This window comes from Sciurus vulgaris (genome assembly GCF_902686455.1).
Source record: "Sciurus vulgaris genome assembly, chromosome: 15".
Classification (NCBI taxonomy): domain Eukaryota; kingdom Metazoa; phylum Chordata; class Mammalia; order Rodentia; family Sciuridae; genus Sciurus; species Sciurus vulgaris.
Genome location: NC_136476.1, coordinates 24,845,722 through 24,967,617, shown reverse-complemented (window position 1 = coordinate 24,967,617; position 121,896 = coordinate 24,845,722). Strand labels below are relative to the sequence as shown.

General features: G+C 34.2%; 1 protein-coding gene and 1 pseudogene across 4 annotated transcripts; both read right to left on the bottom strand.

Moving 5' to 3' along the window:
- Positions 1-2,420: 2,420 nt before the first annotated feature.
- RIC1 (RIC1 homolog, RAB6A GEF complex partner 1) lies at positions 2,421-113,554 on the bottom strand. 3 transcript variants are annotated; one of them, XM_079113004.1, is made up of 26 exons: positions 113,235-113,554; positions 81,080-81,187; positions 70,060-70,139; positions 51,300-51,407; positions 47,795-47,937; positions 47,442-47,575; positions 43,848-43,939; positions 39,402-39,490; positions 33,231-33,375; positions 32,242-32,290; positions 29,952-30,104; positions 27,921-28,121; positions 22,627-22,665; positions 22,208-22,318; positions 21,306-21,395; positions 20,340-20,500; positions 19,253-19,391; positions 13,104-13,220; positions 11,919-12,647; positions 9,320-9,478; positions 9,099-9,235; positions 7,748-8,034; positions 6,740-6,931; positions 4,725-4,902; positions 4,385-4,573; positions 2,421-3,472 (listed from the first exon to the last, which is right to left on the bottom strand). In XM_079113004.1, exons 1-26 carry the CDS (start codon positions 113,376-113,378, stop codon positions 3,184-3,186), a joined length of 4,263 nt encoding a protein of 1,420 aa, XP_078969130.1. In that variant the 5' UTR covers positions 113,379-113,554; the 3' UTR covers positions 2,421-3,183. The 3 variants fall into 3 exon arrangements, with proteins under 3 accessions (XP_078969130.1, XP_078969129.1, XP_078969131.1); XM_079113003.1 differs by having other exon boundaries at positions 47,442-47,578; positions 113,235-113,551; XM_079113005.1 differs by lacking the exons at positions 70,060-70,139; positions 113,235-113,554 and having other exon boundaries at positions 47,442-47,578; positions 81,080-81,180.
- Positions 107,950-113,227, bottom strand: LOC306645370 (protein FAM204A-like; annotated as a pseudogene). Its single transcript has one exon. The product of its transcript is annotated as a protein FAM204A-like (transcript).
- Positions 113,555-121,896: the final 8,342 nt, after the last annotated feature.

Sequence of the window (121,896 nt, the reverse complement as noted above, 5' to 3'; positions counted from 1 at the left end):
ATAACTACCCAAACAGTTATAACAATATGCTATTTAAAACAATATTTCTGTAATTTTTCATTTAATAATTTTGAACCTTAGTCTGATTGACTGAAGGTAACTGAAAACTCAAAGTAAAACTGTAGACGAGGGGGAATTTACAGAATCTGAATGTTCCTATTTGTAATACCCCCAAAGAAGGAAAAAACCCAAATAAACCCTCAACTGCTGAATTGATGAATTACATTCACACAGTGAAATAATATTCAACCTTAGGAAAGGAACTAAGGTACTGATACACAAGGATGAATCTTAAAACCATCATACTCAGTAAAGGATGCCAGACAGAAAAATCCACATTTTATATGATCATGAAATGTCCAGAATGGGCAACTTCATAGCAACAGCAGATTTAGGAATGCAAGAAAATGGAAAACAGTCAAAATAATTGTTAATCCCACATATTAGAGAAGATGCTTAGTCTCCTGTATACTTCAATATAAAACTTTGCTTGATGGAGGTCATATGGCATAATTTTCTATCATTTATTATATTTTGAACACTTTCCATGTTATATTAACTATTTTAATATTCTGTTGGGCATTTAGAATGCTGCCAGCTCTACATCTACATATGAATATTTTAAATAAATCTGTCTGAATTTATAGTTATTTCATAAGGAAAATTCTAGGTGAAGTTGTAAAAATGAGAAGTTTTTTGAGACAGGGTATTGTTATGTTGACCAGGCTGACCTTGAATTCCTAGGCACAAGTGATCTCTCCATTTTAATCTCCCCAGTAGCTGAGACTACAGACTTGTGCCACACCTGGATCAAAAGAATATTTTTGTTGCTATTTATTTATATATATATATATATATTGCTGTTAAGCTCAGATGATAAATAAACAAAAGTTTGTGTAATGGTTTTATTGCCCTTTGCCAAGTAAAAAATACATGTTACAGAAGTAGCAGCTTTAATTACAAGCGAAGGTTGACTCTACCCCCCAATGAATTCTTTTTTTGGTATCAGCAAATAACTTAAATGTATCCAGTAACCTTCAAATTGTTATACCAAATATTTAAATTCATTGGTTTATATATATGTGAACCAAACAATACAGCAAAATAAAATGAGTTTTTAAGAATTAAAGTATATAACATATAAACTACCACAGAGAAAATTTTTGTAAACCTGCCAAATTTTTGCCCTGGGGCTTCCTATTTTTACTAATTGAAAATTGAATATTTTATAGAAGAACAGATTCATTCATGGTCTTAACTATAGGAATAATGTTAATATACTGGTGCCCTGCTTTCCAGAGTGAGATGAACTCAGCAACACAGTTTTATTTAGAATATTTGAAAAGATCACAGCTGTTTATAAGGTAAACCATTTTTATTGATTGACTATTCACACCAAATACAAAAGATGCTGGTTCTTCTCCCTAATGGAATAGGACAGAAGAAATTTCAGTTTAGTTTCTTGGTGTGCTGCATGTACTCACATAGAAAACACTTTCTATCAAAAGGGTCAGAGGAAAGGTGGCTTGAAACAAAGACTTAAATAAAAGTAGCACCAAAAGGACCAGGTACCAACTGTCACACTCCACTCATTCAGGAATTTTATTATGTAAAATTATTGCACTTGTAAAAAGTAGATGATAGTAAATTACCAAACAATAATTTTAAATGGTGAATTTTGAAATAAGGAATTTCAAAATGATTTTGAGTTTCCCTTCAAAGGAAATCTGGCTAAGATAACTAAATCTAGCTATTTACTTTAAAAAATAAGGACAGAGGACCAAGTTTTATTTCTAACTTTGAACTGCACTGTGAGAAGAGAGGCTTTTTTACATAGTGGTACGAATTTGGTCCACATCAAATACACTGTTATTATAAAAATAAACAAGTTTTCATAAAAAATAACATTGCATTCCTTGTTCAAATTGCACAGTACAAACAAGCTATCTAAATTAATACTGTTATTAAGTAATTAGAATTACAGTGGATATGTGTTTAGTCTGAAGCAGTTAAGGAGTATGTAGTTTTGTTTTCATAATGTAAAAAAAAACCTAAAATGTAAGTTGTATTTAGAAATACATAAAATCTTTTTAAAGTTTACAATGAAGAATGTGTTATTTACATACTAATTTTTAGTAACCATGATAATACAGGATTCAGCAGTCTATTTACATAAAAGCCTATTTTTATTCCATTTACAAAAGCAATAAATAAGAAACCACATTAATTTGCACGAAACCTGTTGTACTTCATGATCAATGGGACCATTTCTGTTACTTGGTGACTGAGCCAATATACCTGTATTCCTTTATGAAGACTGTTCATTTCTGGAAAGAAGAGTGAGCCCAGTTTCTGTTCCAAGAGTATCTACAGTCATGCATAAAACCTTATAAATTATAATACAAGCCTTAAAAAATATGAATAGTGCCTTTGAGTATATTTACACAAGAGTATTCACAAAAAAGATATAGTTCTTTGATACAAAATAGTTTAGTGGTATCAGCATAATTGATAAGAACCCCTCACACTTCTGCCCACATTATCTAGTAGGAATCAAGCTTGCTAAAGCAGGAACATTAACTTGCAGGTAAATATCTTCCACCAATTCAGGGCAGGGATTTAACAGGCTGGTAAAGCCAAAGAACATTTCTATCGCACCGGCACATATTGTGCAAGGGGAGGCCCTCTATTCAAAAGGACCAAATTGGGAGTTCAACAGGCTCTATTCAAGGAAGCAAACAGGTAGCTCAAGAACTTGATGAGCTAGAGCAAGCACCTTAGCATTAATTTTCAAAAAAGCAGTCTAGACACACAGAACCAGAAAACATAGAAGCTATAAGTACTGAAAAAGTGTGCTCACCTGGGGCAAAACAATCCCTATAGTTTAAGAGGTTCCAACCTTTGAATAAAACCAAGATATTCTCATGTACATCTGTACAATACTCTTTTATTACTTTCCACTGCAGCTTAAAAATTTTTATGAAAGATACTTTATTTGATATCACATTTTATGGAGTCAAAGATATTTCTTAGAGAAAGAGTTCATTAAAATCGAATAATACTTAACCAAATAGTCTCTGAGCTGAGTTCTTTCTCCTGTTAAATCATTCAACTACATCACAGTGTACTCACGGTTGCACACTGCTAATTAATACTGCCTGTCATGATGTTACCTCACTATTGTTAGGACACAGAACAGTCATAAGTCCCATCCTGAAATGGTTCTTCCTCCTCTGCTCGGGTTGTGTCCTCATCTTTTCGGGTGACCATACTGCTAACCCCAACTTCACTTTGGGGGATGCTTCCATGGCTGGAGGAGGCCCTGCTCTCCTCTGCCCGAGGGCTGGTCTGTTCAGGAGTCTTACCCACAGCAGTTGGCTGGAAGGCATCAGGCTGGACTTGCTCTTCTGTTATCTCACTGAGCTTCTGTAGTTGTGGCTTAATGATGTTTAAAAATGGCTTATATCCTGGGCTAGGTAGAGGGAAAAAATTAGTTCTCATCTGCCATAACTCAAAAGATTTGGTAAATCATTATAAGTGAATTACTAAATATTGATATTATATGGGGGGGGGAGACTGTGAGGGAAAAGAAGGCTTCTTGGGTGCCTTGCCTAGCAGCACAGAGGGAACTGTACATAGCATAGGCTGTCTTACATTTCTGAGCAGTACAAGCAAGAACTGACATTTAAAGCCATTTTATAACTAGAAATAGTTTTATAGTTGAAGGATCATACCATTTTAGATTCAAAAAAGGACCTTCAAAAAACATCTAACTTAAATGTATTTGGCAAAAGGAAAACTAGATCTAAGTGAGGGAAGTAAATAGAACCAAATCCATACATAACTGGTGGCAAAGACAGGGCTAGAGTCCAAGGTTCTGGACTCTGATCCACTCCTCTTAGTTTGGACATGCTAGTTACTGCCATGGATTTAAATTAACACAGACTATAACTTTTTGTCTTTTCAAATAGTCATTAATTCAACCATTTCATTAACCAAATGGTTGGGTACAGAAATGGTTACTAAAGAAAGTATCCTTAAAAATGAACATGAGAGAGCCAGACATGAGAGCACACACGTGTAATCGCAGTGACTCAGAAGGCTGAGGCAGGAGGGATGCAAGTACAAGCAACTTAGGGAGGCCCTAAGCAACTTAGCAAGACTCTGTCTCAAAGTTATAAAAAAAAAGGGCTGGGGATACAGCTTAGTACTAAAGCAAACATTCAGTACAATAAACTACAACAAAAAATATGTAAGCATTTTTATTCCTACTAACCTGAAAAAATCCAAAATAAATGTCTGAACTATAATTAAGCCTTAATGTGAAAGAACATATTACCAAAGGACACCAAAGGAACATAAGCCTGTGGACACCAGTACTTACCAATCTGTAGAGGCCCATCGGTCCACCGCATGCAGCCCTGTCTTTATGTTCTGTAACATTTCTCCATCTATCTCTGAAGACTGTGCAATAACTAAAATCTGACTGATTATAGAGGATTCTCTAAGAATCAGGCCTATTACAATGCACCAGTCCAGACATCCTGCCTCCATGAAAATGTGTAGCAAATACCTATAAATAAAGCAGAAGCAAAATATTTATGCTAAAAAGGATCTACAGATGTACAGAAGGGCAATGATTATTAGGAAAGTGGCTTCAGTACTCTATTTGTACAAATACCCTGACTAGGCTTTTGGTGCTTTCAAATAGCTGAGAAACTCACCTAAGCTGGACTTGGGATTTGTGAGGGCCTTTACTTGCCAACTCCATGGAGATATGTTCTAGTTCTGACTGAGTCAAACTGAGTGTAGAGAAATTTTCATCCACCATTGTCCAGTCCCCATCCACCATGGAGCTACTTTCAGTCAAGTCTGTGGCTGAACCAATGCTGCATTCATCACCTGATGGGAGAATTCCCCAAAGTTATAAACCAGCTTAGTGTAGAAAATGTTTTTCTTTAATTAAAAATATAAGCTATTTCTCAGATGTCAATTTCTCCTTAGGATTTTGAAACCCAAACATGCAATCTATTGCTAAAATAGCCATGTCATATGAACAATAGTAAATATTTTTTAAAAAATTAGTGGAGCAATAAACAGATATCATAAACCTTGGAATGGAAAGACATTCTACCACCAAGAAGTCATATTTCTTGTTTCCCCCAAAAATCTAGCTCAAACTTGATCAAGTCTTTAGGTTCAACTATCAGTTTATGGGAAATAGAGGAAATAAACTAAACCATGAAGATGCAAAATCTGTAGTATGAATAAATCCACAGAAGATTCCTCAATGAATAAATTGCAAGGGATGGGGGATAATCACAACACAAATTAAAAACAATCACAATGTGTAAATCTGATTTGGATCTTAATTAAAACTAAAAATTTGTGACATTTATGAAACAAGTGGAAATAAGAATACAACAAAAGCCTCAGAAAATAAGTGTTGGTGAGGATGTGGAGAAATTAGAATTTTTGATACTTTGTAGGAATGTAGAAAGGTATAGCTGCTATGGAAAACAGTATAGTGATTCTTTAAAAAATTACAAATAGCATTATCATGTGTCAGTCATCCCATTTCTGAGTATTTACCCAAAAGACTTGAAAGCCAAATCTTGAGGAGATATTTGTATACCTACATTCATAGCAGCATTATTCACAATAGGTAAAAGGTGGAAGCAATCAATCCAAGTGTCCCTCAATAGATGAATGGACAAACAAAATGGTATGTACTCACAGTGGGATATTATTCACTTCCCAAGGAAGGAAATTCTGATACATGCCACAGCATATATAAAGTACCCAGAGTAGTCAAGTTCATAGAAACAAAACAGAATTAGGTTTTCAGTGGTTAGCACTGGAGGGAGGAATTGGGAGTTATTAATATATAGAGTTTAGTTTTGTAAGACAAAAAGTACTATGGAGAGTGAGTACACAACAGTGTGGACAGAAGTAATCAGCACTACTGAACTGTATGCTTAAAAATGGATAAGATGGTACATTGTATGTGTATTTTATAATTATAAAGTAATGGCTGTTGTAAGCCTCCTCATGTGGCAGCTCAGGTATCAAATATTAGATGAATGCCTGGCCATTAAAAAGACTACAAAAAGAAGAAAAGAAATATCAAATTACTGTTTAAGCTCCTATATTTTATAACCCTTTGCCAACATAAATTGCTTCAAAACCTCTCTTTGTAATTTACCCATTAGTGTAGAGCAGATGTTGGTGTATGTTTTTTTTTTTTAAATGTCCAACCAGTAAATAAAGGCTTTGACAGCTAAGAGGCAAAATCAAGGATATTATGTAGGAACTTAAATACAGTGCAAAAGAAAAGGCAAATTCCCACAGGAGTTTATTGATGAAATAAAAAAAATGACAATGGAGTATTTTTTGTATGTGCATGACACAAATCAACTTATAATAAAAATGGAATTCTTATGGAGATAACATTTTGCTTACTTGGGGTTAAGAGTTAATGTTTCCTTTTCATCAAAATTGATTGCAAAGATTCACCTATTAGTGCTGATCTGTACTGAGATTTTACCTACTTCATTTATCTAAAATAAGGCAAAATATAGTCAAGCCCAGTTTTTCCTTTGTTTTAGTACCTGTCCACCTCTCCAGCAGATAATATTGACTACTCCTTCAGGACACTGAAGGTATCTCTGAAATGCTACAACACACACTTTCTTTACAAAGAAACTGAAGAAGAGCTAGGACTTAAAATGACATTTACCTTTATTAGATAAAGGTAATAAGAAAGCATCTTGCATTTGTGGTCCATGGGATGAAGCTGTATCTATCTCATGATGGGTGGGGCCAATGTTGCTGAGCCAGCTCTGACTTCGTTGAATATTAGAGATGCCAGCATCCATCTCAAGGTTCATAAAAGGTTCAGCTGACTGAGACTTTAACAGCTGCTCTCCCACTGCAGGGTAGGTACAAAAACAAAGAGATTGGATGGTGGGAGGTTGTCATTACCCACTGTCATTTCCAATTCAGTTCTTTTACCTTCTCCTATCTGCTCCTCAGTACTAAACAATGCAAAGTCAATTACTGTCCTACATTGTTTCTTCATTCATCCAACTAAGAATATGGAATTGTAACAAAAGAGAATGACCATATAAAACATTGAAGTCGTATCATCTACAATACGTTCTAAAGTCTATGATAAGGTTCTAAGGTTCCTGCTTTGGTTCTTAAGGTGACATGAAGTTTTCAAATACCATAAAAGTTTTAAAATTTTGTAATTAAAGCAGTCCCCCTAAAATGACTCAAACAAACAAACAAAACTTTAAATTTTTATTTCACTCAAATACATAGTTTTATTTAGTCTTCTCCTAGCGCAGAAGATGACCCACGATTTCAAAGATGCATTTTTATTATTTTTCTGGAATGATTTCCATGAGGTAAATCACATTTTAGCTTATTTTGAGGTCCATGACTAACCAGTTCCAAAATTCCTTCCCACAATAAGGTAAGTATGGTAGCTTTTACATTGAGCCAGTTCTCAACTTGTTTATAATCTAAGATAATAATGACTAGATTTATGAATTAGACTTAAAGGTCAAAAGACTTAAAGATATAGGTTCTACTTTTTATCCTTGGTCAAATGGTGAATGTTAACTGAAAGATAAAAGTCGGCTTTTATTTGCTTGAGTTTGAAATGAAGATTTCCTTGAATGTTAACTACTTGGAATAAAATATAATTCTCCTTAAAAAAGTGGCAAGAAGTCTACATTACCTGTACGGTATTTTCCATTTTTGAAAGGAGAACTGACAGAAGAGGCAGGGATGATGGGAAGTGGCCACAGGAAATCTTTGTGGAGTCTCTTGAGCGCTATTACAAAGTTGTCTACCCGGGCAGCTCGGGTACGTTCTTTGCAGAGCCAACTAATTAGTTCAAAGCCTAGCTGGGCAGCAAAGCAGCCAAGGTCCTTTAACCGCACATCTTCTAAGAGACGCCGAGCATGTCTCCAGAGCATCATGTCAATATACATGTTCTCAGCACATTCACTGTCTTTACTCCATCTATAAGTGATAACAGAAGAAAACTACAGAACAGTCTTTATTGGAGGACTTCATATACTTTTATGCAGTAGCACTGATAAAGCTGACAAGGAGGTAAGTGATCTATTATCTGACTGAAGAGGAAGAAAAAGCATCAGGGTTTCTCTATGTGATGATATACAATGACCTGTTGAAAACTTGGAACATAATAGGTTCTTAAGACTGATGTATGGAATGAATATATGGAATAGAAAAAACCAGGACTAGGAAGGGATAGTGGGTGGTTGAAGGAAAGAAGCAAATAAATGCCATTACTGAGAGGCAATACAGTGGAGCATTAAAGAACCCAGTCTCTGGAGTAGAATGCCTGGATTCAGATCTTCACCCTGCCACCAATTAGTTGTGTGAATATAACCAAGTTCATTTTTTTGAATCTGTTTCTTTACCTGTACAGTGGGTAACAACCCTCAAGAAGTTGTTTTAAAGATTAAAAGACTGATGTATGTAAATGTTTAGAACAGTGCCTGGCACGTAATGAGCACTTGATACGTTATTAGTCAATATTTAAATTCAGGGGTTGGCTGAGGAGATACTATTTGCCTGGCAATTGTTTATAGTCCTCCATGGTTATACTTTACTTGTATATAGTCCATAACTGTGTGCATGTTTGTGTGTGTGGGTGGGGGATTTATGGCCAGTGATAAAAGAGCAATAAAATATAATAAAAATGTTCAATTTTTCTGTTTAAATAACATTGGAATTGGTATATCTGGGGATGAAGATGAAACTTGGAAGCAAGATGGAGAAGATGGAGTGTATGTAGAAGGGCTGTTAGAAGTGTAAAACTTAGTCGTATTATTTGTGGAGACTAAAACTTGTGAAGTTTAAATACCATAATTTTTCTGCCTGCTCTGAATTTTGATTCTTTGGGGACGGTCTCACTAAGTTGCCTAGGCTGGCCTCAAACTTGTGATCCTTCTGCTTCAAACTCCTAAGTCCCTAGGATTATAGACTTAATTCCATAAATGCCCTGAAACGCAATGTGTTAGATACCCTAAATCAATAATGGTTCTTTATTCTTTTACCTTTTTCCAGAAGGACCAGATGGCATACTTAGTGTTTTCTGTAAGCTGAATTTACTAGGAGGAACATTTTCAGCTGACTGGGATAAACTGATGCTTCGATTCCTGAAGAACTCGAATCCACCACTTGAACTGGGTTCCTATGATTACAAAGTGCAATAAAGTTAGACAAAGATGCCTTGTAGGTACATGGCATAAAGAACTTATACAATTTTGAAACTAACCTGAACTGTAGGTGTGGATGGAGGTGTCTCAGATTCTCCAGAGCCAATGGCTTTAAGAAATCGAATCATGTGTCGACATAGGTCCCACTTGCCTTGTTCTAATGCTGTGTTGAACAGAAGGGTGGCATGTTGCCTACTTACTGCTGGGACTTCCATATTCTGCAGAAACAAGCAAGGAAGGTAGCATCCTTTTATACATGATTTGGGAAGGTATGGGCAATCATTTTCTTCACAATAACTCAAACCTGAGGAATATACCTATAATACTGTGGGATTATTTTAACAAGATTAAAAGGAATATTGAAAAGTACAAGGAAAAGTAAAGCAGGTCTTTGCTGATATAAAATGAACTATGATTTACTAAACTCCCATTACATGCTAGTTGTCTTACATACATTATTTCTTTCAGTGACTCTGCACAACAGGTGTATCATTACAATTTTACAGATAAGGAAACAGAGGTAAGTAAATTGGTGAAGAACAGCAGAAAATCAAGAATATAAATCTAGGTCTGCTTGTCTCCAAAAAAGCTTAGTTGTCTCCTATGACAATTTTCTGAGGTTGTAACTAAAAAATCTTTGCTCTGCATAGTATCAAGTACTATTGCTAATACATTCAGCATTCTAAATATGTCTTTTACAAATTTAATGCCTGTGTTGGCTTTCATGCGAGATGCCTAACAGACAAATTTAATTGTAATTATCATGTTAATCCACAGCAATTTAGAAATTCTGGGGAAAAAGTTTCCAATTCCATTATTAGGGAAATTGCTGCAGTCTAAGGAGTGACCCAAAACAAAATGCCAGCAGCATTTTATTTTATTTTTTGTGATGCTGGGGACTGAACCTGGGGCATTGTGCATGTGAGGCAAGCACTCTACAAACTGGCATTATATTCAATTTTATGAATAATATATGAAAATATGGCATTATATTCAATTTTATTCAGATTAATGGGTCATTCCATTTTCAGTCATTCAGTGATATCACAGAATAACAATTTAAATTAGTTGTGTTTTGCATGGCATTTCAAAATGATATAAACATTGATCAAGGTAATATACAAATCTTTCTCCAACTGCACTTATTGGAGACAGAGTAATTGGAAAAATAAAGTCTTATTTAATACTCAAGAGATTAAATTTTCAAGCACTAAACCTACAACAAACACACACACACACACACACACACATACACACTCTTATGGTTTATCCCTGGGTATAGTTTATTTTTTCTTTTATTTGTTATTTTTAGATATACATGACAATAGAATGTATTGACATGATACATACATGGACTATAACTTATTCTAATTAGGATCCCATTCTTGTGATTGTATATGATGTGGAGTTGCAGTGGTTGTGTATTCTTAGGTGAACATAGAAAAGCTAGGTCTTATTCATCCTACTGTCCTTCCTAATCCCATTTCCCCCTCCCTTCCCTTCATTCCCCTTTGTCTAATCCAATGAACTATTCCCTTCCCACTTATTGTGTGTCATTTTGATCCAGTTTTTATAATTCTGTGTTCTTTTCTTTAGGGCTAGCCAAGGAACCATAGAATCTCATGGCTACTAGTCTCTGCTTGACTGTCTTCTCTCTTTTAATCAGTTCTCAAAAAGCAAATAAGCCAATGTAAAATCTGCACTTCAAACCACAATTATGGAGAGCGTCTTATATCAATGAAAACAACTCTGCTGTAATTTAAAGAACCTTAAGTGTAGACTATAAAATCCATATAAGATTTATGGGAATAACAAACTGTCAAGCCCATTTGTCAAATATATAATGAAATGAATTTTCAGAAGTCTCAAAGAATCTATTATTTTGAGAAAAATCCTGTGTTATGAGGGTCATTACTGTGGCAGGCCTGAGTCTGTCCAGTGTGCTATGTGGAGTCAAAAATAAGGTGCTGTGTTATAAGTGAGGTACAATCAGAATCCTCTCAGCAATCCCACACTATAAGAAATCAAATTTATTATTGTGGGGAGTTCAGACAAATACACTCATGTCCAAAACAATACTTTCTTCACTATTAATGTACTAGTATTCATTATTATGTAGTATTTTGGCAATCAAATGTTATATTTCCTATGTAATATGAAAATAGCACTGTATTACAATAATACAATAAAATATTCTTCAGTCTTATTTAAAATAATACTTGGAAGTGATTTATTTTAGATTTATTTATAGAAAAAAAAACAGGATAAAATAGCCTTGCAATGCTCCTTCATAATATTAAAAACCTGGGTGCATGCCTATAATCCCAATGGCTGGGGAGGCTGAGGCAAGAGGACTGCGAGTTCAAAGCCAGCCTCAGCAATGGCGAGATGCTAAACAACAATGACACTCTGTCTCTAAATAAAGTGCAAAATAGGGCTGGGGATGTGGCTCAGTGGTTGAGTGCCTGAATTCAATCCCCATACCAAAAAATAAAAATAAAATAAGAAATCAGTGGTCATTTGGCAAGATTGAGTTCTTCAAAATGAAAAATATAAGCTAGTATCCTTAAACATAATAATAGTAGCAAAACAGAACATTTCTTTTTTTCTAAGTTTAAGCTTATTATTCTTGCATCTTTATAAGAATAGAATTGTTACCTGTAAGATAATAAGGTAAGAGGCAGCTGTGTCCAAATCCTGAGCCATCAAACATTCTTCAAACAAGTCCTTGGGGTTTCCAACAGCTGCAAAAAGGTAATTCCACAGGGCATATTCAGTCTTCCTAGCACAATGCACAACTGTCTGCAGGAAGAGGGGGAACTCGGTGATAAATTTTGCCACAGTGGGAAGTAGTGGGTCGGGAATGGGCTCCCGTGAGGTAGCTTCTTCTTCCAGCACTTCATGAAGCATGAGCTCCAGCACATGAGGGAAGTAAGGTAATGCAGCACAGGACTGAGCCAAGAGCAAGGCTTGCTCCCCAAGGTTTCTGACCAGAAGTTGACGTAGAATGTGGTGGAGGTAGATCTGAGAGGTTCTCTCCACAACACAAAAAGGAAAGAGCACCTCCAGCTGCTCCCTAGCAGTGTTCCGAGTATACAAAGAATCATACAGTAAAGTGTCGTTGACAGCACCAAGGACCAATGCATCTTCAAACAGAACCGCCAGTGGGTAAATATTGATATGGAAAGGCAGCATGATCCGCTGGGACAAGAAGGAATGGGGCTTGCGGTGATCCCTAGGGAAGAGGGGGAGCCAAACTTTCATCCCTGCACCACCGCAACTCAGCCAGAGGGCCTCCAGAAGGTGACGTTTTTGTTTATTTGCTCTACACGTAGTCCAGACATTTTCAACAGACTGGGCTAGTACAACAGGAGGACAGAATGGCAGCTGGAGAAAGAGACACAAGAATCAGGGTATTTTCCTATTAAATTTGCAGGTCCTTGTTCATTGGTACTAGTTTTTTGGATTTTTCAAAACAATAGTACAATAACTTTGAGAAAACCAGAGCAATATATTCAGAAACAGAGTAATAGTACCCTGCCTTTTAAAGTATATTTAAATCTAAAAACAAAACAAAACAAAAAGCCCATGAACTTCACCAAACTATCCATAATTTCCCATTAGAATTTGCACCTAATGATACCTACGTAATATCCTGCCTGGAGTTCAGGACATCTTATTATCATTTGGGAACTTATCTTTCACGAACAGCCTTATTCCCAGAGGCTTAAGGTGAATTTTATATATTAGTTTCTAAATCATATTACTCTTTTTAATTCTTTTATTCCTTCACTCGAATTTTAGACCTTTTTTAACTTTTGAAATGACCTTCCCTTTACTCACAAGTTTCCTCTGGTTTGGGTTACTGTCCTTCTCCCGGATCTGAGGACCTGACCTGTCCCTCTGCATCATGATGAGCTGCCCCGCAAGGTTCAGCATAATGCTCTCTGCATCACGTGCCTGAAATTTTAGAAAAGCAAACTGGGTTCATACTAATTTATAGGTATTTTTTGGCATCCCCCCAATCCATACTGATTAAGGTTGTACTGTATATAGATATTCTACTAGGCTCTGTGGGAATACAAAGTGCTTTCTGGCTAGAGTGGAACAGGTTAATTAAAGAACCATACTAGTGAACATAAAATTGAAAGCAAAGATGAATCCTGGAAAAACTAAGAGAACTTAAATAGTTCATAAAAAAATGAGAGATCATTTTATTATTCTAGCTGGCACAGCTGGAGAAGGTGTGAAGGATGAGGTGGAACTTGAAAGATTAAGAAAACACATGGGGGGCTGGGGATATAGCTCTGTTGGTAGAGTGCTTGCCTCACAGGCACAAGGTCCTGGGTTCAATCCCCAGCACCACACACACACAAAAAGAAAAACACATGGGTAGAAGAGAAAGGGTTGGTGCTTTAGTTAAAGCATGAAATGTAAATGAAGACATGGAGCTAGGATAGAACAGTTCTAATGGTAAAGTGAGAACAACTCTGCTAGATTAGGGATATTATGAAATCAAAGCTGGATAGCAACAGGCCTTCAAGGGCTTAGAAATCTAGGTAAAAGAGTAGCAGGAAAGAACTCACTATGTATGGTTCTTAAGGGAATTATTGAAAGATATGAATTAATCATGATGGATTACTGGGGAGAGGCAGACAATGCGTTTTGACAGGGGTCTTTTTTTTTTATGGACAGCTTAATTTCAAACTTTAGAGAGCCTAGCATAATGATTTTCTGTTGAAACTTATTACCCAGTTTAAATAATTATGAATATTAATAAGTTTGAAAAGCATTGTTTTAAAGCAAATCTCAGATAAAATCATTTTCACCTATAAAGAGGAAAAGCATTTTGATTAAAAAGACCAAAATTTATTGCTATCTTAGGCATGAAAGGTAGAAAAACAGAGTTGAATTAAAGATAATCTCAAGTTATTGAATCTAGGCAAGGAACCAGAGAAGTTCAGGTTATCACTAACAGAAATTAGGAAGACAAATCAGGAAAGTGAAAGTTTGTCGTGGCGGGCGAAACCCGGGGTCCAGGGTTACGCCACGTGCATCTAAAGATGGTGACTGGCAGAGAGCAAACGACGTCCTGATTATGCCTGGAGAACGGCAGGAAGCATTTACAATTGGCTGCATGATAATCAGTTCAGCCGCCTAGCGTGTGGACACATATACTTTACATGTATGCTTGAGCGAGTGATTGCTTGACCTTTAACAGGATTGGACGGACATATCTGCTTACAATTGCTTATGCATGAGACTGCTTATATATTGAAGGTGTTATTTGAATAAACGGGAAGCTGCTTCATGACCCTCTGAAGTGTACGTATCTTTCCTCCCGCTGGTCGGGCCATAAGAGAAGCGGCTGCGGAGCTGCTTGGAGCAGCTGGGCAAAGAAGCGGCGGTTTTCAGTAGTTTGTTACTTTACATGCCATTAAACTGGAAAGAACCTTGCAACTTTCATGTAGACATGTTGTATGAGACAACTGGACCAGAAATGAACATGCCAACATCATAAAAATAAGGGTAAGTTTGGTAAACTGAAGAAACAGATGAATTTGAGGCACAGTATATGGAGGTGAGAGGTAGAGAGCAGAGGGCCATCATCTGAGCTTTTTAAGACAAGAAGAAAAATAGGGAAGTGCAATGACACGTAAACCAAAAAAGGAAAGAATTTCAGGAAGGAAAGAGTGACTCTTCAGAAGATGTAGGATTATTTTCCAGGCTAAGCCTTGCTGACTAGATAAATTTAAGTTGCTAGTATCACCTAGGATTCAGTCAAGGAGAAAAGCAGCCACCCTATGTAATTTATTTGCAAAATACCAAGTTACACAAAATGCTCTGGCTTACGAGTGAGTCTGTTTCTACAAGGATGACACAATAAAGAAATGGCAAAACCAAAAATGTGGATGTCTGTCCAAAACATGAAAATTTCCAATAACTTAGAGGTCTGAGAAGGAAAAATATAACTTAAAAGATGTACGAGAACTCTAAAAGGGTCAGGTACTCAGTAAAATGTAGCTAGATGGTAGAGGAAAAAAACATGAGCATGAATCAAGATAATATGGCTGCTGGAATTGACATATAGTCCTCAGTGGCATATACTCCTCAAATACTGCAAAAGACTTTGAAAATGTTTTACTGAAATTCACTGCATCACTGCAATATTATTAATATTCATAAGGGCCACCTTAAATTTTAAGACGATAGGTTATTTTGCCACTACATTTGGCATATTTCATTTAAAAATATATTTTAAAGAGTAGATATTATTAGTATTTACTCATTCAGTACTTTCTATCAATAATATTATAGGTGTCTGCAATAGTACTCTCAGGAAATCTTAATGAACTTTTTAGAAGAAGCATGAACTATCTGTATGCTCAAAATCCTAAATTTGAAGGAACTCAAAATACCATTTCTGGGCTGGGGTTGTGGATCAGTGGTAGAGCGCTTGCCTAGTATGTGTGAGGCAGCGGGTTTGATTCTCAGCACCACATATAAATAAATAAACAAAATAAAGGTCTATCAACATCTAAAAAGTATATTTAAAAAAATATCATTTCTTAGCCTAAAAACCTCCCCAGTGGATGGTTCTCTGTGGGAGTTTCAGGAGCTCAAGAAGGAGCTCACTTTCTCATGAGAGGCTATTTACTGTTGAACAGTTCTCATTGTTATTACTTTTAAAAAACTTTATTAAATCAAGACTTTCTTTGTTATAGTATTCTTGGTCTTCCTCCCACACCAGATATAATCAGTCTCACTTCTACTTCAACTTACTACTTAATCTACTCTTCACTAAATTAAGCATCTTCTGTTTAAGAAAGGTCTCTTATAAGAGGTTAAAATAGGTCCAGTACTACTGATACCACTGATTGCCTTCTATATCCAGAATATACAAAGTTTCTGGGGTTTTTTAGGCAGTACTGAAGACTGAATATTTTTTTGTACTGGGGACTGAATCCAAGGGTGCTTTGCCAGAATTATATCCCTAGTCCATTTAATTTTGGTACAGAGTCTTGCTAAGTTGCAAGCACTAAACTGCTGAGGCTGCCCTTGAACTTGTGATTCTCCTGCCTCAGCCTCCTAATAGGTAGCTAGGATTATAGGCATGTACCACTGTACCCCTCCAGTAGTACTGAGAATTGAACTCAGGGGTACTTCCACTGAGCTACAGCCCCAGTCTTTAAATTTTATTTTATTTTTTTAAATTTTGCAATAGGTTCTTGTTAACCTGCTTGGGCGGCTTCTGCTTCAGTTTCCCAAACAAATGGGCTTACACGTTTCTCTAATATGAAAACTTCAAACATGATAAAAAATATGGAGAAAGGTACAATGAACCCACAAATTCTTATCATCCAGACTTATAATTACCAAGATTTTTCCATGTTTGCTCCATTTATTGTTCCTTTTTAAATTTTTCTGAGGTATTTTAAAGCAAGAAATCATGCCATTTAAACTCTCTATATTAAATATTCATTCCTTAACTATATGGAGAAATCCACAATGTTAATGAAACTAACAATTATTTGGAGTTATCAATTCATATTTAAATATCCCTAATTATTTCAACAGTGTCTTTTTATAGCTGGTTTGAATGAAGATCCAAATAACCTTATTGGTTTGTTTCTGTGGTATAGTGATTATCACATGTGCCTCACAAATTAGCTTACCCATTGTATTTAGTTATGACTCTGAAGTCTTGGTTAATCTAGACACTTCTCCTTTCCCCCATGTTCTAAACTCATAGCTGTCCTACAGAATATTCTGCATTGTTTCCTTGTGGTAGAACTTGGCCTAATCCTTCCTAATTCCTGACAATGGAAATGACTCTAGACACTTAAATTCAACGTTTTTGGCAGTAATTCTTCACATGAACTTCATGTTACATTGCCTCAGGAAACATACCACATCTGATTTTCAGTGATGCTATCAGGCATGGGTATGACAATCTGATGTCTTCATTGTAAAGTTTCACCCAGTAATGATCACTGCTGAATCAGTTATTTCCTCAGTCTGTAAAATAATGATCCTTTAATTCTCACATTCCTTCTACATCTTTTAGCTAGAAATCTTGTGTAAAACAGAACTATCTCTTATCAACTAAGAATTACCTGGTTACTACTATGAAATAAGTTTGTGGAGGAAATGGGAGCTATGTTTTAAGGAAGAAAACAAATTATAAAAGTTCATCTATAAAAAGGAGACCAAGTTTGTTAAGGAGTCTAGAACAACTAACATATGAAATAGTTGCACACATGGGAATATTTGGCATGTAGACAAAAAAGTATGAGTGAAGGTAAAGTCAAGGAATGGTAACTGTCTGCAAATATTTTAGAGTATATCATGTGGAGAGAAAGTAACTTTTATTATTTCTTGTTCCAAAGAATAGAGAAATGGGATAGGCTGTTACAAATCAGATTTTAGATCCTTATAAATAATAACATAAAAAATTACAACTGTAGTGGAAGAGGCTCTTTTATGAAGTAGCTGAATTCTCCATTATTTATGGAGTATTGAGGTTTAATGGAAGTGCCCTAAAAAGAAGTAAAATAACAGAATGGATCAAAAACTATTAACCCATGTAAATGTATGATTACACAAATGGTATGCCTCTACTTCATGTATAGAGAAACAAGATGTATCCCATTTGTTTACAATAAAAATAAATTAAAAAAAAAAAGAAGTAAAAGACACATAGGGCAGACAGGAATGAAAAATATTCATAAAATTTTCCTTTGCAACAGGTTCCCAGCTGACATGAAGTTTGGAAACTGCTGCTACCAAAGAAAGAGCCCTGGAATAGGAGGCTATGGAATCTGGATCCTGATGGCAACACTACACATCTGGTTACTTCATACAGAAACTATAGGATTATACTTTCTTTCTTTCTCTCTCTCTCTCTTTTGGCAGGGGTGGGGATACTGGGGGTTGAACACAGGAGCGCTTTACTACTGAGCTACATCCCCAGTACGTTTTTATTTTGAGACAGGATTTCGCTAAGTTGCTAAGGGTCGCCTCAAACTTGCAATCCTTCTGACTCAGCCTCCCCAGCTGCTGGGATTACAGGCAAGCACCACCATACCTGGCTGGGCTTATACTTTCTATTCATAACTAACCATGGTGACCTTGATATTCTATATTCATTCTGCTACTTTCCATCTCATTGTTTTCATAGGCCAAGTTCAGGCTACCATTCACCTAGATCATTATAATGGCCTTCCAGCTGCTCTCCCTTTATGCAGTTTTGTCCAGTTCATTTCCTCCTTACAGTTAAAAACTATAAAACTTAGAGCTAATAATACCCACTTTAAAACACTTTAAACCTGAAGATAAAGTCTAAAGTTATCAATATTATCTATAAGACTCAGTCTCTCTCACATTCCACGTTCCAGAAACTTATGTTCCAGAAACTTATATTATGTTCTCTTGTCTATTAAGCCTTTCCATGACTGTTTCCTCTGCCTGAAATTCTTCCTCTTTGCTTAGACAATCTCTACTCATTCTCCAGATTTCAATTTATATTTTCTTCCCTTCTTTCCTTCCTCCCTCCCCAACCCCTCCCTCCCTCCCTGTGCTAGGGATTGAACCCAGGACCTTCGGCACGCATGGCAAGCCCTCTACCACTGAGTTATACTTCCAGCTGAGGTTTCAATTTAAATGGAACAGAAATCCTGGTTGTTTTAGACTATACCAGGTTTTTGGTTAATGCTCTCACAGTAACCTATATTTTACTTTTTGAGATATATATATGAGATATATATATATATATTTATCTCAAAACAATTAATTATGCAAGTAATCATCTGTTTAATCGAGCATAAATCATGTCTGTTTAGTTTGCTACTGCAACCTAGCATATTCATACAAGATACATTCTAAATACGTAGTATTTATTTGTTGAATAAATAAATAGTTCCTAAGATCAACTTAAAATACTAAAAAGACTGAGATGTAAGCTCCAAAGAGTTTTGATAATGGGATGGTACCTGTTGTGGCATTTTCAAGGTGATTCCATTCTCTGTACTCACTGATGTCAGAGTGACAGATACTACCAGGAAAGGGTGAGGAATGTAGCGTGACATGGATACCTCCTGAAGAACTTGAATACCAGCCATAGTATTTGAACTGTAAAAAACAAAAGAAACTCTGGTAGCTCAACAATGCTAACAATGTTTTTCTTTTTTCTGCTCCTATATAGTAGTAGATTCCATGTTTAGAAAGATCCAAAAGTTCCTACTGTCCTCTCCTCCCTAAATGTCCTTCAGTTATGATTAACAAAGTTGAGGGACCTTCAAAGAATACATATGGTGATGAGAGGGGAAAAAAAAAAAGAAAAAGAAAAAAGAAACAAGACTGTGGAGAAAAGGAAAAAATAAAACAAAAACTAAGGAAGGATCTGCAAAACAGAACTAATTCAGGGATTAAAAACTGGTTGAGAAAGGATGAAGGTTTAATTACTGAGGCCAATAATATATCTTAATTTTTTATGTGTGCACTACCGTCACTGAGCTACTTCAACAAATACATACTTTACAGCTATTTAAACAAGCACACCTATGAGAACAAAATAAAACTCAAGAGATGTTGACTAAATGCTGCAAGAGGGACCAGATGCCAAAAATAATATGAGGCCACATGTAGTAGCAGCAGGACTTTTGCTTTATCTTGTTCAGACTATAATCATCTAGCACAGTGGAAATGTAACTGAGTATGCTAAGGATGTGCTTCCTGAGGCTGTAAAGCTATAGAATGCTTTCAAATTTCCCCAAGTGTCTGGACCTTATTTTCAAAGTTGTGAAAAATTTAATAATTCAGGGTTTACCTCGGCTGAAACTAGATTTTTAAAAATGAATCCAGGAAGATTAGCTGAGGATAGTGCAGACTATGTTATTTCTTTTTCTTTTTTTTCACTACTACTATATAAATATCACTAATTAAAACTCCTTGCATTTTTTACTTCTAAAAAAGGAAATTAAATACAAAGGTAGAAAAATTGTTTTGAGGGAAAAAAAATGACAGAGGAAACACAAGAAGTAGGAGAAGAAAGTGACTTGTCATACGCTATTAACTTACCCATCAGATTTTCTTTCAATACTGTAAAGGCATATTGAACAGTCTGCTCTAAATACTATTACCATGTCCCGGAAGACACTAAGTAGTAATGTTTCTGCTTGTGTCTTGGTGACATGAGCAAAGGCATTGTCCAGATTTGATGTTCGCAAGTATACTCTGAGCTGCAGAATAAAGAAAATTATAAAAATGAGATGGCTAAATACTTTAGACAAACTGCTTTTTATTTACTGACTCTTTTTTCAAGTAATAGTTATAAGACCTATAGAAGTTTTAATAATAAAAGAGTTATATTTATATTTTGGCAGGTTAGATTCATTTTATAGATAAAAGATAAAGTGATCAAAACTGTGAATGCAATATTATGAGACATTCCTATTAGACTTGCATGTTTACATCTAATATGATGAGCCCAGCAGTTTCTTAAAACAAGCATATAATCAATAAATTAATAAAACTATCTTTCATTTATTTATTTATTGTACTGGGGATTGAACCCAGGGGCACTTTACTGCTGAGCTACATCTCCAGTTCTTTTTCTTTTTTTATTTTGAGAGAGGGTCTTGCTAGGTTGCTGAGGGCTGGCCTCAAATCTGTGATCCTTCTACCTCACACTCTTGAGTCACTAGGATTACAGGTGTGTGTCTGGCTTACAAATCTGTCTTTAAGAAGTCATTCTTAAAAAAAAAAGTCATTCTTATGAATTTAGAATTTTAACTATTTTGCTATAAAATTTTATAAAGATTATCTATAAGCTAAAAATCCTTAGAAAAGTTTATCTTAGAAATCCCATTGTCACTTAAAATTTTTTTAAAACAGTAGTAATCTGAAAAATTTAAAACACATTAGTTATTGATTAAAAATATTTTATTCAGTTTTCAATTGGTTATTTTCTATATAAAATTAAGTAGTGCTTACTAGGACTAAAATATAAAAATCTATTATTTCTGAGAAAAAAATAAAACCTACCTCTTCTTGATGGTCACTTATATTATAACATGCAAGAACCATAAAATCATTCCACCAGGCTAAGCCACCAGTCACAATCATATTTTGCTCCTTGAAAAAAAAATTTTTTTTAAACATTTTCACCTTAATTAAGTTACCAGAAATTACAAAAAGTAACATATTCTTAGGCAAAGAAAGCTCAAATTATTTCTGCTTTACTCTCCCTTGAATGATTACTCCAGGGACTTTATTAACAATGGTTCATATTCTGTCTTTAAAAATAAATGTTTCTGTAAGGAAGCAAATATACTGATATATCATATAGCACAATTATTCCACATCCAAGAGACACTAGTTTAAATTCTGTTTTTATCATTCATCAGATGAATGAATCCTAAGTTTCTCTTTTATCAAATGGTGAGCAACAATAAGGCCCTGTGTTGTTATAAAATGAATGAGATATACAGAAAATACCCTAAAGTGACTGATACACAAAAAAGTACCTATTAAATGCCATTTTCTTCTCTTCTCTTCCAATTTGATTCTTGCAAAATCCAACTTCATGCACATATGTGTGTGTGTGTGTGTGTGTATTTTTTTTTCTCCAAATAGATCACACAGATAAGCAGAGAATGATCTCAAATTTTGTGGAAATTTACATTTGATGGACTTGAGATTAAATCTCAAGCTAAATAATTATTGTTACTGATCTTAACAAGAATTAAGAATAAACCATTTCAACACAAGACCCATTATCAAATTATCAAGTACTTTATTAAAATCAACTCATAGATATTATCCAATATCAGTTTCTTATACATGACTTTCAGTTTTTATAAGGAAATAGTTTACTGTATAGCATAGATAGTTTATATTAAGTTCTATATTTAGGGAAATTGGTTTTTAATTTCAAAAAGACTAACCTGAGTAATGTTTCCAAAAAGTTTCCATTTTTTGGTGAGTAATGAGTAATGTGCAAAACCAAACTTGCCAACCACAGCAATATTCTGTCCAAGTTTATCAATAGCTGAAAACTGTTTAAAAAAAAATTAAGAACTCTTTGCAAACCTATATACTTTAAAAGGCATATAGTGATTAATATTGGGTAAGGTAAACAGACTTAATAAGTGCTAAATATAAAATGCTAAATTAAAAAATTCAAATATTTCTAGTTATAGATGACAAAAGTAGATGTTAATGCACTAGTAATGTGTAATGTGTAGAAGATCATGTACTACATTTTCACTCTTATCAGTGTTCCCACTGAAAAGCTCAATTCCCAGAAAGCCTCTTGCAACAAATGCTATTCAACAAAGTTAACATCAACAAAATAACAACTCACCCGTATAGGCCAATTGCTTTCTAGATAGGTACTGGAAATCTATAGAAAATAACACATCGGTTTGGTAAGATTTATGAAATATACTTAAAATTTAAAGCATTAATTTATCACAATGAGATTCAGCTTCCCAAGAGTGGCTAGTAGTAGCAGAGCACTTGGAATTTACCATTTATATATGAGTCAATATTTCTCATCTCATGTCTTAACCAGTCCAAATTTCTAGACATCAGGCTCATCAGGCTTTCTTCTTTTTCCTTTTTCTCCCCCACAATGCTTTTTTTTTTTTTTTTTTTTTTTTTTTTGTAGTACTAAACTCAATAAATACAGACCGATGAGATACTTAGAAGCATCCATGAGGGTAGTCATGAACTATGCAGATGAGCAGTTTTGGTTTGCTAACATGAATCATTTTCAAACAACCTTTTCAGATAAAATTACAGCTTCAGAAAGAGTTTTGATTTTTAATGGAAATACTTCGATTACACTTCTGATTAAAAAAGCAATGCTTACAAAATTAAATAATACAAAAATGTAGAAAGTACAAAATGAAATTGTTGCTAGGGACAACCACTAGTTAGTTTTTATTCTGTCTCTAAACAAACACCTGTAAAAAGGTAGAGTATGTTTAAGCTACTATTAGTCTATTGGAATGTTCAATTTATTCATCTATAAGAACTCTTAATACATATTACAGATATTAAGTTTTTATTTTCAACATCAGTGGTAAATGTATTTTCCCATGTCTGTCTTCCACCTTTGTACATGGTATCCTAGTATCATTATAACAAAACTCTTAAACTTCAAGAATCCTCTGTGGGATATAAATGTGGATTAAGTAAATTCTAGCTGTACTGAGACTCTTGTCTCTATTAGCCCACTAATTACGCAGTTTTCACAAGGAGTTGGTGGGAGTGGAGTGTGAATTAGCAGAACAACAGAACAAAGGAAGAGTTATCAGCTCTGTAAGAAAAGCTTCAATTTATTCATATTTATTTTAATCTTAGTAAAAAGTGTCATATATTTAAAAAATAATTCTAAATTAAAAAGCCATGTGAAGTGAATCAAATCTAAGAAAACTGTGTAATGTGGAAACAAAATAAAAATCAAGTAATAACAATTGCTGAAACTATTTAACCTTGATGAACTATGTTAGACTTCACTTATCTAGTAAATCAACTAAATTAAATAGCTGTTAGTACATTAGGAAGTTCTTAAACCTCAATATTATTTGTGCAAGCCTACCTTATAGAATAAAAGATAACTGTCATTGATATATGCTGGAAGAATGCTTAACTTGAATCTTAACAGATATGCTATACTGTTCAGGCTAATTAATAAAATTCACTATGATGGGCAAAATTAGTTCAGAATAATGGTAAACTTGAGGTAATAACATGGTGGTAAAATAAAAGTTAAGAGCATTTTCTTTTCTTTTTTGCAGAGCCAGGGTTTGAATCCAGGCCCTTCCACATGCTAGGCAAGTGCTCTACCACTGAGCTATATCTCCAGCCCCGATTAAGAGCAATTTTTATCTTTTTATTAGATTGTAAGCAAAATTCCTTTTTTTTTTCTCCAATTAAGAAAACAACTATGGTTACATGAAGGAGGATATAATGGATGTACTTGAGTACAATTGCCCCTGTTATCCAAGACGCTCAAAAAAAAAAAAAAAAAAAAAAAAAAAAAAAAAAAAAAATTCCAAACTACCCAAACTTTGATGACTGTGTGAAACATCATGACTGAGAGGGTACTACAGGAGCTGGGATCTCACTGCAAAATGGTTTACAACATAAAGTTCCTAATCATGGGAATTCAATGTTAAATCTTAGCAAATGACTGTACTCCAATGAATATTTTATAGGCAAAAACAATTCTTTTTTTTAATCTGAAAAAGTCTAAGAAGTACCAGGTGCAGTAGTGCACACCTGTAAGCACTTGGAGGTTGAGACAGGAGGATCATGAGTTCAAACTAGCCTCAGCAACTTAGTGAGGCCCTAAGCAACTCAGCAAGATCCTGTCTCTAAACAAAATATAAACAAGGGCTGGGGATGTGGCCCAGTGGTTAGGTACCCCTGGGCTCAATTCCTGCTACCAAAAAAAAAAAAAAAAAAGTCTAAGAAGTACCAAAAAATTGCAAATGGTTTATTTAAAACTCAAGATATAAGTTTAAAATGAAGATTTATTTTTTCATGTAGTTTTTTTTTTTTGTCTGAAGATCATATAAAATACAAACTAGAACAAAAACTTGTATTTTCCCTAGTAGTCACCTTTATTGATTTACATGTCATCTGAACTCTGAACTCTATGCCTAACATGAAGAACAGGAAATGGCAGAAGTAAGTAAAGAAGTAGCTAATGAATAATGATGAAATACAGATCAAGAACACACATTCAGAGTTCAAAAGTCATGCCACATCACTGAGAAACTGAGTGAGTGCTAAGGTACAGAAAGAATCTCTACCCTTCTTATTGTAGGATTTTCCAGTCTCTTTTTTTTGGTGGTGGTGGTGGTGGGAGTTTTTTTTAATTGGGCATTTAACCCAGGACTTCGCCATGCTAGGCAAGCATTCTACCTTAAGCCACATCCCCAGCCTCCAGAGTCAGTCAGTCTGTCTGTCTGTTGGTCTGTCTCTCTCTTTTAAAGTTATTCTTCTAAAATCCTATCTCCTGCCTAGACTACTTTTGGAACTGGTAAGGTTATGAAACCCAGCCTATTAGCAGATTTGATCTATGCCAAATACCACTCCTAGTACACTTGATACATATTGTAGGATAGCAAATTATTTGTAAGTGAAACAGCCTTTGGGATCCACAGCTGACACTCCTAACATGGTGCCTGATACACCACTGTTACTTATCTCCCACATTTTGTCTAAGTTATTCTTTCCAAGTAGTTAGAGCTAGTTAATTAAATCCAACAACCTCAGAATACTGGATAATAAAGATTATTGCATCTTTCAGAAATCAATGTTTACATTATATGAAATACTGAGCATTAAAATAAATGGCATCTGAGAAGTAACATAGCTTAAAACTAGAAGGTTTTCATTTTTTAAAAAATGTTCATATTGTGCTCCATTACTTTCTAAAATTTTAACTAAGAAAACTCAGTTAAAAAAACAAAAATAAATAAAAGCATGCTTCACTGTCAGCTACAAACCCTGCTTCTGACAAGGATGTATTTTTTATTTTAGCTTTAAAGGAAAACACAATGAACATAGAATCTTCTAATGAGGAAGTTAAGGAGTACAAGATAAGGCTTAAATAAGCAAAAAATCCAGTATTCTAAGTAACGAACAGAAAAAGCAGTAGAATTAGTTGGGGCTCATTAGATGAACGCTAGCTATACAAGAAGCATACAAAGTATAAGTTACACAAACAAATAACTTTGATGGAGGATGTGATCTTATCCTGGAAAAGATATGTTGAAAGGGCAATTAAACCAGGCACCCATGTTTCCTCAGAGTCATCATTACTGGCTTTAAAGCCTAGAAGGTAAAGATTTAGCATTATAAAGACGTTGTAAAGCATCCTACTGAAAGATCACCATAACTGTGCATTGAATCACTGGCTGGAATGCTAGCAAAGTATAAGGCAACTCCAAATAAAAACATAGCCATATAGGTAAATTCTAAGTTTTAGCCCAAGATTAATAGTATATGATTCAACATTTAGTACCTAAATTTGATATACATTAGACTTCTTACTTTAATGTAGGTCACAGTAAAGACAGGTCTGCCATTATTCTGTTGTGTGATCTTGGGTAAGTCACATAACTTCCCTGAGCTTTGGTTTCCTCACGTATAAAATCCAGTTGGATTATATGATCTCTAAGGTCCTTCCAGCTCTAAAAATTCTATGAATCTATCACAATTTAATTGTTTTGGGAATACAACTGTAGCCATGTTTTCAAGGAAACTGAAAAAACAAGTTAAACTCAGGTTTAAAAAGTTCATCTTTCTAAATATTTTGAGTTATCTAACAGAAAGAATCATGCTACTACCTAAAGTCCTAAAAAATCAGTGCCATATGCTTTTCTTATTGGATACTTCATAGATGGCTAAGAATCACTGAATTTTTGAGCTGGAAGGAAATTCAGTTTTGTTATTGCCTCATGGATTTTGAGTTCCAGACCTACCTTCTTTGATCCTCTGCTCTACTTGGCTCTCTGGTAACACAGACCTGGCTAGGCAGAACTGGCATTGATGCTAGGTCAGTGTAGAATGAATAGTTCAAAGTATGGGGAAATGAAAATAGCAGAGAAATGGCTATAGGAGAGAAGGGAGCAGTGGAAAATTTTAGTCAAGGAAGTAGCTGATGCAGTTCTATTTAAAAATTGTTACTAATTATAAAATGGTATGTACATTGTTTGATTCTATGTTTATTAATGTAAATTAAATACATTTTCAATGTAGGAGATATTCCTCCTTTGACCTTTCACATAATGACCATTTTTCTGTCTTTTATTATCTCCAAAGTCAACTGAAAATAACTTGAAAGCTGAAGTAAGCTAGTAAGGTACAAGTACAGAGAGCAGAAGGCAAAGAATTGTGGAAATAGAAAGTGACTAAAGTAAATTCATCCAAGAGTAGGCTCCGATACATTGTGGTATCAAAGGAGGAAAGAAAACATTCAGGACTTTGAACTTATACATGCAAGTTTCTTTTAAGAAACTTTAATTTATTGAATTCCCCAGTTTAATTTTAACTATCATCAAAATTCAGAATTAATCTTCATGTTAAATGCCAATTTATCAGAATTACTAAAAGAAACTGCTAAAAAGTGATATCAGAATGAGTGAATAATTTGGAAGATTAAATATTAGTAAAATTATTAACAAAGTTTTAGAATGATCATAATTTTTATAAATTTGGGTACACTGTCAGATGATTAACCTTAATATGGACCCATCAGGATTATAAGATCAGCTGTAGAGGGTACCAGTCAACACTGCCACTTTCACAGTGAGTATACTTTTACCTATGTAAATACATAGAGCTATCTTATGTAAAAAAGATCCTGAAAATAAAATAGTTATCTTCAACGAGAGGGCAAAACAAACTTCCAGTTCTTGAGAGTAATGGACTTAAAAGCAGGTGAGGATGTACTCTGTATCAAATGGAAAGAAAGACGACAAGAGGACAAGAACATAGAAAAGCAGAAGAGTGATGTGACAGTCGAGAAGGTTAAAAAGATAGTTTTTCTGAAGTAACAAATTAAATACTTAAAAAATCTGTTCCAAGTGACATCTTACCAAGAACTGAATCACTAGTAATCAGTAAATAAACACTTACCTGTACAACATGCCAATGTCGATGTCCAAGTAAAGTGCTTAAACCCTGGGACTCTAAACCTCCATCTGCAAATGGGCTCCTTTCCTGACTGGGCTTCTGCTGAGAGTGTGAAGAACTTCTGGGATTCTGGGTCTGTGAGGCTTCTCCACAGTTCAAGTACAAGCGATCCTCTCCCTGAAGCAACACCTGTTCTTGGTTACTCTAGATAAGGAAAGAGGAAGATGAGGAGCAAAGGAGAAAACTGAATAAAAATTAAGTAACACATCAATTTACTTCTATTACAGAAAACGTATTACCTCAATGTTAATTTTCTTCACAGAGGACAAAGACTACAATAATGATCTCAGTACAGTTACATTTAGAGAGAACAGGCAGTGTTTTAATTATTATTTTCCAGTGTTAAAACCTGTTAAAATCTGTTTTATTATATAGTTGTAATAAGTTTACAACTGCTATAAAAGAACCTACCTAACATTACTATTTCCAAATGGCAATTCTAAGAGAGATTTTTAATCTGAAAAACTGAATATGACCACCCATTATTTAGTTTACAAATTAGTTTTACAGAAAGTATTCATCAATCATTTTAAGAAAGGGTATCTGGTGGAAGACATTTCTTTTTGTATGCTTATCCATGTGCTTACATGGTAACAAGATGGTGTACATTAGGAACAGGGATAACTGGATGCTGGAGGATCTTCTAAACCATGCGGGTAGAAAAAGAGAAGCCTAAGCCTATAGTTTTGGGTTCAGAAAAATCTGATCATAAAGTGAATGTTTAGTGTCAAGGACTGTGTATGGGTCTAAGGATAACCAGACATATAAGGCAGTTTCTACTATTTAAAACTTTGTTCTGGTTTTCAATTAAAGGGCCAGTGTACTCCAAAGTAGTAAGATTCTTGGGACCCTATCCCTTCACTTTTCCATTTTAGTCTAAATGCTATACTGACATAAAACTCAAGGGCGCTATTATTGTTAAGGAGGGCAAACACTCTGTTCTTATTTTTCTGGGGTTTCTTAATTTTAAACTGCAGTGATGGGATCTCAGATCTGGACTATTTTTTATAGTATTTTTCAATGTATTGTAAATTTAATTAACCCATTTTACCAAAAATCTTTAAAAAGCCCTTGATACTAAGGTAATAAGATAAGCACTCCTAACATGTAAGCTATACTACTATTATATATTAGCAATATATAATATTAATATATATTATTTCAGATAGGCATGGGGAATTTATAATTTGGGACAATGTTTCCCAAAGCAGGTTCTTAGACTTACTTTTTTCCAAGTGTTCATTAAGAGTTGATGGTTGATTGGGCATGAGGAACACTGTCTTTTTTATTTTTATTTTTTTAAGTACTGGGGATTGAATCCAGGGGTGCTTACACCCCCTTAACTTTTTTTTTTGAGAAAGAATTTCACTAAACTGCCCAGATTGATCTCAAACTTGTGACCTTCCTACCTCAGCCAGGCATGCACAACTGGACCTGATTCAACTGTGCTTTTTTAATATTCCAACTTCTAGATTTTCATGATGCACATGAGCATATTTGAAACTCTAGAACCCTACAATAAATAGATTTCTACAGCTTTGTTTTAAAGTCTTTATTTCATACCTAGGTAAAACTGGAACTTTTTTTTTTTTTAATCCCATGTAACTGCTAATATTTTTAGTAAGTAGTGTGGTGAAACATACTTTGGTAAATTCTATTCAGATTAAGACTAAATTATTCCAGTTATTCAACATATAAACACTGCTTTCCCACTTGTGACCCTATTAAAAAAAAGAATAATACACCAACCATGCCCCAAAACCCAACAAACAAATAAAAAACCAAAACTATAAAGTATGTTCAGAATGATTTTGGTATAAATTTATTGTAAAATGTAAGGATCACAAGAATATGCACAAAAAAAAAGGTAATATGCCAATTTTAGGAATATACTTGCTGTCTATAGTCATGAAGAAAGTTCTGGAATTCCAATTGGAAAGAAACTAAAGAAATTGGAGTTTTAAATACACTTACCATACAAGGGTTTACAGTGAGGACACTCTTGATAAACTGAAATAGCAGAATGCTGGGCTGTTTAACTATATTTCTGAGGTCAGATTCAATTTCAATGTGTTGAGAACCAAATCCACTGATTACCCATAGGTGATAGCCTTCTGCACCCCAGCTCTTGGAGAGAGGATGGGGGAGAAAAAAAGTCAAAGCATTAAAAGGGACTTGTTACCCTTCAGTCAATATCTCCAATAACCAATGAGCATTATTAATGACTTCTGAAGGTTGGAGAACCTATGACAGACAACTCGAACAAGAATGATACCTTCTACTACATCTTAGCTATCTTCAGAGAAATCACTACCACTGTCCTATAATTAGAACAGTCAAACAACTAAATGCCATTCTTAGCTTCAATTTCAGGATCACAATCCTAAGGAATACCTATTGCTTTCTCTAACTTCTCCATTAATTGAATTTAGCTACCTCTTAAATACAAAAGACTAGTGTTTTACATAGCGCAAAAAACAGTGTATTGGAAGTTGAGACTAGTTTTCATTTTAGATGGGTTTTTGTTATATTATCTTGGCCATGCTATCTGGTTTATTAAAATGTTTCTTCCTTTGTAAAATGAGAAGCTTAATAAAATTCTCCAGGTACATTGTTTTTATTTTTTTTTAATTTTTAGTTATTGGTGGACACGATACCTTTAATTTATTTTTATGTGGTGCTGAGGACTGAACCCAGGGCCTCACACATGCTAGGCAAGCATGCTGCCTCTGTGCAATAATCCCAGCCCTCACATTCAGTTTTAATACTTAATACATTTCATGACAGATTTTTTGAGTGGGGGGGTACTGGGCACTGAACTTGGGGGCACTCAACCACTGAGCCACATCCTCAGTCCTATTTTGTGTTTTATTTAGAGACAGGGTCTGAGTTGCTTGCTTTTGCTGAGGCTCATGGGAACTCATGATCTTTCTGCCTCAGCTTCCTGAGCCACTGTAATTACAGGTGTGCATCACTATGCTTGGCTGAAGATAAAATTTTTAAAGATTAGTTATTCTCAATCTGTAAGCCAAGAAGATGGTAATAGTGGAGGTGGGAGGGGGACCCATGAATTGTTGCAAAATTACAAGAGTTTAATAGAAGTTTTATGTTTTCCCATGATAAACCTGTAAAAGCTTGTGGCTAAAATATTAACTTAGCAAGGCTGACAGCACTGTTATATTCCATTCAGAAGCACGGACTTGCAATTATAAAAATCCTCTCTGGTGGAAAACTTATTTTTAAATATGGAGGTGGGCTATAATCCCAGGAACTCAGAAGTCTGAGGCAGGAGGATTCCAAGTTCAAAGCCAGCCTCAGCAACTTAGCAAGACACAGACTCCAAATAAAAATCAAATGGGCTGAGGATGTGGTTCAATGGTTAAGTGCCCCTGGGTTCAATCCTTGGTACTCTAAATAAATAACTAAATAAACAACTAAATAAAATATATAAATAAAAATAAAAATAAAATATGGAGGCAGGGAGAAACAGCAAAATGGCTCCTTGGAGGTAAATGGTAACCACAGTAATTTTAACTCTTACCAAGATCAGAAACGCCTTCCTCTGTATAATAAAAGAGAAGGGTAGGGCTGGGGATATATAGATCAGGTGGCACAGCCCTTGCCTACCAAGCACACGGCCCTGGGTTCAATCTCTAGCACCATAAAAAAAAAAAAAAGAAGAAGGGTAGTGATAAGCCTCATAGCCGCTAATTCCATAAGGATGACACCAAGTGGGGCTATATAGAGCAAGAAAATGGTTTTATGTAAAGAGAGAGATTATATCTCATTGATTTCTATAGAAATTTGAAAATAGGTAATAAAAGAATTATTACAATAGTACTATAATTCTCTTGACAAACATCTATAAAAAGTTTTAAGAATGTGCTTGAGTAATGCACAAGTACAAGTACTCCAGGAAAAATGCTCGAAGTACATTTTACTTTATGTTAAAAGAAAGGAAGCCATGAGAAGTGAGCGCCTGTGAGTCACACAAAAATGGGAGGTATGCTTTGAAAACAGAAGAGCCTTGTATGAACAGTCATCTTCAGAAAGGCACTTAATGGACACATCTAAACAGAACTGAAAAAAATCAGGCAGCCTCCCAATTTAAAAAAAAAAAAAACTTTCATCAAAGTAAGAACTGTATAAGGAATAACTGCTAAGACTAAAATAACTTTGTGATTTCTATCAGACCAATATGAGAGAAAAAAAGAAAAGATATCTACATTCTTTATACTATGCCAATTTAATAGAAAGTACTTACCATAGAGCTGATCTTAAGGGGATCTTTTTTAGTACCATCAGACCTATAACTAAAACAGAATAGAAACTTAATTTAAGAGAGTCTTATGATTATCTATAATGCACATAGCATTTAGCTTTAGTTTTTTAGAAACAATATTTTGCTCCATCAAAATAGAAATACAGCTGGGTGTGGTGGCACATACCTGTAATCCCACTGGCTTGGGAGGCTGAGGCAAGAGGATCAAGAATTCAAAGCCAGCCTCAGTAACTTAGCAAGGCCCTAAGTAACTCAGCAAGATTCTGTCTCTAAATAAAATATTTTAAAAAAGAGCTGAGGATGTGGCTCAGTGGTTAAGTGCCTTTGGGTTCAGTCCCCAGTACAAAAAACAAACAATCCAAAAAACCACAGAAATACATAACTGCATGAAATAAGAAGCTGTAGGCTAATACACCTAGGCCTATCACTCAGCCATTTTTCTAGGTTCAACTGACTTCTTGACAGCATCATGAAGTTTGGGAAGGTGTATTCACTTCCTCAGGACTGTAGCTCAGGGTAATATATAAAGACAGCAGACATAGTAACCCATTACTATTAACCCGCTGGGTTAAACTACATTAACTCAAAGAGATTAAGTAACTTTTAACTTCCTATTTATTTATTTATGTACAAGGCTTATCACTCATACTGTGTGAGCAGCTACCTGAAGGCAGGACCTTGTGTGATTCATGACATGAGGTCAAATACACAAAAGGGGCTCAGTAAATAAGTGAATTTTTTTTCCAGTATTGGGGACCAGTGAGTTTCACTGAATGAACTATCAGTTTTAAGAGGGTGATGTTTGGAAAATCAATACATTCTGAACAAACTAATTCTGAACCTCACAAATTATTTTGAGGTAAGTGTCAAATAAGGCAAAAGGGTAATTACATGACCCAAGGTTTCTATATACATATACTGTCTGGGCAATAATGGAGTTATTTTATCTAAACTTGTCTTTATTGACTCACGCAAAATCTCCTCCAAGTGTACAAATCAGCTGGGCTCCAAACACACTCCACAAAGAAAGTCCTCCATATTCCCATGTCACTATTACAACACTATTGTCAGGAGACCATCTGATCAATTTAACAGCTCCTGTTTTGTTCCAAATGTCTGTTAAGAAATAGTGAGAAGAATTAGAAAAAAACAAATGATTGCTTCAGAAATACTTAGTACTTTTTATAGTCTATATCTTCAAACATAAACAAGCAGAAGCATCACTGCTTCACATAATGAGATGAATCCTGCTCATATAAGACTATTTAAAACAAGGATCACCAGTCTTGGTCTGATCTAATCAGGACAAATTCAGTGCACAGGTGACTATAAGAAGTGAAAGTTGTTTCTGGCCACTATTGGCTTGAGTAATCTTCAGTCTTTGGTTTGTGCTAATTAGCTTGTGTAGAACAGGGATAAGGTTGAAGCAAATACTTTATTTAGAGAAAAATATATGCCGGACTTTGAAAATGCTATATAATAAGAATGATAAAAATGCAAGGAGCAGGCCAGGTGCAGTGTTGCACACCTGTAATCCCAGTCTTGGGAGGCTGAGACAAGAGGATCATGAGTTCAAAGTCAGCCTCAGCAAAAGTGAGGCACTAAGCAACTCAGTGGCACCCTGTCTCTAAATATAATACAAAATATGGCTGGAGATGTGGCTCAGAGGTTGACTGCAACAACTGAAACACTGAAACAACTAAGATGTTGAATAAAATATTTAAATACCTCAAAATGACCAAAAATATTGGGACAAAATGTTTTTTCCTTGAATTTATCTGCTAAGCCCTGAAAACCTTGATTACCACCTCTGATGACTCAACCACGCAAGGGATAGGAAAGAAACTCAGAGTTTGCCCAACCAGGGAGTCTAATCAAAGACACCTATGCAAAGTTAGACTACAAAGGACTCTATCCACTGTATAAAAGCAAATGAGAAAAAAACTGCCTTGAAGAAGAGAATAGCAAGAAATATTTCCATGCTTCACCTATAGTACTGAATAAAAACTAAAGCTCCCCTGATAATCTGCAGCCACAAGTCACCCTTCACCCTGATTTGTAATTTGTGCCATTAATGTGGTTCAAAAAAATCTTCAAAACTACAAAGTTCAGTATATAAGATTGATGTGGTACTCTCAAGTGACTGGCAGAAATACAAATCCTCTCTGGTAGAAGTCAAATGCAATCCAGGTCTCAAAGCATTCACATAAATAACTTTCAAGAAAAATAATCAGCTTTCAGTCAAAAATCCTAAAATACATAAACAAATGAATGAGAACCTACGGAACTAAGTAGGAGAAACATACCGACAAAGTCTTCAGATATTAGAATTAATGGACACAGAACATTAATAATCATGTGTTTTATAGCTAAAGAAACAGAAGACTGAAAGTTGGAGCTGGAAGCCTAGAAAGGAAAAAACTAACTTTCTGAAATAAAAATAATTAAAAACACAATGGAGAGATCTAGTAGATATAAATGAAGACAGAATTGGTGAACTAAAGATTGATATGGAAATTTTTTCTAGACTGCAGTTCAGAGAAACAAAAGAAATTTAAAAATTCAAAAGCCAGGTTAGAAAATAAGAAAAAAATTGGGTACAGGGGTGCAAACCTGTAATCCCAGTGGTTCAGGAGAAGGCTGAGTGGGAGAACCAAGGTTCAAAGTCAGGCTCAGCAACTTAATGAGGCCGTAAGCAACTTAGTGAGATCCTGTCTCAAAATAAATGAAAAGAACTGGGGATGCAGCTCAGTAGTAAAGTGCCTCTGAGCTCAATCTCCAGTACAAAACAAAAACAAAAAACAAACACATACATGCACACACACAACACATAAAAATGCATAACACATATTAGAGTTTCAGGAAAAGAAACTGCAGGAGAGGCAATAATCAAGGATAATGATGGAGAATTTTTCTAGAACATATGAAAGATATGAATCCTCAGATCCAGCACATCTAAATCTCAAGCAGGATTAAACAAAATCCTTCACCATCCACATCACAATCAAATCACAGAACACAAAAGACAAAGAGAAACTCTTACAAATAGAGAAAAAAAGACTAATCTGAAAAGGGAATACTATTTGACTGAAGACTTCCCAATAGCAGCACTGGAAACCCAATGACAATGGAACTTCTTCAGTGAATATAAAGGAAAATAACTGTCAATCTATAATTGTATAACAAGCTAAGTTATAATTAAATCACAGGGTGAAATAAGCCATTAAGACCAAAATAAACAAAACAAAGTTTACCATCCCAAAAACTTCACTTAAAGAAATTCCAAAGGATATATATCAGGCAGAAAATGGTCTCAAAAAGAAGATACAAATTGTTAAAAGAAATGGTAGACAAAAATATTGGTATATGTATGTGGTTAGAACTAAGTCAACAAGAAAAGTTAAGTATTCTAATATTTAACTGAAATTTTAAGTAAGATATCTTTCTTCCTTGAAACTAATAAGATTTTTTATTAATAAGTTTGATTAGATTTTCACAGGTACATTCAACCTCTTTCTGACTCCTAACATCAAAGCAATTTGTAGTCTTATGATAATCACTTTTAAGATGGGAACACATTTAAACCTGTGAGGAAAACATAACTCAGTTTGGGAAAAGGCACCCAATTACTAATATGGATATAGGCATAGTACATTACAAAATTCAGAAGACATATAGTAATGAGATTATACTGCTGTTATATATAATTCTGGGAAGGAAACTGGACTTGACTTAAAAATAGATTCATTCATTACATGTTTATTATGTGTTTCTCACTAAACTGAATCAGCTTGGTGTAAAGTAACAGGAACCACTCTACACTCAAACTATATTCTAGGCGGGGGAAATTATAAGCTATTAAGTTCAGTAAAGCATTATAGATGCTAAGAAAGATGTGCAGAATACAATGAAACAGAGGAGGGAAGAGTATTCTAACTAGTTCATAAAAAGAGATTTAAACTATATCTGGAAATATGACTAGATTTCTTCCATGTAGAAATATGAGACATTTTAGACAGAGATCAGTGTGAGAGTCAAAGATATCAAACAGTGTGGAGGTATTCAAGCACGGAGGTATGCAGGCAGTTTGGTCAAGCTAAGTAAAGTGTAAGATTAGTTCCTAGCCTGTGTGCCAACGTACACCAGAAAGGGACAAAAGACTTACAGAGGTGCCATAAGATAATTTTCAAAAGAAACACAGTGATATACAGCATGTGTTAGACACAATGTAAATATCTAGCTGCAAGTAGTTTATAACTGCAATTCATTTTGTTTATTAATTTTTTTAAATAATTTTATTTTTACAGACTGCATTTTGATTCATTGTACACAAATGGGGTATATCGTTTTGTTTCTATGATTATGCACGTTGTAGATTCATACCATCATATACGTACATAGGGTAATGATGTCTGTCTCATTCCACCATTTTTCATACCTCCACTCCCTCCCATTTCCCTCTATGTAAAGTTCCTCAATTCTTCTCTCACGCCTTCTCCGCTTTGTAAAGATAGGTTTTTAGGAGCTGCTATAATAAAAAGTAAGTATTCTGTGAAAATCAATGTGAAACCAGAAATGTGGATGACTGTGCCCAAAGTTTGAGAGACTGTGCAGTGCCCAACAGGCATAAACATTCCATTAGTAAAAAAACTACATTTGGGGGACGGAAAGATAATAGAATAAAACAGACAGTATTACCCTATGTATATTTATGATTACATGAATGATGTGAATCTACATTGGGTACAACCACAGAAATCAAAAGTTGTACCCCATTTGTATACAATGAATCAAAATGTAGTCTGTAAAAATAAAAAAAATTTTAATAAAAAGGAAGAATGAGATTATTATTTTGTTTCCATTTACAGGAAATAAAAATTTAAAGGTGTGTGTGTGTGTGTGTGTGTGTGTGTGTGTGTGTTTGGTGGTACCAGGAGTTGGAACCCAGGGCCCTGTGCACACCAGGCCAGTGTTCTACCAGTAAGCTACATCTTTAGCCCTGTTGGTCAGTTAACCCAATACCTATTGACATCTACCTTCTCCACTTCTACTATAATGGCTTAGAAAAAGTTATCATTTCCAAGTTTTCTCTGAAACCTGAGGTAGCCAGGTGACATTTTATGGTCATAAATTAGATGAAAGTAGAAGACAGGTGGAGTAGGTAGGAGGCAGGGATATATCTGGGAAAGCTTTTGCTTTCTTCATTAAAAAGAAAAAAAAAAATCAGATATACTTCGCTCCAATCTTTTTTGGCTGTCTCAACTGCATAATGCTGGAACTTTGGAGCTACCCTTTGACCACAAAAACAATCAAATGAAGATCAGTAGAAAATTGCCTTTGGATTTTCTGCTAGTTGACAAAATAAATTCTATTTGTTTAAGCCATAGTAAGTTGGGTTTTCTGTTAATTCAGTCAAAAGCATCTTCAATGATGCAAAGTTTAGGCTTAATCTTGTGAAAAGCAGAGAATAAAGGGTTCGAAAATAAATTTTTATTTTATTTATTGCTATGTATCCAGCAATTAAAAGTGTCTAACATGTAAAGTATCTGTTTGATAAGTAAATTGAATTGGAAGACATAAAATAACAGAGGGAATAAAATCAGGTCAGAGACTGTGGCAAAATCCAGATAAGGAATACAGGGGTTAAAACTAAGGACAGAAAGAACTAAGTGAAAGAATAGAAAATATCTCAGGAGCCTCTCCTGTTACACAGAAATCTTTGGGTCACATAAAATCTTGTTACATGTTCTAACAATATTTACTTATAGCAGGTATCATTTGATTTAAAGCCAGTATTTGTTAGGCATAGCATTACCACTACAGTATCTGAGGTTTTGCTGTTCACATTTTCAGTTACCCAAGGTCAACTATGGTCTGAATGTATTAAATGGAAAAATTAAAGAAAGAAATAATTCATAAATTTAAAAGTGCATACTATTCTGAGTAGCATGATAAAATTTCACTGTCTTGCTCAGGGCATCAATTGTCACTTTGTCCATTATATCCACACTGTATACACTATTTACTCATTGTCACTTAGTAGAATCTGACTGTTGTGGTATCACAGTGTTTGTGTTTAATAATCCTTATTTTACTTAACAATGACCCCAAAGCAAAAAAGCAATAATGTTGGCAATTCAGATATACCAAAAATAAGTTGGAAAATGTTTCCTTTAAGTGGATAGGTTAAAGTTCTCAAGGAAAGAAAAAACATATGCTGAGGTTGCTAAGTTCTGGGACAGCAATTAATGTTCTACCTGTGGAATTGTAATGGAAAAATCTGTTGTTAGTTTTGCTGTTGCACATCAAAAAAAGTTATGGTTGGAATGTGTGATACATGCACTACAAAGATGGAAAATGCATTAAATCTGTGGAAATCTGTTTATGGGGCTATTCTCGGTTCAAAAATTGACAGCAACATGTTGCACCAGAAAGCACTGAAGCCTATGTGAAGACTTCAGAAAGTAATCCTCTTTCTGAAGTGATAATGATCCACTTACTATAAGTAAGGGATGGTTATACAGCTTTGTGAATACGTTTGGACTGAAAGATATAAATGTTACAGGAGATGCTGCATCTGCCAATGAAGAATTTGCGGATGCATTTCTGGCAGAGTTGAGTAAATTGATCAAGGAGAAAGGATACTGTTCAAAGCAAATCTTCAGTTGAGAAGAAAATGGGCTTTTCCAGAGTAAGATGCTCCAAAGAACCAATATTCATTCATAAAAGTGGGAGGTGGTACCAAGGCAGAAAACACAGAAAGGCAGATTAACTCTGGAATTAAGTGGCAATATCTTAGGGCATATATTTTAAGTCAGGCATGATGTCTAGAGCACTAAACCTCACATTCAAAACCAAAAATTATACTTTGAAAGACGGGAAAAGAGAAAAGCCACTTTCGTATAACTTTTATTTCAGTATATAATTGTTTATTTTATTATTATTTTTAAAATGTTTTAATTTTTAATTTTATATATTTATGGAGTAGATAATTCAATACATTTATATAATGTGTAATCATCAAATCAGGATATCTTTTACTATGCCTAAGTTTTTACCACTGGAAGGGTAAAAACCGTGTTGGGATGTATCCCTTGCAGATAGAGGGGGACCAAACTGAAAACATTTTAAAATATACTCACCAGGATATTGTTTTGCTGTTAGCTCTAATTTATGAGATAGCAGCATGGCTCCAGTGGTGTTATCTATTGTATAAACCTGCACAGAACCACTGTGAAAACAAACAAAAAAAAAAACTTAGCGAAGAAAGACAAATATAAATAAAGCATTTTATGAGAACTCTTTTATGTTCTGTTGATTTGAATATAAAGTAGAACAAAACTGTTTCATAAATAATTTCATGTCACCTCATGACTTTGCGTAGATGCATATTCTGTATTCTAGCAATTTCATTTCTAGATAAACCCCCCAAATTCTTGCCTAATATTTATTAAGAGACGTGTACATGTTCACTGGACTAGGTATAATTGCCAAAAACAAAAACAGCAAAACAACAAAACAAAAACCAACCTGAATATAAAACGATTAAGAAAAAATAAACTAGTATGTTCATATAGTGCTAATACCACAGAGCACTGAAAAAAAAAATGAATAAACTTTAGTCACATGCAAGGCAAGGAGCTAACAAACACAAATTTCAGATTAGTGACTGCACAGGTGGGGAAAGGGGAATATCAAAGAAGGGAAACCGAAGGCTTTGTTAGTACTAGCAATGTGCTGTTTTTTATGCTGGGTAATACAGATTCTTATTTTATTATTTTTATATATGCTATTCTGTCTATAAGGTATGTATAAATAGTTCATTTAAAAATATTTACAAGTATCAGACTTACAAAGGGTCATAAACCAAAACTAAAGTCTCTATATTACTTCTAAAAAGTGGCAGGGAAGGATTTTTCTGTTTATGGGGTTATTCTCAGTTAAAAAATTCAACACATACTCATTTTGGAAAGTGAGGTAGCTTATTAAGTTACATTACTTATGCAAAGTAATTAAAATGAAAAAGAGAAACAAATGTTCTTAAAATACTTTTCAGTACCAGGCTGCCTTTGCAGATATTAGGAAGACAATGCTTTATGAGTGCCAGAATTAGAAGAGAAGAATTAGAAGAGTTCGAAGGCTCCAAACAAAGAAATGATAAGGAAATGGAAACGTTAATTATTCCAATTTGATTAGTATATGCTATAAACATCTGTTGTAATATCACTCTGTACCTCATATTTATTTATAATTATTACACCAAAAAAAGACAACTTACTATTCCTAAAGCAACTAAACAAAACATCTCTATGATAGAAATATGGCTATTTTTAACAAAAATGACCAAATTTAGCATCATTAGTACTGGGACAACTTGACATTATTGTTAAATGATGCCACAGAAAGTACACATCATCAACTATGACAAAAATGTTTACCCAGAATCCACCTATTAAATATAACCACTTATGTTTAAGTGGTTAAGCCATTACATATAAAGGTAAAGAACTAGGTGGTTCAAATTGTCTATTGCAAAATGGTATCTTAAAAAGAAAGCTGGCTTCTTACAACTCTAAAGACACCAGCCACAACCTAGAGCTCAATGCAATTAATTCTGGTAAGTGTTGGCAAAACATGACTAGAAGCCACTGGTTTGTGTGTCACAAAGCTATGATTTAAAAAAAAATTAACTTCAACTCAGGATTATGCAGATTCCCAATTAATGAAACTGAGGTGACCAAGAGGCCATAAACCAAGATTATTCTAATAAAAAGGCAAATATTTTTCAGTCATGCAGGTTATAAGCTCACAGCCTAAGGCTCCAGAGCTCTGGATCCTATCATCTGGCCCTGCTAGATCCCTGGGTACCAGACCTGAACACAGGAAATGGAAGAACTGCACACTTACCACTACTGTCTTTGTCAGTTTTCTCTAAATGCTGTTCCAAACTTGTGTGAGCTTCTCAGTCATTTAACTGTATTTGCTCAGCAAAACCAGTTTTCAGGTTAGTTATTATAGGTGTTAGAATTGTTATAGGAAAAAGATAGGAAGATGACTAAAGAAAAATAACAACTGAATATAATTCATGAATCTTGACTGATACTGGTTAGAACAAAGGAATTATAAAAGAAATTTTGGTAACACCTGAGTTAATTTGTACATATTAGATATTATTAGGGTATTAGATATTAGGTACTTATCATTAATTACTCGTATGTGATAAAGACAGTGGGTTTATGTAAAAAAAATGCCTCTCTCTTTTGGAAACCAAGATATAATGCAAATGTCAACCAACAGAAAAGCTGACGAACTATATATATTCATACACTGGAACATTATTCATAAATCAATTAAAAATGATTACAGCTATTGGCAAGTACTATGGATGAATTCACAATGTTGACTGATAGAAACAAGCTACAAAATATAAAACATGATTCTCTAAAGTTCGCAAACAGGTAAAACTAAATTATTATTGGTTTTTAGGAAGGTTTACATGGGTAACTGAACTATAACAAAAAATAAATGATTATCAAAAATGCCAAAAATTGTTACTGAGTCAGGGAGGGAGTAGAGTTACAAATAGAAGGGAGTAGAGCTTATGATAGGCTGGCAATGTTCTATTTTTTGATCTAGTTGTGAACAGACAGATGGGTGTTTATATTAAAATTACTTTTTTCTTTTTTTTTGGTACTGGCGATTGAACCCAGTGGTACTTTATCTGAGCTATATCCCCAATCATTTTAATTTTTTCTTTCGGGATAGTCTCATGAAGTTGCTTAGGGCCTTGATAACTTTCTGATGCTGGTCTCAAACTTGCAATCCTCCTGCTCCAGCCTCCCAAGCCACTGGGATTATAGGTGTGTGCCATCATGTCTGCTACAATTATCTTTTAAACTTCAAGTATTTGGATTACATACCACTCTGTACCTATGTTTTTAATGTATAATATGAAAGTGAAAAGGAATATTATACACTCTATGCCAATAAATTTAACAGAATATAGAAACCAATTCCTAGAAAAAGATAACTCACAAAATTATTTAGAGAAAATGAAATCCTCTTAAATATATTTTAAAAACTAAATTGAATTAGACATCCAAAAAATTCCCCCAAAAGAAAATTAAGGCCCACATGGCTTCATTAGCAAATTCTGCCACATATTCAAAGATGAACAGAGAAAAGACATCAACTTATTTTATGAGACAAGTATAAGCTTGCTTAACTAAGAGTATAGGATAAATGAAAATGTACTTAATGAACATAGATTTTAAAATTTTAAATAAAATGTGAACTGAATCCACAAATACAAAAAAAAAGTGTGTATGTCTACATTTAACTCAGAAGCAATGTGTTGAGAACAAGTTAAAATAAAAAAAAGAGTTCTCACTTTACAAAGAGGTTACTGAACATGTAATCAAGGTGGTGATTTGTAATATGTATATTACTTATACTGATTAAAAACATCTTTGATACTTATTTGGGTGGAAATGATGTGGCTGGAGACCATGCTAGATGCATATGCTATAAAACAATTAAGTTTCATTTTGAGAGCAAAATAGAATTTCATATATACATCTGAAAAACTAAAAAAGCACTATACACATTGCAAGGCAGTATTATAACTGATATAATTTTTTAATTTAAGCTAAGGTATAAGCTCAAAAAGTTAGGCAGCTTTGCTTTTTTAAGGTGTTCTAGGTATTTAGACCCATGTCCCATACATAATAAGCACATAAAGACAATGGCTATATGAGTAATTGTATTCCATTTTATTTTTAAAACCTCTATTACATGAGTTAAAGTAAGAAATTGATTTTGCACCTAAGTTTTAAATATACTTGTTAACTAAGGCATACCTACTAATTTAAAGGTAATATTAACACTGATGTCTTCAAAAGGATTATTAACAAAAGAAAAAGTATCTTCTACTTTGTTGTTTTTTTTTTTTTTTTTTTTTTTTTTCTGTATTAGAGATTGAACCCAGGGGTGCTCTATCACTGAGCTACAACCCCAGCCTTTTTTATTTTGAGATAGGCTCCTGCTAAGTTGTCAGGGCTGGTCTCAAATTTGAAATCCTCCTGCCTTTGTTTCCTGAGTTGCAATGATTACAGGAATAAACCATTGTGCCAGGTTCAGGTTCTCTTTTTAACAATAGAGTACCTAAATTTTAACTGATTTATTCTTTTTAATTTCTAATTCAATTTTCTACAGTTAAAGAAAAGCTTGATTTCACAAATTAAAATGTCCAGCCTCTCAAACCTTTGTTTCAATCTAATACCTTTAGACTTCATATTAAGGGTAATGATAAATTATAATAAGCATGGTAAGGTTTCCAAGTGTGAAAAGACATCTTTTTAAATTTGTCCTTTTTAGTTATACATGACAGTAGAATGTATTTTGACATATCATACATACATGGAGTACAACTTAACTATTTTTGTGGTTGTACATGATGTGGTTATACTGGTCATGTATTTATATATGAACATAGGAAGGTGATGTCTGATTCATTTGTGGAAAGACATCTTAAGTCTAAAAATTTGTTTCTGATAATAACTTAAAAATTCAGAAGTCTATATAAATACCTTGCACAACCAAATGCCATTAGTCGATATTTGTTATTTACTGCTACACATGTTCCATCAACAACATCCTGGGGCCAAACTCCATGAAGCTGCTATAATAAAGGAAAACAGTTAAAGCTTAAAAAAGCGTTTCCCCAAATTTACTGTAGCCAGTATAATTCTTCTCCAATAAACGTGAAGTTTCCTAAAGCTTAAATGTCCCATCAGAAAGACCATCTGAATATTCTCCCTTAAAAACATCAAATCTTTTATCAGTTAGTTCAGTAAATATTCCCAAGTGAACTCAATCCAATACTAGTTAATAGAAAACATTAAAAATGAATATCCAATCTCAAAATTAAAATTAAGATAACCTGCTTATTATAATGTCAAAGTTTTGATAATAGAAACTGCATCTCACTTGTTCACTATTAGGGGTTTTACTTTATTTTTCAATTTTAATAATAGAACTAGACACTGTTTTATATAACAAAATGGTAACAACAGCACTGAGCATCAATTATTCACCAGTCACTATTTGAGATCCTGAGGATATGATAAGATTACAAACACATCAAGATCCCTACTTGTATGTCTGCCTTATATATGAATTAGTACACAGACAAGTTTAAAACCTTATATAGTATATTGGAGATTGGTAAATACTTTTAAAAAGTAAGGCAATTATGGTGAAGAGAGCACATGGGAGATGAGCATATTGAACAGATTTCCCTGTTCCCAAGTGCCTTGTGAAGATAGTCTTGGAAATAAACCAAGTACAAAGGCCCATTATAGTATAATTTCTGGCAGGATATGAGATAGCAAAAGCTTGTATGGATGAAGCAGAGTGAACACAGGGAAAGGAAAGGAGTATCTGAGGTGACAGATGTAAAAGGGGCCAGAATTTTAGGGCTTTGAAATCACTGTAAGAACTTTGTTTCTTCTCCAAGTTATAAATGGGGAACTCACTGGAGGGCTTAAGATTTTTTCAAAACCTTTTCTATTTTGAATTATACTGTTAGAGAATACACAAAACAAAAATGTACATCTTAATAATATCACAAAGCAACATTTAGGGTAACACTTATCAGTACCATAAAAACCTCAAGTAGTGCCCCTCCTGATCACTGTACCCTCACTCTATCACAAAACTCACCAATATCCAAACTGACAAGAAATCTTTTCCTTTAGACTATTACCACTTAAAGATGTTTCCATGTACTTTCTAATTTAAAGTTGCTTATGTTTTAATTTTCCTTTAAATTTTACATAAAATGGAATCATAACATGTATTCTTTTGGGTTTCTCTGTTTCACTCAATATGCTTGTGAGATCTATCTATTTTGCTGCACACAGCATTGTTTGTTCAGGTTTACTATACACTTAAACACTGGGTTTAGCTCATTGATCTCTGGTCTCCCCTACCCTGGTAATTCTTTATTATTATGTTACCTTTTGAAAGTCTTCAAGCATATTTTTAAAAGTTTTTAATCTAACTTTTCTGACCCTCAGCTGGACTTTTTGCCATAATTATCTAGTTCTATTGACCAGAGAAATAGTATAATGTATGTACTGTAACACATTAAGTGCCATTTTGTGTATTTCCCAATTATCAGTAATCTGTATTTTCTTGTAATTTATATTTTCCAGTTATAACACTTAATGTTCACCTGCTTTTCTTTTTAAATCCTTATTGAAAATTTCTTTAACCACATACCAAAAAATGATGAGAATAAATGAACTAACTTTAAAGTACTCAGAAAAATATTAACTACCGTTTCAGCCCAACTATTTTTGTTTTCAGTATAAACATTTAAGTTCCAAATAAAATTATATATGCATTTTGCAGAAACAGATTTTTTTCAAAATATTGACATTAAGTTATCAAAAATGTATTATGTAGTACCTCACTATTTGAATAAAGTACAGAATATTTATTAGGAATATTAAAGCTAAAAACAAATAGAAGAGCAACAATAATAATGCCCCTTAAACGTGAAATTTTTCCAGTTAAGACAGCAGACTAAAAATGAATATTTAGTGTCCATAACTCTGAGGCCCCAAACTTTCATACAAGATTTTTTTTCAAAAGCATAAACTAACAAAGACAAAGAATGGGAGAGAAGGCAGAAGCCTTAGAGAATTTTGGAAGCTGAAAAGCACACAGATGAGTAGAGTTCTCTACTGGCAGTAAAGAATACTGAGAAATGGCTAACTTTACATTACAGTGTACATGAAAGGCTTGGGAACTAAATTAGAACCAGTTTAAAGCCCATTTAAACAGCACCTGGTTCTCTCAATGCTTAGCAGCCATGATATACATGGCCTACATCCTAAAAGAAAACTGGAGAAAAACAGGACTGTCAAAGATAAAATTTACACCTTGAAAGTGGACCCTCTAGCCCAACTCTTTTATAACTAAAATTCCAGAATACTATGGGAGTCAGGTACACATCCACTGGAAAGCACTCCAAGACTCTTTTCTAAGGAATAGTGAAGAAAGAGAGATGATGGGATAGGAGAGGAGGGGAAGAAAAAGATGCAAAGAGAGAAGGTAATGAATCTAAAGATAGGGGGTTGTCCAAATAAATAACGAAGGAAGGTCATCCTGTGGTGAAGAACATATAACAAATCCACCAAAACTCAGTTTTCAATGAATCCAATTTTATTTTGGGTTTCTATCACAGCAGAAAAATCCATGTATTATTAACCATTAGCTATCCAAGGATCCCATACAAATAAAAGAGTAATGGGAACCCTCAGGGTGATGACGATGAAGACCCAAAAATAGAGCTATGTTAAAGGAGTATGGTAAACAACCAGTCAAGTTTGGAGCAGGCAAGAAGGCTCCAAGAGAAATTTATTTAAGAGGATGAAATATATAGAATACTTAATGTGTTTAAAAGAGGTAGAGGTTGGGAATGTGGCTCAGTGGAGGAACAGTTGCCTAGCATGTGTGAAGTCCAACATTTGAGAGAGAGAGAGAGAGAGAGAGAGAGAGAGAGAGAGAGAGATGTTTATATAACTGGTGGCCAGTCTTGAGTTAAGTGGTAAATACATAATAAACACTAAGCAAATGTAAAAAACTCTATTTCCCAGAGGGAGAGAAAATTTGCAGGAAATAAAAAGTCTTACCAGGGTTTATATACTGATAAAAATATAAACAATGAACAGTAACCAAATAAAAATGATAAAACTTCTCTGGGAAGATGGAAAGAATATGAGTGTGTTGGCAATAGGGAAGAGGGAAGTGAATGGCCATTTTTCATAGGAGAAAGTCAATGACACAATCTAAAAAGTGAAATTAAAGGAAATACTCAAAGTGGTAGAGGTAAATATCCAAATAACTAGTACAAGAATTAAAAGGCATATGCCTCTGAGAATGGAAATCAGGCAAGAGCAGAGCAGGGAGGAGGGCAAGAACCATCAATTTTCTTCAACATGTCTAATATAATTTTGTCTATGTACATTGTTTATAAATATATATAGTTAAATTAAAAAATTAATAACCCCTAAAGTCTTATATGAATAAAGAAAATGGGGAAGGATTTAATAACAAAGATTAACATTAATAAATGCAAAATAAAATAAATATTCAAAGTAAATAAGCCATACCTCTGCAGTAAATCTACTTGACACTGGTGTAATAAATCCAACTTTACCATCATTAAACACAACAGCAAATCCATCAAGTGTGGCACAGTATTCCATGTCTCTGATGTGCACATCTGCAAAGCCCAGGAATGAACCTACTGATGAATAAATAAGTACATGAAATTGGATTATGAGTATAATAAAACTATTACACTTTTGCTTGCAAATCCTCTGAGAATAGTTAAAAGGACAAAAATAATGACCTAATGACCTAAACGATTAAATTAAAATCAATGTTCATCCAAAGAAAATACCTAATTAGATTTTATCAAATATTAAACAACTGGTTCTACCTACGTAGAAAGTGTAACTACCTCTAGATGATTGCAGATCTACTGAAAAGGGTACTGTACAAAGATTAATGGCTTTCCTTCCATTTGTCATTCCTTCCCAGTGAATAAGATGAAGAAGTCCATCAGAAGTAGCAACCAGAAGATCTTCCAGCACAGACTGCAAACTGTAGGGAAATAAGTAACTTTTAAAAGCATGCTGGGAAAGTAATGAGTATGAATATAATTACTCTAGAAAAAGTTAATGCAAAAAAAAAATCACGACATCTCCATTTATATGCAATTTAGCTATGAATTTTACCTATGCATAATTCAATCTAGATTCAGAAATTCAGGGAAAAATGATGTACGATGGGCAGCCATAGTAACAAACTATGGTTAAAAACTAGAAATGCTGAAATAGCAAATTAGAAAACAGAAGCACAAGTGACAAATGACATGAAAGGAAAAGAGGAGGAGAAATCATCATAAAGAAGAGACAACGGGATGACAATCTAGAGTCATGGACTGTGGAGGTAACAACCTCTAGCAGTCCAAAAGAATTTTCAGTAATGATGGAAATGTTCTGCATCTGTACTGTCTTATAACAGTAGCCAATAGCCATATGTAGTGATTGTACACTTGAAAATTAATAGGATATATAATCTCTAAATCAAAATTAACAATGCTGCAACAAAACATGACCAGACATATGAATAGGAAAATGTGACTCAAAGTCAAAAGAAAAATCTATCAATATAAATAACACCAACACATAATCCTGATGTTAGAATTAGCAGATAATGATTTTAAAGATGATAAAGAATCTACATGAGAAGATGGATACATCATATACCTTGTCTAATTAAAAGTAAACAAAATTGTTAAAACAAAGGCTGATGTCAGTTGTTAAAGTAATAAATATTTCCATAAAGGATGATAAATATAGGTCTTGCCCCAAGCCATCCAAGTGCCACTAATGACTTCTTCCCTCATGAAAGATCTAGTAAAGGATTAATTCTTAGCACAGATCAGGACCCTATACCAATAACCCTCATCTTTTCATGCTACACTTCTTCTTAAATATTCTGAATATCAATGTTGGTTTTAAGTACATACAAAATACATTTAAATACACTCTAAGTTATATCCTCAGGGAATCTCTTCAATCACTGGCTTCATGAACTTTATAACAAGTATCTGGTATCCCAAATATGAGTAAGCATTTTTAAATTTAGGATTGCATTCTAAAGGATTTAACATGGTTAGAAAGCAGTATGATACATATATGCTGCAATGTGTACCTTGAAGTAAAGGAGTGTTTCTGATTAATCAAATATTATTTTATACATGTTATTATATGAATTATATAATGTACATTAAAAACTCAAAATGCTATTATACTTAATATTTAATAAGCACTATATACTATATAGTGTTTTCTTAAGTGCCCAGGATAGAGGAAGATGTGGAATAAACTGATATTTAAAAGTTAGAAACATAATATCTAACAGTTTTAACTGTAAATTAAACTCATTAAATGATAAACATTTACCTAAATACTATCTTCAATTACTAACAAAGATTGGATGCTTAACATTAATCTCTATATTTTTTTCTGAAATACAAAATAAAAGCAGTATTTTGGCTCCTACAAGCAACAGCCTAACAATTATCTGTAACTTTATTTGACTTATAATTGTGATACTGGGAGGGAAAATAGTTGGTTACAATGCCTTTCATCTCTACTCATCCATTTCAAAATTGTATAGGAAATTTCCCAAATTTCCAGCAAATATGTATTACAGGTGCTAAAAGCACTGCTCTGAAATGCAATCATTTTATTGGAATTTTTAGAGAAAACTTAGAGAATTCCAACCACCTAAATTTGTAGAACCTAGCACTTGATAGGTTTAAACTTGCACAAGTGGCAGAAATTCCTTTTTTCCTTTGGTGGGGTTTAGTATTGAAAACAGGGCCATGCATTTGTTAAGCACAGGATCTACCCGCTCACACCAACCCTACAAATTCTTTTTTTAAAGGCTCTTTTTCTATCCTATTTCCATGCACCAAACAGGTTTTACCACCAAGCGGAAGTAGAAAGCCAAGTTGGTAGTTTCACTTTGCTTGGTACCCTTAAGTTCAAAATTCCTTCTACCTAATAATCTATCCTGAAAAGAGAAATTTCTTCCAAATTTTATGATGATCATTGTCAAAGAAAGCTATACTGTAACTATTTTACAGTACCACCTTTTCTCTAAACTGTACTGAAATAAATTATAATCATCATTGCTAACGTTTTTTCTAATGCAATAAAACTGTAATCTTCCCGACCCCTCAAAAAATTCATTCTACATCAAGTTACATTCTTGAAAAGGATTTCAATGCTGAAATAAATAAAATCTTAAGTGATGAGTAACCTTTTGACCAAGGTGATGATTATCCTGAACTCAAATCTTTTGTGACACTGATCACATTTAAAAAAATGATAGCATTCTTTTCTGAGAATATAAAAAAGACACACTATACAAGGTAAATACAACGCATCACTTAACATAAAATTTTTATGTAATATGTTCCAGTGTTATTCTATTCTAATAAGAGAAATAGTGAAAGAAGCCCTTTTATCAGAACTGTGAATCAAGAGGATCTTCCAAAAAACAGGTATTACATTTGTTATAGTTCAATACATTCAGACTATATTCATATAGCTCAATATTTTAAAAAAGTATACAGTAAAAAAAATCTTTCAAAACCTGTCCCCAGGCTACTCAGTTCTTATCCCCAGTCTCTTATGCATTCTTCTAGAACAATAAATATTCTAATACTACCATCTCCTCTTTAGAAACTAACAGTATTATTATATACACCTTGGTTTTTGTCACTCACCAATATATTTGGAAAGTCTTTTTCAGTAAAGAATATCCTCATTGTTTTCACAGCCACATATTACTTAAAAATATTAACATTTACACAATGGAAACAATTGTAGCTAAACTAAGTTGCAGCTAAAATGTCAAACAAGAAGCAATTTAAGAAATAATGTCAAATTATAAGTAAGATCACTTATTTCATAAATAGATGTAAAAATAAATTTTTGGTATTCTGTCTGCCTTGTCATAAAACCTTTATTCATACTTGGATCAGAAAGCTTAATTTTCTTCTAAATGTAAATATATTTCCCAGAAACCTATAAAGGCTTTGAAATCAAAGACACTTTCTCTTTTCCTCAACTTATGATTACTTACTAATATGATTTTTATCAGTATCTTTTTGAGGAATAGGGATTATATTATTGAGTCAAACAATTCTAGACCTTATCAAAAAACTACAAATTGCAAAGTAAATTTACCCAATTTATGAGTTTTATTACAACAGGCAAAATAATGTACTATTTGTGAAATTTCAAATGTCTTAGACAAGCATTTCCAGAACTAAAAGTTCTCTTGAATTTTAAGAAATGAAAGCGATTTTCCTATTGGTCATGTGATTAACCACCTACATTGTCCACTGTCATCACAAAATGCCAAATTTAATCAAAGCACTGTACCTCATGATGGGTGCTTGTAAATCCAATATTTTCCTCATCTCTAAATTTAATGCTGGAGCACAGTGTTCTTCCTTAAAATGGGGTGTCCCCTTCATTTGTGGACTTCCTCTAAAAGAAACAGCACAGGATTAAAGAGAAAGATTGTGGTTAATTTACACCCAAATAAACAAACATAAAGGTGTTCATCCCTTCGATTTTCAAATGAAAAACAAGCAAATTCTATTGCAGTAGAAGTATCAATTCGTTAACTGAAAACAAGATTCTAGTCTGTGGGGCACTTAAAAGTGAAGTCTCAAGAGAACCATCAAACATTTTGTTTAAAATGACTCGGAATTTTGTGCGTTAGAAAGCAATGGAAGAAATGTATTATTCCATATATAGTGAATGTTTCAAGGGGTCCAAATTGTTACTTCATCTAATCTTACTCCACATTTCGCTTTTGATTCCTGTTCTTTTGGTTTATATTAGAACTAAGGTCAGATTCAGGAACAAAATTAGATGTTTCAAAAATTACTTGATAATAATAAAAAGCAAAGTAGCTAAATTTTAAAAAAATCCATGGGTGTTAAATGGTTGCACTAGAGTGGCTAAGTCAATGCCAACGTAACCAAGATGCCACATACCCTGCTGAAAAGGAGTACAAGAGTTGATTTGGATTCTTTTCTCCACATGGCATAGAAGTAGGCTACTATTCACTAGACTACTTTTCTTCCTCAATGCCTGTTTTGGGATTAAATGGAATCTGTCCCTTTTTTTATTGTTGGCTATCAATCTTGGCAATAATTAGCCTGTGAAATCACCTTTCTTCCTTTCCAGTCACCTATAATCCTGTACTCTTAAAATTACATGCAAACACTGAACAGGTCCAATGGCTTTTAAGGTTCCTGGCTTTATGCAAATTTTGTTGCTCAAAAACCTTTCTTGTTCGCTTTTTATTTCTGGTCTATTTTTCATATATGTTTGGTGTTGGCTTTTTGCTACCTTGTTCTGCTACTGCAACAATGTGGAATATTTGTTTCTTTCTATGTCTGAAAGGCTGAGTCAGTTAGAGTTCATGTTCAACTAATATGTTTGATCAATATGAAAGTCTCTAAAATGAAAATGGGTAGTAGTTAAACTGCTAATCATACATTCTGGTAAATTTCCTGAGACATTCTCCAAGTATACTAGTTTTAAGGTTAATCTGTATTTTTCAAAGTAATACAGAGACCGACCTTAAAATTCAAATAGTGATAGGTGGCTTGTGAAAAAGAAAAATATATATATACAAAGTAGTAGTCTTCTCTTAGTGGAAATTTAAGACATATCTATTAAATGCAGTAGATTCTCATTAGAATAAGTCAATTCCTAAACACAGCTTTGAGTTAAAGTAGAGAAAATGAAACAAAAAACTAAGTATTTGATATTAACAAATTGCTAATTTTTAGGTGTAATAAGTGTGATTTTGTTTCTTTAAAGTATGTTACAGAAAAAATTGAAGCATTTAGTAGTAAAATGATAAAGTACCTGGAATTTGCTTTAAAATTTTTAAAGTATGCTATGCATAGAGGAAAGGGTGAAGTTGATAACTTGAATCTGGGAGATGAACACATGGGTTTTCATTACATTGTTCTTTCTAGTGTATAGTTTTACAAATTTTGTAACAAAAGCTCAAGCCAATATATTTCCCTTAGCATTTTAAATGATGTTTTTATTCATAGACTATCCTTTTTTTCCCTCTTCCTATCTTGAAGTCCTTAGGATCTTCTTACTATCTGTTCTGAATTTTCAGAATGATGTACTTTACACAAGTATGTGAATTTCTATCACTGTGCTGGGCGCTTGACCTGTTCAAGCCAATGATGTCTTTAGTTTTAGAAAATTTACATGTTTTGTTTCCTTAAGGTTCTTTGTTTCCTGTCATCTCTTTCTGGAACTCTTGTTTGGTTAGATATTGAGTCTCTTACCAACCTCTTTTTCTTTCCTCTCGTATTTTGTTTCACATTCTATGTCTAGAGAGAGTCTTTCAACTGCTTCATGCTTTCACTGAAAATTTTTTTTTCAGATTTCTTTTTATTTTTTTTATTTTTACAGACTGCATTTTGATTCATTGTACACAAATGGGGTACATCATTTCAGTTCTATGGTTATCCCACAAATTTTCTCAGTTGCTCTCCCCTTTTTCTTCTTAGGGCATTCTGTTTTGTTTCATTAGGCAATATCTGTCTGGTATAATGAATTTTCATTTCCTTTAAGTACTTTTGTTTCCTGCAATGTGTGTTCCTTTTAAACATCCCCACCCCTGGCTTTCTGTTATGTATCCCTCTTTGACACTGGAAACTTTCCTAAGACAGCTAACAATTCTTGGTTGGTTTTTCCTATTTAAAGTGTTAACATTAAAAAGCTAACAATAATGCTCTGCGTGTTTAGGATGGGCTTGCCAACTGGTGGGCTTCAGAGTAATGGCCAGCTAGGTTTTTTTGCTGAGGACTTCAAATACTTGTACCTGTTAATTAGCTTTGCTGGAGTAGTTCAATTTCTATAGGAAAGATCTCTCAATTATGCCTACGATATTTAGGCATGAAAGACAGATATCTGAAGCCAAGCACTTAATCCTGATGTTAGTTCAGTGCCTCACACTTACCCTGTGATTGGAATTCCTCTGGTTCAAACAGACAATGTACTTCTTGTCCACCATGTGATGAAAACAAAGGGTCCTTTTCCCGTATTTGGATTTTTAAAGCAATATCTCTATGGCCCCTACCTTACTCTTAAATTCTTTGGTACTTACTCGTCCATCTAACTCCTGAGCTTTTCTGGGTGTATGAATAAAGCAAAGTGATTTCTGTCTGTATCCAACACTTAAGCCCTCAGGTTTTGTAAGTCTTTCTAAGTCATTTACATTTTCTCTTCCAATTTTTAGGTCATTAAAGATAGAAATATTTCAAATTTTCAAGAGAAAATTACCTCAATACCTATCTTAAAACAGGAAAGCCTCCATTTTTCTTTATATAAATACTTTCATTAATTAGAGTTGAAGAATTATAAAACTTCTAAAGAAAATTTAAATCCTGATTTCTTGACTTCGCTTACAAAATCAGAAGGAAATTTCACAGAAAAATTTCTATTCTATCTTCTAAATAAATTAAAATTCAGCAAAATAAAAAATACCATTAACAGGGGAGGGGCCGGGGTTATAGCTTAGTGGTAGGGCACTCACCTGGCACCTGTGAGGCACTGGGTTCAAGTCTCAGCACCACATAAAAAAATAAAGGTATTGTGTTCATCTATAACCAAAATAATAATAATAATAGTAATAACATTAACAGCTGGACGCATTAGGGTGTTCCTATAATCCCAGCAGCTTGGGAAGCAGAGGCAGGAGGATAACAAGTTCAAAGCCAGGCTCAGCAACTTAGCAAGGCTCTATCCAATTTTGAGACCCTGTCTCAAATAAAAAATTATAAAAGGGCTGGGAATGTGGTTCACTGGTTAAATGTTTCTGGGTTCAATTCTTGGTACAAAAAAAAAAAAAAAGTGTATATATATATATATATAAAATGTATATATATTATGTATATGTATATATGTATAATAAAAATACTACTACTTATAGTTTATCAATAAATTGATAAAGTATAGCCATCAAATGGTTAGAAGAGAGTCAAAGAAGATAAAGGTGAAACTGGAAGGATAAGTTAAAGTGAGATTATGAAAGTCACTGAAGGCTAAGAAAATAGTAATAACTCAAGCATTTACTATGTATGAAATGGTGTACAAAATATTCTAGACACATTATCTCAACCAATCATTTATAATCTTTTGAGATAAGCTTTATTATCTTAATTTTTCCAGAGAAAAACCTGAAACTTAGAAACACTGAGAACTTTATGGTCACAGAGTTAAAAGTAAAAGAGCTGACAACTGAGTATGTAGCTTCAATGCCAGGTTCTAAGCAAATGGAAATTATAGTTAAGGGAACAAATGTGATAACCTTTCTTTACACAAAGAAAAAAGGAGATAAATGCTGAAGAATGGATGGGGATGAAATAGGAGAGTGAGGGGAGATTGTAGATTAATTAGGAGATAGTAATGTTTTCCACATTTGGGCACAGAGAAATATGGTGGTTACCTGCCTACTCAAAATTAGGGATGGCCCCATAAATTACTTTGGTCTAAAATATAAGAGTAAAGGATTTGTATTCCTTATGAGTAGATGATTTACGAGCAGATATTCTGTACAACATGTTGTTTTTAAACTCTGCGACAGGAATTTAGATTAGGCTGACTGACAGCTACTAAATCAAATAACTGAAAGCTGCTAGATTTTTTTCCAGTAAAACCCACTGGTTTTACTGGAAAATTGCACTGGTCAACAAACTGGACTGGCATGATAACATATGCCTGTAATCACAGCCACTAAGGAAGCTGAAGGAGGATTGCAAGTTGCCAGTCTGAGCAACTTAGTTAAGACGGTCTCAAAATAAAATAAAAAGGGCTGAGGATATAGCTCAGTGGTAGAATGCTTGTTAGCATGCATGAGGCCCTGGGTTTAATCCCCAGTATTGCAAACAAAACACCAAGTTAACAGTTTGTGACAATTCTACATGAGTAATTTTATAAACTATGTTGTCTGAAATGTAGAAGAAAAGAATGAAGAAAAATTAACACAGCTTAATAGACTTGGGACAACCTCATGCATACCAGCATATGTCTAATGGGAGTCCCAAAGGCAGGGAAAGACAAAGAAAAGAATAGGAAGAATATTTGAAGACCTAACAGTTGAAAGCTTTCTAAGACATGAATGTTAGTGTCTAGAAAAACTCAACAAACTCCAAGAAAGAATAAAGTTGAAAAGATCCACAGTGAGACACATTATATTTGACTATCAAAAGACAAAATCTGCAGAGCATTAACAGAAGTGATTCTTCACATAGAAGGGATTCTCAGTAAGATTAACACTCAATTTCTCATCAAGTACTATGGAGACCACAAGGTACTGGGATGACATATTTCATGCGTAGAAAGAAAAAAATGATGAAGAATTGCATTCTTCAAAAATAAAGGAGAAACAAGAGATTTCCAGATTTAGAAAAAGTTGAGGGAATTTGACAAGAGTAGACTTGAACAACAAGAAATGCTAAAGAAAGTCCTTCTGGCTGAAGTGAAAGGACAAGTGACAATAACTCAAAGCCAGGTGAAAATATAAGACTACTGAAAAACGTTAACTACAAATAACAATATAAAAGCTGGTAGTATATTTTTAGTCCTATATGACCCTTTTTTTCCCTATATGATTTAACAAATGCATAAAACAAAAATTATAAATCTGTTGTTAATCACACAGTGCATGAAGATGAAATTTGTGACAATAACAATCTAAAAGAGGAGGCATGGAGGAACACAGTTTTGGTAACTATTGAAGATAAACTGATATTAATTCAAACTAGGCTGGGGTAGATGTAACATGTTAATTGTAATACCCAAGTTAACTAATGAAAATAAACACATGCAGGAAAGGAAATGAGAAAGGAAGAAACATGTTACACTGCAAAAAATCAAACAAAAAGAAGGCCATTATGGAGGAACCCAGAACAAAAACGACAAGAGATATTAAAAAAAAAAAAAAAAAAAAAAAAAAAAAAAAATAGCAAAGGGGCTGACATCTTTCCCTATCAGTAATAACTTTGTATTTAAACAGATTAAAAGTTACAATTAAAAGACAAACACTGTCAGAATGGGGTTTTAAAAAATGATTACACTTACAAGTTGTCTAAAAGAATTCATTTTAGATCAAAAGACATAAATAGGCTGAAAGTCAAAGGATGGAAAAGGATATTCCACGCAGATAGTAACCAAGACAAGATAGCTACAGTATTATCAGAAAAAACAGACTTTAAGTCAAAAACTGTCAGGAGAGGCAGGGAATTTTTACAACGATAAAATGTCAATCCAGTAAGTAGGTATCATAATTATAAACAGATATGCCTCTAACAATACAGCACCACAACATATGAAATGAACACTGATATTTTGAAGAAAAATAGGCAGTTCTATAAATAATACTTGAAGACTCCAATATTCCACTTTTAATAATGGGTCAGACAAGAAAGATGGTCAAACAGGAAACAAAATGTGAACAACACTATAACTCACTTAGATCAAATACTTAACAACAGCATAATACACATTCATCTCAAGTATACATCCTGTATTCTTCAGGATACAACATATATTAAACTGCAAAAAAGTCTTAATAAATCTCAAAAAACTGAAATCATTCAAAGAATCTTCATTAACCACAGTGGAATGAAACTAGAATCCTCAGTAACAGAAGAAAAACTGGAAAATGCACAAATTTGTGGGAATTAAACAATATACTCTAAAATAACAATGGATTAAAGAAGAAAATAAATTATACTCTGTAATAATAAAAACAAAACTCAATATTGTAGGATGTCATGCACAGTGTTCTTTCCTTCTGATATAGGTAAATCATCATGGTCTTGGGCTTGGCAATTGTTTACAACATCAAAAGCATAAGAAATGAGAAAATACAGATAAATTTGACTTCATCAAAATTAAATTTGTGCGCAAAATATACTATCAAAAAGTGACAAAAGGAAAAAGATAAATATTCCAATTAAACATAGAAAGATGACTTCACTAGAAATTTATCTAGGGAACATAGTCAAATGGCCAATAAGCAAAGGAATATGATCAATGTCACTGGGCAAATATAAATCAAAATCCTATTAAGATACTACTTCACATTCATTGGGATGGCCATAAAAAGAAACAGAAAATAGCAAGAAGTGGTAATGGTATAGAGAAACTGAAACCCTCTTACAATGCTTGTGGGAAAACAATTTGGTGGTTCCTTAAAATGGGGAGGGGAAGGAGAAGTACTGGGGTCTGAACTAGAACATGATATAATCCATGCTTTTATTATTATGTTAAAACAGATTCTGCTGTCATATATAACTAAAAAGAATCAATTAAAAAATGTTGAATTTAGACTTGCCATATGGTCTAGCAACTCTACTCTCAGCTATATGCCCAAGGATTGAAACCAAATGTTCAAATAAAAACTGTATAGTAACTTTCATAGTAGCACTATTCATAATAGCCAAAAGATGGAAACGTCCTCAATGTCCACCAACAGAAAAACAGATGAACATAATGAACAAATACAAGGTGGTATATCCACACAACAGATTATTACTCAGCCATGAGGGAATGAATTATTCATACATGAAAAAAAAATGTATGCTCCTTGAAAACATTACACTAAATTAAAGAAATAAGACACAAAAGGCAATATAGTATGTGAATATATTTATATGATCGAACCAGAACTGGTAAATTCATTGAGAGAAAACAGATTCATGCTCGGAGACTAGAGTAGAAATAGGGAGTGACTGCTTAATAGGTTCATGGTTTCTGTTTAGAGTAATGTGAACTAGATATTGATTGCATAAAACACTGCAAATGTACTTAATATCAGTTAACTGTATATTTTAAAAGGATAAATTTCATATCACGTATATTACAAAGGAAACAAAAACATGTTATTCTGCCCCCTCACCATGAAGACTTAACTATTCCTCCACCCCAATCATATCTCCCTGTATTCTGCAGGACTTTGTTTAATCTTATTATTGCTTCTGTTAAAATTATGTCAGTAGTAAAACTGTAATTTGTGTTTTTTCTTTCTGTCTGTTAGCTTGGCTAGGTTTTATCAATTTTATTTATTTTTTCAAAGAACCAACCTTTTGTCAATTTTTTTGGATTTTTTTTTCAATTTTATTGATATCAGCTCTGATTTTAATTATTTCCTATCTTCTGCTTTTGGTGTTGATTTGTTCTTTTTCTAGGGCTTTGAGATGTAATGTTAGGTTATTTATTTGACTTCCTATTCTTTTAATGAATGAGCTCAATGAAATAAATTTCCCTCTTGGAACTGCCTTCATAGTGTTCCAGAGATTTTGATATGTTGCATTGCTACTCTCAGTTAACCCCTAAGTATTTTAAAAATTTTATCACTGATTTCTTCTGCTATCCATTCATCAATAGCATATTGTTTAGTCTCCAGGTGTTCGAGTAGCTTCTATTTTTTATTTTATTGTTGATTTCTAATTTCATTCCCTTATGATCTGACAGGATGTAAGGTATTATCTCTACTTTTCTGTATTTGCTTAGAGTTGCTTTGTGGCCTAAGGCGTGGTCTATTTTAGAGAAGGTTCCATGTGCTGCTGAGAAGAAACTATGTTCAGTCCTTGATGGATGAAGTATTCAATATAAGTCTGTTAAGTCTAAATTATTAATTGTATTTTTTAGTTCTGTAATTTCTTCATTTTTGTTTGGATGATCTATCCAGTAGTCAGACAGGTGTATAAAGCCACCCTGTATTATTGTGTTGTGGTCTATTTGCTTCTTAAATTGAGAAGGGTTTGTTTGATATATGTAGATGCTCCATTGTTAGGGGCATAAATATTTATCATTTTTATGTCTTGTTGATAAGTGGAATGAATATGTTTTGTGACATTTTGAGTTTATTAAATATTAATAATTATTCATTTTATTTTTGATTCCAGTCATGTACTCTAAAAACTAAAAAGTTTTGATATTTTAGTTACCTTAGCTTTATCACTAAAAATACAAATTGTTTGCTGAAACAGAAAATAAATTTGATATGTGATAACTACCACATTCACAATCAACATTATGGTACAAATCTACAGAGATAAAATTTTAAAAAAAGGTACATGGATATCAAAACAAAATCCTAAACTTTCAAAAGAAAATTTAGTTCTAAGCCATACTTTGTATTTAAACTAAACTACTATGAAAGCATTAAATATATATGCCCATTAATAAAAGATAAATATCCCCACATTAGGAGTGCTATGTATACATCCTTTAATAAACAGAATAAGACAGTTCAAAATATTCCAAAGGAATAGCCAGCTAGTGACTTTTTGAATGTGCTATAACAAAATCTGCTAATTTGTATTAACAAAACAGAACCCCGTCAACTCAAGTCACAGAGTTAGACAAATATGGAGGAAAAAAAAGTTAAGGAAAATGAAACACAACACTTGACTCTACAACTCTGAGATGAATCTGAACTAAAAAGCTAACTGGGAAAAAATGTGAAGAGTAAGAAAACAGTAACAATTGACTCTACAATTCTGAGATGAATCTGAATTTAAAAAGCTAACTGGGAAGAAGAATGTGATGAACAAGAAAACCATGGTGGGAAATCAATAGTTATTTAAAGTTTAAAACTTCAAATTGTCTTGTTGAAACTACATGGAAAAGAAAAATCCTATCAGACATCTAAATCTATTAGATGAATCCTCTGATCTAAATCTGTAAAGTTTCACCACCAATTTCATAGACTTTCTTAAGAGAATTTCTCACAGCTTGCTAATGCTTTACACCACCACGAAATCAAATCACCAACAGAGAAATGTAAGATGCGAGAGAACTAAGTACTCTCTTCTTGGCTCAAATAATTATCACTGCATCCTTTTCCATTATCACCATAATTTAATAGCTTAATTCTTTTCTTAAATCCCTTTGCCCATCAAGTGTTCTTTGCTCTTTTAAAGTCCTATATTTAAAATACTATTTTTGGATTTTTATTGTTTGTGACTCTTCTAATTCAGGTTTAAAATGTTTTAATTGATCACCAGCTATTTTCACACTAGCTGTTTTTAACATGCAATTTTGCAGAATGGAAGTTTAATGCATATATCATGCTTTAGCAAAAAGAATACTACACATGAAAGGTTAAAAAACTTGTTAGACAACGAAGGACTACAAAGAAACACAATACACAAAATTTGTGAAACATAGCTTAATATACTTAAGAGAATTTAAGTTGTAAAAGTTCTAAAAGTGGTTATTAAAATATGCTAGATTTATAAACAGGATTTGGAGATAGAACTTACAAGTTTAAGAGCTGCTTATATTGAAATTTTAATAAATTAACTTTTTTAAAATCAAAATTCTGAATTAACATGCAGATTCTTGATCTTGAAACATACACAATCGCATATCAATAAAATGAGAACAGCTGAATGAATTAAGAGATAGGGAAAAGGGCTTAATCTCAACATAATGCCTCAACAATGTCCTAAAGTTCTATCCACTGAAGATTAACTAAGGCTAACAAAACTAAACATCTGTGTAACTAGCTGAACAGGTCTTAATCATCCCAGATTAGTACTAGTTAGTTGCAGTTCCCCTGCAACTTATAGTGGAACTTGTGATACAGGAGACGGAAATTTCAAAGGAAACCAAATGAACTTTGTGCAAATGGGTTGTAAGGGGGCAGTCCAGGAGAACTGATAACCTGAGAATCAAGAAACTAAAAATAGGGAAAAAAGCAGAAAGAGTTGTTCAAGGCATACCAAATCGATTCTAAATTTTAACTAGAATAAGACTGAGCCTCTTCTTCAACCCATGAGTTTTTGAAAAGTAGTTCTTCCTCAAATAAAATAGCCAATGAATAAAGGAAATGTTGAGAAGTCACCAATTAAGTATTCTTGATTTTTTTTTTCTCAATGCAATATCAGATCAACTATGTGACTGTTTCCTTAACATACTTTAAATTGCGGGAGTTCACATAGCCTCTGCAGACAATTTGGTTATTTATAAAAAAAGAAAACTTTTGAATATACTTTAAAGTTTAATCATGGCAAACTGCCATTAATTTTGATACATGAAATATAATAATGTTAATTTAGTTTTGGAATCAAAGTGGACAGATAGAAACTGTTGCGTGTCAGATTACTGTATAAATCCAAGATGTGAAAAGTCCAATCAATCTTCATCCAGAAAGCATGGTTTAACTAAGATCTGTTAAAATTCAGTTTATGAAGTAAAACATTTCTAGAGACTAGGTTGCTCATACCACTTGTATAGAAGTCTCTCCATAGAACATTTCATAAAATGCCACTTTCTTATTTAACATCTATGTAAACAACCTTTAATGTTATGATATTAACTTTATTTAAATTAACAACTATTAATGCAAATAAGCAAGCAAGGGCAATATAAATAAGTACATAGCTGTTGGTAATAAGAGTTTATCCCTCTTTTATCTTTGTCAACACTACATTTTCAAGTATTATATAAACAAATACTCTAATATAATAAAGTTCTCAAGAAGAGTCAAGTTTGTGATTGCTCACATTTAATACACAGCTCAATATGAGCTTTACTTTTGAACAAGAGCACTTGTATTTTTTGTCAACTTAAGGTTTTTTCAATCTTTGAACTGGAATTCACTATAAACCCACATACTCAATGAATCAGAATTCCCTTCTTTTCTATACACATGAATTGTCTTAAAATGTGGAGACATTAAATACTTTAAAAGGCAATCTAAACAGTATCAGTTTCAATTTACAAAAAATCTAATTATTCACTTTTCTCATTTTATAGATACATAGAACTTTAAAAGTACAGAAAATATTTCAAGAAGTGACTTTTCCAAAATCTTTGCTAATAAAAGTAGACCTGAACTAGAACCCAATTCTCTGATTCCAAATGCTATGTATACTCTTTCTTTACATTTCTCAACTGTTATATACTTCAGGTATTAGTAACAAGTTCAAAAATTATACAAGAAGGAAAAAAAGACACTAAGTCAGTTTGAGAGTTTTATTTTACTAATCTATTTTATATAAATTAAAAGTAGAGTCTTCCATGTTTCTATTCTAATCAATGACACAAGATATTCATGTTAATAAAGGGCAACAAAAATTGAAATGTTTTAATGGGATATGTCAATTACTAGTCAAATTTACCATCATAGCCTTGAAAAGGGAGTAATTTCCCATTAAACTGGTAACTGAAAATCAAACCACAGTACTCACAAATGTTAAATATGCTTTGGGGATTACACTAGGTGATACAGAAAACTGTTACTACACAATTTAACAAGTTCTTTTTTGTAAAATATCTCAAATACTCTGTCAGCTAAAGAAAATAATAATGAGGTAGATAAACTGATGAATTTGTGGTGCAGGAATACAGGAACTTCAAGAGTACAGTTAATTATACATTGTTTTTTGCAACATAACTTTTTTGCAACATAACTTAACCTAAGATCTATGTTTTCTTTTAAGCATATAGTTTGTCTCCTTATCTACAGAACTTACCCTAATAAGTGAGCACTTTCCCCTGAAATATTATTGTAACTTTTCATGATCATTTGTCACTTTACATTGCCATTATCTTTAAATAATTATTCATTAGTATCTCATACTTCTTAAGCCCGAGTATGTAGTTAATGTCTACAAATGACAGTAAGCATAAGTTTGTATATAACAATGAGGATGAATCAATTCCATCCCAGGTTTTCAAATCTTAAAACAATTCCAGAATGTGCTTGATCCAGGGGGTTCTGGCAGTCCTAGGTGAACTCTGGAACTAAGAGGCTTTGCTTCTCCAACCATAGTTCTAGAAAGGCTCAGAATTATAACTTTTCCCATATATTACATTTCATAATTGCAGACATGCAACTGGGGGAGCAGGGGGCTCATGGAGGTTGAACTCAAGGGTTTCATACATACTAAGCATGTGTGAATTACTTCCTTGAAATTTTTTTTTTTTTTTTTTTTTTTTTTTACTGATATGCCCATAATAATGTAAAATAAAATAATGATTTCTTGGATTTACTTAAATATACTCTAATGGAAAAAGAAAAAAAAAACTGTTCAGGCTGACTGATGAGCATTTAAGTAGTCATTTTATTATTCCGCTAACAGAGTAACTGATTTGGTTTCTAGCCCCCTAGAAATAAAACAAAACTGGACAAAACAGCTGAAACAACTGTATTTAAAAATGAATAACAGGTACCACAAAAGTGTTATCATGAGGAAAGGGAAACGAATAAGGTTTTCTAGCAGAAGTCACTTTCAGACTACCAGGTAGGGTGGGAGAATTCAGGCACACTATGGTAGTGTAAGTTGAGGAGAGCAAGATTAAAATTCAGGGAAGCAGAAGCAGCAATTTATAGAGAAGAGTACCAGAAAGGTGGGAGTTACAGAAAGGGATCTAGAAATCCACATTCCCCTGAGTCTTACAGAATACTAAATTATGAATACATATTGTGGCACCCCACAAGGCTAGGCAACTGCTAAGGGTTTTGGCTGCCCACCTGATATTCAGCTGAAAGAATTTTAATTCCAACTGGCTCAAGTGGATACACCTTGTTAAAGATTTCATAGAGGCTAAATCAGCCAAAGTAAATTTTAGATCCACCCTGAAAAAGCATGCAAACAAGTCTCAAAAGAATCAAGAAAGCCAAAACAACTGCTACCCAAAACAAATTTCAACACCCCTAAAGGAAATACACAAAAATCAGACAATCAATAATATAATGTCTAGCATCCAATCAAAGATTACTAGGCTTGTGAAATGTTCCAGTAATTCTACTCCTAATTATTTACCCAAAAGATTCAAGACAATTGGACAGTGAAATGAGATTACAATCTAAAAAAGCAGACAAGGTCCATATTTTCACTTTTTTATCTTTATATAACGGTTTGATTTTTTTTAATGAGAAGATAATTCATGGATTACCAGTGTAAAAATTTAGAAAATTCTACAGGAGTACACAAACATACATTATTTTGTATTTAGTTCATGTACTTGAGAATGTACGTTAATTATTAATTGTTTTATTCCCTTTGAGCCTCCTGAAACATAACACTGAATTTGATTTCAGTATGTAGATATTCTGTAAATGTACATGCTATGAACTTCAGCTGCTGAACTTTGCATATTTCATGTGTCCCTTAACTTACATTATAACTGCATGTGCACTTTCATGTATGTTTTATTTTGGTTCAAGGGAATTTATTCACAATATTTTCTTATGAATTTTCTTATCTCCTAAATCTCACCAATCCAGAATACTCTCCCTAGGTTTGTTTCCTCATAACTCTTTGAGATTCTTCTACATGTTAGCTTCTCAGTGACATTACAGAAGAATTTATTTCAAATTATGATCTAACTCCATATTCCCTTATCTGGCTTTATATCTCTGCCTAAAATGTATCTTCTAACTTGCGAAATATTATTTATCTCCCTCTAATAGAAGAACACAAGCTCTATAAGCAGGATTTTTTTTGTTCCATTTCTTAGTTGCTGCATTGCTAGAATCAACAACAGTTCTTAAAGCCTGATAAAACTGAATACTTTTTGAATGGGAAAGATGGAGGAAAATAATTTTCAGAAGTTTTCTTAAAGAGATATTAATCTGACTACTGGATATTTTATAAAATACGCGCCCCCCCCCCCCCCCCCCGCAATTCCAAAAAACCACAAATGGCCTTCAGTTTGATAAGAGCAACGTGCCAGGCTCTTTGAATTGCAGACCTTTAAACAACTCTATCTTTTAAGTTCAGGAGTCATCCTCAGAAGTGTGGCTAATAAAGAAATAGACTGCACTACCCAGAACTTACACAGTAATATTTTTACCAATCCTATTAACAAGTACTCATATAATTATGTCATCAATTAATGGATGCATGAAACATGCAAAGTTCAACAGCTAATGGTCACATGTGTACAGAATATATATATACTGAAATCAAACTAGACATGTTTTAAGAGGCTCAAAGGGAATAAAAATGTCATGGTTAATAACATATATAATTAAGTTCATGAACTTAACACAGAGTGGTATATTAGAAATAAGGGGCAAATGCGATCAAATTTATTCCCTAGAAAAACAACACTCAGAACGTATTAGTAAAAAGGGATGGTCATGTACCACACATTTCAATCGAAGTTGGTATTTTAGTCAGCTTTGCATTGTAGTGACCAAAAGACCTGACAAGAACAATGTAAAGGATGAAAAGTTTATTTTGGCTCATGATTTCAGAGGTTCAGTCCATGATTACACAACTCCATACCTCTGGGCCCAAGATGAGTCAGAACATCATGGTGCAAAGCTATGGCACAGAAAGAGTTCAGAAAATGGCAACAAGGAAGCCAAGAGACATAGTGTTCCACTCACAAGAGACAAAATATAAACCCCAAAGATATGCCCCCAATGACTTACTTGCTTCAACTACATCTTACCTGGACACAGTTCCTACTCAGTTAATCCTTATCAGTGGATTAATCCACTCATTAGGTTAAAGCTCTCATGATCTAATCACTTCACCTCTCAACATCCTTGCATTGTCTCAGGCATGAATCTTTGGGGTGATGTTACAGCTATTGTAATGTCAGAGGAGACAAAACATTCATTATCCATGTTTGCAATGATGTTGGTATAAACAAACCTATTCAACTGCCAGTTATATGAAAGTATATTCAGAGTTTCTGGTGTTGGTAATCTGAAGATATCCAAAACTGTTTGTATAAGAACATAAAGGCAAAAAAAAAAAAAAAAAAAAAACCCACTATACCTTTTCCATTTTTAGATATTTAGATAAACCAATACTTGTATAACTGCTTATAGTATTCAGTACAGTAACATGCTATACAGGTTTGTAGCTTAGGATACAAAAGCTCTAAACATCTACAATAGGCTATAACATCTATGTCTGTATAGTTACACTCTGTGATGTTCACACAATGATGAAGTCACCTCAGGATGCATTTCTAAGAAACATTCCAGTCTTAAGCAATGCATGACTGCAAACATATGATGAGGGAAACTTTCATGTCTACTACTAATTCAGACCTCTTCTCTCCTCTATATTTGATGTGATTCAGCAGATGCTTCTGACCCATAATATAGGATTTTCCTCCAAGAAAACTGGATTTTTGGAGATAAACTGCTGAAATCAGAAACTGTAGCCTTAGTCTCTTCCTCCTTTCCAGTCAGTACTAATTTCATTAACACAGAGCTAGTAAGAAGAACTATGTTGGAGAGGAAAGGAGTAAAGAAGAGGAGGTTTGACATTTGGTAATTGTTCCTTTGGAGTGATTAAATGAGTAGTGAAAACACTCAGTGTCTGTGAACTACTTAATTGTTTACAATGGTACAAGTTATGATGATATCATTATCAAAATCAAAATGGGGGGTGGCAGTGGGACAAGAATGGAGGAAGGAGGGACTGTATAGAGGGAAAAGAGAGGTGGGAGGGGTAGGGGGGAAGGAAAAAAACTAATGGAATGAATCAAACATCATTACTCCATGTAAATTTATAAATATGCAAATGATATGCTGTTACTCCATGTACAAACAGAAACAATATGTATCCCATTTGTTTACAATAAAAATAAATTTAAAAAAATTATTTGAATAATAGTAATTTTATGAAAGCAACATTATTAGTTGTACTTTGGTTTTTCTCCTTAAAAAAAAAAAAAGAAAAATAAATGATATATATAAATACATATTAATATATATTAATTACATAAAATCTTAAAAATGAAGTAAAAATTTTGTGAAAGAAAAAATATACTAGTGATTACAGCAGTTGTCCTTTATTAATTTTCTCATAAGCCAGGTATTTATCCAAGCATTGAATATGAATGATCTCATTTAATTCTGTGAAATGGTTGGTATTATTATCCCATTCTATAGATGAAACATTTTTTGGCAGTATTAAAAACTTGAAAAAAGTCATACATCAGGTATGGCAAAGCTGAAGTTCAATTCCAGATATCTGCCACCAAAGATTATCTCTTAAGCCATGATTCATGCTGTTTTAAGCACATTTTAGTGAGCCCAGGTATTAAAACCCCAAATCTTCACTATAAGGAAAGAGTGTCCAAACTGAAAATAGAATAATATCTTTATTTAATTTTCTACCCCAACATACATAACCAAGTACAGCAAAGATTATGTATTGTCAGGACTTAGTTAAAGTGGCATCTCATATAGTTTTGGAATCAAAAAGTAAAGTATTGCTTTTAAAAACCCTGTGATACTCAAAGTACTATTCTGAAACATGTAAATATATACAAATCATATTAGTGAGCTGAAATAAAGAAAACAGTATTCTTACTACTTAAGAATAGTTAAGAAAAGTTAATTTTCTACCCTGTCCACAGTTGTACAGACTGATTAAGTTAAATTCAATTGATTGTGATTATTGCTTTTTATTTACAGGAGCATGTCTAAATCAAGCAATAGTCAGACAAAACAGTTCAAAATATACAAGTCAAGAAAAAATTATTTTATTAATACCCACAACACTGAATATAAAATTTCGACATACACATGATGTACATATAATTGTGAATAATATATTTATATGTGTCAAAAGGGTTGCTGCATTTAAAGTTTAATATTGAATATTAACCAAATTAATCCCATCATCAAAATTTTCCTGTGCTTAAAAACATTTTCAAAATTTAGCTAATACCCTTATTAACACTATATTTGTCACAAAAACAATGGCTCTTGCATCAGGAAAATCTAGATAGTTTCTTAGAATCTGACGTATATTCTACATGATTTAGTCTTTCCAAAGCAGTATTCTCAAGAATATTAACAAAGGTTACCTTTAAAAAAAGTTTCATGGTACCATTTTTTTGGGGGGAAATCATGGGTTTCTTTATCTTTTGGATTTTTCAAGTTCGGTTTAACAAAATTAAATACATTTCCATATTTTGAATATGTTCTGGATCTTCATGGATAATTTTTATTATTTTTGTTTTAAATAGTTATGGTAATATATATGTAATTTCGTGTAGATTTGTTTGTTTATTTGAATACAGTCAGGTTCTTGAGTATATAAAATTTTCTGAGACATTATATTTAATGACTACATCTCCCTTGAGAAGGATGTATTACAGTTAACCTGATAACTCCCTATTATCACACTTTGGAATATAGCTTCTCTCAGAAGTGAGCAAAAAAATATTTACTATACCTCCACTAGTAGAATAATTTTACCACAAACATTTTTCTATATTAACATTTGAGTTTTTAAAAAAATTGTTGAATTTGATATTTTATTTGAATAATCTTAGGCTTGAACAGTTTCTCTTGTGTTTATAGTAATTCTAAACTGTGTTTATTAGCAATTTATATGATTCTTTTATTAAAAACAATAAGCTGAGTCCCTATTTACTAAAAATATTTCTCCAAGTCTGTTATTTACTTTTTAAATTTTTTTTTTTGCTGTTAATTTTCAGAAATTTAAACTTTTCAAATAGTAAAATCTATTTTTCTCATTAATTCCTTACATTTTGGATATTTTCTATTATCTAGAAATATGATAATCTTTTATATCTAGCTTCAAAACTTCATCTTTTTTAAAAAATGACATGCTTTAAAATTATACGTCCTTTTATTTTGAAAGTAAGGCATGCTATGGGGAAAAAAACCCACAAAAATATACATAACTATACATTCAAAGAGCAAAAGTTCATAGTCCCTCAAATTTTAATCAAGAGGTAACAGACATCTGAGGTTCTTTTTTTCCTATGCATATACAAAATCACAGGCAAAAGTACCTATAATGTACTCACATTTCACCTCCTCCCCTCATGATTTCTTAGCTCCTCTCTAATAAAGACTGCAGAATGTCAGACCTGGAGTATATTAATAGTAATTGTGAATGGCTAAGAAAAGATACAATACATTCCTAATGATTCCCAAACTTATTTAGTTACAGAATTCTTTATTCAAGAAATTATAGTTCAAAGACCTGGTAATTTCTGAAACGCTATTTTGGAAATGCTGGCTTAGTTTTATTTTAATAACTTCAGACAATCTAAAACTACAATGTTTCTGTGAATATAAAGTATGCAGATTAAGTATTAAAAAAATTAAAGCCAACAAACTTACTTGGGATATACTGGTTCATAAAGGTACTTGTCACCTCTTGAAGATATAACATGAAAAAATAAGATGTAGCCGTTTGCTGTCTGAAAGAGAAATTTTATTAAGCATGAATTAAAGTTAGGCTATAACTGGTCCCCTAAATTTTAATTTTATATATTCTTATTATGAAAAGAAATCTCACTCTTAGGAATTTTCTTTTGAATAATTTTAGCCTAAATATGTAAGTAAAATGACTTTTGTTTCAATATAACCCATTGTGAAAAGAAAGGTTTTACAAATATTTCATAAACATATAATTGATATAGTTCATAAAATATTATAGACATGAACATTCTCAAATAATTACATTTATTTAATTGGTAAATTATTATTCTGCAAAATACAGACTTTATGAATTCTGCAATAATATAGTCAATAATTATTCCAAGCTTGTAAGGAAAGTTAACAGTATGTAAATTGCTTGACTCTGGTCAAATAAACATACTAACCTCAAAATAGCATATTTATATACTTCAAAAATCAATCTTTTGGTCTTTGATTTACATAGAATAGTATTATCAAAGAAAAGCAAAGCTAACCTTTAATTTCCAAAAATGTGGACATTTGAACATTAAATGTGAACCTCATTTTTCTTTTTTTAATTGGTGCACTATAATTATACATAATAGTGGAATTCATTATGTCACATTTGTAATATGCACATAATTTGATCAATTTCATTCCTCAGTACCTTTCCTTTCTCTCCCATCTTCTCTCCCCAGATCTACGACCTCTACTCTACTGATTTCCTTTCTATCATTATTATTTCAATTAGTGTGCTATAATTATATATATATATATTTTATTGAGGTAAATTCATACTTGAACACAGCATAGTTTTGAACATCATTTTTTCCTAAGTTAACAAAATATTTTTAAGATAGAAACTAGTGAAAACATCAGTGACTTATGAAACTCAAGCAACCATTTTACATTTATTTAAATATTGTGAAGTACTATATACAGCTTTTTCTAATCCAACATTTTCAAACAGAACAGAACAAAGTGGCAAATGTTTTCCCCAAACTTTTTTACACTAACACTGAATTCCTATCATTTTAGAGGCAAATGGGCATTTACCCAAAGTAGAACCAAAGAAAACCAAAGAAAAGATCAAACGTTTCATATTTCTTTCCAGTACAAGCTTCCTGTTTTTCACTTACGGGAGTAACAGAAAAAAATGCTCAGTTTCTTAAGCAAAGCCAGGTCTGTCTGTATTTCAACTATAAGTTTAACTATTTTATGATGCATTCTCAAAAACTAAAGTTCGATTTATCAGAATACAGAAAGGTTGAAAACTTCATATATGATCATCTCTCTAATTCTTCACAGGCAGTTTTATGTTCTTACAATACAGAGAACAAAAAAACAAAAGGAAAATGGCTTCAAATGAAGCCATATTAAAGTTACAAACATATCCTTGTTCCTTTACAGAATAATGGCTGTTCAAAAAATTTAATCTATACTGTTACTTTATATGGGCTAGAGTCACACAGTATATGATCTCATACTGAACATGGAAAACATTTACTTACAAATGCTGTCCTAAGCCATTGAAAAGTCTGATATTTCAGTGTATCAAATGCTAATACTAACATATAAAGTGCTTAAAAGACTATAATGTCAGGGAAAATACAGCATTTTGTACTAGTATTTAGAAATTTTATGTACATAGAATACTAGGTGATATTACAAATAATATCTTGATTTACATTTTGATATTTTATATCAATCAACTTAGTATGTAAACCAAATGCCAAATATTTCCAGTGCTCAAGGACATCTATCACCAATATTTTATTAAACAGTCTTGCTTTTGAACAATTTAAAAGTCTTGGTAGTAAACTATCCTTAAAAGCAGCCTCAATTTGCACTAAATCTGTCATTAGACAGGGTTATAATGACCTTAGTTTTCTCTTCATGCTCCCAAACTAACGCAAATAAAGCATGACTATTGTTTAATCAACAGGAAACAATCCCACCATCTTCTTCTGACACACACACACACACACACACACACACACACTCTCTCTCTCTCTCTCTCTCTCTCTCTCTCTCTCTCTCTCACCCAAAACTAATTTTTTAAGTAAATGAAAAGCATAACGTTGATGTTCTTTCTCCTGTTATCATGACTTATTTTAAATACCTTTTCCTTCTTTCTATAGGACACACTTAAGGATCTAGCTCCAATGACCTGAATGATGTATCACAAAGATAATTAAAGAGATAAAGAGTTTGATGACTTAGATATGTATCTTCTATTCCAACTTATTGTTATGTTAGGCTTCAAATAAGGATGAAATAGACTAGCACTCAAATTCTTTACACTGGTCTGTAAATAATATTTTGTTTTTATTTATTACACATGTTCAAAATGAGAAAAAACAAACTTAATTACCCCAAATCATACCACCCTCCCAAGATAATAATTTAACATTTTGGTATAGACTTCCAGACTTTGTACATACATACACATGAGTATACTCAATTGGGAAATGATTTAAGATTACAAATTACAAGTACTTTCAAACATAGTTATTTTGTGACATATCTTTCAAAATTATTTTTCCTAGTATTACCACACTGTTTTATACCAGAGCATTAATTTGGGGTGGGGGGGACAGTGAGACCCTGTTTTCAACCAAAATGGATTAAACTAAAGTTGATTTATGCTCCTTTGAGATAACAACAACAAAAAACACAATATAATAAACAATGATTTCCAAAACATGCATCAAGCAATGAAAGCTGGGAAATGAAGGTTAGCCCTACTCCTCTTACCCAGTTTACTGCCTTTTTGAGAATTTACAGGTTACAGCACTGAGAATAGAAACTGAGACAGAGCCTAGTAGATTCTCTGGCTTCAGAAGATAAAGCTGAAGATTCTAGAATTAAATAAGGCAGTTCGAATTCATGTGACAAAGTACCACACCAGAGAGGAAAGAATGGAGAAACAATTCAAGAATACCAATAAGGACATAAATGTGTGAGGAAGCTACTCAAGGAAGAAGAAAGAACAATTTGAAAGGACTGGTAAAGAGAACAGTACATAAGCAGGACTAAAGAAAGTCATAATTTATAGCACATTAGGTAGAATACTCAGGAAAGCAGACTTCGAGTCTTCCTGTGGTACATCTAGAAAGATATTGCCTTAGTAGTGGGTAATAACTAGCTCAAGATTGCGCTCTGAATCCATAAAACAAAGCTTAAAATGAGACATGAACAGATCAAATTATTTCCAAGTAACTTACTGCATTCCAGGAAGATTTATAGGATCACAAAAGTATCCAGCAAATAACAAAGTCAAGTCACAATTTCTGGCATCCAATTAAGAGATTACTGCACATGCATGGAGGCAAGAAATACAACACGTGGTAAAGAGATAAATCAACCAATTGTAACAACCCAGAATGCAATAAGATGTTGAAATTAGCACAAAGGGTATTAAAACAGATAGATACTATATTCCTTATCTTCAAAAGTTTACAAAAATATAGAAGGCCCAAACAGAACTCTAGAGATAAAAACTAAAATATATGAGTCAAAAAACATATTGGATTGGATGAATCAGTTGGACACTGCAGGAAAAAGCACTGATCATAAAAGCATAGCAATAAAAAATTTTCACAATGAAACAAATAGAGATCAACAAATTGTAAGATTTCATGTGGCCTAATATGCATATACACACAGTCCCCAAATGATGCTTATATTTCCATTGAATTTAATTAAAATTCATTTCCTTCACTTAAATTTCTTTAAAATGTCAATTTTATTTTGAAACTAAAATAGCAAGGTTCTAAATAATTCATGGATCAAAGAAGAAATCAAAAGGGAAATTAAAAAAATATATATAGAATACCAAAATTTGTGGGATTCTGCTGAAGCAGTACTTAATGGGAAATTTATAGCTTTAAATATCTGTACTAGAGAAAAAGAAAACTCTCAAACCAATGATCTCAGTTTCTATCTTTTATTAGTAACAAAAGACCAAATGAAACCCCAACTAAGCAGGAGAGAAAAAAATGAAATTAGAGTGGGAATCAATGGAATAGAAAACAGAAAAGTAAAATCAATGAAAGAAATTCTGGGTTTTTAAAGAAAATCACAAAAAGAAAAAAAGAAAAGAAAATCACTAAAATTGACACGCCTCTACTCACAGAGTAAAAAGAATGTAATACCAGAAAGAAGAGTGGTAACAGGACTATAGATTCTAGAGACATTAAAAGGATAATGAGGTCAGGGAAGGATGCAGAAAGGTTGATGAAAGGGTACTAAGTTACAGTTAGACAGGAGTAAGAAGTACTGTTATAGTCGCCCGATAGAGTGACTATTAGGAAACAACTATGCAAAAACAATCCAATTTAAAAAGGGATAAAAAAATTTTAATAGACATTTCTCTAATATGTAAGAATGGATGGAAAATGGTCAACATCATCAGTCATCAGGGAAATACAAATCAAAACTACAATGAGATACCCCTTCACACTCTTTAAAAAACAAAGAAACAATGGAAATTAAATGTTAAGGATGGTAAGAAGAAATCAGAACTTTTAAATACTGCCACAAGGAATGAGACAGTACAGTCTCTGTGAGATTTATCTAGCAATTCTACATCTGAGTTAACCAAAAGAACTGGAAATAAGGACTCCCAACAAATACTTCTATGCTAATGTTCAATAGAGTATTATTCACAATAGCCACAAATTGGAAACAATGCAAATGACCATCAAGAGATCAATGGATAAACAAAATATGCTATATACATACTATGAAATACAACTCTGTCGTAAAAAAGAATGAAGTTCTGACACATACCACAAGGTGGATGAGCCTTAAAAACACTTCCCTAAGTGAAAAAGCCAGACACAAGAGAACAAATACATTATGATTCCACTTACATGAGGTGTCTGGTATGAGCTAATTCATAGATACAGAAAGTTGATTAGAGGTTACCAGGAACTGGGAGAATTGGGAATGCTGAGTTATGCTTAATGATTACCAAGTTTTTGTTTGGGGTGATGACAAAGAAAACAGTGGTGATGGTCGTGTAACACAGTGAATGTAACTAATGAGTTGTACACTTAAAATAATTAAAATGGCAACTTTATGCTATATATATCTTACAATTTAAAAAAATCAATCATGTAATATGCCAAAAATGAGACCAAATATAGATAATCATATCTTCTTTAATGAAACTGCTTTTCCTCTTTATGTTTTTTTCAGTAGTTGCCATGAACATTCTCTCACTCATCTAAGCTTGAAACCAGAGTATTCAACTACTCATATTCAGTTAATCCTCTATAATTAGCAAATATTGTCTTTTTTTTCCCTAAATATTCCTATGAATAAAAAAGAAGCCAGGCTGTCTAAAGGAGAGTACTTGCAGAAAAAAAATGAAAACATAACATCAGAAAAATAATAATGAAGCAGGGTTTTAGAGATTTAAAGGACCTCAAATGTAATGCTAAGCTTGGACTTTATTATGTGGAATACAGAACTCTAAACTTTAGCTGTAAATGGCTAGACACTATGTACTGTAGGATCTCTAAGCCAGGAGAGGAAAATCAAGGACATTAGGTAGGTACTTATATAACGTGACAGGACTTTAAAAGGTATATTATTCAGGTATGGTGAGCCAACAGGTCAGAAGGCAAGTGCCATTGAAGAATTTGTTATTCAGTTCCAGGTGGAGGAAGCATGACAAATCACATCAAAGGCGATGTGGGAAGTACCAGGGTCAGCAAGAAGGCACCAGGAGCCAAAGGAAAACATGCATCGAGTCTTTACTGTAATTTCTATGAGAAAGAACAAGTAAAACAGGTAAATAAAGTTAGTATTGATGAGTCTGAATAAGTTCAGTGTGCTCTGAACTGTAGGAGTGGTCTTTAGTTATCTGGTACCTGTCACTGAGGTTAACAGAAGAGGGGAATAGTGGCCCAGAGGGTCAGAGGATGATAAAGATGGTAGCTCGAGTATGTGCTTTGGATAGATTGGTTTGCATAATAAGGTACAGTTGTAGTTAAGTCCTTTAATATCTATCTCTAGGAATAGGCTACTCCTAGGAGGGGACAATTTCTGCAAGGACAACAGAGCCCTAAGATGTCAAAATGAAATACAAAAAAATAAAAAGACATGATAAATACAAAGGAAAAAAACTCCCAAATTTTATAAGTTGTAGTGATAGTCTAAATAAAATTGTAATGACAACCTAGTGTGTATGTGTGTGTGTGTGTGTGTGTGTGTGTGTGTGTGTGTGTGTTTGTATTATTATTTTTGGTAATACATATCCACTAATGAGAGAGAGAGAATGGGGTTCTTTTTATAAGGATAACATATTTAGCTAATTGGGGATTAAAGTGACTATTCCCTATCATCAAAATTTACTGTAGAGTTTTATCTATTAATCAGGTCAATAATGAGAATTTACAGGTTTCATATCTGAAAACGTCTTTTCATACAAATACAACCAAATATTGGTATCAATCCATGGATATGTGATTTTAACTGAATGTATATCACCTTATAGGGTATTATAGAATTATTCTCCTGGCTTTTTACTTTAATACTGCAGATTAATCATTTCTCATTGAAGGTTATGTGAAAGCTTTTCTTTTGCACAACTGGATTTTATACATAAAAATATAAAATGCTATTGGAACTTGCTGAGGCTTGAGCTCATAAAATATATCTACTGCTACTTCTGTGTGGGTTAGGGATCTTGTCTAAACTTGTACATATAAAAAGCAGCATGACATTACCTGTAGTTCAAACAATTTTATTAGTTGTTAACTAAAATGAGTTTACCACATATCGGTTTCACAGATAAGACTGTTTGCTTTATAGCTTTAGACTAAATTCATTAGGAAATTCTACCACATTTGCAGCAAAAGCTATTTTCAGGGCTGGGGATACAGTTTAGTACTAGAATACCTGTGTCATATGAATGACCCTGGGTTCAATCCCCAGCTCTGGGGTAAAAAAGCTATTATCCAAAGTTATTCAGTGTCTGTTAAGGGTGCTGTTTTTTTGGTACTTGGGATTGAATCCAGGTGTGCTTAACCACCGAGTCATATTCCCAGTCCTTTCTAGATTTTATTTTGAGGTAGGATCTCGCCAAGTTGCTGAGGCTAGCTTTGAACTCATGATCCTCCTGCCTCAGCCACCCAAGCCACTGGGATTAAAGGTGTATGCCACCAAACTCAGCTGGGTGATTCTTTTAAATTCTGAAAAAACTTCCATTTTCACTAATAAGCTAAAAATGTTTGAATAAACCTTTATTACTACTAGGTCATCCAATAGCTAGCTGTGAGGTGGGGCAAGGCAGGGCACTCAACTTGGATGTCTGATAAAAGTTTACAATAACCATAGGGTTTTAAAAGTCTTATATTTTCATAAGCTTTGTAAGTCTGTCCAAGTAAGTCTTTTTGTTTCATGTGTATTTTTACCACCATCAATTAATGCACACCTTAGTGGATTCCTCTTTAGATTATACTGATTTAGAGTTTTCTCAACTTCTTTGAGAAATATTTCTTCTGGAGTTGTTCTACACAAGCTATTTATTCAGAGTAATTCTTAGTTACTTCACACTTAGCACTAATTATTCAAATAAACTATAACTAAGCAATATTAACATTTGTCAACTCACCAAGGATCAAGCTAACTTACTTTGAATGTACTTTTTATATTTTATTTTTTGTGAAGAAATTCTGTGATTCTGCTGTTTTAAATTTCTTAATTTTGTGACTATTTCGGTAAACTGTAAATACTGCAATGAGTGCTTAGTCTGGTAATGTCTACTTATCTTGTATTCTTTTGCATTGCTATAGTGCAATTCATTGCATAATAAGCAAAATACTTTGCCATCTAATTCATAATGTGTAACTATAATTTATAATACACTGCATAGAAGAGTAAAGCACTGAGAGCCTCATATATGGTTGCTATTAGCACTACTAAACTCAATCTGCTGATGTAGCTCAAAGAAGCCAGAGATAACACATAAATATATGAGCATTTCTGTGCTTCAATAAATATTTATGGACATTTAAATTAAAATATCATGTAATTTTCAAGTATAAAAAAGTTCTTCTTTGATCACTTAAATATGTAAAAAAAACTATTCTTAGTTGATGGACTACACACAAACAGGCAGCAAGGCAGATTTGATATGTGGCTGGTTGTCTGCCAACTCCTGCTACAAGAAGTACAGAACTACTTAATATTTTTGTCTATTTGACACATTTTCCGATAATTAATCTACTCAGCATAATACAACATGATCTTTTTCTAAAACTGAAAGCAGGAAGACAGGTTAGTCTATTTGTAGTCTAGTAAATAAAATCTGAGTTTCTGTCTTATATCTCTAGTATACACTATCTATGTAATCTTGGATAGGACTTAATAGGTTTTCATAGCCTTAAATTACTCATCTATTATAAAGGATAACAATAATAAATCCAACGAATTTTTATACATAAGTGATGAATCTTCAGAAAGAGAAATTAGGAAAACTACCCCATTCACAATAGCCTCGAAAAAAATAAAATACTTGGGAATCAATCTCACAAAAGAGGTGAAAGACCTCTACAATGAGAACTATACAACACTAAAGAAAGAAATTAAAGAACACCTTAGAAGATGGAAAGATCTTCCATGTTCTTGGATAGGAAGAATTAATATTGTCAAAATGGCCATACTACCTAAAGTGCTATACATATTCAATGCAATTCCAATTAAAATCCCAATGACGTACCTTACAGAAATAGAGCAAGCAATTATGAAATTCATCTGGAAGAATAAGAAACCCAGAATAGCTAAAGCAATCCTTAGCAGGAAGAGTGAAACGGGGTGTCGCAATACCAGATCTTCAACTCTACTACAAAGCAATAGTAACAAAAACGGCATGGTATTGGTACCAAAATAGAAAGGTAGACCAATGGTACAGAATAGAGGACACGGACACAAACCCAAATAAATACAATTTTCTCATACTAGACAAAGGGGCCAAAAATATGCAATGGAGAAAAGATAGCCTCTTCAACAAATGGTGCTGGGAGAATTGGAAATCCATATGCAACAGAATGAAACTAAACCCATATCTCTCACCATGCACGAAACTAAACTCAAAATGGATTAAGGACCTCGGAATCAGACCAGAGACCCTGCAGATTATAGAAGAAAAAGTAGGTCCAGATCTTCACCTTGTTGGTCTAGGATCAGACTTCCTTAACAGGACTCCCATAGCACAAGAAATAAAAGCTAGAATCAACCACTGGGATAGATTCAAACTAAAAAGCTTTCTCTCAGCAAAGGAAACTATCAGCAATGCGAAGAAAGAGCCTACAGAGTGGGAGAATATCTTTGCCAATCATACTTCAGATAGAGCACTAATCTCCAGAATCTATAAAGAACTCAAAAAACTCTACACCAAGAATACAAATAATCCAGTCGACAAATGGGCTAAGGAAATGAATAGACACTTCACAGAAGAAGATCTACAAGCAATCAACAAACATATGGAAAAATGTTCAACATCTCTAGTAATAAGAGAAATGCAAATCAAAACCACCCTAAGATTCCATCTCACCCCAATTAGAATGGCGATTATCAAGAATACGAGCAACAATAGGTGTTGGTGAGGATGTGGGGAGAAAGGTACACTCATACATTGCTGGTGGGGTTGCAAATTAGTGCAGCCACTCTGGAAAGCAGTGTGGAGATTCCTTAGAAAACTTGGAATGGACCCTCCATTTGACCCAGCTATCCCACTCCTTGGCCTATACCCAAAGGACTTAAAATCAGCATACTACAGAGATACAGCCACGTCAATGTTCATAGCTGCTCAATTCACAATAGCCAGACTGTGGAACCAACCTAGATGCCCTTCAATTGATGAATGGATAAAGAAACTGTGGTATATATATACAATGGAATATTACTCAGCCATAAAGAATGATAATTATGGCATTTGCAGGCAAATGGATGAAATTGGAGAATATCATGCTAAGTGAGATAAGCCAATCTCAAAAAGTCAAAGGACGAATGATATCGCTAATAAGTGGATGATGACACATAATGGGGGGAGGGAAGGGTTAGTGTTAGGGTTAGAGTTAGGGTTAGGGAGCGGGGCAAGTATGGAGGAAGTAAGGACTGTATAGAGGGAAAAGAGGGGTGGGGGGAAGGAAAAAAATAACAACGAATCAAACAACATTACTCTATGTAAATTTATGATTACACAAATGGTATGCCTTTACGCCATGTACAAACAGAGAAACAACATGTATCCCATTTGTTTACAATAAAAAAAAATAAAAAATAAAAAAAAGGATAATAGTATACACTTCAAAGCACTGATCTAAAGATTAAATGAGGTGATCCATGTAAACTAATTGTAGTACTTACATAGAAAGTTTTACTCAGTAAATGTTAACCATACATATTATTGCTATTGAAAATTAGGTGATAATGACATCCCTAAAGATGATACTGATAAAATATAAATTGAAAAGATAAAATGAGCCATTTCCAGGCACATCTAATGGAAATCCAGAAGAGTGCAACAGATATGAGAATTTAGTATGATGTAAAAACAAAGCTTATTATTTTATAGGATTTCCTTCTAAATGGAAGGCAGAACTTAAACCATAAATTCAGAAGCACCATGTGAATATGGACAAAAGTTTTTAAAAGCTGGACTAGATTTAAAGGACAAAACAGGAAAGTAAGAGGATCACAAAGCAAAGGATACAGGTGCTAGTTTAGGGATGACAGGAAGTAGTAAAGTCAACAAAGATATGGTAGGTGGAAGATTAGAGGATACAGTAGCAGCATAGAAGAATCAGTACAGCAATTTCTACTATAGAAAGATAAATATTTAGAAGTGTGAAAACTGAAAGGAAGTCATTCAATACAATCAAGTTTAAATACAATAAAATGATTTCATAAGAAAACACTATTTAAGTTAAAAAAATCTACTTACTGACACGGCTATCATGGTACTATCTGGTCTCCATTCAGCTTGTCTGTAGGATCCAAACTGAGTAGATGATTTTGCAGGTTCCTTGTAGGTCACAATTAACACGCTGGGCTGGAAGAAAATAGTTGTATTTTTACTTATAGCTCATAAAACATATACAAATAAAATTTAAGATAACAGAATACTCAAGTATTTTTAAAGTGAAATAAAAGATCACATAATCTAATATTAAATCTTCAGCTTTCAACATTCCAAGCAAATCAACCAAAAAGAAAAATGAGGTGTTACACCTATTAATGACCTTCCAAAAGAGAAAGAACCAGGCCCAGACGTGTTCACAGGTGAATTCAACCAAATATTTAAAGAAATTATACTAGTTTCCAGAAAATAGAAGTGGGGGAAAATACTTCCTAACTCATTCTGTAAGGTCACTGTTCTAATACCAAAACCAGAAAAAGACATTACATGAAAAGTAAACTAGGGGGTTTCAAGATGGCGGACTGGAGGGTGGCTGCATTTCATGTTGCTCCAGGACTTAGGATTCAAAAGAGGAGATATTGAGAGACTTGGGACCAACTCAAAGCAGCCGGGTGAGTCTCTCCCATTGGGGAGGCGTCCCGGATGGGGCGGTAGTCCTGGAACACAGGGAACTTTGTGAAGTAGAGCTGCTGGCGAGACACCCCTCCCCCCGCTGGAGCAGTGAACTCCGACAACTGGGAGCATTGGATAGGAGGCCGCTCAGCACAGCGCTTGGACTCGGAGCCCCAGTGGTTGCTCCGGGTGGCGACCCAGAGGAGGGGCTGCGAGGAGAGCTGTTTGGACTCAGAGCGACCACTCCTGAACACCAGGGCCTGCCCCGAGGAGGAAGAGGAGGAGGAGCAGTGCGGAGAGGTGCTTGGACTTAGAGCAACTGCACCGGAGCTACAGGTGGTTGCCAGAGGAGGAGCTGCTCGCCAAGCTGTTTGGACTCAGAACAACCACTCCTGAACGCCGGGGCCTGCACTGAGGAAAAGGAGGAGGAGCGTGGCTGCTTGGATTCGGCAGCCTAAGGAGAATCATTTAGGAAAGGTGAGGCTCCCAGGCCCAGGAGGTAGGTCCGGGCCCCTGGGAACGTTGCAGAGGAAGGCAGCCCAGCCCAGGCAGTAGTTGTAGATTGAGGGGAACCTCCAGGAGGGGAACTGACCAGCGAGACCTCCCCACCGGGTGAGTCTTCCCTGCCGGGTGAGGTTTTCCCACAAGGACAGTAAAACCAGAGACTCAGGCCCAAACAGGCTTTGCCTCAGCCCGCAGCCTAGTTACCCTTTGGATGACCATTGGTCAACAAGTGGAGACACCTCTGCCCACTAGCAGGGAATATACCCCACCTGAAGGCCACCACCCCTAGAGAGGCAGCTTCCTTGTGGAGCACTGCACTATCAACTTCCTCCAAGATGTCAGCCTACTGAAGGCTAAGAGGGGATATAGTAGAAATCTTCAGGGACATTATAAGTCAACAGAGACAATCTGTAATATCTCAGCAGTCCACTGATACCTGAACAACATGAGAAAACAAAGGAAGAATATGCTGCAAACAAATCTAGATGTTACATCAATAAAACCCAATGACAGCATGGCAGAAGAAATGACAGAAAAGGAGTTCAGAATGTACATAATTGAAACAATCAGGGAAGCAAACGATGAGATGAAAGAGAAAATGCAGGCATTGAATGATCGCACCAATCGACAGTTAAAAGAGCAAATACAGGAAGCAAAGGATCATTTCAATAAAGAGTTAGAGATATTGAAAAAAAACCAAACAGAAATCCTTGAAATGAAGGAAACAATAAACCAAATTAAGAACTCCATAGAAAGCATATACAATAGGATAGAACACCTGGAAGACAGAACCCCAGACATTGAAGACAAAATATTTAACCTTGAAAACAAAGTTGAACAAACAGAGAAGATGGTAAGAAATCATGAACAGAATCTCCAAGAACTATGGGATATCATGAAAAGGCCAAATTTAAGAATTATTGGGATTGAGGAAGGCTTAGAGAAAAAAACCAAAGGAATGAACAATCTATTCAATGAAATAATATTAGAAAATTTCCCAAATCTGAAGAATGAAATGGAAAATCAAGTTCAAGTGGCTTATAGGACTCCAAATACACAAAATTACAACAGACCCACACCAAGGCACATTATAATGAAAATACCTAACATACAAAATAAAGACAGAAATTTTAAAGGCTGTGAGAGAAAAGAACCAAATTACATTCAGGGGGAAACCAATACGGATATCAGCAGATTTTTCAATCCAGACCCTAAAAGCTAGAAGGGCCTGGAACAACATTTTCAAGCCCTGAAAGAAAATGGATGCCAAACCAAGAATCTTATACCCAGCAAAACTTACCTTCAAATTTGACGATGAAATAAATCCTTCCATGATAAACAAAAGCTAAAAGAATTTACAAAAAGCCAGCATTACAGAACATTCTCAGCAAATATTCCATGAGGAAGAGATGAAAAACAAAGAAGCAAATCAGCAAAGGGAGGAATTATCCTAAAGGAATTATCAAATAAAGGAGGAAACAAGTTATGTCAAACAAACAAATAAATAAAATTTAAAAAATGAACCAAATGACCGGGAAACCAAATCATTTCTCTATAATAACCCTGAATGTTAATGGCCTGAATTCATCAATCAAAAGACATAGACTGGCAGACTGGATTAAAAAGAAAGATCCAACAGTATGTTGCCTGCAAGAAACTCACCTCATAGAAAAAGATACCCATAGACTAAAGGTGAAAGGATGGGGAAAAACTTACCACGCACAAGGACTCAGCAAAAAAGCTGGAGTATCCATCCTCATTTCCGATAATGTGGACTTCAAGCCAAAGTTAGTCAGAAGGGATAAGAAGGTCATTTCATACTGCTTAAGGGAAGCATAATCAGCAAGATATAACAATCATAAACATCTATGCCCCAAACAGTGGCTCATCCATGTTTGTCAAACAAATCCTTCTCAATTTCAGAAACCAAATAGACCGTAACACAATAATACTAGGTGATTTTAACACGCCTCTCTCACCACTGAACAGATCTTCCAGACAAAAATTGAACAAAGAAACCATAGATCTCAATAACACAATCAATAATTTAGACTTAACGGACATTTATAGAATATACCATCCAACCAAGAGCGAATACACTTTCTTCTCAGCAGCACATGGATCCTTCTCTAAAATAGACCATATATTATGCCACAAAGCTAATGTTAGCAAATACAAGAGGATAGAGACACTACCTTGTATTCTATCAGATCATAATGGATTGAAGTTAGAAATAAATGAAAGAGTAAAACACAGAAACTATTCCAACATCTGGAGATTAAACAATATGCTATTATATGATGAATGGATAACCGAAGATATTAGGAAGGAAATTAAAAATTCTTAGAGGTAAATGAGAACAAAGAAACATCATATCAAAATCTCTGGGACACTATGAAGCAGTACTTAGAGGAAAATTTATTTCATGGAGCGCATTTAATAAAAGAAGTAAAACTCAACAAATAAACGACCTAACACTACAGCTCAAAGCCCTAGAAAAAGTACAGACCAGCACCAAAAGTAGTAGAAGACAGGAAATAGTTAAACTCAGAGCTGAAATCAACGAAATTGAAACAAAGAAACAATACAAAAAATTGACAAATAGTTGGTTCTTCGAAAAAATAAACAAAATTGATAAACCTTTAGCCACACCAACAAGAGAAGACGAGAGAGAAAACCCAAATCACTAAAATTCGGAATGAACAAGGAAATATCACAACAGACACGATTGAAATACAAAACATAATTAGAAGCTATTTTGAAAATCTATACTCCAACAAAATAGAAAATTTTGAAGACATCAACAGGTTTCTAGAGACATATGAATTGCCTAAACTGAACGAGGAGGACATACACAATTTAAATAGACCAATTTCAAGTACTGAAATAGAAGAGGTCATCAAAAGCCTACCAACAAAGAAAAGTCCAGGACCAGATGGGTTCTCAGCCGAGTTCTACAAAACCTTTAAAGAAGAACTCATTCCAATACTTTTCAAAGTATTCCATAAAATAGAAGAGGAGGGAACCCTCCCAAACTCATTCTATGAAGCCAATATCACCCTGATACCTAAACCAGACAGAGACACATCGAGGAAAGAAAATTTCAGACCAATATCCTTAATGAACATCGACGCAAAAATTCTCAACAAAATTTTAGCAAATCGCATACAAAAACACATTAAAAAGATAGTACACCATGATCAAGTGGGTTTCATCCCAGGGATGCAAGGTTGGTTCAACATCAGGAAATCAATAAATATAATTCACCATATCAATAGACTTAAAGTCAAGAACCACATGATTATTTCAATAGATGCAGAAAAAGCATTTGATAAAATACAGCACCCCTTCATGCTCAAAACACTAGAAAAAATAGGGATAGTGGGAACATTCCTTAACATTGTAAAGGCCATCTATGCTAAGCCCGTGGCTAATATCATTCTAAATGGTGAAAAACTGAAAGCGTTCCCCCTAAAAACTGGAAAAAGGCAGGGATGCCCTCTTTCACCACTTCTATTCAATATTGTCCTTGAAACTCTAGCCAGAGCAATTAGACCAAAGAAATTAAAGGGATACAAATAGGAAAAGAAGAACTCAAACTATCCCTATTTGCTGATGATATGATTATATACTTAGAGGAACCAGGAAATTCCACCAGAAAACTTTCAGAACTCATAAGTGAATTCAGTAAAGTAGCGGGATATAAGATCAATGCACATAAATCTAATGCACTTTTATACATAAGTGATGAATCTTTGGAAAGCATAATCAGGAAAACTACCCCATTCACAATAGCCTCGAAAAAAATAAAATATTTGGGAATCATTCTCACAAAAGAGGTGAAAGACCTCTACAATGAGAACTACAGTACACTAAAGAAAGAAATTAAAGAAAACCTTAGAAGATGGAAATATCTCCCATGTTCTTGGATAGGAAGAATTAATATTGTCAAAATGGCCATACTACCTAAAGTGCTATACAGATTCAATGCAATTCCAATTAAAATCTCAATGACGTACCTTACAGAAATAGAGCAAGCAATTATGAAATTCATCTGGAAGAATAAGAAACCCAGAATAGCTAAAGCAATCCTTAGCAGGAAGAGTGAAACGGGGTGTCGCAATACCAGATCTTCAACTCTACTACAAAGCAATAGTAACAAAAACGGCATGGTATTGGTACCAAAATAGAAAGGTATATCAATGGTACAGAATAGAGGACATGAACACAAACCCAAATAAATACAATTTTCTCATACTAGACAAAGGGGCCAAAAATATGCAATGGAGAAAAGATAGCCTCTTCAACAAATGGTTCTGGGAGAATTGGAAATCCATATGCAACAGAATGAAACTAAATCCCTGTCTCTCACCCTGCCCAAAACTCAACTCAAAATGGATCAAGGACCTCAGAATCAGACCAGAGACCCTGCATCTTATAGAAGTAAAAGTAGGTCCAAACCTTCAACTTGTTGGCTTAGGATCAGACTTCCTTAACAGGACTCCCATAGCACAAGAAATAAAAGCTAGAATCAACCACTGGGATAGATTCAAACTCAAAAGCTTTCTCTCAGCAAAGGAAACTATCAGTAATGTGAAGAGAGAGCCTACAGAGTGGGAGAATATCTTTGCCACTCATACTGCAGATAGAGCGCTAATTTCCAGAATCTATAAAGAACTCAAAAAACTCTACACCAAGAATACAAATAATCCAATCAACAAATGGGCTAAGGAAATGAACAGACACTTCACAGAAGACGATCTACAAGCAATCAACAGATATATGAAAAAATGTTCAACATCTCTAGTAATAAGAGAAATGCAAATCAAAACTACCCTAAGATTCCATCTCACTCCAATTAGAATGGCAATTATCAAGAACACAAGCAACAATAGGTGTTGGCGAGGATGTGGGGAAAAGGGTACACTCATACTTTGCTGGTGGGGTTGTAAATGAGTGCAGCCACTCTGGAAAACAGTATGGAGATTCCTCAGAAAGCTTGGAATGGAACCACCATTTGACCCAGCTATCCCACTCCTTGGCCTATACCCAAAGGACTTAAAATCAGCATACTACAGAGATACAGCCACATCAATGTTCATAGCTACTCAATTCACTATAGCCAGATTGTGGAACCAACCTAGATGCCCTTCAGTTGATGAATGGATAAAGAAACTGTGGCATATGTATACAATGGAATATTACTCCACCATGAAGAATGATAAAATTATGGCATTTGCAGGCAAATGGATGAAACTGGAGAATATCATGGTAAGTGAGATAAGCCAATCTCAAAAAGCCAAAGGATGAATGACATCGCTAATAAGTGGATGAGGACACATAATGGGGGGAGAGAAGGGTTAGTGTTAGGGTTAGAGTTAGGGTTAGGGATGGGGGCAAGAATGGAGGAAGGAAGGACTTTATAGAGGGAAAAGAGGGGTGGGAGGGGTGGGGGGAAGGGAAAAAATAACAGAATGAATCAAACAACATTACCCTATGTAAATTTATGATTACACAAATGGTATGCCTTTACACCATGTACAAACAGAGAAACAACATGTATTCCATTTGTTTACAATAAAAAATAAATAAATAAATAAATAAATAAAGGTAAACTATACACCAAAATCCCGCAGGAATATAGATACATAAACTCTCAAAAAATATAAACAAGTCAAATTCAACAATGTATAAAAAGAATCATGCACCAGACCAAGTGGGTTAGATCCCAGACACACAAGGCTAGCCCAACAATAGAAAATAAATATATCACTTCAACAGGCTAAAGAAGAAAAATTTACATGATTATAATAATAAATGCAGAAAAAGCATTTGACATATCTACCATTCATGATAAAAACAAACAAACAAACAACAACAACAAAATCCTCTGAGCAAACTAGGAATAGATGGGAACTTCCTCAACTTGAACACTTACCAAAAGATCCACATATCATATTATACTTTAAGAAATTCTACGTTTTCCCACCAAGACCAGAAACAAGGCAAGGATGGTCCTGTGCTCCAGTGCTTTTCAACACAACAGCACAAGTACTAGCTAATTCAATAAGACAAGAGGAGGAAATAAAATAAACATGTACTGGGACAGAAGATGTAAAACTGTCTTTATCATAACATGATCATTTATGTAGAAATTCTAAAAGAACATCAAGACCTCTGGAAATAACACACAATGATAGCAAAGTTGCAGAAGATAATATACAAAAGTCAATCACTTTCATATATTCCAGCAATGAAAAAGTAGAATTTGTAATAAAAAATATTCTCCCATTATACTAGCTTCTCAAAAACGAAATAGTTGGTATACAAATCTAACAGACTTTATGTAAGATTTACATGAGGAATATTATAAAACTCTGATGAAAGATATCAAAGAACTAAATAAAAGATATTCTATTTTAATGAACAGAAAGTTAATACTATTAACATATCAGATCAATTTAATCTACAGATTAAATATAATCACAGTCAAAATCCCAGCAAATTATTTTGTGGATGTTGACAAACTAAATTTTATATGAAATGGTAATAGATGAAGAAGAGCCAACTCAATACTGAAGAAGAACATGTTGAAGAATATGATACTACTGACTTGACGACCTTACTATAAAGTTAATGGTACTGGTGAAAGAACAAACAAAATCAATCAAAGAAAGAGAACAGTCTTGAAATAGACCCATGTAAATACATTCAATTGATTTTTTTTTAAAGATATTTTTAGTTGTAGATGGACACAATACCTTTACTTATTTATTTTTATGTGGTGCTAAGGATCGAACCCAGTGCCTCACAAGGGGGAAGCAAGGGCTCTACCACTGAGCTACAACCCCAGCCCCTCCACTGATGTTTGACAAAGGAGCAAAGACTATACCCAGGAGAAAAGACAGTCTTTTCAACAAATATTGCTAGAACTAATGAACATCAACATTCATGAAAATAAATCTGGATGTACATCTTACACCCTATGTAAGTACTAATTAAAATAAACCCAGACCTATATGTAAAATGTAAACTCCTGGAAGATAACAGTAGAAAAATCTAAACAGCTTTAGGTATGGCAAAGACTTTTTTATAAATGACACCAAAAGCACAATGTCCAAAGAAATGACTATAGCTGGGCTTTAAAGCAAAGAGTATTATCTAATAAATACACTTAGCTAATAATCTGCATTATGGATGTGGGAAATAATACAGAAAAGGAAATTCAAAAGCTTTTTTCTAGGAAGCAGCTTCAGGCAATGGCAGAGAAATTTGCTTCAAGTAACCTTCCTGGAGATAATGACAAGAATCTAGAAAACAAAGTATTTCAAAGCATTGGAAAGCAACCTAAAATAGGCAAAAATTGGAAATTAGCTATCTTGAAAGACATGACAAGCCACCAGGTAAAATCTATAAATCTGGCAGGCTCAGTGGCACAAGCCTATGATGCCAGTGGCTCAAGAGGCTGAGGCTGGAGGATTCCAAGTGCAAAGCCAGCCTCGGTAACATAGTGAGGGTACTATGAAACTTAGTGAAACTCTGTCTCAAAATAAAAAATAAAATCTATGGTATACACACACACACACACATTTTTTATATATTTTAATAGATCTTCAGCATTTTGCCTAAAGTTACAATCCAATCTGTTATCTGGATCTGTATCTGGTTCAGGGGTCATAGAAGTAGATTTACTGACTTGAGGCAACAAACAAAATTAAGACTTGCTATTATTGCTGGAAAGTTATGGAGGAAATTCTAAAAGAAAGGGTGCCTCAGGGAAGATCCATCTCAAAAATTCACATGTAAACTCTACTCTAAACTACATGGGAACGACTTTTTCCTGCATGGGAAAGACTACCGCATCTGATGAAAAAACAACAGATGGCAGTTGAGAGAAATGAAAGGAAGATACCAAAAGTTGCCCACCACAAGTGAAATAGAATTTAAAGTCTAAATTGAGATAAAGTAACAGCCTTCAAGGCCATAACACTCTTAGAGGGACATAACAAAATTTGGTCTCTATAATTTATGGTATATCATAAATGACAAGTCAAAATTTAATAAGCATGTGAAGGAACAAGAAAGGATAACTCAAAAGAAAAAACTTTACAGAAACTGAGAGAGGTATGACCCAGAAGTTAAATTTAACGTAAATTTTAAAGCAAGGTATTATGAACACGTTCAAGGAAAAATACTCATAATGAATGAAGACAAAAGCAGAAATCTCAAAACAGAAATAGAAACCATACAAAAGAACCCAACTGGCTCTCTGGCCTCCATCTGCTCCTTCATGGTTCTAGCACTATAATGTGCTTCACTATGCTCTCCCTGCCATGATATTCTGCCTCACCACAGGCCTAAAAGCAGAGGAGTCAGATGACCATGCACCGAAACTTCTGAAACCATGAGCCAAAACAAATCTTTCCTCCTTTTAAGTTTTCATGTCAAGTATTTTGTCACAGAAACAGAAAGCTAACACACAGATACAGTTAACCACATAAATGGACTTTGAATACAATGATATAAAAGGGTGGAAAATGAAAGAATAGAAAAATGTGTAAACAGTAAACCATGAAAAGTGGAATGATAAAATTCAGAAAAAATAATGCTCAACTAAACATTATTATATATAAGGAAAAATTTCCTATTAAAATGATAAATTCATTAGAAAGGCAAACAATTATAATTATTATAGATAATTATATCTATTAATAAAGCTTCAAAATATATGAAAGAATGTATCATCATTAAAAGGAAAAAAGACACACAATTATAATCAAGGACCCTTCTCCCAGTAGTTTATAAAATTGGACAAAAATTATAGTCACATTCATTCATTCTTCTGTGTCAGATAACTTTCCAAAAAAGATCAAGGAGAAAACAATTCAAGATCTGCGAGACATATATAGTCTCTGCCACATATTCTTTTCTTTTCCTTCTTCAAACAATATAAAAGATAACTATTCTTTGCTTACAGGCTATACAAAAACAGGACACCAAAGGCTACAGCTTGTCAACCTTCCACTACTCCGTCATTCATTCCCTTACTATTACTACCTGCTAAGATTCCCTCTCCCTGCTGCCCTACTGAACCAAATGTTTAGGTTTTCAGGACCTTCCTAGCTCAAGAATATAAGATTTTATTAGTCATTTAAATCCTGACATCAACTTCTCTACCTTAAAGTACTTATAATTTTTACTAATTGAGATCAAATTTGTTACAGTTTCATAGTCTTTCATTTTTCATGACATTGCCACTTTTTTTAAAGAGTATAGTTCTGGCATATTTTTTATTTTTAGAATGTCCCTCAGCCTGTGCAAACATCCCATTTTCCTTATAAACTCAGACATTAATTTTACAATTCATTAGATCTTCCCTGCAGCAATTATTATATTTCAGGCTGACTCCTGGGTCCCTTAGGCATACCCTCAGTTTCTAAGGTTCTGGCACTATAATGTGCTCCAAGGTCATTCGTGCACTTTCCCTTCCTCAGCCCTTGAGTCAGCATTCTTCCCGGGAGTGCTCTTTTGAACCTAGGGGTACTCTTAACTCTGAGCTACATCTCTAGCCCTTCATATTTTTAATTTTGAGATGCCCACTTTGCCATCCTCCTGCCTCAGTCTCCCAAATTACTGGGATTAGAGGTATGCACCATTGTGCCAGTTTCACGTTTTTTATTAAAAACTTTTTAGAAAATGAGATCTGAAGCCAGGCACAGTGTCACACACCTGTAATCACAGCGACTGAGGAGGCTGAGGCAGTAGAATCACAAGTTTGAGACCAGCCTCGGCAACTTAGCAAGGCCTTAAGCAACTTGGTGAAACCCTATCTCAAAACTTCAAAAAATAAATAAATAAAAAGGGTTGGAGTGTAGCACAGTGGTAAAGTGCCCCTGGGTTCAATCCCCAGTACTAAAAAAAAAGGAGATCTGAGCTATCTGCTGCTATAGTTAGTTATAAGCCATCTCAGCAAACATAATAGGAAATATTCCAATGTATACAGATACGTATATCTATATATTTTTCTATATGCACATATGTATTTTATATATATCTATCACAGGAATTTCTACTATCACTTCTGACTATAATCCAGAACATTTGGCATTCATTCTAGAAGGCACTCTTGGTTATTTGTAGCTTCTGGTAGGAAGAAACCCTGCTCTTATTTCATACAATTTATTTACTTTGCTCAAGCCTAGTATATACATCAAGTAGTTTTGAATGGTTAACTGCATCCCTGTGGGAAATCTGCCAAAAAGAAAGTATTGTTTATGTATTTCTTCTATTTTAGCCTTACAATAAACAGTTAAAATACTGGTTTTCCAAAGTTACACAGGTCATCCCTTAAAGCCTTTTTTGTTAATCTCTGCAAGTGAAATATATACAAGTTTCTAAGAAGCCAACAAGGTTCCAAACATCAAAACTGCTAGCCATTAGTAGTTGTACTCTTGGCATCAAGTAAAAGTTAAAAACAAGTACTTTGGGTGTCATTTGCAGTGGATGAAAATAAAAACAGTGAGGGATAGGAATTAGGAATTTACTGTAAAAATCAGAAAATAAACTTGACTTTGCAAGGGAAGTTAAAATAACAAAGCAACTTTTAAAAAAGATGTACTTAAAGCCAGGTGAGGTGGCCCAACCTTGCAATCCAAGTGATTTGGGAGGATGAGGCAGGAAGATCAAAAGTTCAAAGCTAGTGTCAGCAACTTAGCAGGTCCTACCCAACTTAGCCAGACCTTGTTTTAATTTTTTTTTTTTTTATTTAAAGGCAGGGGCACTGATGACGTAGGTCAGTGGTTTAGTGTCCCTTAGTTCAATCCCTGGTACCAAAAAAAAAAGTACTTAGAAGACTAAACCTTTAATAAAGCTATAGTAATCAAGAATGTGTGATACTGGCATCAAGGGAGACAAACAGATCAATGAAACAGAGTCCAAAACTAGAGAAGTCAATAGAAAGATGCAAAGCTAATTCAAAAGAGCATCTTTTCAACAAATGGTGCTAGAACAACAGGATATCTGCATACTATATTTTATAAAAGTTAATATATAGATATATTAAAATATATTTTACAGTTTTTAAAAAAGAACTTCAATCCATACTTTGTTTCTTGTACCTATTAATTTATAGACTATTATAGACCTATATGCAAAACCCAATCCATAGACATTCAGGAATATAAGTGAAAATCCTTTGTGGTCTTGGGTTAGTCAAAGATTTCTTATATAAGACACAAAAGGCCTGGTTCACAAATGAGAAGTAATTGATAAAATAAGCTTCATAAAAAATACTTCTCCTCAAAACACACTGTTAACAGATATGTCACAGACTGGAAAAAAATATTTGCAAACCAAATTTTACGTCAAGGACTTGTATCCAGAGTGCATAAAGGACTCTTAAAACACAGGAATAAAATGAACAATCTAATAATGGAGGTAAAAGAACAATCTAATAAAATGAACAATCTAATAAAAGAGGTAAACAAAATAATTACAGTATCAGATTCTGCCCAGGTGGAATAAATATCTATGTAGTCAGACTGACGTAAGTAACTGAATAAATTATCTATGAAGTCATACTGATATAACTAATGGAATAACTGAAAGAGAAGGGACAGCATATTCTCACACCAGAATTCCAATTAGTAAATGTGATAGGAAAGAGGGAGGCAGAGAATCATAACTAGGTGGACACCATATATTACTAATAATAGCTGCAGACGAGATCCAAATTAACTGAAGAAGTTCCAGGAAACCAGGCACAGCAGTGCATACCTGTAATCCCAGCAACTCGAGAATCTAAGATAGTAGGATCGTAACTTCAAGGTCAGCCTGGGCAACTTGATGAGATCCTATCTCAAAATAAAAAATAAAAAGGCTGGGGATGTGGCTCAGTGGCGGAGAACCTCCCTGAGGGGTTCAATGTCCAGTTGGGGTGGGGGAGGGGGGAAGAGCAAGGAAGGAAAGGAAGGTTCTAGGAGAAATAAGATTTGCCTATTATCTCCCCCAAGTTACTTTTTCAAAAATTTTAACTACAAAAGGAAAGACAGTAACTTCATGGTGGAAAAATCTGGCAGACAACAACTTAACCAAGTGATCAAAGTAAACATCACCTACCAGTAAGAACATCATAAGCTCTCAGATATATATGAGAGGGAACATTTTTGTGGTCTTGTCAACAATTATATAAACTCAGTCCATTCAAGAGAAAATCAAACAGACCTAAGATGACAAACATTCTACAAAGTAACTAATCAGTATTCTTCAAAAAGAGTCAAGATAATAAAAAGGAGAATGAGAAAAACTGTTAATGACTGGAAGGGATGAAGAAGAAATAACTAAATGCAAAGTGAGATCATGGACAGAATTCTAAAATAGAAAAAGAACATCAATTTAAAAATTTTGGGGAAATTTCAATCAGATCTGTGGTTAATTATACCAATGTTAATTTATTTTTTTGTTAAGTGAAAGATGCACCAAAAAACAAGTACACACTATATGACCCATTTAAATAAAAATTCAAGCAAACTCAAACTAATCTACAAAGAGAAAAAGTAAGCAGATGAGTGATTACTTGGACATAGAGGGCAGTGAGAAACACTACAAAGGGGCATGAGGTTAACATTTAGGGGTAATGTATACACTCATTATTATGATGATGGGGATGGCTTAATGCATGTATACATGTCAAAACTGATCAAATTATACAAGAAACACGCACAACTTATGTCAATTATATCTCAAGATAGCTGTTAAAATTAAAAACAAGATTATCTTGGATGGTCTTTTTGAAAACTGAATACAGAAGAAAATACGGCTTGAGAGACCAATTTGGAACCTATTGTAAAAGCCTAGAACAGACACCTGAATTAGTATATAAGGAGGAGGGGGAAGAAAAGAGAAATTTAAAAATGGAAATTTTAAAAAAGGAGCTATAATCTGTGCAGCAACTTCAATAAATACATATAAGATACAATCAGGAGTACATATATTTTTGATTTTTTATTTTACTTTTGTTTGTGTGTGATTTTGAACTCTGGTTCTTTGACCTGATTATTTTGAAAGATTTTTTTAAATACTGAGACCAAGGGGAGATTAGTAATTCCAAACAGAAAAGGGTTTTGTTTTTTTTTTAAACTTGAGCTTCATTATAATTGGCATTAATGATAAACTATTTTTTATTTATTTTTTATTGTAAACAAATGGGATACATGTTGTTTCTCTGTTTGTACATGGCATAAAGGCATACCATTTGTGTAATCATAAATTTACATAGGGTAATGTTGTTTGATTCATTCTGTTATTTTTCCCTTCCCCCCACCCCTCCCACCCCTCTTTTCCCTCTATACAGTCCTTCCTTCCTCCATTCTTACCCACCTCCCTAACCCTAACTCTAACACTAACCCCTCCCTCCCCCCATTATGTGTCATCATCCACTTATTAGCGATATCATTCATCCTTTGGTTTTTTGAGATTGGCTTATCTCACTTAGCATGATATTCTCCAATTTCATCCATTTGCCTGCAAATGCCATAATTTTATCATTCTTCATGGTGGAGTAATATTCCATTGTATACATATGCCACAGTTTCTTTATCCATTCATCAATTGAAGGACATCTAGGTTGGTTTCACAATCTGGCTATTGTGAATTTAGCAGCAATGAACATTGATGTGGCTGTATCTCTGTAGTATGCTGATTTTAAGTCCTTTGGGTATAGGCCAAGGAATGGGATAGCTGGGTCAAATGGTGGTTCCATTCCAAGTTTAAACTGTCTATTAATAATGGTAAAATTAGTCTAGTACTGAGTGACAAAATTTAAAAATCATGGTATGTTTTACTATTTACTAATTTTTCATTTCTTAATGTTTCAACATTTAAATGTTATAAATTTCTCATTTCTAAAAATAAAATTTCATTTCTTAGCATGGCGAGTCAGAAGTACACCAAATCTGAGATTTCTATTCCATACCCATATTGAAACAAACAGAATAATATACAATAATGTGGGTTTCTAAGACTGCTAAATTTTGATGTACAGCACACAACTGGTACTCTTTAGTCTCACCTGTTCCCAAGTGACTTGCATTTTGCACAAAGTTTAATGAGCATTATCTTTGACTGTAAATGGCAGAAATCAACATGTTTAAAGTCTCTCAATTGTTGACTCCATGAAAACAAAAACTTTGCTAGGAAACAATTTTACATTCTACAACACTCTTCCTGTTTCTAAATACATGAGTATGTAAAGTCTGCTGGTTAGTTAAAAATGCAGTTTCTTAAAACACAATAAGAAACAAAATTTTGCAACATATAAAATATGGTCCATAGATTATCCACAAATCCTTTTCTAAAGCTTCATGCTATTAAATATGTTTTCCTACTAATTTTGTTACATCAACTAATCTCATGAGTTTTATATTCTTTGTCTATTCATAAAGAATATGAAAGGGAATACCTATCTATAAATTCCTAGTACTACACCACTTTAGTCAAAGTAGTTTTTCTACTGACTCAGATGGTATAAAGTAGATTTTAACAAAATATGTAATGTAAACATGTAGCATACTTATGATAATGAAATGAACACCTACAAACCCATCAGATTAAGAAATGATTCACTATCCACAACTCTGAAGCTCCCTGAGTGACCCTAATTACATGAATCTGTAGCTCTCCAAAAACTTACCCACTATTTTTAATGTTGTGATTATGTATCTACTCTTCTATAATTTACTCACTTCTTATACTAACTGAATATACTATTTACCTATCCTGTAGATATGCATTCAGAAAAAATTTTAGAAATTAAATTTTCTGATAAAGAAAATTAGTTTCAAAATGAGTAACGTTGGGGTTAGAAGGTCTCCAATCATATGTAGTCCAATTCAATGTACTATATCAACTGTAAAACAGGCACTGTAAAAACTGTATAAACTGTAATACAAATGTCAATAGTTATTAAACAGATACATATAACACATTTATGTTCTCAATGGACTGCAAATTCATAGTATTTACATGCCTACTAGTATTTTTTCTTAATGTTGAAAGATTTAAGGTTATGGCTATACTTGGAGAATATCTGCAAAATTGGATTCCGGCTTGATCTTTTAAATCTTAATAACTGTTTTCAAAATTAGTTCACTCAAGGGCTGGGGATGTAGCTCAGTGGTAGAGCAGTTTGCCTGGCATGCCTAAGGCTCAATTCCCAGCACCACAAAAAAAAAAAAAAAAAAAAAAAAAAAAAAAAAAAAAAAAAAAAGAAAGAAAGAAAGAAAGAAAGAAAAGAAATTAGTTCACTCAAAATACTCAAGATTATATAACTATTATGTTCTCTGTAGTAGTTTCCTGGACCTGCTGACTGGGTGTCTTAAGAAAAAAATTAACATTCTCTCAACATCTGGAGGCTCAAACTCTGAAATCAGCGTCAGCAAAATCATGCTTCCTGACAATTCTAAAAGAAGATCCTTTCATCCCTCTTAGTTTTTGGTGTTTACTGCCTATTCTTAGTGTTCCTCAGCTTGAAGATGTATCATTCCCATCTCCTAGCTGTCACCAATGTGTGCAGTAGGCATTGTCCTCTTCATTCCCAGACATTTGGCAAGCCACAAGGTCCACGTACAGAAAAGCTAGCACACTCAGTCCCAAAAACTCTGATGGGGACTGGGATTTTCTGCCTGGACCTGGAGAGGCGAGATGTGGTGAGTAGCTAGCTTAGAAATTTACCTCCACTCCTGCTCTGCTCCCTTTACCTGAGAGATCTGGAATCTTCACACAGTCTTTCTTCTATGTGTATGTGTATTTTTGTTCAAATTTCCCCTTTACAAGGACATCAGTTATATAAAATTAGGACCCATCCTAATGATGTCATTTTAACTTGATTTCCTGTGTAAAGACCTTATTTCTAAATAAGGTCATATTCTGAAATGTCAGGGATTAGGATTTCAACATTATCTCTTTTGGGGGCATTATGATTCTACTCATAATATTCTCGGTAAATGATCCATAATAACTGGGAACTGGGGTATTAAGAGCAAATAAAAACATCCTATGTGTGTATATCAAACTGCATGTTTTTGCTAACACTATCAAATAAGATCTTTTTGCAATGACAGAAATATTTGTACACTCTAATATAATAGATATGTCACATATGACTACTGGACACTTGAAATGTGGCTAGTTTAAGTAAGAAAACTAACTTTTAAATTTTATTCAACTCAATGAATTAGAATTTTTAATAATATGTGGCTAGTTGTTTCCATACTACATATACTGAAATATGCTCTGCATAACTGGTGATTGTTAACTTAGATGAAGCTTTGGAGATCAATTCAGTTTTAAAAATACTGTTGTTTCTTCACTACATAGCTTAAATGAATCTTCAACAAGTGAATGAACACTGTAAATTTTCAACAGTATATAGTATATTTCCCAGGCTTATTTAAATAGCTCATCTCCCCTACATTATCATACAGTATCAAGAATATCTCATATTTTTTCTGATTACATTCAAGAAATGCTATTCTACATTTTTCAAGTAGCTTTATGTATATATTGTGCCTCATATATTATACACCATCAACTTTTTAAACTACTTTTATACTGTAAAATTATTAGGGTATTATTGCTATAGTCACAAACTTGTCCAATTATTACCATCTGACTTCTGAAATATTTTCAATACTTACCCAAAGAAATTCTGTATCCATTAGCAGTCACACCCCATTTTCTCCTTCCCCTGACCCACAGCAACTAATAATTTTTCTAATAATCTTTCTGACTCTATGAATTTGTCAATTCTGGACATTTAATGTAAATGAAATTATAAAATATGTGGCCTTTTGTGTCTGGCTTCACGCATTTAGCATGTTTTAAGGTTTGTTAATGTTGTACTGCTTATCAGTATTTCCTATCATTTATGACTGAATAATATTCCCTTAGAGATATACCATTTTGGGGTTATCCCTTCATTTGTTCATGGACATTTGAGTGGTTTCCATCTTTGGCTATTAATAGTGATACTAAGAAAATTCATGTACAAGTTTTTGTTTGAATAGCTTCTGTCAGTTCTTTAGGATATACACCTAGGAATGGAATTGCTAGGCCATATAACAACTGTACATTTAACTTTTTGTCAAATGGTTTCTACAGTGCACAAGGGTTTCCATTTCTCCACATCTTTGTAAACACTTGTTATTTGTCATTGTTGTTGTAGACATTCGAGTGAATGTGAAGTATTATTTCCTGGTTTAGAGTTACACAGCTCTAATAATGAATGATACTGGACATCTTTTATTTTCAATATAAACATACTGAACTACTTGTGTATCTTCTTTAGAGATGCCTATTCAAACTAATTGCCCATTTTTAAATTGAGCTAACCAACTTTTAAAGTGGTTATGTTCTAGTACTTGAATCTGTAAGCTGATTGCTGAACTTCTTTAAAATAATTTTTTCTATAAGAAAATTCCTTATAAGTGGTGATTAGATTCCCTGGCCAGTTCACAAAGTTTATTCAGCCCACAAACACCATTAGGGAATATAATATAAGGATTAAGAATACAACTGAAGACTGTATGTAAGGTTAAAATCCTGGATCTGACATTTGTTTACTAGCTCTGTGACTGGACAAACTTTCTGGTTGTGCAGGGCTGGGACCAAGGCAAACTACTTGGAGGAAGAGGCAGCAGACTGACCTGAAGTAGGTACAAGGAACCTTCTGGAATGTTGAAAATGTTCTGAATCTTGATCGAAATAGTGGTTACATAAGTATACACATTTGTCAAAGTTTACTTAAATTCAGGATTTCATATATTACATAAAATTTACCTTTAGAAGAAATATCCAAAAATAAATAAATAAGCCATTATTCAAGTATACTGAATACTGTTTACAAAGGCAGGAAAGAGTTCTAATATACGTTAGAGGATTTCTCAAAAAGGATTTCTGGTTAATTGTTGATGATCCATTAGGTATTGCTTTCAAAACAGATATAGGACACTTATAATCAGTAACATGTAGTTTCTTTTACTGACACTTCATCAGTAATGACGAACAATTAAAATTCATATTTCAAACATTCCTCAATTTTCAAAAGACCCTCTTCTTTAAGGGTAACAGCCAATGGCAACTGTGACTGATTTCTCGATCCAAATACTAATGCTCTTGGCATTAAATTGAGATGATCAACTTCATCTATAGGAAGTGGCTTACCAATATCTTTGGTTACTTTTCCCTCTCCTACAAGAAATGAGTAAGAATATCTAAAGCTCATTTTCAACCTTGTTATTAAAATCGGGCTGTTTTATCATTCACCTTATTACTATTCTTTATCCTATGAAATGTTACTTATCCATTAACAAATACTCTTGAATATAAACTCCTTAAAATCAATACATAAAACATCATCTATAAAGTATTCACATAAGATGTTTAAGTCTTTAACCATAACTTAGTTTACAACAGGTAAAAAGATACAGAAAAACTTTAGCAATTAGCTAAATCAAGAGTGTGGGATGGTGCTTGCTTTGGGGGCACATATACTAAAACTGGAAAAATACAAAGATTAGCATGGCCCCTGTACAAGGATGACATGCAAATCTGTTAAAGCGTTCCAAGAATGTGAGAAGACAGCCTACAGAATGGAAGAAAATCTTTGCCACCTGTACCTCATCTAAGGCATTAATTTCCAGGATATATAAAGAATTCAAAAAACTTAACACCAATAATAATCATAACAATCCAATCAATAAATGGGTCAAGGAAATAAACCGACACTTAAATATGAATGGTCAACAAATACAGGAAAAAATGTTCAACATCTCTAGCAATTAGAGAAACACAAAACTACACTGAGATTTCACCTCACTCCAGTCAGAATGGCAACTATCAGAAAACAAGCAACAATAAATGTTGTCAAGGTTGTGGGGAGAAAGGTACATTCATACATAAATAGCAGGACTGCAAATTGGTGCAACCACTCTGGAGCAGTATGAAGATTCCTCAAAACTAGGTACAGAAACACCTTTGACACAATTATCCCGCTCCTCGGTATATATCCAAAGGAGTTCAAATCAACATACTCCAGTGATGCAGCCACATCAATATTTACAGAAGTTCCATTCACAATAGCTAAGCTATGGAGATAACCTATGTGCCCAGATGAATGGATAGAGAAAATGTGGTATATATACACAATGGAGTATTACTCAGCCATTAAGAAGAATGACTTTATGACATTTGCTGGTAAATGGATGAACCGGAGACTCGCATGCTAAGTGAAATAAACCAAACTCCAAAAGCCAAAGGTAGAATGTTTTCGATAATAATGTGGAACTAACTTAGAATAAGGGGTAAGAAGAGAAAAACAGATATTCAATAGATATTCAGGGGAATGAAGGGAAGTGGGGGGGATAGGAAAAGGAAACACAGTGGAATGAATCAAAAATCATTTTCCTATGTACACTATGAATACACCATAGTGAATCCCACCATTGTGTACACCCACAAGAATGGGGTCCTAATTAGAATAAGACATATTCTATGTTTGCATAATTACATCAAAATGAATTCTACTGTCATGTATAACTAAAAAGAACCAAAAAAAAAAAAAAAAAAAAAAAAAAAAGATTGTGCAGTGGTCTTCATGTAAAGTGGCCTAATTTACTAAAGCAATTTATGTAACAAAGTGAGAAAAGAAGGAAGGACTACCTTCTTTTTAGGTTAAGAGATTTAAAAAAAAATAGCAATGCAATGGATCTTGAGTAGACTTTAGTTTTTAAAAAAGAAAAAGGCTCTACAAGTAACATGTAGAATATCTTGGGAAATTTCAAATTAAACTACATATTAGCAGATATTAGAAAATTATGAATTTTCTTATAACTATATCAAAGCTACATATTATTGTCATTTTTAGAAGATGGACACCAAAATATTTAGGTATCTGTGAAACACCCTGAAATGTGCAACTTCTAAATAATTCCACAAATATGCAGACATAAACACAAATACACACAAGCCAATAATAAGGCAAAATGTTGAAAACTGTTTTGGATCTAGGTGATATTACGTGTTCTGTATGTTTTAAAATTTGTATACAATTTTATAGGAAAATAATGGTGACAGGTTATATTTTCTTAAGCAACAATACTTAGAATAAAATTTAACAAATTAAAGAAATCACCTATATTATCCAAATGGTCAAAAGATATTCAAATTCTTTTCACCAAATAAAGTATATAAATAATAAGCGTATGAAAACATGCTAAATACAAATTAAAGCCACAAATGAGACACTATTACAAATTCACTAAAATGAGTATGCAGAAACAGAAACTTTCATACTTTACTGGTGAGGATGTAAACTGTTACAGCAACTCTGTAACACAGTATGACACTGTCCTAATAAGTAAAGCATAAACTTATCATAGCAATTCTACTCCTAGGTGTCCCACCAGAAGAAATGATAGCATATGTCCACATAAAGGCGTATACACAAATGTTTACAGCATTATTCAAAATGACAAAAATCTAGAAACATTCTACATACCATCAAGTGGTGAATGAGTTTTTTGAAATGAGATGTATCTTTACAATGAAATAATTTCAGTAATGAGTCCTACACCTGCACATACCCAAAACATTATACTAAATAAAAGTCAGACTCATTATGTGCAACCACAAAAATGGAAAGTTATACTCCATGTATGTATGAAATGTCAAAATACATTCTGTCATGCATAACTAAAAAGAACACACAAAAATTTTAAAAATAAATAAAAGTCAGGCAAAAAAATATTGCATATTATATAATTCCACTGAGATAAAATTTCCAGGAAAGTCAGATCCAAAGGGACAGATGCAAACCATTGGTTTCCTGAGGCTAGAGTGAAAGTAGAGGCTGATCACAAACAGGCAGAATACTTTTAGGATTGATCTAAATGTTCTAAAACTTGATTGTGGTGATAGTTGCACAACTCTAAAAATGTACTAAAAAATCATTGTACACTTAAGTGCATGTATTTTTGTATACCTCAAAGCTGTTAAAAAAAATTAAACCACAGTGAATTCTACCACATACCCATAGTAATATCTGGACTTTCACATGCATATTTAAGTATAATTTATGACTGAAATTAAAGCAAATCACTTGTAGAGACAAATGGCAACTCAAAGTAAAGCAAGTGTAATGAACTTAAAGGTAAGAATCATTCCATGATTTCAATCAACTGGTACCTACTGGTCAGTAAGAAAACTGAATTAAGGGATAGTGGGAACATTCCTTAACATTGTAAAGGCCATTTATGCTAAGCCCATGGCTAATATCATTCTAAATGGTGAAAAACTGAAAGCATTCCCCCTAAAAACTGGAACAAGGCAGGGATGCCCTCTTTCACCACTTCTATTCAACATCGTCCTTGAGACTCTAGCCAGAGCAATTAGACAAACCAAAGAAATTAAAGGGATACAAATTGGAAAAGAAGAACTCAAACTATCCCTGTTCGCTGATGACATGATTATATATTTAGAGGAACCTAGAAATTCCACCAGAAAACTCTTAGAACTCATAAGTGAATTCAGTAAAGTAGCAGGTTACAAGATCAATGCCCATAAATCCAATGCATTTTTATACACAAGTGATGATTCTTCAGAAAGAGAAATTAGGAAAACTACCCCATTCACAATAGCCTCGAAAAAAATAAAATACTTGGGAATCAATCTCACAAAAGAGGTGAAAGACCTCTACAATGAGAACTATACAACACTAAAGAAAGAAATTAAAGAAAACCTTAGAAGATGGAAAGATCTTCTATGTTCTTGGATAGGAAGAATTAATATTGTCAAAATGGCCATACTACCTAAAGTGTTATACAAATTCAATGCAATTCCAATTAAAATTCCAATGACGTACCTTACAGAAATAGAGCAAGCAATTATGAAATTCATCTGGAAGAATAAGAAACCCAGAATAGCTAAAGCAATCCTTCGCAGGAAGAGTGAAACAGGGGGTATTGCAATACCAGATCTTCAACTCTACTACAAAGCAATAGTAACAAAAACGGCATGGTATTGGTACCAAAATAGAAAGGTAGATCAATGGTACAGAATAGAGGACACGGACACAAACCCAAATAAATACAATTTTCTCATACTAGACAAAGGTGCCAAAAATATGCAATGGAGAAAAGATAGCCTCTTCAACAAATGGTGCTGGGAGAATTGGAAATCCATATGCAACAGAATGAAACTAAACCCATATCTCTCACCATGCACGAAACTAAACTCAAAATGGATTAAGGATCTCGGAATCAGACCAGAGACCCTGCAGATTATAGAAGAAAAAGTAGGTCCAGATCTTCAACATGTAGGCTTAGGACTAGACTTCCTTAACAGGACTCCCATAGCACAAGAAATAAAAGCAAGAATCAATAACTGGGATAGATTCAAACTAAAAAGCTTTCTCTCAGCAAAGGAAACTATCAGCAATGCGAAGAAAGAGCCTACAGAGTGGGAAAATATCTTTGTCAATCATACTTCAGATAGAGCACTAATCTCCAGAATCTATAAAGAACTCAAAAAACTCTACACCAAGAATACAAATAATCCAGTCGACAAATGGGCTAAGGAAATGAATAGACACTTCACAGAAGAAGATCTACAAGCAATCAACAAACATATGGAAAAATGTTCAACATCTCTAGTAATAAGAGAAATGCAAATCAAAACCACCCTAAGATTCCATCTCACCCCAATTAGAATGGCGATTATCAAGAATACGAGCAACAACAGGTGTTGGCGAGGATGTGGGGAGAAAGGTACACTCATACATTGCTGGTGGGGCTGCAAATTAGTGCAGCTACTCTGGAAAGCAGTGTGGAGATTCCTTAGAAAACTTGGAATGGACCCTCCATTTGACCCAGCTATCCCACTCCTTGGCCTATACCCAAAGGACTTAAAATCAGCATACTACAGAGATACAGCCACATCAATGTTCATAGCTGCTCAATTCACAATAGCCAGACTGTGGAACCAACCTAGATGCCCTTCAATTGACGAGTGGATAAAGAAACTGTGGTATATATATACAATGGAATATTACTCAGTCATAAAGATTGATAAAATTATGGCATTTGCAGGCAAATGGATGAAATTGGAGAATATCATGCTAAGTGAAATAAGCCAATCTCAAAAAGCCAAAGGACGAATGACATCGCTAATAAGTGGATGATGACACATAATGGGGGGAGGGAAGGGTTAGTGTTAGGGTTAGAGTTAGGATTAGGGAGGGGGGCAAGTATGGAGGAAGGAAGCACTGTATAGAGGGAAAAGAGGGGTGGGAGGGGTGGGGGGAAGGGAAAAAATAACAGAATGAATCAAACAACATTACTCTATGTAAATTTATGATTACACAAATGGTATGCCTTTATGCCATGTACAAACAGAGAAACAACATGTATCCCATTTGTTTACAATAAAATAAAAAAAAAGAAATCTGAATTAAAGAACTGTCTCATTTTGTGGCAAATGTGAATTCTAAAACATTTTAAATATTTTTAAATTGTAAATGTATTTATTGTAATTAAATTGCCTAATAAGCTAATACAGGTAAAAATTTTTTTAGATAAAATGTTTTAATGCAGTTCCTGTATCACCATTTTAGTTGACATACAAAGCACTATTATTAAATACATAATAACAAGAATTTTTTTTTCCAATTCTTCAATCCTGCTGATTTAGATAAGGAGGAAATCTGGACAAGGTGATAGTTTACTACTAAATAATCTTACATATATCTGCTAATTCTCCTTTTAAACAAAGGGGTAAGAGCCCCTAGTGGAAACTGTATTTTCATAACATTGTTTTCACTGTATCACTTCATAAGGTAATCTTCTGTTCATGTAAACTGTCCTAGCTTTCCATTTATGACAAACGTATAAAGTAACTTGTGGGGTCTTCCCCCGCCCCAGACAGGCTTCACAATTTGTCCCAAATTCGTGGGCTCAAGTGATAGTCCTGCCTCAGTTTCTTAGTGCTGGGAGTACAGGAGTGTGCCTCCATACCTGGTTTAATTGGAATGAAAATTTTACATTTAAAAGTTAGAATGAATAGGTTATATGAGAGCAAAAATCATAAACAAGGCATGCAAAGAACCTAAATTTGGTTCTAGTCAACAGTTAACTCCAGAGGAGTGCTCAATCATAATATGGACCATGTCAATGATTCATGAGTACCTGAAGGTGGCTAAAATATTCTCTTTAAATCTGTTTATATACTTCTTTTTCTTTATTCCATAGATCAGGTCAATAAAAACACATTCTGGGAATCAGAAATTTGATTCTATATGAATACTAGTATACTAGTTTAAACTTTGATAAACTATAGACTACATAATAATTAAAGTAGGATCCTTTACCACTTACCATTTTTCTACTATAATTTGAACTACATGAAATAAAATTGCACTTAATTCATCTTCACTTATTATAAACCCTAATTTTAGGTTTTCTGAACTTAAGTCATAAGTTAGTACTACAATTTTTTTACTATATATTTAAAAAAATCTTTTAATTATTAAATCTTTTGAAAACCCTGTGCTACACAAAGTACAGATTTTTGAATTAATTTCTAAAAAGCTATTAAGCATTTGCTTTGTGGGAGGCACTAGGGATAACATGAAATAAGATAGTTTTTGTCCTCCAGCAATTTATAATACAGTTGGAAAAATACAGCATGAATGTGAAACTTACAAAAGTTCAAAGCAGAAAGTAAAATTATCTCTAGATACGAGAGCATGTAGATGACATGCTAGAAAACTCTAAAGACCCTACAAAAATCTGTTAAGTGAATACACTAAATTTTCAGAATATGAAATATATAAAAATCCATAATCCTCTGTACTATAATCTATGTATTAGCAACAAACTAAAAAGGAAATTAAGAAAACAGGGCTGGGGTATAGCTCAGTGGTGAACTGTCTGCACTTTAGGTTTGAAATGGGGTGGGTGGGGGGTGCTAGGTCAAAGTTTCAAAATGAATAAATTCTGGAAGCTTAATATACAATATGGTGACTATAGTTAATAATATACAATATGGTGACTATAGTTAATAATAAAGTATTATATACTTGAAATTTGCTACGAGAATAGATCATGTTATAGGCATGAAAGTAACTGTCAGGTGATGGATACGTATATTAGCTTGATTTTGGTTATCACTTCACAATGCATATATATATATATATATAAATATCACATTGTATACCTTAAGTATATACAATTTTTATCAACTATACCTCAAAAAGCTGGGGAAAAACAAAACACTAGTCATCAATGTATGGTTATGGTAGGTAAGAAGGACTCAGAGAAAGAAAGATGTCAATAAAAGCCAAGTATAGATAAAATTCTAATGGTAAAAATGGTGCAAAAGAACAGTTCAGGAGGGGTGTGTGTTTCTGATATCGAACGCAGTAGAATGAGTTTAATTCTTTAATAATAAGTGAACCCTGGAAGACTTTCAGAGCAGTTAATTTATAAATAAGTTCTCTAGAGGCAATAACAGAATAGAACAGAAAGGGCAAGAAATGGGGACATGGAAAAAATGAGAATTAAATTAAATGGCCCTTCTGAGGTTGATGGTTAATCCTATACCTGATCCTACAGCTTGGTTCTTTGGACTTCCATCTCTTGTTTTTTTCATTATTATCACACAGTAAAAGGAATATAAATTTCTGTTAAAGGTTACTCAAAGACAGATTTTATTTACAAGCCTAGTGATTATGTGCCCATTTCAACTTTTTATTAGCAACCTACAATGATAACTCATAAGAATTTATCACATTATCACACTAACATCTTTGAATAGAATATTTTCTACATATAATATGCCTCTTCATCCCTTTCATATCCTGCCTGTTTATGCTATTTTTCACAACTGATGGTTCAGAAATACTTGAGGGTATTTTAAATATTTGAAATCATTAGTGACCTGAAAACTGCAATATGTCTATATATCTAATTTAGAATGACAGCACTCTAAGGTATCACTCTGAGGTTCACATATGTAGACCTTCACATTCACTGGTAAGCAGTATATTAAAGGAATAATCCTAAGGCCCTGGTCAACACCTTGTCAATCATAAACCATATCCCACTTTACAGAGCAGCTTCATCCTCAAAGTTAAATCCTTTTATAATACTTTTTTTAAGAATTAAAAAAAAAATCCTTAGAGCATCAAAGGAATTAAAGACATTTGTAAGGACAGTATCAATTCAGACTTATTTGCATGTATGACTAATTCATTATAAACAAAAGCCAGTCTTAAAAATGTTTCAGAAAAAGTGTAGTTATGCCAAGAACAAATAAGAAGGTACAAAGATCTTAGAGATTATGCTATACCAAACATGTGAAAAGCAAAACTGATTTCATATTGTAGGTCTACAAAAATGAAATCCTATCTTTTTTTCTTGTATGTATGCTTAGATTTCTTACATGAATAACAAAATGTTTCATTTCATTCACTTCAATAGAATGAACTCCTTAGAAAAAAACTGAAAAGAGTTGATAATCAGCTCCAAAGTTTCATGCTTACTTTTTTCTATTTCTACCAATTTCCTAACATATTTAACATAAGCAAGAAAATCTTTTCAGTAAGTTGAGCACAGGAGTCTAACAAGTGCCGTGAAGAATGCTTACAAATTATATATATCCCATGTTGCTTTTGGTTTTCCATCTCTTCTTTGCTTCAAACCCCACGTAAGTTCCTTTTTTTGAAAAGCCTGTAAGTTTTCAGCCTCCTTATTGGCTTTTACAAACTTGTGACAAGCAATTGCTTTGGCAAATTGTACATGAAGCTCCCAAGTAGCAAGCTGGTTGCTGAGTTCTTTAGGCTTCTCAACATTCTACTCCTCTACAGCCTGAACTATCCTCTTTTCAAGGCCTGACTTGGCAATCTTTTTAACAGGGAGCTCAAATCTATCACTGGTTTCACAGACTGAATAAGCTCCTGCCATTGGATTTCATTTAAGAACTGCTGATTTATGGAGCATTTTCTCTTTTTCCCTCCGAATTTTGAGGTTTTCTGTTCAGAATGTCTTTATGCAACTCTTGAAATTTGTTTCACAAATTTAAGGGAATTCCAGATGGGTACTCTTCATTTGCATTGGCCTCTGCTTCCATTTTTGGCCCATCTGCAGGGAAATTTCAGATTTCTGTTTCTCTAACGGTCCCATCCTCTTTGTCTTCCTATAAGTTAAGTTCAGGCTTCTCTAGTGTGGCTTCTATCTTCAGAATTCGACTCAACATCACTTTCATTTAGGCCAGGAGGCAGCAGTCCACATCTTTTCTTTGGTCAGGAAGCAGCCATACTGCATCTAGCTTAAGATCCTGTTTATAATACTACTGACAGAAATACATCAACTGTTCCATCAATAAAGTTGTACTTCTACCACCTCACACTAACATATACATACTATACCTGTTTTTAACAAATTTAGGAGGGCTTCAAAATATATGGATGATTCCTGTTGTAGACTCTAGAATATTTTTTTTAGAATTCCTAAGAACTGCAATGTAGAGAAAATAAACTTAAATTAACACATTATACAGAAAATGAAGCAATAAAAACTTCAAACTTTAACAATGAAATATGCTAGTTTTAAGTCTCTATCAAAGAGTCAAATAAATACCTACAGAAACTCTTCTTGTTCATAAACAGTCTATAACAGCAGCATGGTATATTTCTCAAATTTGGGATAGAAAAATAAGTAGGGAGAGATATGACTCCATAACACAAGTTCCAATAGCTACTTAGTATATATAATAGTATCTATGAGAGGTACATAAAAGTTCAAAGACTCAAAATGTACACAAATTGTTCTTAGAGACTAAATTTAATGTTTCCATAGTATCATGGGTAACCAACACTACGCACACAGCAATTTTTCTGGACATTAAAAAACTGGCCGAGACTAATAGATACTTGTTCCTTCCACAAAACTAGTTTTTTCTTTTTTAAAAATGCATTCCTCTTTATTACCCTACGTACATGTATGAAAAAAATAAAAAATTCTTTAAAATGCTTTCCTTCTTAGCAAGTTTAATTTACTAAGTGAGCCCTAATAAAATTTTAAGTAAGCAAATCTTATTATATACTCTCATCTCTTTGAACATGTTTCTCCCTGTCTCTAAAGCGGCTATAAGACTTCAACTACATAAAACCCTTTAGATCTTCAAAATTCACTTGATGCCATAAAATTACTTGCACCTACAACTTTTCCAAAAATCAAAGCTTTCATGTTCTTATTGCAAACACTTTATTATTATAAATTATGTAACTGATAGTTCTTTAATTTAGCTAGTGGTAGTTTACTTTTTAACAATTTGTTAACCTAAGTTTAACTTACACAGTTTCAGAAAGTATAGAAATTCCCTAGAAAATAAAAATGGAAGCTTTCAGTGAGAGAAAAGACATCCCAGAAAGGTACTTGTTCCTCACATACCCAGTCAAATAATCACAGATTTTAGAATCATCTGGTTCACACCACATGACCCAGCAGCTACACCCCTCCTCTGTATTTATCTCAAAGAATTAAAGTCATCATACCCTATCGATACATGCATACCCGCAAATAGCAAACTATGGAACCAGCCTAGGTGTTCATTGACAGATGAATAGATAAAGAAAATGTGATACACATACATACATAAATACAATTTTTTTCAGTAATAAAGAAAAATGAAATTATGTCATTTGCAGGAAAATGGATGGAACTTGAGACCATTATGTTAAGTGAAAGTAAGCCAAACTCAGAAAGTCAAGGGTCACATGTTTTCTCTCAGATGTGGAAGCTAGAGAGAAAAAAGGAAAAGAAAGATGGGATGAGGGTCTCATAAAAATCGAAGAGCGATCAGATGAGCAGAGGGAAGGGTCCAGGGGGAGAGAAGAGGTGAAGGAAAGAGGAAATACTGGGGAATGATATTGGCCAAATTCTATTGTTACTCTGTGAGGATGTATGAATATGTAACAACAAATGCCACCATTATGTACAACTATAATACACCAATAAAAAATATGGAAAAAAGATTTTTAAATAATCTTGGAGTTCTCTGATTTAAAAGCAAAACCAAAAAACAAAACAAAACAAAACAAAAACATCTTCTGGTTCAAAATCTGATTTTTCTAAGTGAAAAAGCTTGTGCCCCAGAGATCTGGGTTAACCATCATGTAAAACCACAGTACCATGTAGCCTCCCCTAAAATACTCCTGAATTTCATTTTACTCCTTACCTCTGAACCCACAGATTACCAGAATTTTTTTACTTAGTGGATCTTAATAATAGTGGCCCCTTAGATTTCCACGAATAGGAATTGTATCTAGAGTGGAAGTTTAAAGGGAAGGAGTATGAGTACTTTTAAATTCCAGAACTTCCTTGCATTTATATTATATCTAATTATCAAGTAATAGATTCTTTTAGTATTCACAACATCATTAAGAAAGTGGAGGCCCATTTTTATGTTTCTTTTGTGGGAGAATATAGTGGTTTAGTCTTCTAGTTTATTCATCCCTCATATTAAATTCTCTTTTGTCTAAAATTAAGTCAGGTCTGCCTTTGTAGAGGTAAGAAAAATTTTAGGCTTGACAATGTTATTGTCAAGTGAAATTACAAACTAAATTCAAAAAACAATTTAAAATTCAAGTTCTAATTATTTTTTCTGTATGTACTTTAAAACTATATACACCTAAACAAATTAAAAATTATTCAACTGGTATATACCTTGTAAATGAATATCTCACTGAAGAACCAAATGAATACTATGTACATATTTGAAAATACAATTAAGCAATGGACAGATTGTCTTATTGCTGGTATTATGATTTTATAACATCCTGTTTTGTTCTGATATATATTTAAAAATAGGCCAAAAACTTATGGCAAACAGTCTGATTTACAGTCCAACTATGATAGTCAAACAGAGGATATAACAAGAATTAACTAAATCCTATCATCAGTTTTACTAGAGCTGTGAGGACAATCAAGGACATTATGGGCATTCCAATGGTAACATTTTGGGGGGGGGGGTTAACCAACTAAAATCAGTATTTCACACAGTTCTATAAGGGCAAGGTCACAATCTATCTTCACTTGGTCAAATCAACTTTGAAGAGAACTTCATTCTGACATCGATTAGTACTGTCTTCTCCGGAGGAAAAAAGCATTTTTATACTCTTTAATTCCGAAGTTTTCACAGACAGACCTATAGCAGCATGTACAGAGTAGGGAGTATCCCACCCATCACTTATTTTTCAAGTTTTTTTCTCTTATCTGCTCGGTAATTAAATACAAGAAGGAAAAAGATGACCAAGATCTAAAGCAAAAACAGCACTCTGTCGCATATCTTCCCCAAGTCTTATTATTTCCAGGTGCTTTAAGTAGCGCCGGCAGATATGAGTCTACTTCCGCCCCTCCAAACCCCCCTTCAACTCTCTCAAGAGTCCAAACGCGGTAAAGAGAAAAACAAATAAACAAAAAAACAAAAACAAAAACAAAAACCTAGCCCGAAAGTGGGAAGTTAGCTATAAGGCAGGGAGTCGAACAAACAGACTTTTTGTAAAAAATAACTGCAGCTCTAAGTTCCTAGAATTAAGTTATCAAAGGCCTGCAAAGTCTGACACTGGGAAAGCCCAACAGGCTTTCCCTAACTCAAAAAAAAAAAAAAAAAAAAAAAAAAAAAAAAAAAAAGACCTTTAAAGCAAGGGAGACCACAGCCGCCGGATTTCTAATTGAGGAAAGTTTAAACACATTTGCTCCCCGGGAACGAGGGAAGGGAGGGAGGTGAGAGTAAGTCTGGGCTCTGCCAAGGGAGCGCGCGGGGTCTGCATGGTAGGCGGCTGTCTGTCCAACGCGGGGAGGCGCTTGGATTTTCGGCAGCAGCGATTTCATCCACCTGGGAGACCGGACCAAGAGCTAGAGTCTGGCGCGAAGCTGCAGGGGTCCCGGGCTAGGGTCGGTGCCGGGACGCCAGGAAGGGAGCTGCGAAGGACGGCGGAGGCTCTACTTACTCGGCTGTACCAGATGCTGAGGCGGGCCGGGGCCAGCACGGCGAAGAAAGCCCTCTGAGGGTCAGACTGAACGTGGAAAGGCGCCTCGGCCGGGCTCCCTGGAGGACAGAGCAGCCTCTTGGGCCAGCCGCTCAGGAAATACATGGTCCGCGAGGAGGCACAGACGCCGGAGCCCACGGCGGCCCCCGGCCCGGTCTGTCACACTCAGCGGCCGCGGGCTGGTCGCCCGCCTCCTACACCGCCACCGGCCGAGACGGCGGTGGCGACGGCGGCAGCTCGGGGCATCTGCCCGCTGGCCTGGCCGGGTCGGGCCGACTGGATGCTACACGACGAAGGCACCCCCGCGCTGACGGGGCCGAAGATGGGGGAGGGATGGGGAGGGAGAGTCGGGACCGAGAGAGGGCGGGAGGAGCGTGGAGGCCCGCCCCGGCCCCGGCCCCGCCCCTTCCTCGGGCAGCGCGGGCGTCACCACGCCGCGCCGCGTGGGTCGGCTGGGAGAGCTGGTGCGCGCGCGCTCTGGAGACTTCTCCCCTCCCACTTGCTGGTTTCTGAAGCTCCACCCCAAGGTTCATTGGCGGCCGCCTCGTTGCGTCAGCAGCTCTTGCTCCTCTGCACCTCCCACTTGCAATTTGGAGCTTATGATCAGGGGCGGGGCTGCCGTGTGAGAATCCGGTGGACAGAGTCGAGTGATAACATAGGGACCTAGCACCTTGGCCCGCGGAACACGCCCTTCGCCTGGCCAAATCTGACTTCCTTTCCGGATTGGTGGGGCCTTCGCTGGGGGCGGGACCGGCGCTGCAACGCCGTGGGTGGAATGGAGCTCAGAGCCAGTGACGGTACCCGCTCGGGTTTCCATTTTAAGGTCAGGGCGGCCGCCTTGGAAGGGCTAGAGATGTCTACGCAGCGAGCACCTTTTGCGTAGTAGGGCTAACGTGCAGAGCTGGTGGCTAGGTTCTTGCCTTTATGGAACGTACATCCTGGACGGGGCCTTTATTCAATCAGAAAATAAACCACCTACCATGAAAGTATTTGAGTTCTATCCTCTGCACTTCAGGAATTAAGTTTGCATTCTTTCCCCCAACCAACCCTGTGAGACAAAGACGAGGCTGTCTCTTTTGCACTCACAATAATGTTCTGCAAAAAATACGAACTTAAATTTTAGAGCTGGAACGGACTTGAGATAATGTAGTTTAGTATTTAACGTTTGAATCTCAGATATCACCTTTAAAATAACTACTTTTAAAGGATTGACGAAGTGATAACCTCTGAATAGGAGTCGGGATGGAGGTGTGGAGTGGAGAAAGGGGTTCTATAATAGAAGAGAGATTGACTTCTCGTCTTCCTTTTTTTAATTTTTATTTTGAATTTGCCCGTGTTTGTATTATTTTTTCAATTAAAAAAAAAAAGCCGAGGTTTAAAAAAAGTTAACCAACATTAACAATTAGCAACATTAGCAGCAAACAAGGAAACAAAGTAACTTAATCTGTATCAGATACAGCATTGAAGCTGGTACAACAAAACACAAGAGTTTTCATAATTTCTCCAAACGTTTGCTGCATTCCGTAAAAGGGAATCAAAGAACCGCCTCACCACTCACCAGCCTCTTGTGATCAGACTGTTTCTCCTTCCTTGTGCTCTCCAAGACAGCCACCACCGCTACCCCCTGCCCCCTCCCCAAACAACAGAGCAGCTTGGAATGTTGTGAGCATAGTAAATTTGGAAAATATTTGATAAATGAAACACTGTATGAAACGCTGATCCTCCTGAATCACACCGGGAGGCAAATAAAGAGGCCCAGAGAAGTTTTTTAACTTGCCAATGTAAAATCATAGAACAGTAACAAAGTTGCATCATACTTACTATCTTAGAGTCAGTTGTGCACCTGGCAAAAAGAGAGAGGAAATGAAAATGTTAAGAGTGCTGCAATTCCACTGGCAGTTTAGATAGCATATTTGTCTCAGCACTTCTTCAGTCTTTGTTCTCATGAGCTTCTTAAATGTGAATATCTTCCTGCACTCAAGCAATTTAAGGAAATTCTAAGTAATTTTTATTATACTCAATTTTGATCTTACTTCCCAACTTTACAATCTAATTCTCCTGCATCATCCTTGTAACATTTGAGGTTTACAAAATAATTTTACGTGCATGATTTGATTGAAGTCCACAGTAAACTTTCAAGATAGGTAAAATTGGTGGGATATTGTAATTCTTATTTTCTTAATAAGGAAACAGAAGCAGAGGGGTGGAGATGCATATATTTACATGACCTGAAAAAAAAAAAAATTGGTTTTCTACAGATCTAGTGTTCTTTTGACTGGATTGTAATGAATTGTGGTGGCATTTCTGGGCATTGAGAGAGAGGGAAGGAGACTTCACCTTTCTCACACTTTTCTCTGTGTGAGCATACGTGCATCCATACAGTCTAATCAAACTTATTGAACTCCACCACCAACACTGTCTAGTCAAACTTGTGGGACTCTATTCTGAGCTAAGACTTAAGTCAATAAGCAAAAGTTAATAGTGCATATCTGTACCCACCAAACTAAGACTTTTTTTATTATAAGAAATAATGTTGGTAAGAGCACATGAAAATGGGTACGTATATACACCGTGGTTAGGAGAATAATTTAGTAAAATTATCCTAAAGGATAGTTGGTAAAAGGATACAAGAGAAATAAAATAAGAGATCTTAAAAATATACATACATTTGGACCACACTGTTTCTTTCTTTTGCTTATTTTCAAAGTAAATCAACCCTGATATGTATAGAGTTGTAGCTTTAAAAATGTAAAGGTGTGAGAGAAAATATTTGGTCCTCCAAAAGACATCATGTATTATCCCTCTTACAATGGAATGTTTTGCAAAAAAATTAAAATTATTTTGGAAAGAATAATCATATAGAAGTACATTTATTATATATTATAAAGTACTGAAAACAGATTAAAGACATAAAATATCCCCTGCTGGTGAAAAAATGTATTTATGTGCCTACCAAAGAAAAGAAAATGCACTAAATATTGGTGTTTAGAAAGATCCTTGACATTTCATCCAATCAAAAAGGTGTACTGGTGACATCTTGATTCATTTAGAGATATTAAAGATGGGTGTGACAGAGATATGCTTGATTTGATCCTTACCTATAGACCTAGTTTTATAAGCCTTTTTTTGTTTAAAGGTCTCAATTTGAAAGTATTTGCCACTTGCAATCCCCAAATTTCTATGTTCACTTTATTGCCTTCCATTCTTCATTAAAAATTAGTCAATTAAAAAAATTTAAAAAATAAAAAGCTCCTTGACTTTTGGGTACTTAATTAATCCTTTGGGATTCTTAATATTTTCCAAATTATAATGAATTCATGTTACTTTTGTAATGAGAAAAAAGCTATTTAAGACAGTGAAGTTGTTCATGATTGATAATGTCCTACATGTCCTGCTTTAAATAGGCCTTGCAGTGCTGGCAAATCAAAGGGAGTAATGTGAAATTTCAGGCACAGTCCCAAGAATAGTGAGAGAAGGATTAGGAGAAAAGGTCCCCTGAGTCACCACAGTATAAGTAGGCCCTGTGTATTTTTGCACACATTCATAGGCTTCCGACGACAGAACTATGACTGGATTTTGATTCCAAGCATACCACTCCCAATGTTTGGAGACCTTCATAATAACCTATGATAACATGCACTGAAAATGATACTAATTTGGTTTAAGAATCTTTACTATTCTTCCCCCACCCCCACCTCTCTCTCCTTGGGACAAGGTTTTGCTATGTTGCCCAGGCTACTTTTGAACTTGTAGGCTCAAGTGATCCACTTGCCTCAGCCTCTTGAGTAGCTAGGACTACAGGCACCTGCCACTACACCTGGCTTTTAATGTACTTTCACCATTCAACTTTATTACATTTGTTATCATGTGCAACTGATGCATTGGCTTCTGGACTAGACTCTTTGTTTGTATGTACCTTCTGAAAATTGTTAATGAAGAACTCAGCTGAAATGATATAATGTCTGCATTTTGCTTTACGATAATATGGAGGTGAATATATATATACACACACACATACACGCACACACACACACACACACACATACATGATTTGCCATAGGTTGATAATCTTTAAAGCTGAATTATAATGGGAATTCCTTGTGTAATCCTCTCCACTTTAGTATATGGTTGAAATTATCCCTCCTTCCTTCCTTTCTTCCTTCCATCCCTCTCCTCCTCTCCTTACCTTTTTGCCCTAAGTTTACTGAAAATATCACAGCATAGCAAACAGATTCAAGTGACTCCATGTGATGTTTTGAAATTCAGTGACTGCAGGCTGAGTGACCTGTAGTTTGGACAGACTGCCAAAGTCCAAAACCATCAGCATTTCCTTAGTATTGGAATCTACGTCAATGATCCAATCCAGGGTGGAGACCTCAGGAACATAATTATCTCTCCTTTCTCTCTCCTCCAACAGTTTGATAGAGATACCCCTCACCTGGCTTCTCTCAATCCATTTCATCAGATCTATGATATAATCTGCTATATTGTTGTGGAACTTCTTGCTTAATAATGGTGATTTCCTTACCCATGTGTTTGTGTAGAACAGTGCTTATAGTAGTGCTCAGCAATGACCAGGGTCCTTTCTTCATGGTGCAAATACAGCACAAGTTGGTTGGTCTTTGGTAAAAGCAAACTTTTCAACAATGAAAATGTAAACATTTAAATTAAAAGGTGTATTTCAGTAACTGTTGTTACATGTACCTAACCAATGTATCTTGTCCACAATTCTACCCATAGATCAGAGTGTTAATTATCACTTGGAATCACTTAATTAGCCATAAAAGCAGGGTAGCCTATTATTATTAAGAATTAATAGATGCAAATGGAATTTCTGGGCTGGAGACTTAGCGCAAACAAGAAAACAAAATGAAATAGCTTATTGTTTCTAACCTAGATTAAATGGGGAAAGAGTCACCATGCTTTCTCTTTACCTAGGTCTTTTTTTTTTTCCCCTCCTTCTTTGAGACAGGTGTCACTATGTTGCCTGGGCACGTGTCAAATTTTTGGACTCAAATGATCTTTCTGCCTCAGTCTCAGAGTACTGGCACTGCAGGTCAGCACCACAGTGCCTGGCTTGGTCTTTTTAGATGTGGAAGTTGGTTGACACAGACTTAAATTAGACAACAACAATTGTTCTGTCTCACATGTCTCAACCAGTTCTCCAATATAAAAATGCCATGCTTGAATTTCCTATGTGTATTCTCTATTAAAATAGTTAGTGGAGTTGGAAAGAGGTTTTTTACTCCATAACATGAGACAGTAGAGAGTGTACAATAATTCTGATCAGACATCTCTCTCAGTCTCTCTTCTTACCCCTCTTTTCTCAGACAAATAAGTCTTTAGCCTTGCTAAATTGCTGAGTTTGGCTTTGAACTTGTGATCCTCCTGCCTCAGCTTCTTAAATCATTGGGATTACAGGCTTGAGTCACTGTACCCTGCAAATTGTTAACAAACCGTTCTGGAATATAGTAGTTTTGGCCTCTGCCTTATCCTACACCTCTCCAATCCCCCCAAAACACAGTGTTCTCAGAAATCTTATCGGAATCTGTCTTTAATAAAGACAAAATAAAATTGTCAAGGATGGCAAGACTCCTTCCTGCTTTTGTCTTGAACAGGTGAGGTGAGGGAAAATAAATGTTGAGATCAGCCATGTGTGGTTTAGAAAAGGAAGTTGGCCATTGCCTGTATATACTTTATCATAAAGCCCATGTCCTTCTATGTTCAAGCAGGTAAAAAGCAGTTTATGTTAATGTTTGGGAATCAGTGGAAGTCCAGTTAATCAACAAAGGTCATAGGGTCATAAGCTGAGAAACAATCCTGTAAGTGTAGTAAAGTTGGTATGAAAGAGCCTCATTCAGTTTTAAGTTAGTAAGAAACATGTTACATAATTACATTATACTCAGTTATAAATCCTCCAAAATTATATGTGTATCCGCTCTTCATTTACTTATGCCTTCCTCAATGTTCTATTAATAATATATTGGCATTTCTATCTTGTGTTATTATCCCAGTTTTTAATGGTTGCATTTCCTGTGATCTCATTTCTTTTTGAACTTTGAATAACTATGTCAAAAAAAGCATAGAGCATAAGATGATTTCTGAAAGAAGCCCCACCCAGTCAAGAGTCAACAGTGTCTTGACATTCCATAATCCTCCAAAACTTTCTCTTCTCCCTCAGAATGACACAGTCACCTTCTAAACAGAGAACCATCTATCAGAGGTTGCTTCCTACTTAGTGCAACCCCATGCTCTCCTTCCAGAAACACAGTACCCCCTACACTTGGCTTCTCCTTCTTAGATAGATCTTTCTGTTATTTATTATCTTAGTTTTGGTTTCCCTGAAAGCAGATTCTGAGAGGAGAATATACATAAATTTATTTGGGTGATGGTGATCAAATGCTGGCAAAGGGAAAAACGCAGAGAAAGGCAATGAATGAAGGGAATGTTTGCCAGCCTAGTATGCTACAGGAACTGAGGCTTAATCCCTCTGTGGAATTCTGAGTACCAGTGTAGAACTCATGTCTCTGACTAATCAATCAGAGAAGCAAAGGAGTTAGAGAATTTATACACCAATCATTAGTTAAGGGCTGCTCTCAGGAGGCCTTACATCTCCATATACCCATGCTCACAGCTGGAGATCTACTCAAAAAAGAAATCTATTAAGCAAGGTAGTCCATATGCCAGCAGTTAGTAAGGCACAAGAGACAAGCAAAGAGCACCAATTATATCTGCTATACTGGTATCTGAGATCCCAATCTAGTATACTAAGACCCACTGTCAAAAGCCAGGATTACAAAATGGGGAAGATCAAAGTCCCTGGAGACACACTAATTTTAAAACATTGGTTCTTAATCTCTCTAAACTTCAAAATTATAGCAGCTCAGAAGGCTGAGGCAGGAGGATCAAAGTCTGCATTAGCAATTTAGTGAGACTCTGAGCAACTTAACTAGACCCTGTCTCTAAATAAAATATAAAAAAGGGCTGGGGATTTTCAGTGGTTAAGCACCCCTGGGTTCAATCCCTGGTACCAAAAAAAAAAAAAAAAAAACCAAAAACCCAAACCAAAAAAAATACCCCACAAATGCCATGAAGTATTGTTGTAAAAATTAAATGATGCAATTCATAGAAAAGTACCGAGTATTGAAAACGCAACCATAGTAAATATTCCCCCAAATGCTAGTTATTAATATTATAACATCAGATCACCTTGCAGAGACAAAGTGGAAGAGGACCTAAGGGTGCTTTGCTTGGCCAGATTGCCCAGCCAGGTTCCAGAAGTTCGAGTCTTGCTACTGGCATAGCATTTACACTGGCATCAATGAGCAGATCTGACAAAACATCTGGGTGTCAGTTCAAGTAGTCTTGAAGACAAGGCCAGATAGAGCCCTGCATTAAAATCAGTCAGGGAAAGGGTGGCCTCAAGCTGGATGGGGCTCTGTAGAGTAGTTAGATCTTCCAAGGAAGAGTGGGACAGCTCACCCTCTGCATGCTATTTTCCTACCCAGTCACTCAGTCTTTAATTTTGTTTTTTGTTTCTAAGGGAGGAAAGAACTAGTACTTACCCTTTTCCATAACAAGTTCCAACACAAAAACATAACTGCCCTTTCAATAAGCAAATATTTTTGGAATTCCTTAGTTCAAATGAAATTACATGGTTCATATGCTCATGGCATTTCCTTCCTAGTCAGTGCAGACCAGACTTTTGGAAAAACTAAAGCTTTCATTAAAGCTCAGCCATGCAGGATATAAATGCTGGGTGGGTTACTTAGATTTTGCTTTGTTGTTAAACATTTCTACTTTCAACAGCAAGAACAAATTTGAAGAGATGATACAAAGGGCACAAAGAGCCCTCATGATGGCACATAAAAACTACAATTAAAAAAAAAAAAAACTTGGTGAAGAAAATTCATTATACTTTCCAAAGAACTTTCCTCACTAAATTTTTAATTCTTAAGATAGTGACCAAAATGAGCATATAGTAAATTTATTTCAGTGCAATGTAGTATTTTTCTAAATTGATGACTGATTGTGAAGATTGTAAATTAAATTTCAAATTTTAAAAAATGTTTTCAGGGGTCTAATATTTATAGACCCCTAATTTAAAAAAAAAAAATTTAAGTGTTGCGGGGGGGGGCGGTGCTAGCTGTGTGTATCATGCTGGCCTTGAACTCCTAGACACAGACAATTCTGCCTCACCCTTCTGAGTAGTTGGGACTATAGGTACACGCCACCGTGCCTGGTTTGTTGCCTTTCTTAATAAAAATAAACACTTCTCCAAAATTGGCACTAGAAGAAGAATCTCTGCATAGGAAGGAATAGCTGGATCTTATATCCCTCTGGATTTGTCTTTTCTTGACCTTGAGTGGAGGAAATGGTTTTTCCTCTTTAATATTGGTCTAAGCCTACACAATAGACCGGTCTGATCTCAGGAGCTCTCCTAGTAAACCTTTCTCACCCTAAACTCAGTATCAGATGCTGCTTTGCTGAGTACTTAATTCCTGGCAACTACCCAGAGCCTTAGCTCTGCATATACCACTCCTGAAGTCTAGACCCCAAAGAGTAAGAGTAAGGAAAAGTCCTAGCAGCCTATGGAACCATGTCTCATATGACTGATGATATT

Bases quoted from the DNA above. Each gene is read 5' to 3' on its own strand.
- RIC1 (XM_079113003.1), bottom strand. From the start codon at position 113,378: ATGTATTTCCTGAGCGGCTGGCCCAAGAGGCTGCTCTGTCCTCCAGGG. The intron at 39,491-43,847 runs GTATTTATATAG...TTGTTTTCACAG, and splicing joins ATGGCATTTGGTTGTGCAAG to TGGTTCTGTGCAGGTTTATA. The intron at 20,501-21,305 runs GTAGGTTTTATT...TTTATTCTGCAG, and splicing joins TAAGTGACCATCAAGAAGAG to CTCAGAGTATACTTGCGAAC.